The 144,179-nt window shown below is 44.8% G+C and overlaps 1 long non-coding RNA gene across 1 annotated transcript; it reads right to left on the bottom strand.

Moving 5' to 3' along the window:
- Positions 1-61,202: 61,202 nt before the first annotated feature.
- LOC144142145 (uncharacterized) lies at positions 61,203-124,359 on the bottom strand. Its single transcript, XR_013316860.1, has 5 exons — positions 124,158-124,359; positions 123,268-123,437; positions 103,080-103,175; positions 80,238-80,292; positions 61,203-61,306 (listed from the first exon to the last, which is right to left on the bottom strand). It is a non-coding gene; the product is annotated as an uncharacterized LOC144142145 (long non-coding RNA).
- Between the last annotated feature and the right edge of the window lie 19,820 nt (positions 124,360-144,179).

The raw sequence follows: 144,179 nt of genomic DNA, 5'->3' as shown, positions 1-144,179 counted from the left end.
CTCACGGCAGCGTGCAAGCACACCGGTCAAGTTGTTGTCATGCTCTTCTTTCGTTGTGCCTCAGACTAATATGTCGTCCATTACAACAGCTACTCCGGACAGGCCCTCCAAGAGGCGGTGCATGGCTGCTGGAAATATTTCTGGGGCAGAATCTATTCCAAAAGGCATGCGGAGAAACCGATAGCGCCCGTAAGGCGTGCTCATTGTGCACAATTTAGAGCTGCTGTCAGAAAGTTTTATTTGCCAGAACCCGGCGCGTCCAAGGTAAAAAAATATCTGGCTCCAGATAGTCGTTGCGCGACCTCTTCTAGAACAGGCATAGGGTAGTGTTCACGCAGCATAACCTTGTCAAGCTCTGTTGGGTCGAGACAAATTCGTACTTTATCACCTTTAACTGCGGCGACCATATGGCTGGACCATTCAGTTGGTTCGGTTACTTTGGTTATGGCGTTTTGCTCCTTCATGCGTTGAAGTTTGGCCTTTACGTTTTCTTCAATGGCGACCGGAACCCTTCTGGCTGGCACAACGACGCCAGCGGCGCCCGGCTTGAGCTTCATTTCGTACTCAAAATTGTTTAGCTGTCCCAATCCTGTGAAAACATCGGCGAAGGGCTGCGCCGCTGGGCACAGTCGTGTCTCGACGCTGTCGATGCGATAAATAAGGCCAAGGCTTTCTGCTGCTGCTCCGCTGAGTGTCACCGACACGTTTTGCTCAATGACGAAGAAGGTTTTATCATGCTGTTTATCGTTCACGGATAGACACAACTTCACTTTAAACGGCACAGTCGTTTTGCGGCCGAAAAAACTCGTTAACATAGCTCAGCAGGCTTGATGCGTCTTTCTCAGAAGCGACAAAACATCTTGCTTTGAAATCACAGAACAGTTCTTCCGTGTATCAGGGTTAGAGACCATCGGACGGCCTTTAACGCAAACTGTCGCGGTCCACTGGTCGCTAGCGAGTGCGCTCACGGTTAAAGCGTCCAGAAAAAATCTGACCTTTCGTCAACATGTAGCTCTCTTATTTCCTTGCGCCTTGAATCTTCGCTGCGCAAGAAGGATGACTGCGCTCACGCTCGGGCGAAATGATTCAATCCTCCGCATTTCTTGCATGCTTTTCCTATCGCTGGGCAGCGGCCGCTACGCCGAATTTTGTAGCCGCATTTGCTACATGGTTTTGAAACTCTTTCCAACGCATTTACGGCTGCAGTTTCATCGCCTTCAATGGTGCCACGTATCTGCCGAAACTGCTCCGCGCCTTGCTCTTGGATGAGACACATTTCGACTACTCTTTGGTAAGATGGGTTTTCCGAAATTAACTTCTTTTGCAGGCCCTTGTCGCTAATGCCCAGTATGATGCGGCTACGAAGAATGCGCTCTTCGAAATCTCCAAAGTCGCAGTGTTTGGCTAGCGTTCGCAATTCGACAAGCCAGTCATTGAAACTTTCGTCCTCTTTTTGGTCTCGGGAACTGAAGCAAAACTCATGGTAAGTGAGGTTCTTTGCGGGCTTGTAGAAGTCTTCAAATTTTTATATATGAGGTTTACACCGCTTGTGTCCTCTCCTGGCTCAAACTTGAACGAAGAGTACGCTTTTCTAGCCTCTTCTCCAATGGTCACTAAAAGCGTCACCGCCTGCACTTCTTTCGGTTGCTTGTTCAGCTGAGTAGCCGTGGAAAACAGTTGAAACTCACTTTTCTAGGTCTTCCACCCAAGCCAAGCGTCTCGCGATGTGTCGAGGGGCTTCGGAGGTGGCAGGAGCGTTTTCGGCAATACAGGCGGTGTCACCAACGAAGCGGTGTCGTAATGCTGGCGGTTTTCCGCTGCCACCATGTGAACAAGCTGACGGCATGGGTCGAACAACGTTTTATTGCCAATAACGAATGGTTTATGTAGGCTGGGCGAGTGACGTCACGCTCACGCAGGAGCGACAACTTGCGCTCGTTATCGCGGCAGTGTCAACTCGGTTACACGCAGAACCCCGCTCGTTTGACTGTTTCTGCTGATCAGCCGCGCCTTTAGCCGGAGGTCGGCATGGCTGGCCGAGACCGTCCAGTGACGACGACAGTAAGTGTCGAACGGGTAAGCTGCGCTGGCAGCAACGCGTATTTAGCGTAGCTACTGCAAGACTGCCCGAGGCAGAGAATGAGCTTCTGGGAGCCCCGTCTCCATCTCCACACGACTTGCAAGCGACCATTGATCTGCTTGAGAGCAAAGATACCACAATATATGGGATAGAGCAGAAACTTATCGATATTCTTGACCATGAGAAAGTCGAGCGCGAATACGTCGAGGCCTTGGCGTACCGAGGAGGTATATGCCGCGCCCTCAATCGGCTCCGCAATGCCTTGAAGGTCTCAAAGGCATCTGCCGTGAGAGGCACTACCAACGCCACTCCTAGCAGGCCAAATGTCCCTCGACAACTGACCACTATATCCAACGGCGTTCGCACGGCAACCCGCAGACGCGACCCCTGTCACGTCCACTTACACCAACCTTGCAAGTTGTCCCACTAAAGCTGCAGGTTAGCACCGCTAACGCTGCGCTGGCTGAACTGCAGAGGCTTGGGAAGCATTTCCAGGTGACGTCCCATGGCCACACGGTCTTGTCCGACATGCAGCGGCCAGACGATTCGACGTTTACGTCCACCACACGAGGAAAACCTAGCGAGAACCAATTCTGCCGTTTCCTGGACATCGCGACGTCGGAAATATCTATTTTTAACAACAGTGGGCGAAGAGCTTGTCCGCAGAACTGCTCCAGGACAGCAGCGCAAACACCGGTTCAGTCCAACGCGACGTGCGACGAGCGGAAGCTATTTTTGCCCCTGCTAGTTCAGGAAAATACGATACAGACCGATACCGTGAGCATTTCGTCTACTAGTGCCCCTGAAGTGTCCGTCAAGGAAGAAGCCATTGTAGCAGCCGAAGATTCACTTTTCCGAAATGACGCACATTCGAGTGTACGAAGAAACTGTAAGCGTGGTGAAGATAATAACGCCCCTGCCGCCGTCAAAGAAGGTTCCACGACAGTAACCCGAGCAGACGACTAAAACGCGAAGTCGAAGATGGGAAAGAAAAGGTTGAAAGTCATCCGTATGTGCTCGAATACATGTTTGTTCCCGACTTCATGAAGGGTGTATCCTCACCGGATCTTCTTGGAAGCCAGCTAGCTGAGTTTGTAGTAGTCAAAGAGGGCGCAGCTAAGCGCCAATATGAGTTCTTCTGTGTTGCTGAGGTTGGAACCTCTGAATCACACTTCATGACCCTTTCTTGTCACAGCGAGCAGCCACTGAGGCCTGGTCCGAAAGCAGCCGAGCCATATGCTGACTTGATTCCCATCGAGAAAATGTGCTCGCCAGAATCGAAACCTGCTAAAACGCAAGCACGAGACAGGCACAAGGCCGAACACAATCCACCCACCTACTCAATGCATGACAGCTGCAGGTACAATGAATGGTTGAGACTTTCACGGCAACAGCTTCAGCAAAATACCTACTTGACTGAAAGACTGGAGACGTCGCAGCGGGTTTGGAGCCCACTTTGGATGTCGGCTGCTGCACCTTGGCGGCGTTTGGCTGTAGTGAAAGCTGCGAGACCGTGGATGCACCGGTGGAGACAAAGAAGGACATTGTTCGCTGGGAGCTTCACAAGGATTGATATTATGGACCCGAAAACAAATTGTTAGGATGGTAGATTGATTGATTGGCGTCCGTACAGCGTTTCTATTTGTGGTTAAATACGAACGTTCCGGGCGCGGGAGTGTGTTGAATCTCGGGTATGAACCGGACATTACTATTGCCATCATCATCGTGTAGACGGTGCGAGTAAAGTTGTTATCCCCGCTAAGGGCAGTCATGGCCCAGGTCTCGATTGCGTCGTTCTTTCGTTAACATACACTCTTTGGCAACACCAGCGCATGATCAAATGTGCATGTATCAGGTGATGCACAAAAACACAAGAAAAAACACAAGGAAAAAACAGTTTACACTTTGCACTATCTCATGACGTTTGACAACTTAATTTCGATATCAGTCAGGGCTACGATGGTTTACGTATGCATGCTCCCTTTAATTTCGACATCTGGAAGGCTTCCACTATCTCTCTTGTCCTGTCGTGGTGGTGGAACTCCGTAGTCATTAGGTCAAACAACGGCTCGCAGCAATTACATTGTCACCAACTGGCCCACGTTTCCGTGTTATTACTGTTAAGTGTTTGGCACGCAGGGTTGGCGTGATGGCTAGCACTATTGCTGTTTCCTGTGCTTCTAGAGGGTGCGCGGTGTATTCACTGTTGCAGTCGTTCGTTTTCGCATGTCCTCAAGAAAATTGAGGATCGTTGATTGCTGAGGACGAGCGTTGACCCATGTGGTTACCCCAAGGTAAAGCAGATGGGGCGTTCAAATGGACTAAATTGCGTTCAACGCAAGAGAGAGCGCCACGACCTAAGCAACCGCGTGATTCTGCCTCTCACCGGCGATTCTGTGGCGCCCAATCCGCACGCACCGTGTGGCAAAACAGCGAGTTACAATCTTTGATATCACTGACGCACTGCATGCGTCACCCCTGCCCATGTTTTATGTTAGTGTAGATGGCCGGAGAATTTTATTTTGGGGTTGTTTTCTTTGATATTTCTCACTTTGCGAATGCGTAGTGCTTCTAGTTCTGCTGCTCGACTCGTGTGTAGCCAGATTCGTTTTAATGCTGAGAAGCAGCACTGCAATGCTTAGCTGATTTTTGTTGCCGTGTTGCTGTATTCGTCGTCTGCCTTGCAGTATTGTGCGAATAAACAGTGTAACATTGTATTTCTAGTTGCTCTTGGAAAAATATATTCTCAGTGGCACTAGATTTTTATGACAGGTATTACAACATATAGAAACTCAGCAAGCCGAGACATGATAACACACAACAGGATAACACAAAAACAGTTTTTGAAGTTCGATTTACCATTTTTATTTGGCGGTAGGAACCATACACGCCGGAAACAATATTTAAACTTAGATGTGTTTTTTTAAAGACTACTAGCACTCACTACTTGGAAAACGGACACGGCTGAAAATTATCGCAAAAACTTTGGAAATTGTTCGTAACGGCATTTCAAAAACTGTATTATTTGACAACAGTTTTACGTGTTAGTCTTGTTTATTTGTGTTGAGAAGGTTGCAGAATAGCTTTGTATTGTTATATTGAACTTGAAATATTGGAGCTGAATAGAAAGTCATAAAATACCCGATTGGGCCGCGCGTTGTCTATGATATTCCCAAATACGTTTCTACATTTGTTGCTACGTAGGTTGCTAGAATTGGTTGGCAAAACCCTTTTAGATATTCAAACATTTCTTTTGACTTCTGTTTCAACTGCGTGGGAGGAAGGGGAAGCTAAAGCGGTCACCCCAGGCTAGGAATCCTCATTTCAGGACCCAAAGAAGCTGTCTAAGCTGTTAGTAACATCGTGGAACATTAGCAGAAACCTATCATCAACGCGAATTGGAGTGAGGGAAAATTTTATGCAAAGATGATTGAGGGAACGTGGCGCAGGAAGCAAGGAGCCCACGAGCCACTGCTGGGAGTGCGCGCCTAAAATAAAATATGGTTAAGAATGTCCTGAAAATCGAACGCAGACTTTTTACAATGTGAAATCGGCAACCTACCCACCGGGCACACCCAAAGACTCGAAATGTATGGGTTTAGCAGTGGCGGTGAACAATAGCGTGTTCAGCTTATTGGAAAGAAAAAAAAACGTTGTGCTGGCACGAGTTCGACATACCTTCAAGAAAAATAGGCGAGATAGGACATTTTCAGTAGTATTAGAGCCAAAGTGTTTAATTTTGAATCGGACAAAATAAATAAACCCAACAAAGAATTAGGGTATCATAGCTTGCAAACACCAATTCGGTCTCGCCTTTCCATGAAGCCTAATTACGAGACAGAAACACGAATGCACACGTGGGTTCGATAGTTTTGAAATACATAAAAAAGTACCTTCAATACTCAATTAAGAAAAGCAGCAAACAATTGAAAGACCGCCGAAGCATAAGCCAAAATGGGACCATTAGGGTCGAATACGCTTCCGGCGATCGTAATTTAACATGGGTCTCTCGCTTTTAAAAACGGCTTTCATGCGAATTCATTGGTCCGGTGATCTACAAGGTGCTCTTCTCCTCGCCAGTTCACGTGGTTTCAGGACTGAAGTCGGGACGAGGATGCCAAGTTCCCCTTAAAGACGCCGTCGTCGAGAAACTCGTTGCCGTATGATCTAGCGAGTTTTAACGCTGTTCCATTTGGGATAACTGTGAAAGCTTTCGGACAAAGCATTTAGGGCTTTTGAGCCGTGAAGAACTTTCAGCGGAAAGTTGGGTAATCCATGTGGGGCGCCACAGCCGGGTCTCGAGCAAAGGGAAAGGGCCTCCGGCCCTGCTGTTTTTGCAGCCTTACACTTCTAGGCCAAACTGCGGAAATGTTTTTATTGTTTACCTGGCAGCCTTTTTTTTTCATCTGTTGGCGAGAGACGTTTCCTTGCACAGGTTTGACGGTTTTGGGGTAGCTAAAAACTACTGTTGCTATGACATTCCGTTTGCGTTATTCTCGTATCTCGTGGAAAAACGTACATCCACCAGACTTCAAGATGTTTCAAAGTCCGCCTATGTGTACACCTTCGTAATATAGAGTGGCCCCATCGAATGGTTGAGCTACCTTTGTAAAGGTTAGAGTCTTCACAATGATTGTGCCCCAGTTTACGTGTGCTTTCTGAATTTCTGAAGAGCAACAATCAGCTGACGAGATAAATTGTAAAAGCGGCTGAACTAGCACGTTTTCGTGACGCATGCAAGCCGTGCCTATTTCTATCAGGAAAAAAAAACAGGCAATAAGTCCCACGTGTAGGTATTCCCGGATCACTGAATGGCGCACTCACTCACTTTCGTTTCTTTCTCTATTTTAACACGAAAATGTTTTATGCCACGCTCCACCGAAATCTGACTGACGTCATATCAGCAAGACATGTAGACGGGCTAGTTGGTGTAACACTTGAAAAGCCTTGAGGATTGCGCGGATTGCGTCTCCTCTTTGTGTCCTCCTTCGGCGCACTCCTCATGGCTTTTCAAGTAACCAGATTCAGTTCGCTGATATTTTAAGCATACACCAATCTTGGTGTCCACATCTATTTGTTGTACTAACCACAACAATATCATCAGCAGAGATTTCTTTCGTAAGTTCTCACCAAATACAAACATAAGCTTTTTGACCGAATAACGGTCATGCCCTAATTAGCACATTATTTTAGGTCAATGAAGCTGTACCCTACTTGAATCGCCTTTCAATATTTAACCTGCCAGCGGGAAACTTACTCGAATAGGTTACACTGCAGAATGTCAGTTATACCGAAATGTCTTGTTGTAGTGACTAAAGGCAAGAAAAGAAGTAGTATTAGGTGGCATTTTCTCCAATAAAACAATAAGATGTTTTAGGGGAATTACTCGCTATAAATCGGGCTTTTGAGTGGTATGTTTTACTTTAACCTTGATTTTTTTATAGGTAATTAGAGTTTATTATTTATCACAGCTTCGGCTCAAATTTGTTTGTTAATGTTGCCGTTATATTTCGGCGTAACACACATGCATATACATACCTGCTACCTTATGAGAAGTGGTTCTTCTTATGCTAAGTGCTTGACAAATTCTTTGTCATATATTACCTACCACGCTTCCGGGATCAGTGGCATCTCATTTTACTGGAGATACATTCCGGCAGCCGAAACGTCAAAAATATATCTGAAACGTTTATTACTCCTGGTAAGAAAATAGAATATTTGGCTTTGCAAGTTTTGTTTGTTAATCTCAGAGAAAATAGTTTCTTCGATATCTATTTTCACCACTAAATAGTGGTCAAACGTCGTTTAAAGCATGTGTATTAAAACAAGAGCGCGTCACAACCAATGGATACAAAACTGGGAAGTACAACAAAAACAACAGGTCACAGTATCGCTCACAATACAGCGTATTTCCCGAAGAAAAACGAAGCGTCTAATTGCACTGTGGAATTAATAACAAAGAGTGATGCGATTGCAACAAAAGGACGGCCGACTAAAGCCCGCTACTTGAGAGTAAGTCCAACCAATTTCTGAAGAGAGCTGTCGGACTGCAACATATTGGTTATTTCGGTGCTTCCTTAGGGAGGAAAAGACAGTAGAGCCTGAGGTTCCTTGTACTCCCTTCGAATATCGCGACCTAATACGTTTACGCCTCGTTAATTAGGTTGGTTGTGCGGATGTTTTTACCTGGTTAAAATACCTGCCCGCAAAAGGCCGCCGTATAGCAGCCTGTTTATTTCCGCTGAGCCATAGTAGTCTCAGCTGTCGTTGTATTGGTTCTAAGCATAGAGAGCAAAAAAAACGCACTCGCCTGAAGAGTTTGTTACCTATTTTTTTCCAAATTTAGCCGTAAATAATTACTGGAACAAGTGAAAAACGCAAGAAAAATATCGACGGATTTCGGGTTTTTAAAATTCTAACAAACGTACCTGTTTATGTTGAAAATGTCATAGCACAGTATATAGAAGTATGATCGCAATTGACGCACGGACACTCAGCTTGAATCAACCATGCTAAAAAGCCCGAGCCAGACATGAAACAGGCGAACCCAAATACGGTCCTCATTCCCAAGTCTCTAATCTGAAATGAGAGAAATACTTGAGGTGACAACGCTTGAGTACTTTAATGGTTTATGCGCATATATCGCATGAAGAAATCAATGTTATTTTAAGTAGCGAATACATATTTTTTGAGAATTTATTTCACGCTTTAAAAACATCACAGTGTTTTTGCTGAGCAGCTTGACGTCAGTATTTGTTTCGCGTTTACTGCGACAACCTTGTTAACATTCAAAAGCTGCTAATACAGCAACGCAGGGGTTTGATGAGTTGAAAGGAAAAACTTGTCGACATTGATATTGTTACGTAGCGGCAGAGAAAATGACTCAAACCATGGTTGAAGATGAAGCGATGTATAAAAGGTAGAACGATTTATGTACAGTAAATACATGGGAGCTATTAGAGAGCCCGCGCCAGCCACTCCGTTTTTTGTGTCATAGTCGTCGTCTTAATTGAGTCATGATCCTGTGGTGCACTGTCCGCCTTTATATGAGTCCCGTGAGAATATTGTAGCGTACTGAGAAATATTTTTACCCCAGATTTACAGCTTCTAAACGATACACTGCGAGAATGTTTCAAAGGTAGCAGTGATGTGTCTAGAGTCAGAAATACACGGTTAATTGTCCTTCTTTTTTGACATTTCAGGACATAATACATTCGGAAAACTTTGAGGAGAACACAGGGGTTACTACATTATAAAATCATTAACAAATGAAATACGAACATAAAATCATCAAACATGGCAGCAAAGTTGAAAAGTACGGCTCGTTGAGATCCAATAATGGCATGCTGTGGGTATATTTCGACCGCCACATTTTCAACTCTGTTTTTGTAATTGAGCCACAAGTCATTCCGACTTGCATATATAGAAATAGCGCCATTTTTGTGTTATTGTTCATATTTATTATGTTCGGGTTTTATTTGTACACGACAGCACCTAAAGTTTAACTTGCAAGTTAATGGAAAAGAAATGTCATAACCAAAAAACTACAACTTTACAGTGTATTTGCTAAATCTAGCGATACACGCAATAGTGTTTATTTTGTAGCCCCACGAAAGGCTATAAAGACTCTACGAGAAAGCAGCATGCCAGAAGGTCATCACACGCATGACGCCTAAAGGTCGTCTTACGGGCTTCCACAAAGCCAGTGCGTGGCCGCAAACAGCCTTACCGACGTCAGCCATATCAAAAGAATATAATATACAACCTTGAGTCAGCAACGCATTAAGGGAAATGACAAAAATACTTTTCCTCCATTTTCTACGTCAGAAAAAAAACATGTAGTCGTGTCGTCGAACGCCAGAAACTGAGCCATGATATGCGACATTGTAATATGACAAAACGTCTTCTAAAGCAAATAACCCAGACCTCTTCTCATTCTGAATTGCATTACATGATTGTGCACATTATGTGTTGCGCTTCCTCGATGCTTCCAACTGTTGCACAGAGTGAACCTCCGGGAAATAATACCGCAGGTTTAAATAAAGCAAAACACTAATGTTTACTAATGCTCACGTTAGATAAACGTGCACTTTAATAATCGGCTGCTCCAAATAAATCTGCATTGCTGCCTTCACATAACACTAACTCGCATTTAAAGAAAATATAGTTTTCAAGGTAGAAAACAGTATTGTCGTTACAAAATGTTCTGTAGTTCTGGGAGCAAAAGTAAAATTGCATGCAAGCAGTGACCGAAAAAATTTAGAGCGCCACCCCAGGAAAGTGCGCCGGTAGCCAAGAAAGTTGCCGTGTTAATTTTTTCAACTGCTACAGTGTTGGTAAACAGAGACCGAACGTTCCAGTTTCGGCTGCAAATATTGGGCGTCCTTGCTATAGTGCTCCAGTTTAAATACTATATTTGCTTTGGCTATCTGTGTGTTTGTTAAAAGAGCCATAAAGAAAAAACACAAGTTTGGTTCATTCAAAAAACGGCCTTGTTAGAATCATACTGACACCAGTTTTAATGTAAACTTCGGTCAAATAAGCCATATAATTAGGAAAAAAGGGAATGGCCATGCGACCCACTCGCTCCTTTCCCGCAACTGAACCTATGATGTCATTCGAGCCTGCTCTGCGATTGGCGGAGGCTGGCAAAAGCAAACGCAAATTAGGCTGAGCTTTTAAGCTTGCAGAACGAGCTATTTCTGCTTAAATGTAGGGCACATTCTTTTCAAAGCAATAGGAATGGTAGGACAAACAATAGAAGTTACGAAAGCACATGTAAACATATGATACGTACTGCTGTTGGTACTGCGCGCCCTATGCTTGTTTTAGCTGCACAGCACTGCGGGTCTTTGGGGTTGTATGAGACGACACTGGCGGATTGGCGCAAGCAACGCTGTCTTACGTGAACGTATTTGCCGAGCGAGCACTGTTTCACGAAACGATTTTTTTCTCCCAGAACAAAAACAAGCTAGGTTAAAGTACGGTCAAAAATAAACCAAAGCCGGAAAACGGCTTGCCACGGTATGGTGGCGCCATCTAGTTTGTAGTAGAATACCCTGACACAGTAGTGCCGTACAGGGTAGAGACACCATTTGAACGGTCCCGTGTCCCGGCAATTGGTTCAACGTGCTCAACGTGTTGTTATTTTCGTTTCGCACGAGAACCAGCAAAGCGAAACAAATGAGATGATTGAAACGTCGCCAGTAAACCGCGTTGCAGAGATAATGTTAGCGCGGTTTTAATGCAATGGCTTGCTTCCGCAGCGTGCGAGCGACACAAAATGGCGGCGCCAGCGCATATGTGTCTCCACCCTGTACGAAGGACGCGTGAATCAAGATACCCTAGGCTGCAGAGCGATCATTACCTGTGATGTCATTGCAAACCAGAAAAACCCACCATCTAGCGGGAAAATAAAAATTTTAACCTAAATTGAATAATTTCGCAGTGAATAATGCGTAGTTTGCATCCTGACAAGCGCTGGGGGCACTATAAAACACGAAATCTTTCGAATAAAACAGACTTGCATTTTGCCTTCATGGCTCCTTTCACGCTAGGTTCTTGTTTTTGTTCATTTTTACGCAAAAACATTTGGACTGAGAGTGAAGAAAGCACAGAAAAGCGCTGTCAAATTACTGAGCGTACTTTATTTCGGCTTGCAAATAAATACAATTGTACGTCTCACCCAAAGCCGTACAGAAAACAAAGGAATTACACAAATACACGATTTGCACAATCGCATTTTATCATTTATACCTTTACACGTTCACCCATTCAATTATTTTATCTTCTTCAGTGTTAATACCACCGACGGCTTACCGATGCACATGTCAGTCTCTATAGCAATCTCAAACACTTCGTATATCTCCCGCGTGCCGGTATCTCTGTAATTCTTCTGTGGCTGATGGGAGAGTACTGGTTGGGCGCCGGTAGAAATAACCCCGGGTTGCGGCATGAGTCACCATGCTACCTTCCACCAGCTCGTGGCCAAATGCACACACGATATTTATATCAGTCACACCTTTTCATATTTTCTCTTCAGGAGTATGTTAAGCGCCAATGTAGAGACACTACCCTTCTGGAAATTTATACAGGCCATTGAAGAGGCCGTGATTTATTCACTGTAGTCGCGTGAACAACCGTTGCCTCTTCTGTGGAGTCAATGTTTTTATTCTTGATAGCTTCCAACTGGCCTCTTTTTTTAGGTGGTTGGTAACGGGTGGTGCGTGTGCGGCAAGGTTTGTGCTTAAATATATTGGGGCGTTAACATACGTCGTGCCGCTATAATTACCACAGCCTTTTCTTTAACGTCTTTACCCTGGCCTATTTCCTTCCCTTGTGATAAAGAGAGCGCATGCCGCGAGATATATTGGGAACAGCGGCGTACTCCACCAGGTAAAGTTGGATGTGCCTCTTTTGGGTTTGGAGATCAGGTTTTGCCTTCTATTCAAGACAGCGTACATAAACAAGACCTGTTTCCGTGAGTTTCGGGCGTACAATTCTGCTAACGTTAGGTGCCTCCTAAAGTTCCTCGAAAGTGTTCCGGACCCAAGCTGCAGTAGTTCCTCCATCAAAATTTTCACCCGTAGATCTAGTGCCACTTTGTATGTTTGCCTAATGAAGATACTCAGTGTCTTTTCTTTGCCATATTTTACCCCTATATACGGGGTACCATGAGAAAACATGTTGATAATTGACGCATGAAATATTAACATGCTGTTTTTTTCGTTGAGTCTGCGCTGCTAGCTCGCAACGCCGCTGATCAGGTGGGTAATTGGGCGACGGTGCTCTGCAGTTCGGTAGTCTAGCACAACCTCCTCAGTGCATTTGGAGAACAAGGCCTAATACTCGAAGTGTGTCGAGCATTATAATAGCGATGCAGGTGCGATGCAATGCAGGTGCACATCGTGGTCCGGTGTGACCGCTGCGGGTCATTGGAAAGGTCTACATCCCTTCCTGTTTCTGACTGCCAAAAGTTCGAACTTTTCTGAGGCTATCGGTATTTTTTTGCACAGGTCACTGCGGGAGGGTCTGTCAGGGGAATTGCACCAGCAGAGATTTTTTTTTGTATTTTTTGGTGCGCCAACGAACAGAGCTTAGCTTAAACAGTCATTCTGTTAAAAATATTTGAAGTTGGGGAATAGGGTGTAAACACATGGTATAGAGGTAAAGGGCAAAACATGAAGTCTAGGGCCCTATTCCAGGTGCGGCTAGTCCAATTCTTGCATTTTAATCAGCTCGATCTCATCCTAATGTATAGACGTTGTCGAAGCCACCTTCCGTGTTTCGGTAGAAGTGAAGTATGTAATGTTTGATACGTTCTCTCTTGAGCATACCATTGATGAAGCCAGGTCAGGTACAAGAAGGTGTACGTTTCCTTGCTTCTAGCAGAGCTGTATGTGTGACGTTTCTCACCGAACGCGTTCACCCAGCTACGTTTGCTTATATATCGGTTGCTTTATCTAGCGCAACAATTTTCCTTCATCGCCGTTGAAACTTACTTGGCACGTACGAATATTATGTTTTAGACGCACGAACAGGAGACCTTCTTTACGTGTTTCAGGTACGCGAGTGTACCAGTCGTTGTTTCAAAGGGCGTGAGTTGTCAGTTTGCGTGATTCTTGGCCGATTGTTTCTTTCCCTTCATACCGCCGCGTATCGATATGTATGCTATGTTTTGAATTTCACATTTTTAGGACAGAATTTGTTCATATTTTTTAGGTCTTCCGGCTGCGGTCAACGCCCTAAAGGGGCCATGCAGACAAAACACAAGTTTGGTTTATTCTATAGACTGCCTCGTTAGGTCATACTGATACCACTTTTAACGCACCCTTCAGTCAAATATTTACATCATTATGAAAAAAGGGAATGGCCATGCGACCCACAAACTCATTTCGTGCAAAAGAACTTACGATGTCGTATGCCCAGCAGTGCGATTAGCTGATGCCGCAAAAACATTTTGCAAATGAGGCAGCGGTTATAAGTTTGCCGAACGAGCTATTTCCACTTGAATGCAGCGCATATTCCTTTTACAGCGCTAAGAATGTCTGGTAAACAATGAACGTTACGAAAATACACGTAAGTACAGAAGTAGCGATGCGCACTGCTGTTGGTACTACGCGCACTATGCTTGTGTAAGCTGCACAGCAGTTCGCTGCTTTCGAGTTGTCTCACACGAAACTGGCCGATTGGCGTAAGCGAGGATGTGTTACGTGACCCTGTTTGTTGAGCATGACCCACATTTCAGGAAACGATCATTTTCTGTCTTAACAAAAACAAGCCCGGTGCAAATACTATTAAGAACAAGGCAACGGTGCCCAAAGGAATGCAACTGACTATGGCAGCGCCATCCGCGAGGACTGACGGTAAGCAAGTATGCAGAGCCTAATGACGCCCTTAAAGTTCGTTTAAAAACCCGCCCTCATGCCTTCTTTCGAGATGTAACAAAAACACACTACTTGGCGGGAGAATAAAATTTTACCCTAAATTCAATAATTTCCCAGTGAATACGGCATCGTTTGCTGCCGTACACCCTCTGGATGAACTACAAAACCAGAAATATTTTGAATCAAACAAACTCGTATTTTGTCTGCATGCCCCCTGTAAGGACATTTTTGGAGTGCGCACTGACATCTATTCTTTAATTCCACATACAGTTGCGCTGGTTTGATTTCTATGCGCAGGGTTCACACTTGTATGTCTACAGTTCCTGCGCGTGGGACGATCACAATTGGCGTAGTAAAGGTCCGTCACTTTACTACGGCAATCATCACCTTCGTATTTTTAGTCTGGTGGGCATTGGTGTGTCGTCTGGATTTGTGGCTTAGGAGCTTCACTAGTAGAATTTTGGTGCTGGTTTTTTGCATACACATGTGTGTTAGCATCAACGTCTTTCGGAGGGCGAAGTTTTTTATGTGCTGTCGCTGGGTCAGTGACATATACAGCTAGACTTCCAATGACTTTTTCTCTTGGGGTGGCTGTTTATCTTCTATACTATTATCATTCCGACTTTGCTTTATCCAGCCGATTTCTTTGTGCTAAGAGAGTTATTAGACCACTTTCTCGAAAGGTGTGGAGACGACTACATGTCAGGACCTGCTTGATCCCAATGAAAATCCGGAGTTTCCAGGCTGTTTTATATGCTGCCAAAAATGGTGTTTATTTGTTTTTTGTGTTTGTTTGGTTATGTTTGTGGTACGGCAGTCTGCACGTTATCAGGCTCATAAGCCGTGGCTGACTACGTCTTATCGTTTGTTCTTTTCGCCTTCCCATTCTTCCCCTGCTTCGTTGCTGCTTCACAATGATGGCCAATTGTTTGCAAATTTTCTGTATTCAAGCGCTTGTGAGGCGGGCTACGCAGCTTCTCAGTACTGTCATGCCGACGATTTTACTCTGGGATGACATCCTTATCTTTTCTAACTAGACCGCATGGCGCCTGCCCTTTTAGAAAAACGTGGCTATCGGCAATGACAGAGTCGCGGTTAATTAGTGGAGGATTTTAAATTTTGTGTAATTAGGCTCTACATACTTGCTTTCAAGTCTTTTTCAACCCATTTTAGTTCGTTGGTTTTCTTTGGCTAGGTTTATTTTTCAGTGTCTGGCGTAATACTTCTCAGCTTATTTACAGGACAGTGTGTTCATTCCTGCATGAGTCTCTGTGGCCGAACTATTTTGGTGCGATGGTGTCGGTAGACAGCACAACTCGCGTCCGTATATGGAGAGCGCGTCACCAACGCCAGGGTGTAGAAGGAACTTCACTGCGCAGGCGCTATGACCGCTGAAACCAAATATACTTCCGTCTAGGCCGTTTTCTCAATTCGTCAATCGAGTTGCCGTTGCGCCGTAGTACATATGTTGCCGGGCCCTCTTATCTGGCCGCCTCAGTTTTAGCTTCGAGTTGGCAGTGATGGGGTGTTTCTGTGGACATTTAGCGAGCAAAGCTTATAGGGGAAGGTTCACGTTCATTGAAAAATAAAAAAAAATGAATATAGAAACGCCATCTCCTCGGAATCAAACGTCCCTTTACTAAACAAAATAGTAAAAACGCAAGACCTGATTGTACAAACGCAATCCACAATGACAACTGATGCTAATCTTCATCCAGAGCTCCTATAATATGTACAAGTATAATGTTGCTTGTGGTAAGGTAATCTAAGCTTCTCGTTATTTTAATCCAAAATGTATTTCTATATTCAATTCAAATAATTTGAAAAAATAATATAAATACTTAGACGTGCTTTTATTTATATAGCCGTTGTTTCATTTTTTCTGTTTTCACAGTTGCATATATATTTTTATTGTATTTGTAAAAAAAACTTAGGCTACCGAGCGCGGGATACAATAACCACAAACGTTTCACTATACCAAATCACCGTGGCCTGCACACTTACTTGCGAAAATGAGTTCAGGTCATCATCATCATAATAGCTTCATAAGGTGACATCGTAGTATGGCGTTTCACATAAAAGCGTATCACGAAAAGTACCCTATGTAAATATTTGCTTGAAAAAAGGTACACTCGCTCAATGCATTACTTAGAATCGTTTCATACGGAGCCTGGCTCGGCGACAACACATTAAAAAGGCACAACACATGTGCAGATGAAGCGACCTCATGATGCGCTTCCCTGCCAACACCCTATCGACTACAGAGATCTGACGACGATGCTTGCGGTTAAAGTAGATCGAGAACCGTGCACCAATGTATTTTGGCCTCAGTTTCCGTAGAATCCAGACTTTTGTTCCCGAAGGTACCTGTTGGCTCGTTCCACTGCTAGAGAATAAAAGCTCAATTACAAGCCGGGAGTATGCGGCTTGCCAAAACACAAAGTTACTTTGATGATGCACAACTAGTCTATCATCTAGAGACCAGCAAGGAATAATAGTGAAGATGCCACTAATTGCTATTGATTGCCGTAGATTCGCGGAAAAAAAGACCGTCCAGATCTTCTCCGTGGTGTGTCTTTACAACCGAATCCAGCAAGGATATCTAAGCGGCTGTTTTGTATCAATAACGAGTAATAAAGGTTGGTTAATTTTAGAGGTCGTGAAATGTTGAATTTATTATATTAGTAGTTAGGCCACAATATTGCTTCCCTTAGACTACACACAGTCACCTTCTTTTGCCGACGCCACATTATACTCTGCGCGAACCAAGGCTGCTAATTACCTTCCAACCTGTAAATAAAATAAACATTCCAGCCTAATAAACGAGCAATGGCCTCTCTACAAAGCAATACAAGCTTTTCGTTGGAAATACAAATCAAACTGCTTGTATATTGCCCACGAGGTGAACCAAAATAGCAAAAACGATCGCAGAAACCATTTCATGCATACTTTGGGGAGCATAAAGCCGTATCTACAATCTGTTTTAAACATGGAAATAATCTATTAACAGTTACAAAGCCTGACTAATGTACAGGCAAATGAACAACCGCTACAAGCAAAAATTTAAGGTGATAAAATTCACACTGATGCCTGTACACTATTGGAGGATCCATAAAGCAACACGCGAAGCAACCTGCAAAAAGAAAGACTCCCAAGTATGAAGGCAAAAGAGAGAATAGAAAACATGGTGAAGCTTGCACAAGTGGCACAAGGCTCAGCAAACAGGAGAGCTATTTGCTTTTTGTTCGTTTGTCGGCCCGGACAACTGGCCCAATTCCAGCACTGCTACGGTGTGTCACTGGCGCCTATTGCTCGCTGACGTGGTACTGTGACCGAATCAGTGGGGAGTCGGCCTGATGTGACCAAGCGTACTGTGATCACGCATATAGTGAAAATACACGGCACAGGAGCTCCGCCGATGCAAAGCACTTGAGAACAGTTCATCATTCCGAGGCTTTTCCAGGGAACTAGGCCTTGGCTAACCACTTCTCGTTCAAAGTAAAATTACGCGTACTGTGTGGTGTAAAAGACTGGTCGCCCTTGTCGGCAGCCGACATGAAAGAAGCGATTAATATGCATTCCAAAGAAATCTGGAATACGCAACCCAAGGTTTGACGGAAGGAAGCGTATTGCTCCGCGGCAGCGAGACGAGTGATAAAATAACGAAGTATTAATGAAAACAATTAGGCAGTTGCAACGCCTATGCTCGTCGAAACTAAAACTTCATTTCTTTTAACAAAAACCTAGGAATGAGCAAACCACAAATTTCTGGGGAATACCCCAAAACCTAAGACATAGTTCAAACACATTTCTTTTTTTTTGGGTGAAGGGTTTCAAGAATATTGCAGAATAATAGGTTTTGTAGGCCAGCTTGATCAAAAGCAACCTATAATGTAGTGCCCATATATATAATCCAACCTGTTTATGACCCTTTTATGGACTTAAAACACAAGCAGTAGTTTGGCAAAACCACCAATTCTTCAATCTGGCGCCCAAACTTTTCTGCTTTTTTCTGCTGCAGTGTTATTGGTGAAGGAGTGATGAGCCAGCCTTCTTTTACACTGGGCCTTTAAACTTTACTCACTACTGAAAGCGTTCGCACGTTTTTGTACTATTGGTGCAGCGGCAGTGTGGACCACATTCTTCGTCCCCGGGTCCTTCACACTGGAAAAAAAACAGTGTCTTCGTCAATGAACTAAACCTATTTACATGCTAAAACACCAAAGAAATCGTTCACAACAAACATATACTTTAGGCGTCAGTACCTAAGTGGCGGTGTGCTTTTGAATTTTCTGACCACCTGTCCGAGACGATATTGTACAGAAAAAAGTGCGACGAAACCCAAAATGGAGAAGGAACTGGGTCTGAACAACCATACAGCATTTTTCCTCCCCGTTCATTACGGCCATAGATTCCACGTATATGTCATAGTAAAGATGGTTAATGACCTGGATGTTAGGAAGAAAAATGTGTTTACACGAAGCATAGTGAAATATTGAAATTTTGAATAAATGGGTAACCGTTTGTAAGGTCCCCAGAAAAAAAGGGGCACAATGAGGACAGATCAAAAAAGGCATTCTTTTAAACCAAGATAGATTATCTTTTCCTATTTCACTCAATTTAGACCTCGGCGGTATAATAAAAACTACGTTTCTGAGGCTGAAATCAAACATTGCTCTGCCTCAGTAAACTCAGACGTTCCTGTAAATATCAAGCTCGGAGATAAGGTCACCAGCATTCCGTAATTTATGAAGCAGACTTTGTAATAGCGGTGCCTAGCTGAGCAGAACAAGTCTGAGGTATTCGTATAGTAAGCCACTTTTTATGACATATTGTTTCTGACGATTGCCTTAACTACGCAAGGAGAGTCACCGAGCAATGGAATGCAAGTAATTCGACAAATATTTCTTACTCCACAGAAGACTGCTCGCTACCGAAACGCATGGCAACTATCGAATTGGAAAGTCTCTGACGACTGCTTTCCCGTCTAGTACCAGCAAACACGGAAGCTCCAGGAAGCTCCAATATGCTCCAGGAACAAGTTGTTTTTTGTCCCTCACAAGTTGGCCAACTTGTGTGCCAAGATTTTAAAATAAAAACAACACACCAGTTGGCCTGAAAAGCCATACAACGCTGCAAGTGAAGTGCTGAACGTGTACATGACCCCGCGCACATGACGGAATGTTTACATCGGTAACACAGCCTGCTGTTTAAGTGACACCGTAAAGAATGCCAGAAACAAAACGATGAACAACCTCCCGCACCACTGCGTAATGTGTGAAGGGAAGCCGATCTAGCCCTTTCGGAACCAGGTTATGGTACTCACCAAAAGCGGTGGACAGCTGGCAAGGTAAGTAACTGAGGGGTCCGAACACACCCGAAACTGTTGTTAACCATGTAATAATTATTCACCCATATCTTTATATCATAAGTACGAATTTTTAGACGTTTAGACTATGTGACACAGTTCGGGACATTATGCGCTTGCGCGAGGGTGGATGTATTCTCATGTTCAATTTTTCAATGAACGCCTTGTCATTCTCGGCGCTTCCGCACTGTTTCTCCCTGTCCCTCCGCGAGCACAGGTGTACTTCTAAGTAGGGAGGGCAAACTAGCCCAACAACATGCGTTACATGTTTCACCCTATATGGTCATGTTCAAACTTCTCAGCCGGTGGTGTGCAGAGACTCGCAAGTGTCACCACTCCGATGCCGGTGGTAGACCGTGTCGAGCGTATTCGAAATAACCTCGAATCAATAAAAATATTTACTATATTTCTTATTAACAATGGTCTTCATAAAAAAATTCTGGGTAAATGAATACCCTTCAAAGTACCCCGCGACAAACGGCCACTTTTCCACTTTCATGTCCATGCACCAATCATAATGCAGTTCTAAGATCTTTGCCGTACACTGCCGGCCTCACGGAGACAAGAAAGAGTACGTTGTGTTGAAGTAACCGTGGAAGACAGCTGCTTTGATGGGGACAGCGAAAAATTTTTAACTGCTTTGTGAAGCATTTCCTAATTTTTTTCCCTTCCCTTGAAAAATTTTGCACTTCCTCTCTGTAATAAAATGACAAGTTTCTTCATGGTGTTTACCTTTTTCTCATTATTTTCCGTTGCGTGTACTACTCGCAACATATGCAATACAAAAAGTGTGATATTACACAAGCAACAGCCAGTAATGTTTTATTTTCACCAATGGAGAAAGAGGGAGAAATACTTCACCAATTAATAATTTTTCTTACCGATTTATAGTCCGTACTGCTTCCAGTTGCTTGGGCGAATGCAAACCCAATAACTGCGGAAGCCAATACATACTCCATATTAGCTCTCCTCTTGATGGCAGGCGCTTCCAATTTGTGTAGAAGCAAAGTACAGCTGCAGGGGTGTATATATACCCTTGGAGACCACAAAAGCATTAAATCAGCAGTGTTGCCACTCTGTAAACATATGTCAACGAGGTTTAAAAAAGGTCACTATAGATTTTAAGAAACTTTTGTCTAAATTCTTTGATTTTGCTAAGAACTCGTATACGTTTTACCTTGCGAGTTATGCTCTTGGTCAATTCCGGGAACATCTGACAGTCAAAATATTATAGCTATCCTCAAATAAATGTGCGTGATGGCTGGGCGTTTTCTTATATTCTAGCCACAGCAATAGCTCGGGGTCAAAAAATATTTGTTTGTGTCTGTTGTTTGTAATCATGTGTATATAACTTAGAATTGCACCTTGTGCATGAACAAAAATTTTTTCGCATTTCCGCAGCAGAAGTCTGGGCTTCTAAAAGTGGAAAAAGGGGTAATTATACCGATGTGACAATTTTTCGCCGGTGCTTGTTCCCATCAGCTACACAGCTCGCGTAATAAATTTTTTTCTGGAAGCCAAAAACAACAATATACAGGTGTTTGGCAGTAGGGGCGTCTTTATGGAAACTCAATACCAATTTCACTTTAAAAATACACTTCTGGACGTCTAAGTACCCCGCATAATAAAGTAAATTCTACATCATTAGCAATATTTGCTCGAAATGATATGCTGTCGTGTTGTCACCGCCATGTCATACAGCTGAACTTCATGCAGAGGGCTCATGGTCCGTTGCTGTTTACAACACATATTTGAAATATATAAAAGTTTGTCGAGGAAGGCAGCGCGATAATCCAGTGCATGGTAAGTCGTTGTGCGAAGGTAGCCTGGTGCCATTTTACACCCGCTAATACGTTGCCACGTTGTCCTGCCTAATCATCCACATATATTCGGGAACTCGAGCTGCTTATTTCTTCTGAAGCACGCCCACAAATTGAGAAAGCTCTGTTACACACAAGAGGGTTGGAAAAAATTCAATACAAAGAATTTAAAAATATATATATTTTACTTTTCTTTCAAAAATCAGACGACTCGGAATAAAACAAAATAAGGCGTAAAAGTGCATATCATACACGGAAAGGCGATGTTGATACAAAAGTACACTAGAGGAACCAACGCTGGCTTGGAGATAAATAATGTAAAGTAATATGGCTATTAAAAGCTTTGGCAAAGCTCTCACTAGATAGCTTTAGAGCTGTTTTATTAGGCACGTCGCCTGCAGCTTCTATGTAAATAAAAAGATTGAAGATTTGTCGCATTTCGTAGGCGAAACCCATCTAAATGGCTTAAGAGGTTATTGGTATGACGTAAAATGGGTGTTAGTAGTTGGAAGTACAAAACAGCAATGCTAAATGCGCTGAGCCGAACAGTGAAAAAACAGTGCAGCAAAATGATTCCAAGTGCCGCTTTTGAGTATCAAATAATACAATTATATGTGAAAGTTTCTCTACCGCTGATAGGTAAGAATATAGTAGCAAAAAACGGAGTTTTGTACTTTGATTAAAATCTGCCAAAATTACAAATGAGAAATGTGTTTGAGCTGATTTTGCTCTATTCGACCTGCTTTTAGCAAATGCTTTGTATGCTAGTCAAATTACTATGTATTTTATCTGTTTAATACATGTTTTTGATGATGATATCCGGATGAATTTTGTAGTAAAGACAATTGCGACAACTACCCGTCACCTACGTAATGCACGTACATTCCAATCATCAATATCATAATGGTGGAAGCAAACCTGCACGTTATCAGTCACCACTGCAACAGATTTTATTATTGCAATGTGTACAGGCAATTTTACCATCATGGACACGACATGTCTTACGTAGTTTCCTTGTGAGCAAACTGCGTTATACGGTACGAATGTCCTTGATGTGGTTGCAATCAACGTTGCAGATGTCCAGGATATTCAACGCAGAAATTTCGCCTAGTTGGTGATACGACTTCGAAATGGTAAAAAGCGCACAAGACGGGGACACAAAAAAAAGACAGTGACACGGGACGAGCGCTATACATCATCTGAGGCTTTATTGACAAGAAAGGCTATATACACACACACAAATGCGCAGAAACACTAAAAAGATACGTAAGGTGCAGCTTTCACAGAACATCTGATTGGCGCTGTAGATATGCTTTTTTTTGTGTGCAAAGCCAGCGACGGTGTGCTCACGCATTCGTTTTCCTTGATAATGCAGAACGCCTCGAAGATTTGTGGTTGTAGTTGCGTAATAAAGCTGCGCAGGACGCCTGTTTCCTGAAAGTCAGGCGCGCAAGTGCACCGCCGGCTGTGATCTTCCAATGACCCCCCCCCCGTCAATGAGTTTACGGCTGCGCGGTGCTCTCTCAGTCTTTCATTATTGCAGCGTCCGCTCCGTCTGACGTAGCATTTTCCACGATCTAGATGAATCCTGTACACCACACCTACATTACATTCAACGAAGCATGTGGTGTGTTTAGTTGTGCAGCCAGCCTTCCTAGCTTCGTTGTTCACAGCTTTGCACATACGTGCAAGCTTGCCTGGCGCTCAAAATACAACCTGGGTGCCGCACCTTCCCGGAACTTTTTGAGCCCGTGGGACAGGTTGTGCACGTACGGCACAACTACAGGTCGCACCTTCTGGCGTTCAGGCTGATTCACTCTAGCCTGGTTTCCTGAAGTTGCTTCTTTGATCAAGCTTGCAGCTACGGAAGCCAGCATTTCTGCAGGAAAACCAGCATTGCGCAGGCGTCGAGCTTTGTGCTGAAGGCTGTGTGCCACTTGGTGGCAACAGGACTTTTTGAGAGCAGCGCGCATGCAGTTTTTGGCGATACCCCTTTTTACAATCTTAGAATGGGCCGAATCGTAATAAAGGACTGGTTTTTAAGTGCGAATGCACTTTATAAGCGACCCCAAACCTTCCACCGCCGGCGGCGGCGGCGTCCGCAGTCCTCCTCTCCCTAGCAACGGCGTTGAGCGGAGAGGAGCGTCTGTAGCAACGGCGCGGTGACGTCACTTCACCACGTGACCGCGCTCGCTTCGCCTCCTCGCCGTGTCTGCGCGGGTGCGCGCCGCTCCCCGCACCGCTCCTCGCGCCGTGACGTCATGGTATGACGTCACAGCGCGCCTCCTCTCCCCAGCAGCTGCCGCGCGCCTCTCTCTCCACCGTGACGTCACACTCTCTTCTCTCCCCCTCGCTCGGCTGCAGCTGCCGTGCGCCGCTGTCCCTGTCCCCTTGCGCTCGCCTCCTCTCTCAGCCACCTGGCTTGGCGCGCTCGGCGCGGCGTACCCCCCTATATATGCAGCGATAAACTGCCAGACCTCCGTGGGTCGGCTCGCGCGCGCTCACGGGCGAATCCCAACGGATTTTAACTTTACTCCCCCTCATAGCATCACCCCGTGCATTCGCACTTAACCATGTTCACCCTCGGGGAAATGCTTGGGAGTTTTTTTGGACCGCGGATGGTATCTCCAGCACACCTGACCGTCATGGAAATGGGTGCTTAAATCGAGGAACTGAAAGCATCCCTCTTCAGGTAACTCAAAAGTGAATTTGAGCCCTTTGCCAGATGAAATAAAAACGCCTAAAACTTTGTTCACGAGTTCATCCGGATCCTCAGCACGCACACCCTTCAAAAGAACCAGGTGGTCATCTACATACCGAAAGACGTTTAGAACCTTAGAACCTATAAACTTGTCAATATTAAAACCAATAGAATTCTGAAAAGCGACAGGGCCAAAGTCATCGATGCTTTCCTGAACGGCACAAAAAAGTTCACTTTGTGGGATTGAGTAGAAGAAGTCTACAACGTGTATTGAAAAGGCATGCAGCGCGTGCTGAGGATATTCGTAGTCTGTAATAAAGGTCAAAACACTTTCTGAGTTAGGCACAAGGTAAGGGTATTTCACCTTGGGCAACTTGAGATGCCTTCGCAAAAATCTAGAGAGGGTTCCTTGCCATGAATCATTCTCCGTCACAATCGCCCGCAATGGAATTCCCTCTATGTGCGTTTTTGCTGAAAAAACATACCTAAGAAGTAATTTTGTTTGATGACATTAACTTCGGAAAGCCCGAACAAAAACATCGCTGGTGCTAAAAAAGACATCTTAGATGCGAAAGACTGCTTAGTTGCGAAAAAAGACTTCTCCGGGAATTATGCTCCCGGGGAACAACCTTTTGTTTACTAGGCTTAACACGCGTTTCACAATTTCAAAATAGACTCTGGTTGTTTCAGACTTATGTCAGCAAAATGCTGCAAATAGCACTCTTGCTTTGCTCCCATAAGGTGAGAATTGAGTGGGTTTCTTGTTTTCTTGAGTTAATCATATACCGCCCGCATTCTTGTGACAACAATGCAATGCTGCAGGTCATTTTTCTTCTTTATCATAGCGAGATGTGTTTTGGTCCCCCACGGTTTTTCATGTTCTTGGTAGATTTCAGCGACTTACCCGCCGCGGTGGCCGCTTTTCTGATGGAGGCGAAAAGCAAAAACGCCCGTGTGTACGAGATTTCGGCGCACGTTAGAGATCCCCAGGTGGTCAAAATCAATCCGGAGCCCTCCACTACGGCGCGCCTCATCGCCTGCGTTGCGGCGGTGCGTTAAACCCTAAAATCAATCAATCAGATTTCAGCGACCTGAAAGGAACGTTGGAAGTGTATATTTGAACAAAAGATTGAACGAAAGCTCGGCACGCAAAGTTACCATTACTTTCGTGTAAAATGCTACACCAGTCAAGAAGGTTTATATCTTATTTCAGAAGTTCTAAGCCCTCATTGCTCAAAAATTGGACATGGACAACTTTATAACTACGTGATGTATGTCTGTTCTCGTAGCAATATAGCGTTAAAACCGGACAGTGATCACTGATGTCAGATCCAGTTGTTCTAGTCTGAAAAACAGCTGTGCCAGGATTAGTGAGAGTGAAGTCAAGAATGGACAAGGATAGAGCTGTCACACGAGCTTGCATTGTGATTGTGTTCACAAAACGATTTTGGTGCAACGGCGGTGATTACTGCACATTCAAGCGCTAAACGTTTTGACTACGGAATATTGAAGTCACCCGCGCTGATACGTCGTCGGATATTTGCGTTCGGATAGTCCAGAAAAGTTTCAGGCAACGCAAAACAAACTGTAAATCATAACCACGGGGGGGGGGAGGGTTATGACCGCACAATGTCTCGGTATAGATTAACATGACAGCACAATGTCGCGGTATAGATTAATAGTTAAGGTTGTAAACACAATTGATATTTCAAAAAATTCCGAAACTAGCTCGAACCTAACAGTTGTATCAACAGTTGTATCAACATAAGTATCAACTTAGCAACTCCGTTGATTGTTACGATAAAGCACAAATGTTTTATACCCGTAAAGCTGAATCATGTGATCATCATCCCGGTACAATGTTTCTGTTAGGAGTACGATTTTGAGGTAAACTGAAATTGACTAAAGAAATGCGTTATTCTGTCGCCTTTATTCAAAGCAGAGCGGGCGTTTTTATGCAACACCGAGATGAGTGATTGTTGTGGTGGTGTCAGAGAATTAGGATATATGAAATCGTAATAATTTGTTTGGGCAACGAATGGGATGAGTTTAGTGAAAGGAATGTTTAGATTATCTCTTCCGGATCGTTTTCACAAAGAATCAGAACGAAGTGCTATCTTTTGTTTCTTTTGCCACAATTTTCTCATTCACAGACCACACAAACTTCCAGTGTTGGTCCGGATTCGCCTGAGCTGCCATCACTAGAAGTTTTTTTAGTGCTGTGAAAAGATGTTCGGTGACGTATGTCCGTTATTGCGATAATGTGCTTCTTAGGCGCTTTGAGAACAACGTCATATTGGGTGCGCGATTTAAACTGCACGACTATGCTTGATTTGTAAGGCTCGTGCTCACATGCCAGGTCTCGACCTCCCTGCTTGAAATAGGTTATTGATCAATGGTTCTAGGCGCCAGCTCAACGCTTTTTGTCAATTCAGTTTACTAGTTCTACCGTTTTGCGGCTGCCCTTTATCTCCTGTTTGAAGTTTCTCTTTGATTTTCGCGATTTTCTTCCTACGTCTTTCTGTTTTGCTGCCCCTTTTTATGTTTCCTACGACAGGCATGGACAACCGACAAAATACACTGAAGCATGGCAGTGGCGACATCCAAATAAAGAACCAAGGCACCAGCAGGTTACAACTAACCTGTGCAAAGAGGAAAAACTTCATACTTAGTCGAGGGTCATTTCAGCTGCCGCCACACCCAAGTGAAACTCCGGTGCAGTGAACATCCACATTTGTAGCTATCTTATTTCCGGATTTGATGCTGCGGATGACGTAGTTCGAACATTGCGATTACAGCGACGCCGGCATGTGTTCGTTGCTCGAGATTCGCCTTCTTGACCAAAACACAATTCCACAAGTAAATTGAAGAAATGGCCATGCAGTTATACACTATAATTCACGAAGAATTTCAGAAGAATTTGATGATTAGAGACAACAGGTTAGATTGCAGTTTTTGCACACGTTAGCACCATAGGCGTCTTTGCTCCGACATGTACGTGTTCTCGAACGCAAACATAACTCTCTACCACAGTCCTAATAATGTGGAAACCCCCGCACTCGGCACCTTGAGCATACATGGTGACGGTACTGGCGTTACCGCGGACCCCGAGCCCCCATACTCTCGCTATTATCTACCATGGCTAAGAGTTTTAAGGTGAATGGCAGAAACCACAAACGGTGGCCGTCGGAGCCCAGGTCAAGCTCCGGCGGATGGGCTCCCTGTTTGTTTACCACGCAGGGAGCTCTGGGACCTCTCTCGGTATCAGGGTAACTAGAGCGAAGGAAGTACCCCCGTCCCCTGCTTCTATGCTATGCTAAATGTTATTCTCTAAACCCCAACCCAAACGTGATCGTACCTCCGAAAAGGGGCCGCACCGAAGTTTTATTCCCACCTCTTGCAACGACTCTCTTTTTAACAAATGTGAATGACTACTGTCGTTTTCTTGTGATCAATTTAGCTGACTCAGCAAAGCCTGTAACTTCCCTGTCTGTATTCCTGGTTTCAAAATTCCTGCAGAACACAGTAGGTGGAAAGTATCAAGCTAAAAAGCTCAGGACTGAAGAAATCATAGTAAAACTCAATGCCGAAAACCACACATGTGCAAACTGCAGGGGCCCACATGCGGCCAACCCCAGGAAATGCGAAAAATTCCAAATAGAGAGGAAAACAATCAATCTAAAAGTGACAGAAAACTTCAAATTCCCAGAGGCGCGAAAGAGGATTGCCTCTTTTCCCTGGTGAGGTACGCCGACGCGGCTAGCCGGGGCGCCGAGCGGCGTCTGGTGTCCACAGGGACCCAGTTCAGCGAGTCTGACCTGGTCCCGCCCCTGCCGCCCGCTGAGTTGCCTCACGCAGCCCAACCCGGCACCACGCCACTTGCTGAGTTAGCAGCGGTTGTTGTGCAGACCACTTGTCGCGGGACAGGTGCCGTTCCCGCTCTGCCTCCCCGTCCTCCATTGCGTTGGAGGGTGCAGATAGGATGGACACTGTGGGCCCCGGACCGGCTCCCACCGCTACCGCACCACCCGTGCCACCTCTAGTGCCCCGGACACCCTCGGTGGTGGCGGCTCATACGAAGGGCTCCCGAAAGGGGGCCAAGTCCGGGGGGCCCAGTCCGTCAGGCACCCCTCGGACACCTGATGACGACATGGATGTCTGGTCGTTCCTGTATGCAACGCACCGCAAGGAGCGGCCACCGACTTCCAAGCCTAAACAAAGGCCTAAAAAGCCTAATCCCAGAGTAACAGCCCCGAAATACGACACATGAACACACACTCAAACACACTCCAGTTATTCTTAAATTCACATATTGGGAACAGAAAACGTCATCCAATGGAACTGCAGAAGCCTCCTTAAAAATCTTGACGATGTGTATCAGATGCTGTATGCCAGTCAGCCAAGTATCATGTGTCTCCACGAAACCCACCTCAATTCTAAACAAACAGACTTCTTGAATAGGTACATGTTATTCAGAGAGGACAGGGTTGGCTGCACTCACTCTTCAGGAGGTGTGGCCATTGTCGTCCGGAAATCAATAGCACGCCACCCTCTCTCTTTAAACATTGTCCTTGAGGCTGTAGCGATCCGTACTATTATATTTATAAAGTTGATAACGGTATGCTATATTTACATCTATCCTCTTTTTGCACTTCTGAGCTCTGATTTCGAGGCACTGGTTGACCAGCTGCTAGAACCATACATCCTAACAGGCGACCTTAATGCCCACAACTCATTTTGGGGCTCCTCCAGAACGGAGGCCCGAGGTCGCCTGATAGAGAAGTTTCTTACATCCTCTGGAGCATGCCTTTTCAACAAAAAACAGCCTACAAACCATACCTTAGTACACAATACATACTCAAATCTTGACTTGGCTATTTGTTCTGCAGTTCTCTTTCCATGTCTTGAGTGGGGTGTGGGCACGGACCTATATGGCAGTGACCATTTCCCCACTCCATTAACGTATATAGGTACAGGCTCGAGCAGGCCACCTTCCCATAAAAGGTTTAATGAATCAAAGCAAACTGGAGCACATTCACTCAAACATCTCAACTACACCAAACACCCATAAAACACCTGCACGTGGAGGAAGCAGCCCAACTCATCACGGCTCACATCCTCGACGCTTGCCAAATGTCCATTCCTCAGGCCTCCAGTGCGCCCTGCAACCCAAGTAGGCCTTGGTGGAGCGAGGACTGTAGGTAGGCGCGAGAAGCCCAGAACAAGGTGTGGGGTGTCCTTCGCCGGTACCCCACGTCGGATAACCTGATCTCGTTTAAACGAGCCTTTAGAAAGCGTTTGCGTCGTGAGGCGAAAAGGGATAGTTGGCGCGCTTTTCTTACATCCATTAACTCATACACAGACACTCACAAGGTATGGACAAGAATACGTAAACATAATGAACAACATACACATAGCCTGCCCCTGCTCAGTACAACAGGGGACACACTCGAAGACCACGCTAACACACTTGCACAACACTTCCAACACGTTTCCAGCTATGCACACTACACAAACACTTTCCTGAGACATAAAACCGCTTATGAAAGGAAGTTCTTACATGATAGTAGCAGGACAAAATCCGGTTACAAATCTGAATTTACCCTCTATTAGCTGAGGGCTGCCCTGAGCACACGTAAACCTTCAGCTCCAGGTGCAGATCAGACTACATACACTATGATACAACACCTACAACCAGATACTCTTGAAACACTTCTACACCTATACAACAACATATGGCTTTCGGGGCACATTCCAAAATCTTGGAGGGAGGTTATTGTAGTGGCGTTTCTAAACAAGGGTAAGGACCCTTCCTTTCCCGCCAGTTATGGTCCCATCGCCCTCACAAGCTGCCTGTGCAAGCTTCTCGAGAAGATTGACAGGACACTCGTGTACTTCTTAGAGTACAACGGTCTTGTCGAGAGCGGCCGCGCCGGCGTCAGGGTGGGGCGATCCACAACCGACCAACTCGTCGCCCTTGAGTCGTATATAAAGGATGACTTTGTCCACAAACAGTTTTGTGCTACGGTCTTTTTTTTATCTTTAGAAAGCCTACGTCACCGCTTGGCGCATACGGGATACTTAGCCACCTGAAATCATTCGGTGTTTCGGGCAATATGTTTAACACTCTTTATAGCTACCTGGCAGAACGAACCTTTCGTGTAAGTGTTGGTACTGCCCTTTCAAATGTTTTTGTGCAGGAAATTGGTCTGCCTCAGGGTGGCGTTTTGAGCTGCACGTTGTTCACAGTCAAGATGAACTCACTTCGAAAGGCGTTGCCACGAACCATTTCCTGTACAATGTATGTAAATAATGTCCAAATATCTTTTAAGTCGTGTAATATGTCAATTTGCGAACGCCAAGTCCAGCTTGGTGCTAAAAAGCTAGCTGGCTGGGCTGATGAACGGTTTTAAGCTAAACCCAGTTAAGAGCACTTGCGTTGTGTTCTAAAAAAGGCGGGGGATCAGGCCAGGTCCAGTCATCAATCTGCGTGGTGTCTCGATTCAAGTAAAAAAGGAACACAAGTTTCTAGGAGTAGTCCTTGATGGAAAACTTTTCTTTATCCTTCATATCAAACAACTCAAACAAAATTGTCTTAAAACAGTGAATATTCTCAAGGTCTTGTCGCATCACTCGTACGGTGCTGACAAACAACTTCTGCTGCAATTGTGTATAGCAGCCTGGTAGACTCGCGGTTAGACTATGGAAGTGTTGTGTATGGTTCAGGAAAGGAAACTCCTTTGAAAATGCTTGACCCAGTGCAGCACTTGGGCCTTCGACTTGCGTCTGGTGCGTTCCGGACTAGCCCTGTGCAAAGTTTGTATGTCGAGTGTGGCAAATGGTGCCTAGGGTACCAGCGCGAGTATGTCGATTTACTATATGCTTTTAAAGTTTCATCAATGTCTCACAATGCCATTAACTCTATAATAAACAATACACCTACATCCCAACTGTTTTTAAATCGTCCATCTATTTCTGCGCCTTTCTCACTCAGGGTGGGGAAGGAGGCTTCTCCACTTTCTGTCTCGTTTTTAGACACTTTCCATACATCTCTCATTGATTCTATAGCCCCGTGGCATCTTCGTCTTGTATTGTGTGATTTGTCATTTAAGCAATTTAAGAAAAACACTGTGCCCACAACTGCCAATTCTTAGCATTTCATGTATCTCCAGGACAAATATGGGGCGGCAGATGTTCATAGTTATGCATCCAAAACATCCACCCCGGTGTCTCGTGCTACACACGGACCCAACTTCAATGCTTGCAAAACAATAAATGTGAATTCCAGCATCTTTACTGAGGAAGCATATGGTATATTTCTTATTTTAATTCACTTTATCGAACATAACATGGCTAAAGCCATCATTTTCACAGATTCACTTAGCGTCGTGCACACAATATCATCACAAAGCTCTAGCAAAAATTGCGTTGCCAATCTCGTTTTTAAATCTTTGATGTCAGCGTATGCGTCAGGTCTGAGTGTGACCATCTGATGGGTTCCAGGCCATGCTGGGATCGCTGGCAATGAATTGGCTGATGAAATTGCCGCTGGTGCTGCACTCAGAAACACTCTAGACATAGCAACATTACCCTACACTGACCTCAAGCCACTGATCAGACAATATCTACGTAAAGCATTGCAAACACACTGGAGTATGTATTGGTTTATACTTTAATAATACGCAGAAATGTATTACCAAGACATTGCAATTTATCTTGGATCCGAGAGCATACAGTTGTCGCCAGGAGTTAAAACTTGGGGGGGGGGTAATTTTTTATAAGCATTTAAATTGGGATGACCATAGTGAGAGCACCGCAAGATTTCTGGCCAGGACGTGTGGTGTATGGGCAAATTACGACAGGTGTTACCGTCCAAGATTAAGCTTTTAATTTATAATGCATAATTTTTCTCTCACTTAAGTTATTGTTCTCTTGTATGAGGAACAACATCACGAACCAACATACACAAGCTAGGTGTACTGCAGAAAAGAGCAATCCGAAATATAGCTAACGCACCATATGATGTGCATACCTACGAAATTTTTTGCTGCCCTAATGTAGAAGCGATTCAGCATTTATATAAAATTAAACTCATGCTCAAGCGCAAACAATTTTTACAATATAACAACAAAGCCTTTATAGACCAGTGTAACCTAAATATGCCAACTCTAGTACCGTATAGCTTTAGGGAGAGAAACGTGTGGTCACAACCTTTCTCGCGTACGAACTACGAATTTTCAAGATTGGAGTATCGTGTACCGTGTTTATTAAACAAATTACACAGAATTGGCCTAGATTTAAGTAGTATTTCCAAGAAACGATTGAAATCGCTTCTGATTAAAAATGGAGGCCGCCTTGCCTAAAACTAGCAAAAAGTTATCTTTTGTGTGTTTGTCATTGCCTTGTATTTCGGCGTTTCTCGTGCAGCGGCCTATGTAACTTTATATAATTTCAAACACCAAATTTTCTCTGGTTGATATTTCGTGAAACATTGCTGTGCATTATATATAATGTATGTGCTTTTCAATTCTGCCCTTAGTGTGCAAAGCCTAGCATCAATGACGTATCTCTATCTGTAGTATCTGGCACACGTTTGTTGTAGTTTTACAGTATTTTTGTATCTAAAAAAGAGACTCCATACGCTGTACCTGTACACGTTCGTTGTTGTTTTACTGTATTTTTTTGTATCTATGATGATTCCGTACGCTATACCCGTGGCCAAGACAACGGGGCAAGGACATCGTCAAGCTGCTGTACTGCGGCTTTTTGTTCTTGTCCCAGCACTCTTTTATGAAAAGATGGCTAAATAAAAAAAGGTTGATTGAGTGAACAGACAGACAACAAACTACATGTAATAAAGCCACACTTGGGACGATACACAACTGACTCACACAACAGACACACCGAAGTGACCTTAGCAAGAGAACAGATAGGCCACACACATGCAACACACTCGCACCTGCTCACTGGATCTCCAAGACCCATGTGCTGCGGGTGTGGAGAGGGTCTATCCGTACTCCACGTACTCATCCAATGCGAGTCACATGACCCAACGCGACGCAAACACTTCCCACAACTATACAGACAACACGTCTCGTTTCAGCCATCGTACTTTTTAGGAGACGAACCCATGTTTTCCACCAAGCATGTTTTTAAGTTCCTCACCAATGTCAATTTTTTACATCTCATCTCTTATCACGCATTATGTCAACCTGGCCCTTTACACCAGTCATCTTCATTAGCTTGTATTTTACGTTGTTTATTTTTAGTGAAATTCTCTACTTTTACTTTCACGTTGCTGTCATGAAATACCTTTTGTTTGGCGCTCTTTCCCCTTTGCTGGCCTTTCGACATTAAAATCCAAATATCATCAATAACGTGAAAACAAATGTAAGCAGTTTTTAGCATTGTTCATTTCTTTTACAAAACGATAGTTTTTCTTGTGCAAATTAAAATTCGAAGTTTTGGCTTTTGTATATGTCTTGCTGGCCGTTTCTCTGTCCCTCAATTGAGCCTCCCAGAAACAAGCTAGATATTTCCTGCACGAGATGTTTATGTAGGCCAAATATTTCCAAACTATGAAATCTGGTGGCAAGGATCGTACTGGTCGACATTGTTCAGCGAAAATATATTATTAGTTGATTTAGGCAAGACACTATTACATATGTAAATTAGCATTGTTGTTTTGTTAAAATGCATGGCTGCTTAAACCATTTTGGGCGCACAAAATCGCAACAACCCCCTAGAAGCGGAGAAGCAGGAAGTCTTCAAGTAGCAGGTGGAAGTTCCAGAAGCTGGCGCGTGAGCAATATTAAGAAATAAAATTGGATTGACACGTCAAAATCTCCCCGTATTTACCGTAGCAGATGCAATACTACAGGAGAAGAGCGTGACAGATGAGAAGAGAAGAGACAGATGAAAAGAGAACCGAGGCATTTATATTAGCGGAGAAGAGAAGCCAGCAGAGACGCGGCCCTATTTTCTTTATTTTGGTTTTGCGCATGTACAAGAGTCTCTTCGCATATCCATTTCTTCTTTCGGTCGTCAGACCAATTGGCTGTGTTAGATTGCTTTTTACACAAGCAATGACACCAGATTTTTCTCTGGCTTTTAAGGGGAACAATGCGCTAAGAGTCGTCACATTCTTTGGTTTCAGGGACTCTGAGTTCCGCAGTACGTTGGTTTTTTTTGCCAAATTGTTTTTACACTGATGGATGTACCATTGTATACTACGTTTAGCTTTATGGTTTGCCATTCAAGGTATTAAAGTCCTTTCCAAGTATTTCAATAATTTTTCATGTGGGGCGCGTGCACTTTCTGAATTTTCTATTTTTATTTTTTGCTTGTTAAAAGGCTTAGGCAGTGAGTGTCACTTCACAGAAAAAACTGAATGCTGTTCTCAAGATCAGTGACCACAACATCGTCTTCTTAGTGCTAACCTGTTTAACGAATTTAGTGAATTGCTGTTTAGTTGTGGTTTTACAAACGTTACTTACCCTTTGACCTACATTTTGGTGAAGGTATTCTGCGGTGCCCATATCAGATATTTAGAGTGGAACTTTCGGTGGAAAAGAGGCGTTGCTGATCTCCTCTGCAGCACTTACGAAATCTTGCTCTCTAGGCTAACACTATAGGCAATCCTAAGCACATCAATGGACAGCCCTTCAGACACCAGCCCTTTTCTTCCTGTGGCCCCGACTGGCTTTATCCTTGATAGTTGGCCTAAATGCATGTAATTTACTTAAATGTCTTTTAAGATGTGTGTGCGTGTGTAATCTGGAAGGAACCAGGCTGCGACGTTTCGCATAACCCTACCCATCTGAGTACGGCAATCGAGATGCAAACAACCGCTGTGGCGATCCACTTCTTGCATCTGTGGCCGTTACCCCCAGAAAGCAATAGACCTTACCCTTGCAATGGCAAACAGAAAATATGTGGGGGTAGAACTGCATTAGACATCTCTCTTGAGTAGTAACAATATTAAAACGCAGCCTGCAATCAACGCTCAATCTCTTAAGCTGTCTCGAAATCACAGACTACATAAAATAAAGTTCAATACAGTCACTAAAAAAGTTAGCAGAAGGCATGAAAAAGTCCAATACAATCATGGAAAATTAGCAAAAGGCCTCAAAACTACCGTCGGGACAAGCAAAACCGCGCAAGCGTATATTGCACTTATTTTTTTGCTATGGTTTCGAGTAAGAAATTTATTTTCCAACAAACCTTTTCTTACCCAACTGGACGGTTCCATTCATCATAACTATCAAATACAGCTTAACCAATGATGTGTCTAGGTATAATTATTGCAATATTCATCACCAGCTAATCGGGCTTAATGTAACTTGAAATGCTAACAATGATATAATTTCGCTTGAGAGGTTTTTAATAAGCAAACATCAGTTTACCCCACTTCTTGGCAATGATGTCTGCTCTGGCCATACGCTAGTGACTGATGTAGCCTCTGCGTATAGTAATTCATTTTCATTACGAACAACCGTCAAGACCTCTCTAACCCATTAGAAATATGCAATACAAAAATTTCGGCCTCCCAGATACGGAATACCTTATTACCGTGTATGCCAAGAAACTACTTGTAATAAAATCCCGCACATCATCCTTCATAACAATTTAAAAAAAAAAGATCCCAGTCGAGCTTCTAAGAAACTGATTAGGAAATTCTGGCGGTGGCCCTATGATACGGGAACAATGCCGCATGCTGGGGCACAAACAATAGTAAAAAATAGGTTGTTTTCAACAGAGAGACTAACCTGCTTATATCACCATGATCATTATCATCATTGTGAGGTCCACTCATGAGGTCAGCTGCCAAGCACCCCCGCCTCCCGTTTGAAACGAAAGGTTCCCGGCGCACGGGCTAGCGGAACAGCAATGCGGACTCTACGCTGTGGCCGTCACCAATTCACTGCGGCGCGTTCAGGAGACGGCTTGTCTTGATGAAGAATTGCCACGGGAACTATCCCCTTGAAGAATACAGACGGCCCCACAAAGTTCCGATGATTGTCGGCGTAGAAGGCGAAGAGGGGGTAATTATCGACGTGTGACCGTACGGCGGCGGCGGCTTCTGCAGCCAGACACCACTGTCACGCGCGACCGCAAGAACGGCTGCTTTCCTAAAGCCGCCACCATAAAACAAGTCCCCTCGGAGGCACGTGTGCTTGCCGCCACGTGCTTGTGCAGGTCCTTGACACCAAGGTAGCAGCGCCTTAGTGAATATTTGGCAAATGTCTGGGTGAAAGCATTCTGCGTGAATTTGGGCCCTCCATTACGCGTACACGAAATATACAAGGGTGATCCCGAGGGAGAGTAACACCTAGGTGTTATAAGGACCAACTGGGCCGTTAGAAAGAGTTCTGGTTGAGCTCTCCGCTGAGCAGTTTCTGGTGAGACGAGTCTCGAGCTTTGAAGCTACGTTGGGATTTGTGAGCCCCCTAAGCGAGACGGAGACTGGAGGATCGCGTCATCAGTTTAGGGTACAAAAGTTGTGTACCGGGAAGTAGACATGTCCTGTGGCAAGAACAGAGTCCCGGTCGCCGTTTTTCGAGCGGTTTCTGTACGCTCCGAGCTTAACAGAGTAAGGCGATGTTTAAGAAGGTCGAGTTACGTGTACGCACTTATACCTAGCGTGTAACTGAAGTTTGAATTATTTCCCTTTCGTTACTGATGTATCGAGTAAGTCTAATTTAAACAGTTGTATATAAACTTTTCATTTCCCTTTATAAAACAAACACCTCGCGTTTTTTTATTCAGCCAGCATCTTCGAGAACTTACACACCATCACTCTGCAAGCCTCCTGCCATATTTACCGCTGCCTGGGAGATTGCGTTTCTGATCGGCAGCGGACTTAGGCGTAACGAACATCATCAATCGTTACTGGCGTAGCCGAAAGGATTTAACAGAAGAAATCACCATTCCCAGCCAAGGTGCAACAAGTGGTGCCAAGCCAGCGCACGGGAAGTGGCGGCACGGAGTCGACGACGCAGCATTCGACCACCGAAGGTGCACATGAGTGGGATTTCTTGCACGTAGTTGTGGCAGTGTAGGCTGAGCCGTATTGCTCATGGTAGTCACGAGAAGCATGCTGATGCACCTGGCGGATGAAGAAGGAAATAGGCACGTGAGGTGCCACCTCAAGAAGGAACTCTTGGCAGAAGGGGCTCTCCAAGCAGAGTATGAGGCCGGGATTTTTTTTATGAATAGAGTTAGAGTTTCAAAAATCTGAAACTCTAATTAGAGGAGCGGAACAGACAAGCGAAAAAAAGAAGCGCTTGAATTGAAGAAGGGAGAGAGAAGAGACGCGCGCGAATCAAAGGAGCATGTACAAAAACTCTTGCTCGTACCTGAAGAGCGATTGCGAAGGTATTATTTCGAGCTAGAGCGGCGAAAGCAAAGGACTTCATAGACAGATAGCGGCAATCAGAAACAATGGGGCATAGACCAAGCCAGTTTTATAGTGACAGCCAAGTTAAACGGCGGCGGCCAGTGTATTAAAACGGAACTTCAGGATGACAAAGGAGGCAGCCGTGAATCCCTACAGCAGCCTACTATTTCCGCCGGGGTCGAACGCGTGGAGACAGAAGTTAGGACGAGGATTGCCGAGGTAAGCCCGTCCAGTGATACCGTAGACCTGTGTAATGAAGCGAAGCCTAAATATGACGAGCAGCATACGAAGCAATATTTACGCATGGAAATGGAGCACAACAGGAAGAACCTCTTGTTCAGGCCCAGTTATATACTGACCACAAAGTCTAACGGCGATACCCGGTTTTTATATATGAAGGCTCACGAAAGCGAGGTAACCGGCCGTGACTGCCCACAGGAAGCGAGCGGTTCGACCAAGAACACCTGCATGACAACGGACGCCAGCTTGAGCAGCGTTAAAGCCAGCACGTCCGGTGAACTAGGACAGTTGAAATGTACTCCTGTTGCTCCAATGGAAGTGGCGCAAATAGCCGTAGCACCAGTGTTCAAACTAGAACAGGCCGACCCGGCTCGCTTGACCAGAACCCAAATGCCACCTAAATCTCTTTCACACTCGCCTGCGAGAGTAAGCTGTGAGTTAACTATTCAGGCCCCCGTTCTAGAGGCTGAGGTTGGCTGGGTTACAGTGAAGCAGGAGAGACGGAGGAGAGAGAAAGATCCGAGAAAACCTGGGATGGAATGAGGCGTAATTGAGATCGATTCTAAAATAATACTAAAGGGAAGAAGCTCAGAGCATTTGAAGAGGGTACGAAATATACAGAGATAGTATGCGGGTTAGGTAGCCTCGCAGGTGAGGGCATACCCGAGAGGGCTGATGGAAAAAAAACAACGCATGCGTGGACACTTCGAAAGAAAGAATGAGAGCCGCCGAGCAGGTTGTTTATAAGAGAAAAAAAAACGATTTTTGAGACAGAGGTTCGTAGCTTTAGTGCTTGCTGCGTTCGTTACCGAGAGTTTGTCAGAAACCGCTCAGGAAGCGTTGGCGCATTAACTGCTGCGACAAATCAAGGTGTCACAGATCTGCGACCTGAGACAAGCCAGGCTGAGTGCGTGTCGGGGCAGCTAAAAACGTCTTTTTGTTCAGCCACTGCACGGAATACTCATAGCGGAATTGGCTGGTTACAGACGGTTGTGAGTTTTCAGAGGTAGGTTACCCGGTACATAAAAGAAAGAATAATCCCGAGAAGATCATCACGTGCGCAGGCCGCCATTCCGCTCTGGAAATATCCCTTCGCAAACGCGGCCGGCACGACGCGTTGCGCTATGTTGGGGCATAGGGGAGGCATGATCACTTGGCTTGTGGGTCAGAAATCGGAGTCGCATTTTGTGATATCACTCGGTATTCTCTGAAGTCGTGTTCGGCTCATGATGCAAAATTCTTGAGACGCATTGACATTGCAACGGTAGACTGTTTGGACCATCTGTAGAGGGGGCTGTAAATGCGGAAATGCTGTCTTCCGATTTAAGAATATCGCTTGGGGAGGCTAGCATAGAGTCGCCTGCCTGCCTTAAGACCGCCACAACAGACGTGAACGTTCCCGTTCACCCGTCCTTTCACTGCGATGGTGTGTATATGGTGTTTCTTCGCGACGCGATGCCTTGGTTGCTAGATACGCCCACCGAACTTAACTTTCTGTACACACCAAGTGAGCTAAAACACTGCTGAATATTCTCGAAGGAACGTTATTGTGCTACGCCGTACAGAAGAACGTTTGCGCGCGTGTACATAGTGAGAAAGAATAGTTTCTTTGGGACTTTTTTGTGGTTTGAAGTTGGTCATGTTCTTTTCCAGCATGTTTTTCTTGTTTGTCCTTATTGAGGGCCAGAATGATTATGTCTGTGTTAGCAACTCCAGTGAACGTCAGTGTTATAACTTGTGTTTTCTCTTTGTTTGTTGCGTACAAGTGTCACAGAGACACGTGCGCAACTAGATTCTTACTCGTGCTTAGTGTTTTAGCATTGTTGTATGTTTGGTTTGCAGAAGTACTCTGTCCCTTTTGAACGGCTACTGAATAGGTTCAGTTTGTTGTTTGATTAGAAAGAGTTCGGATTTACTGCACCTCCGAAATGGTAGGGTGCTCATTTGTGGTTATACCTAGCCCTTTCCTGGTGTTGTTTCTTGCAAATATTGCTGAAGGGTAGATGAACCCAGTAGCCCTTTTAATTTGTTTTCGGATTGACTGAACTAAGACGTCCAGTAATTCCCTTAAGAGGGGGGTTTATCAGCTCCACTCATGAGGTCAATGGCCAGGCGCCGTTGGCCTCGCGTGTGAAAGGACACATCCCCTCCCCTCGGTCTAGCGAAACAGGACTGCCCACGCTGCGCTGTTGGCGTTACGAATTCGCTGCCGCAAGTTCGGGAGGCGCCTTGTCTGTGTGGAGGAGTACCGTGGGAATAATCCCCTTTAGGAATGCAGATGGCCCCACCAAGGACCGAGGATTGTTCACGTAGCGGAGAATCAGGGGTAATTATCGTCGTCTGACCATATGGGGGCGGCGGCTTTTGCCGCAACTCCCAGTTTGTACGCGCGGTGCGTCGGGACGGCTGCTTTTCGGTAGCCTCGTTCCGTCACCCTCTCTCCTAAGATGCACAGGTACTCGCCGCCGCGTGCTTACTCACCCGCGTGCAGGCCCTCGATCCGATTGAGGCGGCACCTTAGAGAATATTCGGAAAATGGCTGAGTGGTAGCTGTCTGCATGAATTTGGGCCCTTTCTTACGCGTGTACGAAAGCTAGAGGGGAGTTCCCGAGAGAGAGTAATACCGAGAACGAATAATAATAAGGCCGAACTTTGCCGTTAGAAAGCGTTCTTGTCTGAGCTCTCCTCTAGGCAGTTCCAGGCAACAAAACGAGTTTCGACCGCTAAATCTAGGTAGAGATTTGGGAGCCCCCTAAGTGAGACGGAGACTGGAGGATCGCGCCATCAGTTTAGTGTACAGCGGTATACGGGGAAACTCCACTGGTCCTGCGGCGGGAACAGTGTCCCGGCCATCGTTTCTCGATCGGTTTGTGTACGCTCTGGGCATAGCAGCGTTTGACGAAGTTTAAGAAGTTCGAGTGACTTGTACACACTTAGAGCTAACGTTTCATTGAAGTTTAAAGCTTTTCCTTTTTGTTTTTGATGTATCCAGTTACTGTAATATAAATAGTTGTATATAAAAACTTCCTGTGCGTGTGGACGTGTGCCGAAGTTGCTGGAGTGAATGAGAGGGTGCACGGGTGCCCGAGTACGTTTTGAACAAGACTTTTACTGCATGAACAAGATGGAGAGTTTACATGGGGACATACAACGCTTGACGAGGAAACAAAACACAAAACCTTTACGTGGACATCGGTACTGCGCGCGCAGGCGCTCAGCGGGGGCGCTAAGGCATTACTACAGGCGCGAAGCGGGCACTGCAATGTGCGCACGTGCGCGCTGGGCCGCTAACGCAGGGCGTTACTAGACAAGCGACAACCAAAAAAACCAATACACAAAGGGGGGAATACACAGACACCCTCTCGGGAAAGCTTACCGCTTAACCTAAGCCAACAACAACAAAAAAACAGCACGTACGAAGGCTGTAAGCAACACGAGAAAAACTAGGAGCACCCATACGTCGTAACCCTTGGCGTGGGTATTGGTAGCCGCGAGCTCAATGACAGAAAGTCATGGCGAAGTCAAGTCGGCTTCGCCAAACAGTAGCTTACGTTTTTCGGGGATCCGCGGTGAGGAGTATGGCCGGCCTTGAGACCAGCGACGACGGGGCAAACTCGATCCCGTAGATGAGGCGCTGGTCGTTTCGCCGCGGGCCTACCGACGAATTTCGCTAAAGCCACGTCCCCCACGGACCTTTCCCTGCTTCTTGCACGATGAAAAATCTCCAGTCAACCACCCCAAGGTACCGTTAGCAACTCCTTAAATAAACTTCGCCCGATCTCCTGACTGTCCCGCAGCTTTGTTATCTCTCTCCCTGAGCCCCACCAACCCCGCCGCATGCCTTCTTCGGAGCAGCGACAACGAAAGGCAGGAGAAAGAAAAAACAAACAAACGCGGGAAAAGCGGACAGGGTGAGTGAGGTACCGAAGCGCGACAAAAAAATGGCCATCCCCCGCATAGGAAGCCATCCTGTCGGACACCCGAACAAAACAATTGTGGGCCTGGGGGGCCGTTGGTGACAGAAAGCTGCGACAAGAATAATAAAAACTTTTAAAAGCCACTCAGGACATCTCAAGCCAGACGATATATCTAATATTTCCACAGCCATTGGAGTAGGACCAATGGAAGAATACCCTTATTGTGCCTACATTCCAAGCGGGTAACGGCTCACTTCTAACCAACTCCCAATTTGTCTGAAGAATATTTCTTGCAAACTACTTTAGCACATCACAACTTTTAATTTAATCATTCACCTCGAATCTAGTAATTAGTTTTACCCGCACCAGCACGCCTTTCTCCAACAATGCATGTTTCACACCATGCATGCAGTATTCACCGAGAACATAGAACCGCAAATGAACAATAACCGATTTAAAAAATTTGATCGTGACAGCCGTAACACTTGACTCCAAAAATATCTTCCATAAAGATTTTTGGTTGTTTGCAAAGATTCATTACTTGATAATGGTACGTGCACAATTTACATCTTATAATCACCATAGGTGCTGTATAACCAATGTAACATCTGGTGGGCAAATAATGGGCAAGTCTATTGACACTGGATTCCGCAGTTGCTACAAGTACTTGCCCAATAACAATCGATCAAAACCAGTGTTCTACACGTTTCTATAAAACAGCAATGAAAGCTTGTTCCCCGTGCCTTCCTAATTTTGAAACGAGGTAGCGTAACAGGTTATTTTACTGCGAAAGGAACGCGTTCCCGTCCCACTTTGAGCATTGGAACGTGTCGTTACAATAACGTAGGTTACATTTCACTTTTAAATTAAAATATAGTGTCGCGTAATCTTGAGGCGAAATAAAGTGAGACATTTAAATCTCACACCGAACAACGTATATTATACGAATAGGAACACCGTTGGCAGCACATTTTGTGGAGATAAAAAGAATCCAAAGAAATGCCCCCAGACGAATTTTTTCAGAGAGCACCGGACACACTCCAGACATGTCTAACTGCAATTTTGGTGCTTTTCGCTTACGGGTGGCACACATATGGCACTTTCCACTTCGGTCTTACAAATACACAGTAATGTTACGTGTTTCACGTCGGCAAATAGAGTGTTACTCACATGCAGAAACACAATTATATTTCTTTCTTAAGAAACCGTGTCGAAAGAGGCAATACGTCGGCTTTATTGAAAGGTTATGCAATATTGCAATTTATTTAAAATACCTTACAGGTCTTTTGCAGGCAATTAATTGAGGAGGTTACAGAAATGGAGCTTCGCGGATCTTACAGCATGAAATTGTGAGTAACAATACACAGCAAAACAAGTAAGGGCCACTAGGTTCGCAATACAAGTTTAATTCGGAAGACGATAACAACAACAAAAAAATTCAACATCGTAGACAGACATGAAATCTACACTCAAGAATTAAAAGGTGTACCAAACAAAATCACGACAGGAGATAAAGGAAACAAGCAAAGATGGCCATTTATGCGGACACGATGCACAAATCACTTGCTATGGTTAGAAATACGCATAAGGGTAAAGCACGTGAAATAACACGGAGCCTAATCACGTGCGCAAAAAACATTTACATTTTAAAAAATCAAAACAAATGTTGAAACCGACCAACTAAAGTAACTCGAAACGCTGGCCGTCGGCGTTCGGGCGGCCTCTCTCAGGTATTGTTCATAAGCACGCGATGAAAATATGCCAAGCACTTACGAAATTCATGTCCTTTGTCAAAACGTAGCATGCAACACAAAAGGACCTGTCAGTCCAGTCAAACCATTCCTGTCAGGTCGGCGACGGTCCGCCCAACACTAACTGCGTGCGTACACGAAAACTTCGATCACTACAGCCTCCCGAGACACTGCGGCGCGTCTAGCCCTATAAATTGCCAGTGACCCTTCGAATGACTTCAAAGCGGGTGCAACTTCCCCCTACAGCAACGCACCGTTGCTTCACACGGAAATAATCGGGCAGTTCCTGCTGACAATGTACAGACACAGCGAAAAAATATGTGAGGGTACACTCGGCCAAATCACGCTGAATGTGGTCACGTGAATGCCAACTTTTTAAACTCCCGCCATATGGCGCGAGCTGCAAAAAAGACTATTTAAAATTGGGTCAACACACAATATTATACATTTAGAGTTTTGTGGTTATTAGACTACAGACTTTTATTTATGTAACAAGTTGAATTGTTGTGAATGTGCGTTATTGTGGTTTCTTTATGCCCGATAAAAAGGCAAGCAAGGAAGGTAGGAAGGAAGGAGGAATTTGTTGGGTACCTGCAACAGACACAGTGTGTACATTGCGCCCGGACGTAGCCACTCCTCGATCCCGACGTCACCGCTACTCGGACCACTCCTTCACTACTCCCTACGGGAGTGGACGCCGCTGCCCCATAAGGCAGGGCGTCTCCCCGCAGCTTTCGCTCCGATGCTGCTTGCCTGGCCAAGCCACAAGCGCAAGCCGCCATTTGGCTCTTACGGCAGCGTTTACACTTGCGTTTCTGCAGCCCCATGCTAACTTCTATCGTGGAGAAAGAAACGCCTGGCACTTTTTTGAGACATCGGTTGTGCATCATTAACAAACGGTGATACTATTTTAAGGTGCTGCTGTGGCGTATCATATTTACGTTTCAGTTTACTTCAAATGTGCGAGCACTGCCTAGCATCAGTGAAATCAGGCATAGCTAGTTCTCTGTCTTTAAAATATGAGCTTAGAAAACGCCCCGAAAACGAGTATGAGGCAAGTTTTTTATCCAGCATTATGATATTTTGGGCAGATTGCGGCGTTTTTTTAAGGGTTGAGGGATGTCAGCGGTACGTGCCCGTCGTCGCACGTAGCGTTCACGTGCCGCAAACCAGGGCGGGGATTTGCGGAAGTGGCCGGCCGGCCGCGGTTTATAGGCGAAGCAGGCGTTGGTGCGCTGTGGCTGCACTGAAATTACGTTCCCCGCAGGCTGTGTTGTATTATACTAGCTAGACATTGCTAGCTTGGTCAACAATTACTGCTAGTATTTATTATGGCGGTGATGCACTGCCAAGCCGTGCGCGATAAAGCAGATGTATCTACAATATTTGGCTTATCTGTGCATAAATAGCATTCGTAGACTCATAGAAAAGCTTTAGACGTCTCTGCTTACAAAGCTGCCTGCTTACCAAGCGAGCCCACTCGCCGACGCCAAAGACATGCGCGCGTCGCTTCACTTTGGCGCGTCAAAAGAGGTGAAAATGCGTTTATAGTCGGTAAATACCAGCTTGCTTCGCTCGAAGCGGGTTCGGTGAATTGAAATCTTCAAGTTTGGGTTTAGTTATACATTGCATTTCAAGTCCGGTATCGCAGGCATTGCATAAAACTGTTCCACACTTGCAGTTTTTTTAAGCGTATGCTATTTTTCCGCTAGTCGTATTTTGGATAATTTCATAAAACACGTATTGCACATATTGCACCTATTCATTCTGAGCTGTGTGTGTTCTTCTTACGTTTTTCAATTCATAACCTCGGCGAGTCATCTGTACGGCTATCACTGCTGCTTACCAGGGTGCCCACACAGCTGCCAATAATCCTTCGCGACGTGCCCGCTCTCGGGACGAGTTTCTTTCGCGGGCACGTGGAGCAATAGGTGTGTTTCGGCTTCGTATTACGTTATTTTCAATCCCGCTGATCATCCTGATTTTACAAAATAATACAAGGAAATCGAAGGCAATGTGAGCAACATTCGCAGGTCGTGTGTCATTGCAAAGTTTTCGTACTGTTTCCCCTATTACCTGCACAGGTGTACAGCAGAAATATAGGCCATTCCTGCCATCAAGACGAAGTTAACCAGCCATCTTCATTCGTCATACCAGCATGCTGTAAGCACTGCATGGCACAGGACTTCATAGATCCTGCCTTCACACGACTAAAAAAATGGCTGAGCCAACTGTTTCCCAGAGTTATTTATTCGTAATATTGACTCCCAGCAGTGCATATGGCTGCCTGATTGATGCTTCTGGTTGGTATGGCAAATACATTCCCTCTTTTGAACCATGCCATTGCATCCGGTAATCGAACGCAAGTCCTGGCAATCAAGAAGCCATGCCAACTGAAAAGCATAACGTTGACACAAGGAATAGACTGTTTTTTTATCTCTGACGTGCCTCATCTCGTCAAAACCACTCTCAACAGCGTCCAGTCTCTAAACTCCACTCCAAATTATGGTTGCTGTTAGCACTGATATTGTGAAACCGTACATCCACGAATACCCCTTGACAATGCGAAGACTGCCACGATAAGAGGTCGTGCAAAATGTTATTGTTTGTTATCATTCGTGCAGCGTGCTGTTGGTGTGGTCTAGATGGAAGGAAAGCGTGTTGGGACCTACGTTGAAAAATTCTCTCATAACATCCCCAGCAAGGAGGGCTCTTTTGCTGCACTTTAAAGTTCGTCGCTACTTAGTGTAACCCGTCAACAGCAAAAACTTTTGTCGGGTGTTTTTTTCCGGAAAATTGTGTGCTCGCAATATTTTAAATATATGCACCTGTTGTAAGTGCAGTGTATGCTGACTCTGTAGTGTGGTGGTCCTTTTGCGGACTGTTTGCTTCAGAGGAAGCACAGCTTGCAAATATACGCAGTGCTCCCTTGATGTGCCTCGTAAATCAAATTGCACTGTATTTCTTCTGGTTGTAATCGGGCAGATAAAATGTATAAGGCCATGTTGAATGCACATATTCCGTGTAATCCGCAAGGATATATGCGGCGAAGGCATTTTTACCTTTTTTCATATCACATTGTTGATCGCGAAACATGCCTGGTGTAAAGTGTACTCTAGTAGCATTTCTCACTGCCTGGTGCCTGGTTGTGAGATGAAAAGCATAGTAATGTCAAGCCCAGTTGCACGGTTGTGCGCGTCAATGTTGAAATTGTGTTCGAATGCGTGTTCGAAATGACAAAAATGTGGCACGTGGTCCCACAAATGTTGTCGCGTTACCTTATAGGGCTGTTATGTGTCGTCTCATACACAAGAAGCAGAAACTGCTTTCATGCTTCTTATGTTAGACTGTTTATCGGCAGTGGAAGACGTGAATTTCTGTCCCCTGATCAAGCCTGGAACCTGTCGTTTAAGTACGTACGCTGACCTAAATATCCCCGCCTTACTCTTCACCTTTTCTCTGAAGGTAAGGTAAGCTAACCTGTTTTTTTGGAAAATTTCACACTTACAAGGAATCAATAGGAAGTTGATATTTTTCCTCTTAGAATTTTTGCGTGTGCATGTGCACACAAATGTGATTTCTGTTGCATTACTGCTCTTGATTTGCAGTTGCCCAGAAGCAATAGACCTCATTGGAGTTCGAATAAGCAAGGCCATCAAATGCCGCAAGGCACAAGTGCTTCCGTTCTTCGACATCGTAACAGGAGAAAGTGCAACACTAAAAATATCACCTGCAGAGATTGCGGTCGTAAACGCTTAAAAATGTCCCAGTGTCTAGATTTTGTTCTGGTTGATAGTTGTGTACGAGTGCACCAGCGCACACAGTCTGAGGTGTCGTAGGAAAAGTGAAACTGTGGATCGCTGATTCTTCAGGGTTCTCAGCGTTTTAAATTACCATGAGGATAAAACCGTTGTGGTTGTGTTACCTTTACATGTGATTGGTTTTTCATTTATGAAAACGTTTTTTCTTCTCACTACTGTGTATATTGTCTCTGCTGTACTGTAATAACCACTATTTATTATTATATGTGTACGCAAATAATGATGACAATTTGTTCTTGTGTTTCTGTTTAGTACCGTGCAATAAAAAGTGTTCATTTAGGGCGTGTCTCTTCTATGTTGCTTGAGAAGATGTGAACACGAGACAGAATTCCTAACCCTCTGTAAACAGTATTGTAAATTGCAAGTTAAAATTTCAAAAAAATTCTTTTTTTCTTTTATAAGCATGCGGGCACCAACGCTGACAATGATATATTCAAATAAACGCCAACTAATGCATGAAAGCGTCTGAATACCGTACCGATCCCCGTCGCTGTGTGCAGCGCATTCCAGCCGCTCAAGCTATCCGCTAATATTGTTATCCGCGAAACAGAAGCCGAAAGTGAAAAGTTAGTTGTTTGTCCACCCGCTTGGTGCCCTAGTAAATTCGGCCGCTGGGCTCTATAGAAGTATCTTCTCTTACTAGTACTTTGTGATACAGATACATTGGCTTCACAAGAGACCAGAAGCGCCACTCGGACTCGGACAACCTTTCCTCGGCAGGGAACAATTATATCAGCCAGATGCGCATCCTGGCCACGCCAGACAAACGATGAAAGTTGAAAAGCAACATCGTGGCAGTGCAATTCACACGTCCAACGACGCGTAAGCTCAACCAGCATAAAAGCAAGCACAAGCTACCGCCCGCTTTGGAGTTATTGTTCTGCCTTTGACTTTCGATGAAGTACGTTCCACTGAAAGGCGTGCGCAAATTGGCCAGCTTGCAGGAATAAAAACACAGTAGCGCCTCGTGGATTTTTTACGCGAGCCTTGACATCAACAACGGCCAAATCCGAGCAATGTCAAGTTTGCAGAAAGAACGCCGTTCCGGCTGTTCCTTCAAAAACCACTAAAGAGTTACCTTTACAGTTCCAACTACCCTTAATGGAACGATGGCGTTCCTTCGTTCCCCCGATAAGGAATTAGTTTTAGGAACGCCGTTCCTTGGAACGCCCTTCCATACAACACTGATCAAGACAATGTCTTTCGGGTAATTGATGTTGGTACAAACTGTTTACCCTGAAGGCCATAATAATATGAAAACCATATTAGACAACACATCATTGCTGTGTAACAAATCGCCTTGCCGGTGAACCTTACAAAGTGTCAATCAAAGTGCCAAACCAGCAGCATTTCAATGGGCTGGCATGCTAAAAGAATCGGATAATAATCGGACTTATTTACGCGGACATCAAAGGGAGTTGGAAACAAGATTATTGCAATTTAAACAAAGCTTGCTTTGGTTACGCAAGCACAAGCCTAACAGAACAGTGTGACGCTAACGCAAGCGCAGGCGGTGATGGTACTCCATGTGGTAGCCACACCGAACGGACTTCAGGAATGAATGCAAAAGTTTTGGAGCCTCGAATCCAACGGAATTGAAAGCAAGACCAACGACTCAAGGAACAATGACCGCATAATTGAAGATTTTGAGAATAGAAGAGTCAAGGTTGCAGACCGATATTGAGTAAGTTTACAGTGGAAAGAAAACATCAAATTGGATACTAATTACAACACCACGTGAAGGAGGCTGATGCTGCTAACAAGAAGATCAAGCAAAAATGGAGAAACGCTCATTCGCGACGACAACGCAATAACGGAATATTATTCATCGAATGTAGCAGAAAGGGTCCAAGGCGAAAAAGAAAGGCTCGCAACGCTTTGCTACGATATGCCACACCAAGCCGTCATTCGAGAATACAAACAACCACAATCCGAGTCGTGTTCGACACGTCACCTTGCTCAACAAAAGGAAAGTCTGTGAATGGCTACTAGAAAAAAGGGCCGAATTAGAACGAGAACGTACCATCACTGCTGATAAACTTCAGAAACTAAAAAGTGGCGATCATGTCACACTTTGAGAAGCCTTCCTGCATATTTTATTTCATGAGGCAGACAGAGACGCCTTAGATTCTTGTGATGGAAGCTCGACGACGAAGGCAATATTAGAGACGATACGGAGACATGACACATGACCAGAGTAACCTTCGAAACAACACGGAGCACGTACCCACTAGCAGCCACAATCACCCACTGACTGAAGACAATAAAAACCGAATTTACTGACCCGGTGAACAAGCGGCTGAAGGCTATTTACGTTGACGACCTGCTTTTGTGTGCATCAACGATAGATGAAGCCAAAAAATTGTACAAGGGGGCAAAAACATTGTTTAGGAGCGCATCAATGAACCTCAAAATATGGACATAAAACTACAATAAAATGAACAAAATATTCAATCAGCACGAAAGGTATGCAATATACGGGATGGTCCGATCAAAAGGAATAAGGATATTGCCCTGGATGGTGTGGCAGCACTCAGAAGACATGCTATCTTTCCAGTAGAGCAATGGGCGTCACCAATAGACAAAACTTTTTTTCACAAAAAAAGCCGTGCTGCTGTAGACATTATAGTCAAAGTCAGGAAAAATAAATGCAGTAGTGCTGGCCTTGTAGTCAGACGGTTAAAAAGCGGGGAACAATTTGGGTAACCGAGTGGATAACAAGAGATGAGTCAAGAAGGGGAAAGCCAATACCACGGTGACTGATGAAACTCGGAAATTTGGGAACCAAGACTGGACTGCAGCAGCGCCGCACCAGAGGCGTTGGAAAAGAGACACCTTTGCCCTGCAGTGGACAGAACTATTTTGTTGTTGTTGTTGATGAAGGTCAGACTAGATATCTTTTCTAAATATTGCCTGAAAATTCTGTCAATTATTTTCGCTTACTATTTACAACATTAGCGCCTTTTTCTCCGCATGTAATAAATAACACTAATGTGCATGCCACATATAGATTTATTGGCGAGTGTACCGAAAAGTTGCCAACGCTTTATCACTTCTTCTTGCGAGGGTCCACACAGTTTCACCGTAATTTACTTGCAAAGCAAATAGGTTATGAAAAATCCGCTGCTTAGCTTTAGTCGGAAAGGTAAGGTGACATTTGGCAAGCACCCGGGAAGAGGATTATAGAGATTTAGAAACTGTACATGGCATGTTTTACCATAACTTTTTAAAAACACCACCGAAAAACTTGTCTCAAGTGTATATACACAAATACCCATTCATTTATACTTAGCGATTTGTTTGCGGCATCAAGGAATATAGGCTATTGTTTTATGCGTCTTTATTTTTAGGTCGTTTAATTCGACGAGGTCGTTTATTTCGACGAATTGAAATATTTCGGAAAGCAATTTTCGCTCGGGTTGTAATTTCGTATGAATCCTCCACAGAAATAATGAGGCTGACCTCTGCATCAGGCATAAAGTTTGCATTTTCTTCAAGCCTAGAGGTATTGTTTGTAGTAACATTAAAATAAATAGTCCTAAAACGCTTCTGTTCGGTCCAAGAAAAAAAAATTTATTCATCGAGAAAGGAAAATATATTGTAGCGTATTGCTGAGGTTCGCTACGAGAAAGCAAATAATTTATTGCCCGAATTAGACTTAAATCACAGCACTAATGGTGATGCCGGTACCGAGACACACACAAACGAGTTTGCTCTTCTTTCACTTCTATGCGCCAGAACAAGCGCACCCAGTTTCGTGCTGTGGTGGGATTCCCGGCATTGATAGTCGTCACTGATTGATCGTAGGGTTTAACGCGCCGCCGCAACGTAGGCGATGATGCGCGCCGTCGTGGAGGGCTCCGGAATAATTTTGACCACCTGGGGTTCTTTAACGTGCACCGAAATCTGGTACACACGGGCGTGTTCGCTTTCCCCTTTATCAGAAAAGTGGCCGCCGCGGCCAGGAATCGAACTCGCGACGTAGTGCTCAGCAGGATAGTCATCACTATAGAGCTCCTTTCTAGGCTGTCACTCAAACGATCGGCCGTGGGAATATAATGCCAACGTATTGCGTTAACTGCAAAGCTGGGAGTGCAACAGAGCAAAAGCACTTCCCTCAAAGCCGTACATATTTATGTTTCGTACCACCATAGGCCCGGATGGAAGAACTCGGCGATGGAGGAACATGTCTGTTAATCTTGATAGAAAAGAACCAGCTAAAGAGAGACGAGGACGAGAAAAGCTACAGACACAGCGCGATACCGCGCTGTGTCTCTTGCCTTCTTCGTCCACGTCTGTCTTGCGCTGGTTGTTTTCTATCATCATGAGGCAGTACGAACTCGCCCAGCTTGCCATCTTGGAGCAATAGATATTATGTCAGTTGGCGAGTTGAGCTACTTCGACCCCTGTAGCATTTATATGGACTTCATGAAAAGAATCGAGGTGATCGGAGCAGAGGGGCTGCCCAAAAAGGATATATTCTGTTCCTCACGTGCCATCTGATTTAGCCCGAAGATAGAATCCCCCAACCCCATGCCTGCGGGAGAACTAGCTCTTCTGAACGGCTGTCTAATTCAACCACGCATACATGCATGGTTGGAGTCGAAAACCATTTTACTCTACAGTACTCAGCCTCTTCCTCTTCATCTATAGGGATATATTTTATGCTTTATGCAGACAAAAGTTTTATGGTGGCGCATAAATTTACCAAGCCCACATATGTTGCTTTGAATGTTTACCTAAAAATGTAAGTGTCCCACTATTCAAGAAAGCACCATACCCCGCACGGGGCACCTTGAGCAATCTTGGTGACGGTACTGGCGATACCGCGGACCCCGAGCCCCCAAACATAAGCTGTATCCAACCGTGGCGATGTGTTTATAGGTGGAGGGTTAGAAACCACGAACGGTGGCCGTCGGAGCCCAGGTCAAGCTCCGGCGGATGGGCTCCCTGTCTGTTCCCCAGGCAGGAGGCTCCGGGACCTCTTTGGCTACCAGGGTAAGGTCAAAGAAGAAAGTACCCCCGTCTCCCTGCTTTTTCCTATGCCATATGGATAAATCAACCCCCCCCCCCCCCCCAGACGTGATCGGCCCCCGAAAAGGGGCCGCACCGAAGTTTTCTTTCCATCCCTTCCAACAATCCACAGTCCGAAACCTGACAACTATCCTCGATTCTTGGTTATCGAGGCAGTTGACAAAACAAACCCTGTTTCTTCAATGTCCGTATTCCTGATCACTAAGTTCCTGGAAGGCATCCTCGGAAAATCGTTCGATGCTAAGAAACTCCGTACCGGTGAAGTCCTAGTCAATGTCAAGACGCAGCAACAAGCCACTAACCTCCTGTCGCAAACCTGCATGGCAGATCTGGCCATCAGAGTCACTCCCCATCGTAGCCTCAACAGCTCTCAGGGTGTGATCTCGGAGACCGATTTGTTGAATGAGACCGAAGCTGATCTGTTGGAAGGCCTGAAAGATCAGGGTGTAACTGCAGTGAGGCGTATCACCATCAGACTAGACAATAAGGAAATCCCCACAAAGCATATAATCCTGACATTCAACAAATCAAAACTTCCTGAGCACATCAATGCTGGCTTCATTAGGTGTGGTGTACGTCCGTACATACCTAACCCGCGCCGCTGCTACAAGTGCCAGCGATTCGGGCACGCTACAACTTCTTGTCGCGGCAAAACGACCTGCGCGAAATGCGCCGCACATTACCACCCTACTGAAAACTGTGACTCTACTACCTTCACCTGTGCAAACTGTCAGGGGCCGCACGCAGCATGGTCCCGCAGATGTGAAAAGTTTCAATTAGAAAAGAAAATCATTAACATCAAGGTCACTGAAAACATCACCTTCCCAGCGGCGCGGAAGAGGTTCGCCTCTTTCCCTCTGGGGAGGTACGCCGACGCAGCTCGCCGGGGGGCGGAGCGGCGTCTGGTTTCTGCGGGGACCCAGTACCGCGAGTCAGACTTGGTCCCGCCGCCGCCCCACCCCCCCTGGGTTGCCTCAGGCAGCCCAACCCGCCTCCGCACCGCTCGCTGAGCCAGCAGCGGCTGTGGTGGCATCCACGTCCGGTGGGGATGCTGCTGCACCCATCGTTTCCCCCTCTCCACCGGCCCGAAGCACACGCGAGGGCCCGAACGAGATGGGGGCGGAGACAGTCGCAGCGACCCCCTCCCACGCCTCACTGCCTGTGCCATCTGGGGTGCTGCCCACGCCGTCGGCACTGGCAGCGCAGGCAAAGAACACCCGAAAGGGTACCATGTCAAGGGGGCCCAGTCCGCTAGGCACCCCCTTGCCTTCAGATGACGACATGGACGTCGAGCCCTTCCGGCTTTCATCGCAGCGGAAGGAACGGGCTGTGACGTCCAGGTCAGTAGAGAAGGTCAGAAAACCCCTTCCAAGAGTGCAAGCCCCGAAAGACCCTACATAAATAGTCACACTCCTGTAGCTCTGAACACATAATAATGGGAAGAGAAAATATTGTTCAATGGAACTGCAGAGGCCTTCTGAAGAATCTTGACGACGTTTATGAGATTCTGCATGCCAATCAGCCAAGTATAATGTGTGTTCAGGAAACACATCTGAATTCCAAACACACAAATTTCTTGAATAGTTACATGGTATACAGGAAAGACAGGGATGGCTGCACACACTCTTCTGGCGGTGTTGCCATAATCACCCGCAAATCCTTAGCATGCCACCCTGTCACCTTGAACACCGTCCTTAAGGCTGTAGCCGTCCGCATAATAATATTTAATAGATTGATAACGGTATGCTCCATATACATTCCTTCTGAAGTTGCACTTACGAGCTCCGACTTCGAGGCGCTGGTTGACCAGCTGCCCGAACCATACATCCTTACAGGCGACCTTAATGCTCACAACTCTCTTTGGGGCTCTTCCAGAACGGATGCCCGAGGTCGCCTGATAGAAAAATTCCTCACATCTTCTGGAGTATGCCTTTTCAACAATAAACAGCCTACATACCATAACATAGGTCACAACACATACTCATGTCTTGACTTGGCTATTGGCTCCGCAGTTCTCTTTCCTCTTGTCGAGGGGGGAGTGGGAACTGACCCATATGGCAGTGACCACTTCCCCACCTCACTCACATACATAGGTAAAGGCCCAAGCAGTCCATCTTCCCATAATAGGTTCAATGAAGCACGAGCTAACCGGAATACATTTACAGAGACATCCAAACTACACCACACATCCATAGGACACCTACCCGTTGAAGAAGCTACCTAACTACTCACGGCGCACATCATCTACGCCGCCGAAAGGTCCATTCCCCACGCCTCTGGAGCCCCGCGCAACCAGCGGAGGCCGTGGTGGAATGAGGAGTGTACGCGGGCGCGAGAGGCCCAGAACAAGGCGTGGGGTATCCTTCGTCGGTACCCCACGTCGGGTAACCTTTTATTGTTCAAAAGGGCTAAGGCGATGGGAAAACGTGTGCGCCGTGAGGCAAAACGAGAGAGTTGGCGCTCATTCGTAACATCCATAAACTCTTACACTGACTCCCGCAACGTCTGGACACGAATACGCAAACTAAAAGGACAACAGACACACAGCCTGCCCCTGGTTAGTACAACAGGGGACAAACTGGAAGACCAGGCTAACACACTCGCACAACACTTCCAACACGTGTCCAGTTCAGCACACTACACTGACACTTTCATTAAACAGAAACAGTTGGCCGAAAAGAAGTCTTTACTTGATAATGATAAGGCGACCTCCTCTTAAAACTCGGAGTTTTCACTTCATGAGCTGAGGACCGCTTTGAGCACTTGTAAACCCTCAGCTCCAGGCCCAGACAACATCACATATACAATGATACAGTACCTACACGCAGACACTCTTCTAACACTCCTCCACCTATATAACAAGATTTGGCTTTCGGGGCACATTCCTCGCTCTTGGAGGGAGGCCATAGTAGTGGCTTTCCTAAAAGAAGGGAAGGACTCTTCCTCTCCTTCTAGTTACTGGCCCATTGCTTTGACAAGCTGCCTGTGCAAGCTCCTCGAGAAGATGATAAACCGTAGGCTCGTGTACTTCCTTGAGTACAACGGTCTTCTCGAGAGCTGCCAGGCAGGCTTCCGGGCAGGGCGATCCACAAATGATCAATTAGTTGCACTGGAATCTTACATTAAGGATGCCTTTATACACAGACAGTACTGCATGACCGTATTTTTTGATATCGAGAAAGCTTATGATACGGCATGGCGTTATGGCATTCTTGCAGACCTAAAATCCTATGGTGTGACAGGTAACATGCTTAATACTCTTTCAAGTTACCTGTCCGAACGAACATTTCGTGTCAGGGTCGGTTCGGCACTTTCAAATGTTCACGTGCAGGAGAATGGCGTGCCTCAAGGTGGCGTATTGAGCTGCACCTTGTTTATAGTTAAGATGAACTCTCTCCGAAAGGCACTGCCGCCAACCATATCCTGCTTGATGTATGTAGATGACGTTCAAATATCTTTCAAATCATGTAACATATCCATTTTTGAACGTCAGGTCCAGCTTGGGGTAAATAAACTTTCTCGCTGGGCAGATGAAAATGGATTTAAACTTAATCCTTCTAAGAGTACCTGTGTTGTATTCTCAAAAAGGCGGGGCATACTGCCCGATCCCGACGTAAAACTCTTTGGGGACTCGATTCCAGTAAAAAGAGAGCACAAGTTTTTGGGTGTCGTGTTTGACGAGAAACTCTCATTCATACCCCACATAAAACGACTTAAACAAAAATGCATAAAAACAATGAATATTCTAAAAGTCCTGTCTCACCAATCGTACGGTGCAGACAAACAACTCCTGTTTCGACTTTATGCCGCGTTGGTAGGGTCACGGTTGGACTACGGAAGCGTTGTGTATGGGTCAGCCACAAAAACAGCACTTAAAATGCTCGACCCAGTGCTTCACTTAGGGCTTCGCCTGTCTTGTAGGGCATTCCATACCAGTCCTGTCCACAGTCTTTATGCAGAGTGCGACAAATGGTGCTTAGCGTACCAGCGAACCTATGTTGACCTCCTATATGCCTCCAAAATCTCATCAATGAATAACCATCCCTTTAAACCGGTTTTTAATGATACGTCCACAACTAAACTCTTTTTAAACCACCCATTCATTGCTGTTCCTTTCTCGCAGAGAGTGAGGAATGAGGTGACTATTCATGACGTCTCCCTCTTAGAAACATTCAAATCATCTCACACTGATCTTGTAGCACCATGGCATCTTCGTCCTGTGGCATGTGACTTGTCTTTCGTACACTACAATAAGAACAGGACACCAAGAAGTGGGATTTTGCAGCATTTTATGCATCTGCAGAATAAATACAGGGCTGCAGAGTTTTTCAGCGATGCATCTAAAACGTCCACTGCGGTGTCTTGTGCTGCGCATGGGCCCAATTTTGAAGCATGTAGAACAATGAATGTTAATACAAGTATTTTTACGGCAGAGGCATATGGCATATTTCTAGTTGTAAGTCACATAGTTGAACATCATATTCCTACATCCGTCATTTATACAGACTCGTTGAGCGTCGTCCGTGCATTATCATCCGGAAAGTCATCAAAAAACCATGTCATTAATCTTGTCTTCAGAACGATTATGGTAGCTTATTCTTCAAACCTTGGGGTGACTGTGGGTTGGGTGCCAGGCCACTCTGGCATTGGCGGTAATGAAGTGGCGGATGAAATGGCCGCCAATGCTGCACCCCGAAACACAGTCCACATGTCACCACTACGGTGACCTGTTGCTGCAGCGCACTGCCCGATCTCGCGCAGTGTAGGTTCAGGGCAGTGGTGATGGGAGATGGGACTCACTACGCTCTTCTCGGAGTTGGACTTGCTTCACAATTGCAACATGTGCACTCTCCCAAGGATTCGCTACTTGCAAGCTACTCTGCTAAACATCCACATTTTGCCTTTGTTTTGGCACCCCTACACTTGGCACGTGTGCTTTCTACGCCTGCGCTGCGAGAGCGTACGTACGTCTCTACGAGGCGTTACTCCTACCTGAAAGACCCAACTTCGCACGCCTGTTGCTCTTGGTCCGAACTCTTCATCACCTTGTTTTTATCGCTTGCGGACCTGTTCCTGCAAGGCATCTTATAGGCACAGACAGGTGATTCAATTAGGCAGGGGTCATCTTTGCTGTAAACACACCGATGACTCCTAAGCACATTAAATGTGCCGTGATTTCGGGAACATTGTAGTTGCACTGGCAATCGCTGAGTGTGAAATACATTTTGCGGGGTGCTCAGCGCTTTGCAGAACACAGCATCCAGTACATTTCTAAGTGGCTGAGAGCAGGCCTAGGCAGTCCGGATGGCCCTGTATGTTTTAAAGGGACTCTGAAACACTTGAAATATAAGATATTTTACTCTATCCTCCGCATCTGGAAGAACTCCGAAAGCTATAGTTCCCGCCAGCGCGCACTGCCACTGCGTGGTTTCCTCGTCTTTAACGATACGCCTTGCGTTTCTGCTTTGCTTTTGTGGCTTTCTTTTTCAAGTGGTTATCGAATGCGCTCATTGCTGCAACTTAGAGAAATCAGTTCAATAGCCGAGTTCAATATAAACGAGTTCAATAGAACTCGTTTATATAGGTTGTATGTTTCAATCTTACACAAAACAATAAAGAACACAGGGTGTTCTGAGTGCTATTCGTATTCCTGTTTCATCCATGCACTGAAAATAAGAAGATGTAGTTGATATATTCACTAATACTGTCACGTTTAGCCTGATTCTACAATTTATTTCGGCATGTTGCTCTCTCTCCAGACAATTTCTTTTTTTCTTCGCAGGAACAAATAATAACTTTTATTATCTAGGCATAGTTCATGAACAGACGTGATGGGCACACAGTGCAATATAAAATGGTTGTTACGGGACTGTGATACATAATATTGTGCCTGCGTGTGCGCGTGTGCGGGTGCGGGTGCGGGTGCGTTTGCGTGAGCGTGAGCGTGTGCGTGTGTGCGTGTGTGTGTGTGTGCCCCTGTTTGCACATGTGCGTGTATGCGTGCGTGCGTGCATGCGTGAGTGCGTACGTGTGTGTGTTTGTGTTTGTGTGAGTGTGTGTGTGTGTGTGTGTGTTTCGTGCCTATATTTATATCTAACAACATCTATTCACGAGTAGCACAGGCTCACAACGCACAAAACTGAATATCATTTGAGATGTTTTGAGATCCGCCCGCTATAATGTCTGTAAACAATCTAGATTGAAACACTTTCATTCAAAGCACTTTTATAAAATACCAAAAACCAAGCGCCTAGAAACACACTCAACAATCATTATTCTCGTTAGGCACAAGGCAGCTTCAAATCTGTGCTCGGAGGATGGGAAAAAATGTAGCCCACTTTTAGCTAAAACTTGTGTTATGCGGAGAGTTTTGTTGAATTAGGAGGTTAAGTTTGCCAGGCGGATAGGAAGCAATCCAGGTTGGCGAACCGACGAAACACACAGTATATTAACAAAACAATTACACAGGTAAACTGCACGAATAAAAATCGAACTAATCTAATAGGAACCGTCCCACAAAACATGTCCCACTCGAACTTATTCGCACTCACGTGCGAGTTCAATATCCTGGATGGAGCCGTAGGCTGGTGCGTGGTACTGGTCCGTAGCACTGCTTCCGGGCGACAAGATACGCTCGTTCTTTGAGAAACGCCAGCGTTTCGCCGAAGCTGCTAGTCGGAGTGGCTCGAGGAGGATTGAACTGACACGAAGTCTCTCGGCGCGATGGTCCCTTTAGCGTTCACGCCCAGCCAAGAGATTCTAGAACACACTCCCGGTGTGCTTCTAGCATTCGCCCCGTCTGATCTACCTAACTTCTTTTTCGCTCCTCTTCGCCAAGCGATTTCCAGTGACCACTGCACGCGCAGTTCTTCTTTGCTTCTTTGCGATGACTTATCTGTCCAGACACGCGGCTCCTCACACCTCGGATACTTCCATACAGAGTGCTGACCAACACGCTACTAGTGCATCGCAGATATCATTTTGTGGATGCCTATGGCGACCACAGTTTAGCAAGCTCCTTGTTATGTGACTGTTTCTTCCAAGCAACGTTGGCTTGCTGAGAATTATGCCTCGATCGCATGCTTGCGTCATATTGCACGAAGCATTCTTTTGTTCTAGGGAATGGCATGAATGTTAGTGTGTGCGTGTTGAGGACGTATTTAAGGGGAGAACGAGCGAAGAGCGGCGCTGGCTCTTCAAGAGTTCGGTTGCCCCAATTACAGTTCGAAACAAAGCACTTGTTTTCAGTTGACGAACGCATTCCGTGCCACTGCTCAGGTTAGCACATCATCCCGCTGACAGCGGCAAGACAATGACAGCGCTGCACCGCCTCAACCGCTACGCGAAGCCTCGCTTGTCACTTGGTTGGGTCCCCATGCCCCCACGGCCTCTACAATTCCGCGATCGGTGCCCCATTAGCCTGGAACACACTGTGGTCGTGCTGGCTGCAGACGGGGTGGCGGAGGTTCATCCTATATAGTATTTCTTACACCGCGTTTGAAACGCATGCAGCTCGACTACGCATTATTTTAACAAAACAGTGTTTCTACGACGTTTTTTTGCCACAGATCCGTTTCACGCCCAAGGACATCTGCGCAAGTAAAAAATTCTCGCTACTCCTTAAGATAACACTTTGTAAGAAAGCATAAAAGTATAGGCCAGAAACAAAGCAAGGGTAAATCCCGCCGCATTCTCTTAGTTTGTTTTCACGAAATCGATTATGGTCAGAAAATTTGTCGGAACAATTGCATTTCATGCAGAACAAACACTAACAATGCCGTGGTAAGAATATTCCTCATTTCATGTATACGGTTGAAATTGCTCTGGTAGTCTGGTAGTTTTCAGAAATAAGGGAGGTGCGGTAGACAGGTGCACGTAACCGTAATTAGACGTGGGCGACTGGGCAGTCTGCCGACCGCGTGCAGAAACCGATACGAAGCGACGTTTCTGCGACGCCGCCAGTTGGGAGACAATCGGCGTTCAACTAGTGTCTGCGGACCAAGGCTGCTGAGTGTCGTTGATATAAATACGCCTTTTGAAAATCGCAGGCACTGCTGAGGCGAACCAGGTGAGGTCCATGTTCCATGTGGGAATGCCTCGCATTGGAGCACCATAATTATTGCTGAAGGTGTATGTCCACCGTTTTGAGCCAGAATGGTCCTATGGCAATATGTGGTTGAAGTTCTAAATACCATCTGTTGTGCTTACAGGCGAGCTGGCCTATGTCTACAACCGAAAACATAGCACACGCACGCAGTATTGATGCCAGATGTATCGCTAATGCAAAACAAATGATGTACAAACACAACGAAGTGTTTCCGGGAAACCACAACGTAAATTCTGAGTAAAACTCTGTAATAGAAAAAACTGAGAGATTGTGACACCCATGCGGGGTATATTACACGTAAAGTTATTATATCAACGATGTACCATGGACACAACTACTGTTCAAAAGATTTTTGCGCAGCCTATGTGGCCGCTGTAGTACACTTTTTGTTTCTTTTGCGGGGCTTGGAGACCTGAAAAAACCAATACTAAGTGTGGTTTGGAGCTGGTACAATTATTATAAGCAAAAAAGGATATTCCAAAAATTTACTCAAACTTTTGTTTGACGCCCACCTTTCTGGTTACCATTTCTGCAGGAAACGCGCTGCTGAAAAAGCTGTAATTCAGCCTTTTAACAAATGCGTTGCGAAAATATTTTATTACCGGTCACGTACGCAAGTATTTGTACGATTGTCGCAGTGACAGTGTTGACCGCAGTTGCCTCCAGGAGTCTCGTTGTCACACTGAAAAAAAAATTGTCAACCTTGTTGAACCACAATTCTTTGCCACGTTAAAAGAACCAAAAATTCACATTTAATAAACTACTTGAGGCATCGGAAATTTATGAGCAGTATGCTTGAGGTACGTTGATCCCAACTCCATTACAGACAACATACAACAGAAGTGTCCGAATCAACGACAGTCTAAAAACTGCTAGTTCATCAACAAACTTTATGTAAAGTTTATCCCCACAACTTATATTTCCGCTGTTGGCTTATATGTCAAAAACGCATAGCACTGATAGTAACGAGAGATTTCTCAAATAAATCAGCGAGTGTGAGTTTCTAGTTTAATAATGTTTCTGCACTTTTACAAACATAACTCAGTAGAAAATAAAATAAAAAAAGCTGAGTTGTAACCGAAATTTTGCAAATAACTGGAGTACAGGGGGAAATAATTTATGACGTTTATGACGAAACAGTGTGCTTATCTGAATGTGATAGCCCGTGCGGCATGAAAGTAAAGAATGAAAGACGCGCTTCGTTTGGAACGCAGATAACACAGCCGGGCGTGGCCAGGCAGAAAAAAACAAACAATAAAAAAACCCCTACATGGTTCGCGGGATTACCCCCCCCTCTAAGAGTGCATCGGCCCGATGCTAAAATAAAAGACAGTCCAAACAAACAACAAAAAATTCCCCCGCATTTCCCCGAGGGGGAGAATGTGAAAGTGCGAATGCACGGTTGTCGGCCCGCTTGCGGCGCTTGCGCTCGGCCCCCGCAGCCCACCGCCTCGCCGCCTTCTCTTCCATCTCTTCCATCGGGTTTGTAGTATCACGTGTACACCACGCAGTTATCAAGCCGCTATAACGCCGCTGAGTCGCCAACGCACGCCGCTGACGACGTAGTTTGAATGCGTTAAAGATATAAGGCGCGTCAACACTGATATCACCGTCGCGTCCGTGGCTTGATCGGTAGAGCGTCGCGCTGCGGCCGCAAAGTCCGCGGATCGAAACCTGGCGCCGGATGCTGTTTCTTTATAGAGGAGCACTGCGGACGCCGCCGCCGGCGGTGGATGGTTTGGGGTCGCTTATAAAGTGTATTCACACTTAAAAAATTACGCCCGCCTCCCCTCGCGGGAACCCTGGCGTGATGCGACGCTGAGGTGGTTCAAGCGCACGCGGAGAGCAACCGTCGACCGAAAGGCCACCGGAGTGCGGCACGCCGGTTATATTCTAGGCAGTATATATGCGCAGCGCGCCCGAAGGAGAGGAAACCGCGGAGAGAGAGAGTAGTGCACATGCGCAGCACCGCGCGCAGCGCCGCCCACCGGCGGAGTGAGAGCTCGCTTGGCCTTACACGCTCTCACCTGGGCACGCGCCGGCGCCAATGCGTCTGCCGCGGCTATGACGCAACACAATCCAACACAATCCACTTTAATGAAATCCAATCCAAACCAAGCCAAGCCAATCCAATCCAATGCCACTCACGAGAGAGTGTTCTCTATCGGAGAGGAGAGCGGGAGAGTGGCTGCGGACAACGGACGCACGCGGACAACAACGGACGCACGCAGTAAGGACAGGGCCACCGACAAAAGATGCTCTGAGCGTCGCATCTAAAAGTCCGTCACCTTGCATAGTAAGGTTTCAAGCGAACCACGTGGACGACTTCAGGCCGTGTGCATCGTCTTGATGTTCCGGAATCACCATCGGGCATCACCTCGTAGGTAAGTTGGTCGACACGTCGTATAATCTGGTAGGGTTTGAAATACCGTCGCAGAAGCATCTCCCTTAGTCCGCATCGACGGATGGGGGTCCAAACCCACACACGATCCCCAGGGTGGTACTCAGCGTCTCGGCGTCGGAGGCTGTAGCGCCCGGCATTCACCAGCTGCTGGTCCATTAACGAACTCGTGCCAGCTGGCGGGCCTCCTCCGCACGCTTAAAGTATCCTTGGACGTCGGCGTTGAGTTCGTCGTCTTCTACGTGCGGAAGCATGGCGTCGAGCATCGTAGTCAGCTGTCTTCAGTAGACAAGCTCACACGCCGTCATCGGCGTAGTTTTCTGGATAGCCGTGATGTACGGAAAGGTGACCTGCGGGAGCACTTCGTCCCAAGTCTTATGTTCAACGTCGACGTACATTGACCGCATATCCGCGATTGTCTTGTTCAGGCGTTCCGTTAGTCCATTTGTTTTGGGGTGGCACGCCGTCGTTCTTCGGTGATCCGTGTTGCTGTAGGGTAATATCCCTTGCATCAGCTACGCAGTAAAGGCCGTTCCGCGGTCCGTGATTGGGACTTCCGGGGCTCCATTTCGCAGCACAACTTGTCTTATGAAACACTTTGCGACTTCTTGTGCAGTCCCCCTCGGAAGAGCGGTGGTCTCTGCGTAGCGCGTCATGTACTCTGTTGCTACGACAACCCACTTGTTCTCGGATCGGGATGTAGGGAACGGGCCCAGAAGGTCCATTCCAATCTGTTGGAAGGGCTTGGATGGGACGCCGATCGGCTGCAGAAGTCCGGCGGGTCTCGTCGGTGGCGTTTTTCGTCGCTGGCAGTCACGGCAGGTTCGGACGTAGTGGGTGACGTCGGATGCAAGGCGGGGCCAGGTGTACTTCATCTTAATTTTTCCAATTGTGCGAGCTGTTCCGAGATGTCCGGAAGACGGGTCGTCATGGCTCGCTTCCAAAATTTCCTCATGCAGATCTGCCGGGATGACCAGAAGATATTTCGCTATCGTTCCGGTGCTGAAATTCTTCTTCACAAGGATGGAGTTTTTCAGGCTGAATGCAGGTAAGTTGGGTTTGAAGGCCCTGGGCACGGCGACGTTGCATCATTGGAGGTAGTCGATCATGACGCGTAGATCGGGGTCGGCACGCTGCTGGGCGGCCAGGTCGCTCTCATTCACGACTCCGAAGAACGAGCTGTCTTCATCGGCGTCTTGTTGTGGTGGGTCGACGGGGCACGGGACAGGCAGTCGGCGTCGGAGTGTTTCCTCCCGGATTTATAGACTACTGTAACATCGAATTCTTGGAGGCGCAAGCTCCACCTACCAAGACGGTCAGAGGGGTCCTTCAAATTGGCGAGCCAACACAGCGCATGGTGGTCGTTCACAACCTTGAATGGTCTTCCATATACCTTTGTGCGAAATTTTGAAACGGCCCATACAATCGCGAGGCACTCTTTCTCAGAGGCTGAGTAGTTTCCTTCTTCCTTGGACAGACCACGGATGGCATAGGCGAGTACTTTCTCGCACCCGCTTTGCTTTTGTACGAGGACAGCACCCAAGCCTATATCACTGGCGTCCATGTGCATTTACGTTTCGGCGTTTTTGTCGAAATGCGCGAGCACAGGCGGGCTTTACAGGCATTGTTGCAGCTCGAAGAAAGCTGTTTCTTGTGTGTTTTCCCTGCTGAAAGGGGTGCTATCTTTCGTCAAGCGGGTGAGTGGTTCTGCAATGCGGGCGAAGTTTGCGATGAAGCGGCAGTAGTATCCGCATTGTCGGAGAAATCTCCGCACGACCTTCTCATCTTTCGGTCCAACAAGGTCGAGAACTGGGCCAGTTGGTATACATTCATTCTGAGGGAGCAGCGCAAACTAGACAGGACAAAGGGTAGGACACAACACGAGCGCTTACTAACAACTGAAGTTTTTATTAGAAAATGGAAGAACATATGAAGAAGCCTGCGTACTAACACCCCGTGACATAGGCCATGCGCACAACACTCTTGCACACACTGAAAGTTGTAGCTCATGCGCGGTCAAGGTAATCAACTTCACAATCCAGCAAGCACTCCGAGGGGGAACTAATGCAGTCATCACCATTCTTTTTGATAAAGAAGGCTTCGGATATCTCCCTTGTGCGCGCGTCTTTGTGTGAAAACAAAATACTTGTCCCGTTAAGTTTCGGATAACATCCATGCTTAGAACAATGTGACGAGAGATGGGACGAAGGCTGGCCCTTTACATCGGAAGGCTTGCCCTTTACATGAGCTACAACTTTCAGTGTGTGGAAGAGTGTTGTGCGCATGACCTATGTCACGGGGTGTTAGTACGCAGGCTTCTTTATATGTTCTTCCATTTTCTAATAAAAACTTCAGTTGTAAGTAAGCGCTCGTGTTGTGTCCTACCCTTTGTCCTGTCTAGTTTGCGCTGCTCCCTCAGAATGAATCATCTTTCGGTCTTGGGAAATTCGCTACGGCGGACGTTTTCGCCCGATCAGGCAGGACGCCCGCACCGTTGACGACATGGCCCAAAAACTTCAGTTCGTCGTACGCGAAGCGGCACTTTTCAGGCTTCAGCCTTAACCCTGACGTACGGATGGCCTCGAGTACAGACTGCAACCTTGCAAGGTGTTCGTGGAGAGTCCGGGAGAATACCACAACATCGTCGAGGTATACGAGGCAGGTGTGCCACTTCAGGCCAGCAAGCACAGTGTCCATGACTCTTTGAAACATTGCTGGCGCCGTGCACAACCCGAACGGCATCACTTTGAATTCGTATAGGCCGTCTGGGGTTATAAATGCCGTCTTCTCTCGGTCTCTCTCGTCCACTTCAATTTGCCAGTAGCCGGTCTCCACATCCATCGATGAGAAGTACTTCGCGTGGCAGAGTTGGTCGAGCGCGTCGTCGATTCGGGCGAGGGGGTACGCGTCCTTGTTGGTGATTTTGTTCAGTTGCCGGTAGTGAATGCAAAACCTTAATGTGCCGTCTTTTTTTTCACGAGTACGACCGGCGCAGCCCAAGCGCTTTTCGATGTCTGTATAATGTCGTTGCTGAGAATGTCGTCGACCTGGGTCCGGATGCCTTCCCACTCTTGTGAACAGACGCGGTACGGTGACAGTCGGGTAGGATTGGGCTCCATCTTTGGTTATTATTCGGTGCTTCGATAGAGGTATCTGACGTAGTTTTGAGTTTGACGAAAAACACTCTCTTTAGCAATGCAGCAAATGGAATAATTTCTTCCGTTCTTCTTGCGGTAACGCCGGATTCACGTAGAAGGTATTCGAAAGCTTGAAGGTATCTTCGGGTGCGCGTTCAAATTCGGCAACCGCGATCACGTCACTTGCTTCTTGCGTTTCTTCGAGGAACGCAATAGCAGCGCCCCTGTTTAATAGCTGGTATTCCTCGCTGAAATTAGTGGCCAAAACTTGGAATTGGCGTTGCGTAAAGCGCGCAATGCCTCTTGCAACGGAGACACCGCGGTCGAGGAGCAACCTTTGGTCACTCTCTACGATAGCGTCGACGTCAGGAACAGCATCTTCACAGTAGACGGTGATCATCAAGCTTGCGAGCGGGTGCAGTTTGACATGATCATTGGCGATCCTTAAAGCAGCACGGTGTTCGGGGTTCGGTTCCGGCGTCATGGAGTGATCGGAGGAAAAAGTTACGGACTTGGTCTGTAGATCAATTGTTGTTCGTCAAAAAGTCCCTTCCAAAAATTATGTCGCGAGAGCAGTTAGGCAAAATGACGAATTCCGCAGGGTGCGTTGCGCCGTTTATGGCGACGCGCGATGTGCACGTTCCACTTGGCGTCCTGAGGTGGCCCCCTGCGGTTCGAATGTGCGGACCATCCCATCTGGTCATAACTTTCTTCAGCTTAGACGCAAAACTTCCGCTCATGACTGAGTAGTCCGCTCCGGTGTCTATGAGGGCGACTACTTCAAAGCCGTCGATGGACCGCTGAACATCGAACGCTGCCTTCTTTGAGTTCCGGGTGCGTCGTGGCGTCGTATCTCGGCTTCTGCGTGTTGACGGTCGGCCACTGTGCGCCGTGGTCTTCGCTGTATTCTCATCGGCAGGTTTGGTCATGTAAGGTACGCGTCGCGCTGTTTTGCTGTCGTCGTGGTCGGGTGTCACGTCAGTGTTTGATTGGGTCGTCGGGGTAGGGGCATGTCGTGAATCAGGGTCTTCAGCGAGTCGCTGCGTAGTTGGATGGTTTTCAGTTTTCCGTCGTTGTGCAACTTTACCTCCCGAACGTGCTTCTTTTAGTTTCCCCCGTGTGGGCTGGAGGACCTCCCACGTGCGAAATCAGCATTGCTACGGCGGTTGGGCGACTGGTATGTGTAGGGCGAAGGCGATCGGTTGAAGCGGGCTGGTCCTCGGTTGGTGTTGGACAGGTACTCGTCGATCTCAGTAGGGCGCTGGCCGGGTCGGGGGCGTGGGGCGTCGACGGAGAAACCACGCCGTCCGAGTCTCCTGTACGGGCAGCGACGATAGATGTGATCGGTCTATCCGCAGTGGTAGCACAGCGGAGGATTACCGGCGATTCGCCATACGTCCGTCTTCCTCGGTGCCTGGTTTTGGACTGCAGGGGATCGGCCGCGCGACAGTGAACGGCGGTACGGCGGGACTTCTCGATGACGGGTTGGAGCAGGGCGGGGACGTCGAACAGCCGCGGAGTAGGTCTTAGCTTGAGGCTCACAAGGTACTTCGGAAGGCGTAGAAGTCTCCAAAGCGAGTTGAATTTATTCCCGGATTACGTCGCTCATAGAGGTGACCTGGGGTTGCGACGTTGTAGGGAAGAGTTTCCGCAGTTCTTACGTGACCACAGCGCGGATTGTCTCACGTAGTGTGTCAGAGCTAAGAGCCCCGGCATCGATTGTGTCCGCAACTACCGCGTTGATGCGACGGTCGTACTGCCTCGTGCTAATTTCCAACGTCTTCTCCATGGCGGCCGCCTAGGACGCAAATTCGGCCACCGATTTGGGGGCGTTGCGGACAAGGCAAGCAAAACGTTGTTGCTTTACTCCTCGCATCAGAAACCTGAGTTTCTTTTCTTCCGTCATATCCGGGTCGTCGCGATGAAATATTCGCTTCATTTCCTCAACGAAGATTACGACTCCTTCATTAGGGTGTTGCGTTCGAGTTTCCAGTAAAAGCGCAGCTCGCTCTTTTCTCACCACGGTCGTGAAGGTCTTAAGAAACTCGATTTTGAATTGCGTCCAGTCGGTCAAGGCTCTCTCGTGGTTCTCGAACCAAGTTCGAGCTGCATCCTCCAAGTAAAAGAAAACATGCCGGAAGGTTTCTTCATCGTCCCACCTGTTGAAGATTCGCACTCGCTCCAGCTTCTCCAACCATTCCTCCGGGTCTTCAGCGGGGGCTCCTCGGAAAGTTGGCGCTTCCCGGGTCTGCTGCAGCAGCATTGGCGACGTTGGTGCTTGCACCATGGTGGTGGTTGCAGCAGTCGTTGTCTTGGGTCTTTCTGGCAGGAGGCCGAACTTCGGCGGCAATCCTTGCAGTCGGAGGCTGGCTCTAGTTGGACCGGGCTGGCGACTTGTAGAGGTCGTCATAAAGGGTGCGTACCCCGCACCTTACCAGATGTCGCGAAGCCAAAGACGACGCAGTGATCTTCGAGGAAAACACGTTTATTGAGCGAACTTGCGCTCCCCTACCGACTCAAAGAATACAGAGGCGACGAAGCAGCATTCTGCAAATTGACGTACTCAAGCGAGCGTCGAGATCGAATGCCATGGCGTCTGCTCTGCAGGCTTTTATCTTTCGGCGCAAGTGTTTCTGGAACCATCGATTCACATCCAGAACATTGCAGATCACAGAAGAATATTCTGGGCTAACGACGTTAGGACGAAACAGTGTGCTCATCTGAATGTGATAGCCCGTCCGGTATGAAAGTAAAGAATAAAAGACGCGCTTTGTTTGGAACGCAGATAACACAGCCGGACGTGGCCAGGCAGTAAAAACAAACAATAAACAAAACCATACAAACCGTTCGTGGCAATATGTGCAAAAATGTAAGGTCAGAAGAGAAGGTGAGGCTTGTAGTTTATTACCTAATAAATGACCATGCTACGTTTGTGTCGATTTCTCCTGCGATCCCATACAACAATAAAGAAACCATGGGGTATATTTGCAGGCACGTGGCCGACATTGTTATGCAGAAAAACTACATAATATGATCGGGGATCTGGCTATAGTACTTTCACAATACACAAACTAGCTGTTTTGTTGTTGTTTTCTATGAGACCACCAATCGGATGAAGTAAAAATACAATAACCCCTTGTGATAGCAAATGTTCATTTTGAAATCTCCGGCTCAGAAAGCGAAATAAAAAAATTCACACATCTTCATGCCCTTAACGATGCCGAGGGTGCGAGGTGCCGGGACGCAAGGTGTGTATTGCCAGTGTGATGATGCACTTCCCTATTCACATAACCATACTGCACCCACATAATTGCCGTAAAAGAGACCTCTCTGCGCAGTACTAATGATTTGATGACTGCAGTCTGATTTCCTTCAAGAATAAGGCTGTACGGGCTCGGCCGCCGCTTAAACCGACATCTACGCTGCAGCAATATATATAGTACAAGAAAGCTTTCACGGTATATGTGCGTACGTTTTCCCTTCAATGCGTGAAGGATTAGCATTGTTGTTTACACAAAACAGTGTAAGTATTTCTAAACTGCCATTCCAGAAACTGTAGCCACGTAATAAAAAGGTCGAACGATACCAACCAGTTACAAATTATAAGCCCTTATGACTGCTTGCTTACTGTGAACGCGAAAGCTTAGCGGTTGGAAATGACTCTCATACTGTAAAGTCGGCTTCCGACCTTTTCTTTGCCTCCTGTCGTCTTCGAAGCAGATAAATTTTAAACGCCTAAATTCGCTTACCATTACCAAGAGGTCGTCTAAATTTTCACCATTTTTATTCTTACGTTGAAGGACTATTTTATTAGACAATGTTTTTATTCGTACTGGTGTCTCTCAAAGAGATAAAATTTTTGTTCGGTGTTTTTGGGCCACTTTTTGTTTATATTAGCTGTCAGCGCGAAATATTGATAAACGTTATTAAAACCATCAGGGCTTTCTCGGCCCTTGTTTTTTTAAGTGAGCGAAAAATAGGATTTTTTTTCTCACTTCTGACCGAACCCATGCTCCATTAGAGTGTTTATTTTTTACCTCTAAAAAGCCTAATCTACTTTTTAAATGCCATATAGGCTTTACACTTCGTGTTTTTGGAAACGCGAAAACAGTAAAATGGGCCTTGCATCTGTAGCGGCTTCACCAAGGACAGCTTACGAAGCCGAGATTGATCAGTTCAACCCGGACTGAGGCCTTTATATTTATATGCTGCGTGTTTGCACACGGAACTTGACATAATCGGCTGACACATATATGGGACCGAAATCCGGCCTTTAACGCAGCGCTCCGCTTTCTTCTCGAGTAGGAAGCTGAACTCTGGCAATGCTTTTTGTTGTTCTTTGTTCTTAGTGTTCAGCCCTGAATAAATATGCACATTCTTAGGGTTTCGCCCCGTATACGTGTATATATGTGTCCTCTCCCACTTTTTTTTTTTGTCTTTTTGCCTGCCTGCTTTCTCCACCCAATCCATCCCCGCACAAGCAGGCATTCCGGTATGCACCCTTTGGCTGAGAGAAACTGCGCCAGCTGGTGGTCTTTTTGCAATTCAATATTGTAGAAGCATTCCGCCGGAGGTCTGGCAAAGCGTTGTTTGGCCCACGGGGCACCTTCCCTGTTGTTTGCACGAAACATGTCCGATAACGGTACCAATGCAACCATCAACACCATTTAGCGAGAAAAGGAGGTGCAAAGCATTTTCTCCTCCATTTGCATGTACACGAGCGCGTTAAGACACTCACCCGTTTCAGAAATATGAGGCCCAAGTTACGACTGTGACACCCCATACACAATTACTTTGACACCCTATAGGCAAATACAAAAATACGCGGTCCACGTGCTGACTCCCCTGTGGTATGAGGCAGATTTGTATCCTAAGAGCATGCACGTACCACGACGTACCTTTTACACTGTTTCGGGCACCCGCACAACGAGTTTAATCGAGGCCCATCTACAAATATTGCTCAACATTTTGTGGCAACCCTGCATAAGGGGGATAACTGCCAAGCTCTTTCGTTCACGGGCAACCTAATTGGCTTCATCACCTTGTCCAAAGACCGGATTTGTTCAATTTATTTTGATAACGTAGCCCTCTTTTCGCAGCTGCAGTAGAGATCCAGCGAAAGGTGGCGGGTTACATAATAAGCATTAGGTTTATATTACGAACTTTTAAAGTTTGTCGGGCGTATCCGCATGGATCACGTATTTACCAAACCAATAAAATTTTTATTGCTACGTGTTTGACGCTGAATACATACACCGACCCTAGGAAATCTAAACGATTCGTGTTATCTAAATATTAAAAATTTCCTACGGAAAAAGGTCTCGCCTTGCGAGAGTGCCCTTTTGTCTAAAGTCCATGTTAGCCGCAACGAACTACGCGAAACACCAGGCTGTGCTTCTGGTGCTTCAGTACGTGATATCATTGAACAGTATCTTCGAAAGTGAAATTTCCTATAACGTTTACACAGCTAGACAGCGCACTTTATCTGATTATAAATATTACGTTTTACGGGCAACTTTCCAGGTTCGGTGTATATATGATAGGATGTTTGCATCCACTAAGCAAAGGTTGCCGGTCTTGTTATGATCGTGATTACCTCGGGGTGCCTCAATCCCATTCACTGAGATTTTCTCGGGGGACTTTTAGGTGCGAAGCACCTTGCGGCCTTGCAATGTCCGTAATCCGTAAGTTGTCCGGCGTGCGCGTGGTGACTACAGCGAGCTTCACGAAAGGGCGCTAGGTGCAAACACGAGACGGCGCTCCGCTTCAACGCGTATTTAAGCGCCTTTCACCATCACGGATCCTCTTTCCGTCATGGATGGCAACGAACGCAAACAGCATCATGCTGCTTCTCAACGTCTACCAAGACAAGCGTCCCCGGAGACGAAAGCGTGGGAAGCAGCGGCCAAACGGCTAAAGCATGAAGCGGACCGGATGATGAAAGCGCGAGACGCAGCGGCAAAATGGCAAAAATGTCAAGCGGTCCTCGAGATGATAGCGCGGAAAGCGGTGGCGCTTGTCATTAGAGTGCTATACTGCACCTCAAATGATTAAAAACTAAGGGTGCATCATCACGCACGGAACCTGACGTTCATCATTCAGGCAATACACAACTTGCGTCCCAGTGCTTCGCACCCTCGGGATCGTTTACGGCGTGGAGATGTGTGATTTTTTTATTTTGCTTCCTGAGCCGGATATTTAGGAATGGCCTTTTGTTGTCATAAGGGATATTGTAATTATACTTCACGCGATTGGTGGTCTCGTAGACAACAACAAGAAAACCGACCCACATCTTCCAACGGGGGGAACTCGAGTAAATGCGTCGCAGAGTGTTGGGGGTACCGCGTGAAAGTTGCGTAATTGGGTATGGTTTGGGAATGCTTAATTGTTATTTTGCCTTTATTATTCTTATTTATTGAATGAAGGAGAATCGAAGGCAAGGAGTGGGAAGATAAAGTCTGTCTTTATTGCTTGGTGCCGTCAAGCAAAGCGTCAAGTCAAGCGAAAGCCAAACAAAGACGCCCTTGACTGAATTCCGAACGCGCGCTCCGCCGCTTATATACACACCGCCCGCGTTCGAGGGAGAGGAGCACCGGGGAGAGACGCGCATGCGCACACTTCCGTACACAAGCGCGTGAACTTTCCACGCACCCACCACGCCGTTATCACGTGTACACGCCCTGCCGCCGTTACTGTTGAGCGCGATGCAGCGCACGGGTAGCTACGACGCATGCGCGCACAGACGCGCTCCCCCCGCACCGTTGCAGCTGTTGTTGAGAGTGACGGAGCGCACGGGGTACACGCGCTCCTCCCGCAATGCCGCACCTGTTGTTGAGAGCGAGGAGGGTACGGGGGAGAGACGCGCATCTGCGCCTCGACGCGACGCGCATGCGCAATGAGCGTGTGGACGGCGCCGACAACATCGACGAGTGACATCGCGGGCATAACAAATGCTCCGCATTTAAAACAGCTGTGTTTATGTATCGCTGGTTCGTGGGGCGTTAGAAACATTCTAAACTAGAAACGCACATTTGCTGACCTGTACTTGTGAATAGGGGAGGCAGTGCTATATTTTTTTTTATTACGCCATTCCCTCACTGTTTCTACAAAAAAGAGTTGTCACTACGTGGCTGAGCTGCGTAAATATCGGTCACTCTGGCCATGCAGCCGGGGAGCTGTATCCCAGCCACTAGAATAACGCTTAGCCTCCTACACACATGATAAACACTTAATAAGAAAGTACCGCGTAGTTAAGAAATTTTTTGAGCACTGTATTATTTACGGTGTAGTATTAGTTCGACAAAACTTTTCTTCGCTGTCATCTGCTGAAGGGAAACGGAACACTTGGAATATCGTGTTATTTTTTCTATCATAAAGCGGTGGGCCGACTCTATTACCTCCGGCGGCGTATAAACCAGTCGGCAAACCTTCAAATGCGTACATGCTGCTAAGAACGTAATAGTGCGGTATCGAAATGCTATGTGGTTTTGTTTTCTGAAACACGGAATATTTCATTTTCATTTAGCCCTTGACGAATTATGGTTATTTATGCCAAAACTTTATTACCCTGATAACCTACGTTCGCGCTCATGACGATTACAACGAAAAGCATGTGGGCGCGTTTCAGTCTTGATGCCCATTACGGCGAGTTACCTAAAGCTGTTGTGCTATACTTTTGACCTTTTAAGAAAACGCGTTGAGCAATAATGTAAGTGTCGTTATTTTGAAGAAGGGGAAACACGTCAATCGTTGTGATCACTTGCCAATCATGCATCAGCTGTGAGAAGACACGGCTGTCTTATAAGTGGCGGTTTTTTATTCCATGGACAAGAAAGTTAAAAATAAAACTTCGCCATAACGTTTATGAACAAACGGTTAAAATCCTAATTTGCTTTGTTTACGGATCCCTACCTCTACCTTCGCCAGGACGAGCGGAGTATGAAGGCCTCGAGAATAATGTACTTCATATGGCTGTGTTTAGACGCGCATAAATCTCTGGAAACAGGAATTTTTGCTTTCCGTCTCTACCGATAAGCTGCCATCATGGCAAAGGCTAAACTCGCATGATTGGGTAAATATTTTGGTGGGTTGCTTGGTTGTTTATTGGTTTTCGGGTGCTCCAAAGTTTGCGTAAATAGTTTAGCTGAAGCATTTGTATATCTCATCTGTTTGGTTTGCCAACACCGAACTCAGTTTGTTTGATGTTTAGGAACGCGGTGCACCACAACGTAAGAGTATGCTTACATATGAAAGGAAGCTTTTTGGCATGTGGCAGCCTTTACTTTGGGTGCTGAGTCAATTGGTCACTGGCAGGTCAAGGAACAACCACAATGAAGCCGCAAACGCACATACGCAAACCAACAAAAACTGAAGTTCTCAGAATTAAAAAATCTAATAGAATAGGACTCTGCAAAAATTATTTTTTATGCAGATTCTCCCTATCAAACAAAAACGTAGGTTATTCTTAAGAGAACGGGAATACAAGAAGTGAGAGGGTAAGTCAGCCGTAATCTCAAAAAACTTTTGCCTCCATCTCCAAGGCGATAGAAGAAAAACTTGTGAATCTTGAGTCTAGGATTTGAAAAAAATTGCATTTTTTAACGTTAAAATAATTAATCCTGAAAACACCTTTCTAATCCAGTGCAGTGACCCCAGGACCTAGAAGGCAGTCAGGCAGCAGTGTATTGCCCCAAAGCGCTAATCACCCCTCCAGCATGTTATCTGGCGGCGGAAGAACATATGATACCAACGTGAAAGACGCAACCTACACATTTACATTTACGTTAGGAAAAAACACAACTACCCACGTCTTTGCAAAACAAGAATGAGGAGTCACTGCAATGCTTTAGGAATATGCCACATACCTCTGACCGGAAATAACCGGCAAACCACCGATAGCAACGATAAGTAGAGGACATATCCTAGTTATCCAAAATAGCACCGATATTGAAACAGCGTATGTCATCCTTCTAGAAATGATCAGACACAAGCACAAGGGTATCAAATACAGCATGTTTAGAGTAAAGCTATACAGCAACAAAATACACAAGCAGAAATGCCCCTGACTTTTTTAAGCAGCGCACAACATCTCAACTCCCCCCCTCTTAATTGCTTGCCAATTCAATGACCTAACGCTCCTCGGCGTTATGCTAAAAATTGTGGAGAAAAAATATTTGGGAAGATACACATCCGACGGACCTCGCACACCTCCCCGATATTACCTATCCTAACCGAAATGGAAATAGCCAATCTAAAGACACTACACAAGAAATATCCCTAACCAAAAACGTTAGGAACAAGAATGCCGAGCCATGGATCACTAAAAATTCCAAACCATAGTCGCAACCATTGCAGAAGTGTTCCACAGAAACGAGGAAAACTTTTCGAACTTCACTGCGAGCGTGAGGTAGGGCAATTTTTTTGGTCGTACGTTAAAAATATTTCGCTGATTGATACAAGATCTACAAGTCTTCCGTGTACATGACTAATTTATTGGTATTTTCTATTCCTGCATGAAGCATAAACTCAGTCATTTTTATTCGATCGGTGAAAACGCTGCCGACGACTAGCTGATGAGATAACTACTTCCAAGAAGACATTATGGATTCACGGTTCCTCTTCGAGGTTAGCGCAAGTGCTTTGGGGGAGGAAAAACGTTATGCAGCTCGCCTTGTTTGCCAAAGGCATGGAAATTATCGACCCTCTTATTGTGTTCAATGCAGTCTTTTGCTTCTTTATTTTTATTTTATTTATTTATTTATTGTTTTATTTGTTTATTTATGTATTTATTTCTTTGTTTATTAATTTTTATTTATTTATTTATTTATTTATTTATTTATTGTAAGCGCTCACCAACAGCGCTTATTCTTCCCGTGAGGTGCTCTGCGTACTTACATGAGAAATGTATGGCATATGAACAGACAACATACAAGAAATGGTAGTTAGCAAGAAACTGTGTCTTCTAAATGAGCAAGTATGTGGAAAAACGGAATGTGAACCAAGAAGATAACAACCAGTTTTCTGATCAAGGGCACAAAAGTCCTGAGTGGAGTATACATTGGTTAACATGACAAGCATTAGCAAGGTGATTGTGTTGGTGTAAGACACACAAGAACAGAGCGATAGTCCACACGGGACCAGTCCACGATGTACGAAGTCAAACAAATTCATTTTTAAAAGAGCACCAGCATAAAACGCCGTCATAAAAGAAAATTCGGTAGAATTTAAATACACGCAAGTTGCCGTCGGCTACCAGGCGCGAAGCTCACTGTTTTCTCTCCATTAAAGCAGCCATACGGGCGCAGTGGTCTAAATACATCTAGAAGATGAATTCAGCTCACAAGGCAAACGCAGTAAAGTTTTGAGTGAATACAGTCGAAAAGAAAAATCAGATAGCGCCTAAAGCGCCTGGTCGGGAGCTAATCCAGATTAAGATAATTGAGAGTCTCGGCGTGCGCGTAATGTGTCCGTGGTGATTAGCGGCAAAACATGATTCTTGCGAATAGCTTTTGAATCCTTTCCAGTGCAAGGGAAGACGATGGTTCAAAACAATCATAACTTTCACTGGCAATGCCTAGCTTCGGAAGAATGTAAGTTCCCTAGAATGATACCAAGCACGCCCGCTCAGTCTATTTACTGGTCGCCGGGAAAATCACACCAAGGTATTGAGTCAAGAGTTGGGCACGTAGTGTTCATGGGACTTGAAATACAGTTTTTCATTCAACATTACACCGAATGCCGCGCTACATCAGTGTGTTTCATCTGCTGATCAGAGAGTAATTAAAAACAAGCAGGAGTTCTTGCGAGTATAAGATATCACGATAGTTTGGGAGCAAAAAAAAATTTAAATGGGTGGTGTCGGACTGCGCGGAAATTACATTGATGTTGTTTTGCAGCAGGAAGTGATCATTCTGCGAAAAATTCACTCTTTGGAGTTTTATGCCATCGGCGTAGCGAGAAAGCGAAGAGTGCGTAATTACTAGGTGTATGTCGTTAACAAAAATGCTCAAACAACACGGCTGAGTGTCGAGCTTTCGGGTAGCACTGAAGTCAACGCGAAAGGCAAGAACTTAGTGCCTTCATAACAAAAGCAGATAGACTGCTTTTGAGTAACTGCGAAACCACTGGCAAAACTCGCGAGACAGACCAGACGCTGACAATTTGCGAAGCAGTAAATCATGATTAACAGCACCAAGTACCTTGCTACAGTCAAAATATACTTTGTAAACCTGTTTGCGGGATAGCACAGATGGGCTAATGCCGCTCAAAAAATAACAAATGTTTGATTCCCCTGACTTTACGGGCATAAAACGGTGTTCTAAGAGTCACTTATTGAAAAGAAAGCTGCGATCAGATATAAATGCGGGACTTTTTCCAATAAGGTTGAGACTGAAGACAAAACAGAGGTTGGCCTATAGTTTCGGGATACAGTTGCCCGTTCATACTTGTGCAGCTAAAAAATAGCGCCTAAATTCAGTATTACGTCGCAGAGCATCAGTGAGAAAACATTAAAACAGCCGTTCACGATAAAGTCAGGTATGTTGTTGCCACCCGCGCACCTTTTAAAGGGGAGTTCGCAAACATGTTACACAACGTCACCTTTGTTAATGTGTGTTCGGAATACTGGCCCGTGAAACTGTAAATCACACTTCCGGCTGCTCTCACAAGATGTAAAGTAAGTCGAAGGAAAATGCCATGCGAGTAAGCCACATACGGTACCTTGGTTATAAATATACATGTCAAAGCCCGGAAAAAGTATGCTTCGGCGTTCATGACGCCTCCGGAACTGAAAATAACACCAGAATTCGCGAGGGGAGCGGGTAAGAGATTATTCTCTGCAGTTGCTAAGAGCCTCTTTGCGTCGAGCAAGATGCATTTTCGCTAAGGACCGAGATTCTTTTAAGCTTCTAAGAAAGGACAGGTCATTTCGACCCTTCAACAAGTGGTAAAGGAGGCATTTTCTCAAGAGCGTGGAACAAAGTTCGGGACGAAATCAGAATTAAAATTTAGTTGAGCGACAACGCCTTTTAGAGATGGGCTGGTACATAGCCTCTTCAACAATTTTTGTTATCTCCTGAATGACCGCGTCCACATTGGTTGCGTTGATTTTCCAGTTAGCATTTAGTATAGGCAGCATTGTGGGAAGGTTGGTAAAGATGTTTTTAATGACTGCTAGAAAAACCGTATTTGGGAGCGGCTAAATCGTGGTTGCACGCCATGAGCATATGAGCAGCAACAGCGAAAGGTGGGTGGCACGAATCGAGGGCCACAATTGGTTCTGGAGTTTGAACAACAACGAAGGAGCTTAACGTAGTAAATGTAGTGCCCAGGACGTTTTCGACAAGGTTTTGGTGTTTTACGACAGGCTGGATTGCTCCTGAAAAGAATAAAATTAAACATATCCGCTGCTTTAGATTTACCGCTGATATTTTCTTCTTGGTCCCACCTAGAGCCTGCAACGTTAAAGTTGCCGAGCAGAAATATATTTATCTGGGTTTAGCCTCTCGGAAATACTTAGTAAGGGTCATTCCAACGTGGAACTTTGAAGAGCCCGATGTAGATGGTACACGCCAATGTGGACATTTTGGCCACATTTTTATTCTGCCCAAACCCATAGGCAATATTATAAATTTCAAGATGTGGATAGCACCACGGAAATGTCTCCCTGGGCGAGGTTGATGGGGGACATACTCAAGCGCCATTCTATAGCAAGGCGTGACTGCCCATTTGGTAGAAAATAAGTCTTCATGTGCGTCTAATCTATACTTTACCTGTAATCTTCATGCGGGCCTTGCAGGTGGCTGCTGGCCCACCCGAAACCAGCACAAACATGTGCGTCTTCACAATGGCTAGAAGCCTCCGAAGGACAACGTATCTGCCTAGCCGCCTCCATCAGTTCTGTAACGAACCTGCCGTGGTGGTTGAGTGGCTAACGTTGCGGGTTCGATTACCTGCTGCGGCGGTCGCTTTTCTGATAGAGGCGAAAAGGAAAAACGCTTGTGTCCGATATTTCGGTGCACGGTAAAGTTCCCGAGGGGATAAAAATAATCTGAAGCCCTCCACTACGGTGCGCTTCATACCCTGCTTTGATTGGGCCCCTTAAACCTTACAATGAATCGATCAGTTCTGTAACGACACTTATTAGGTCATGTCCGTTACTTACTTGCAAAGTTGTTCCCCGAAAAGCGATGAACTATGGTGTTAGCATTCGTCTTCACCCGTAAAATGTGCGCACCTTCTTATTTTTACCTACAAGGTATTTTGTTGCCTGACGACCAGTTGTGCAGGGTGTGCGGCAGTTTCATACTGGGACACGAGGGTTGTGGCATAAAAAAAGGGCAACTCAAATTTTGTGTACTGTAATCTTTCATGAGATGATTGTTATCCTGAATATGAAAGTCAAATGAAATCAGTTGTGATTCTGCTCTAATACCTCTTTAACTTTACCTGTTACCGTGTGTAAGCGGTGCACCACAGATTATTTTATTTCTTCTGCAGCTACAGAGTGCAATCCCGCATAACCGTATTCTACTACACGCTCCCGGCATTATCATGCAAAACAGGAAATCACCTTCACTGGGTAAACCGGCAATTATAAGCATACCTTCTTGTAAAAACGGGAGTAAGGCCGTCCGTTTAAATATTAACAAAAACATTGAAAGCTTGGCTTGCAAGAATACCCGAGCAACCAGAACAACACGCGCACATGATCTTTCCTCGAGGGCATAAGTTACACCACTTTAGCAATATAACTTATTTTGTCTTTTCGCCCTACAAGCGTTTCCAGATATATACACAAAAGAGACGGAAAGATCATTTTATGTAGTGGAGTCCGTTCAGCGCCCTCTGTGGGCAGTGCTTTTACATCTGAATCGGATGACTGGTGGTGTGCCGCTAATAGAAGATACAATGCAGACACAATTCAGAGTAGCAGCAGAAACAAAACATCAAAAATTGGTAGAAGAAATTGTTACAAACTTAGCAGAATAAATTAAACACGTTAACAGAAGCAAGACCCTAAATTCAATACTGGCTTTGTTCTAAAAACAAGAAAAAGGTATGCAGAAAATATGCACCTCGGCTCTTGAACAGCCCACTCCTGCTGGTGGTGTAGGATGCGAAGTGCTCACTCTGAAAAAAAATTTCCATATTGTACACTCTTCAATCTCGAGTTAGCTCCTTTTCTTAATTTCCATGTTCTGATTCAGAAAGATGGGCTTGTTTGCTTCGGAATAAATCTCTTCAATATGCGAGTATTGGGTTCGAGTGTGTTTGTGTTGACCTCATAAAGCAGCGCACAATAAAACTTCTACATATAAATAGCGCACTGAAAAAAAAACGTGTAAAACGCTCTGGCACATTTCTGCACAGTTCAATCTCAGACTGGGAGTAAAAGATGAAGGCGTTTGGATGATTTAAATAAAACTCAGGCACCACACATATTGCTTCAGTGGGTTCAGTTAACTTGAAACCTATAAAAATTGATCACCCACAGTTAAGGCTCTCTAATTCGAACCAGAAGAAAACCAAAAATTTGTTCAAATTAAGCGGAGTTCGGATTAGCGGATGGACGATGGATTTAAAGCGGGTCACACTCCGCGGGAAGAAAACAAAGAAGCCACCTCTGGACTCGGTAGCGCGAATTATGCGCGACTGCACGTTTGTGGGGACCAGACCACCGACCCCGGCACAAACAAAACCTGCAAAGGCGTGTGCCGGAGCACTGGCGCTGATGGCGAGGCACCCGCCGTGGAAGTGAAATATGCCGTAACAGCAGCCTAGAGTACGCTACGCGGTTTTAAGTGCAGAGCACATTAAGGGGCCCGCGTTGTTGTCATGGCTCGCTGTAACGCGTTATGCATAACGCTCGACTGGAGGAATCAGGAGGCGCAGCGATGTAACAGACACACAGAGCACGACCCAACCTCGTACCTTTGTCCTACACAGGCTTCGAAAATCAAGTGATTTGTGTCTTAACCGTTCGAAACTCGTAAATCGCAGGCGCTTGTTATATATCAGCCAGTTGTTTAGTGCAAAAAACAAAAAAAAAAACTGCCGGAAAATTTGACGCAATATAAACGTAAATAAACGCATCAACTGCGTTCGTTTAGTTAGGAACGCTCGTTGGTTTGATTTTTAAGCGAAAAAGTGGCAGTGCAAGAAAATGGCGCATTCTAAGGGGTTCAGTAAGGTACTGTATTTAAAGCAAGCTATAAACAAACACAAGTCTCGCTGCCTTATTTTCAGGCAGGGGACCCTGCGCGGCGAAAGCGGGATATTTTAATTGCATTGGAGAAACCTCCGTTTCATTTATTGAGAGACCAGTGAGAAAGGAGAGTGAAAAGCGTGATGTGAGAGGGTAAAGGCGCTACAGCCCATTACGGCGAATCACTGCTCTGCAATTCTGACAGTTTCACGTTCAGTGGAACGGTTTTAATTTTTCTGTTTCGTTGGTTTGCATCGCTAGAAAATTTGTTTGGTTGGGTTTCACAACACATCGGAATCAGTCTAGGCCGACTTCTTTGGTGAGTGAACAGTTTGAACTAACCGCTCTTAATACCGACGCGTTCAAATTACCGGGAGTTTCCACTTTTGAAATACACAGGCCTGTGCAGGCACCAGGAAGACCATTCCAATGAACTGAAAGTTTGAATTGAGCACGCTCTAATTAACGAGATTTTTCTTTATTCAAAACAGTTTGCTGCCAGAGAAAGTTGAAAAGAGCCATAGCTCATTTATATTAGTTTATAAATTACGACGCTTTCCGTAAATCGCAATTTTCAACCGAATCTAGGTTTGCTCAGTATATGACACAATTAATATTTATACCGTATACGAGCAATACTTATTGAGGCAACCTGTCAGTTTTACGTCTATCAATCTGTTTCCCCATTTTCTTGTTTTAGAGAAGCCTTTTCAATAAACTAAACATGTGCGCAGAAATCCTTTTCTTAAATTGCATTTGCTCGCTTTCTGGCCACATAATATTTATTAACGCACTAACCGCAATGAGATGGCTCAAATGATTTGATATACAGTTTATTTGTGCCTAGGTGTAGTCACGTGAGCGTCCTTTACCTGATCTAAACTGTTATCAGTGCCTTAGTTTTATCTCATCACTGCTACCCTGCGTGCCAAACTCTCTACGTTTGTCAAATTCAGGGTCATGAGTTTTAAGTATGTTTCAGTTTGTCAAAAAACTGCGCAAAAATGGGAATACCAAGTCAAGCACCTTTGAAAAAACCAAAATATTTATATTCGCTTTAGAAAAAAAGTTTTAAGAATGTTCTTTAGGAGGGTCTGTTACTGGCCGTCCTATACATTGTTTTAAATAGATATGTTAAAAAAGTTCGCGTGCCATATACAGGCAACCTTTTGTTATCACTTCTTTGATGGAGAATAAACACAGGTTTTCTGGAGTTTTACTGCATGAGTAATATTTGCGAATTTTTTGCACATGACGACAATTTGATGAGAAAGTCTCAGTATTTCCGAAAGTACTTCATACTCTAGGAAAAATGAAACATATATGTACCCTAAAAGTATTTTCAAAGCGGGTATAGATATATAAATTTTAAGCAATTTTTATTTTTTCTATCCTGTCAATTGTAGGATCACATTAACACATCATGACGATAATTTATCAATGTTGAATATTATTTGAGAAATGTAAAAGTTTCATTGTGAAGTTTTGAAATACGCACGTTACCCTTGATTCGTCAGTACCAGTACCATAGTGATCAAGAGTACAAAACGCATCCTCTTAGTTTGAAAGGTTGCCGAGCATTAAAAATTACACCAGGGTCCAGTGATTCTGCACAGCAATGCAAAGCGCAGAGTGCGCTCGTGTCCAATATATATAAGTTCAGCAGTGGCTTTAAAAAAACAAAAATACTGCATTTTTGAGTTCATTGTAAGCACTTGTGTACGTGGATTCAATGCAGCAGGGGGATTAAAAACTAGGGAGCGTGGGCGGCACAAAAGGTTTGGGTCTTTTTATGTTGGACTGATCATACAATGATTAACATTGCTGTTCAGGATTCAAATTCTCCGTAGTTCCTCTTGGTCTTGGGTAAAAAATTTGGTTCAATGTACAAAACAACTACATCTTATGCCTTTGATTTTACTTGGCTGATGCCAGCGGTGAAGTATTCAGTGCTTCTTCAGTCCGTTGTTTAGCTTTACCTCAATTCACTTTATTGTTTCTAAATCATACCGCCAGCAATGAAAGGTTTCCCAATGATGGCGTCGAGCATATTTCTTCGCTAAAAAGTTTGAACTCGGCTCTGGGTTAACGCTACAAAAAAGGACATTCTGCATTGCACTTTAAATAACCGCGGTGGCCATTTTCAATCAAATTATAACGCCAATTGCAGTCACTAGCACACTTTTCTTGGTTAGCAGTCTGAATTTGCCCACTGAGTTTAGTGTTTTGAGTGATTGATTATGTGGTTTAATGCACCGACGCTACACAGGTGATGAGGCGCGTTGTAGCGGAGTGCTCCGTTGAAATTTTGACCACCTGGAGATTAATAACGCCACCAAATCTGGGTATAGTGTGATTAGGCGCATGCGAGGAGTTCGTAGTTTTGTAAATCTCAAAAGAATAAGGAAAATGTAGCAAGAAGCTACTAGCCTTCGATTTGCACTTATCTTAACATAATGAATTCGATCGGTGCTTTTCAAATTCCCAAACCAAAAGTGTTCAGTTTCGTACAAAGACTTTTGTACTTCATTTCACGCCAAGACAACACATAACAGCACGTGAAATGTTCTGCATGCAATAGCAAAGAATTATTGAATAGGAAATGTCCATGTAACGAATATTTTTTTGCGTCCGAGGCCATGTAGGACGCTCGCATTACGTTGTTTTGAGATACAAACCCCAAGCTAAAATTTAGGGGATGATTTATAGTTGAATATTCGTCTACACAACACGCTAAACAATGTAAGAGATATTTTATGGTCGAAGCCCGTCGTGGGTTCGGGCTGTCGTCATTTCATGTCGTCGTCGTCTCATGCCATTCTAGTATTTTTTAGCCACTCTACTGAAACACAGCCAAACTCGTTTTTCAGCGTCTCACTCTAGAACATAGCGCGTACCAAAAAGCATACCCCGGGTCACTTGTTTTCGAACGCCTCGCGCTAGAACATTTCATCTGCATGAGCAAAAACCCGTGCTAAAACTACTCACCGGGCCCTCGTTTTCCGACACCTCGCTCTAGAACGCTTCTTACTTAACATACTTTCAGCAGACGTGTGTTCCTCTACCCTCCAACAGTTTCATCTGCGTGGGCAAAAACGAGAAGGCGCCAAGAATACACCTATACAATGCATGCTTCGCTCCTCCCCGGGTTTGGGTTAGTAGAGATAATGCCGGATTTCTTTTTGTCTTGCTCGGTACAATTTAACCTTAATGGAATAATGAGTGTTATTTGGGCTCGAGGCAGGTTGGAGCTTCTTGCATCGTGGATAACAGCGCGAAAAGACAGAGAACAGGACAAGCGCTAAGTAGCAAGACATTTCAAACAGCGGACGCCGTTTAAAATAAAGCCGTTGTCTGTAGTAGGAGCTTTTGCTGTAGCTGAACAGGTGTTCGCGTTGGGGGCTGGTGGTACGGCTGGGGCGTAGTGGTGGGGTGTGTGTGTTTTGTCTCTGGTGCGTGTTCCTCTCCGTAAGGTGGAGTTAATGTCGACAGATTTTCCAACTGCACGGTGCGCTCACTGATTTGCTCCTCTGGGAGCACGGGAAGTGTCATTGCTGATTAGACTAAGCCGTTGCGTGCTGATCAATCTCGTTTAAATGTTGAACCAGGTATTAGCGTAGCTTTTGCTTGCCCTTTTTGTGAGCCAGCCGTCTCTGTAAACCTGCTTGTGCTTCCATAATTATTGCAACCGGGAGTCTACGACGCCGGAGTTGGCTTCCTCAGGGATCTTCCTGGTGACATTGAACCCGTCTTCACGGAGAGATTGAGTCTCTAAGCCAATGTCGTGAATTTCTTCTGCGTCCAGATGTGCATCACCATGGGATTGGCGGAAAGCGCCCCATTTGGATATCTTGAGCTCTCATGGGCTATTGAGGATATCATATAATGTACGCTTACGAATTGAGGTTGCCACTTCCGTCAAAACAACGTAGTGGTGACCTCCCAGATTCCCTCCAGTGTTACCCCAGGCGGCTGCGTGCCTGAGGTTGTCTGCAAATATTAAATATGGAATCATTTCGTTAGCGTTGACCGCCGCTGTCTGATGGGGTGAATCGTGTGTGTGAGCAGTGTTAAACACCTTTGCTGAGCCTCCAGCCACAAGTGCGTTGCTTTGGCTGCGAAGGATAATAAGCTCATGCAATATCAGTGGCGCTGATGTCACTGACCACTGGCAAGACCATCGCTAGAAAACTTGCAGGTGGTCCATTCGAACCCGCAGAACCTGCAGGAATCTAAGTCATTCTAAGCCCAGCTCTAAAATATTCCAACAAAAAGGTTGCCTGAAAACATTTATGCTTTTTCACAGGATGAATGACGTCATTATGGCAAAATAATGCTTATCAAATATAAAGTAAGTGAGAATATATCGCGCATTCCAATGCTACGCAAGTTCGCTTCTCATTCCCACCTCTTGCAAGATTTTCATCCCGGGATGAACCTCTGTAAATAGGTTGCATGCAACTGACCCAAATATTTTGTGAAATAGGCAACAGCGTCTTTTAGGACATAGAGCTGCTCTATGCTGGGCGGCTGGAGGATGAATGCCCAGCTGCAAGATTTTTTTTTTCAAAACCTATAAATTGGATTGAAGCAACGGCTCTTTGGGCCGTTACATATGCGCACTTATGCATTAATCTTTCGTGCATTTTCATATTTTGAGTTGTTTTTATCTCCTAAGGCCCTGCTTTCTATGACATAGTTCATTTTCTTGTTTCGCACCTCTCCGGAAGCCCGGGACAAGAAGCGCTGTCGCCTTTTACTATCACCCCGCAACCGTGGAGCCGTCACCTATCTGTTTACCTACGTGCCCCCACATAGAAATGACTGCACAGTAAAGTAGCAACACGAAAGCACGGGCTCTCTTGAGTACCGCGATTACGCTGGTTTTCCATTGTTTTCAATTCATAAACACGCACTTCATAAACTTGTTGTCGTACTACTTTGGCCCGAAACCAATACAGACATTAACACAAAACGGGCTGATATCAAAACGAGATAGTGAAAAAATATCAAATGTTCTGTGGACATCACATAACAGAGACAGTGGAACCTCATTAAAACGTTAACTGATATTGGAAATTATTTGTTCAAGCAACTAAACCCGAACCTCGGTTGGTCGCGCTTTATCTCAATGACACTCATTCAGTTTAAAACAAACTCAAGGCACCAATAACCGCGAGCAATAGGGGGTGTAAAGATAGACCTACACAAGTGCAGAAGTATTCTTTGTTTATCGTAAAAAAAAAATTTGGCGCCACTTTTCTCCGCGAAAGGAGCCACTTCAAAATCTATTGATAAATGGGGAACCTGTGTTAGGCAAGCTGACCATCGCGGAGTCATTTAACAACTTTTTTTGCTCTGTTTTCACAAACGACAACGGCAAAAGACCAAACTTTGATGCTTTCGATAGTCTCCCTCCGATCAACTCAATTTCAATAACAGAAGAGGGTGTGCTCTCACTTCTCTTAAATATCGACCCAAAAAAAATCTGGAATAGATGGGATACCAAACGCATTTCTTAAAAGGTATGCCGAGTGGTCTTCGAAGTACCTCACCGTTATATACAAAAAATCCCTTTTGGAATCACAGGTCCCAAAAGATTGGAAAAGCGGAAAGATCACCCCACTTCCAAAAACTGACAAGAAATTATTGCTTTCGTCGTATCGGCCAATTTCAATATTGTGCTCTTCAGCGAAAATGCTTGAACACATAATTTGTACACATTTAACCCTTTTTCTTTAAGAGCACAACCTTATAGATTCACGGCAACATGGTTTTCGACGGGGACTTTCCACGACTACGCAACTCCTGGAAACTATTCACGACTTTACGGCAGTTCTAGATCAACAGGGTCAAATCGATGTTGTTTTTTTAGATTTTGAAAAGGCGTTTGATCGCGTTTCCCACCCTAAATTATTGCTAAAATAGCGGCCTATTCTAAAAAACGATTCATTACTTCGATGGCTACATTCCTATCTGTCTTCTCGATGCCAAAGTGTGAAAATTGACGATGTTTGCTCAAGTTCACGATCCGTACTAACAGGCATCCCTCAAGGATCTGTGCTAGGACCACTGCTTTTTCTCGTTTTTATAAATGATATCGCGCAGCAAATACCGGTAAAAATGAAGCAATTTGCAGATGACTGCATTCTGTACCACGAAATTCATAGCCCCAATGATCAAGCGGTCCTCAATTCTTCCCTTGGTATAATCCAAACATGGTGCGAGACGTGGCAAATGCGTATCAACCTCAAGAAGACAGTGGCAATGACAATAACTCGAAAACGGCAACCCTTAAATTTTTCATACTCTATTACTGGTCATTCCTTATCATCTGTGCAGAGCTACAAGTACTTGGGTGTTCACCTGACTTCGGATCTTAAATGGAACGAGCACGTATCTTTCCTTCAGCAGAGGGCAACTCAGAAAAGCTTATGTATCTTAAAAGGTCGTTGTCTAAAGCGACCCCGGAAATTATACTAATAGCTTACAAAACCTTCATCCTTCCGATACTCGAATATGCGTCAGTTGTTTGGGACCCTTATACGCAAATTAACATTACCAACTAGAGAGCGTGCAGCGTAAGGTCATTAGATTTGTCTACAACTCGTATAGTTGGCATACATCACCCAGTGCTCTTTTGAGAAGTGCCCAATTAGAAAGCTTGCAGTTGAGACGGTACTGGGACAGGCTCAAGTTTATGTACTTACTTTACCACGATAAATTAGGACTTAACAAGATTAAATACATACAACCAGTAACATTACGTCCGACACGGTCAAATCACACTAAGAAACTGAGCAACTTTTCGTGCAGAACAGATGCGTTTAAAAACTCATTTTTCCCGCGAACTGTTCCCGAATGGAACGCGCTTTGCCCTCATGTTTTGGAATGTTTGACCGTAGATGCATTTATGTCATCTCTGAAAAAGGAAGCGCCGCCCTGAAGGTGTTCACAACTGCTATGCCTTTGTTCTTTATACATTCTTACATTGTAGGGCATAGTTTATCTTTGCTGGTTGAGACTTTGTCTTTCTTTGTTACTTTTCCCTGGGCTTCTTTTCTGATATATTCATAACAAGACTGTTCACCGCCTGTGTCGTCATTATCAGGACGAGGCCCCGCCTCTTGTGCAGACTATGTGTATGCGCAGAAGACTGCGCACCTATTTCTTTGTACCTGTCCACTCCGTCATATCGTTCTTTTCTTGCGTGTATGATACTGCGCGCGTGAGAAACAAACATGCTGTTATGCTTCTTCATTAGTTTTGAATTTCTGCACTGTTTTTGCTTGCAATCGCCTGGTCATTCTGCAGCTTGTGCCTAACTTGGATTACTTACTTTGCTTTGTCTGTATAGATTTTTTTTCTTTTTGTACGTGTTAAAATGTACACCCACTCCTGCCGAGGGCCTTTTGTAAGGCTGGCAGTATTCCTGAAATAAATAAATAAATAAATAATAAGTCGAAAACGCGGCTTTGTGCGTGGACACTGATAAAAACGTAATCATACTGAGTGCTGCAAAAAGAAACTAGTAAAGATTACATCCCTTTTTAAATCAATAAGAGCGCAGGCCTCATTAATCAAACTAACTTTGATACATTGTAATTTCAGGTTTTCAGGTTTCTGTACATTATTTGAAATGCTACAGGGAGACAGGCAGAGATAACCTGGTGTATTCTCGGTTTAAAGGCAAGAATTACGCGGTCGTGTATCTAGAATGTTTTCGTAAGCCAGATTGCCGATTTATTAACGTCGAATTCTTTGTTTATCGTAAAAGCAATATCGGTTACAACGAATATATTGCCCGATACTGCTTTCTTGTAACAAGGTTCGACGATAGGAGAGATGTGTCACGCACAGTAGCCAGTGTAATCTATCCCATTGTTTGCATAAAAACTATATCTCATATATACGATTACATTACTAAGTAAAAGACTCCAACAGTGCTAATTATTTGAGCCTACACGTTGCACAGCTCAACATGCCTAAAACCCTCCACTATACGCACCTTCCAAATCTGGCCCATACTTCTTTTGATCTGCGTAGCGGCTCCTGGACCAAGGTCACGCCGAGTGAAATCTCTTCTGTATATCAAAAGTGATGGCTTAAAACGCGAAGTTTTCTTGAATGAGAACACCAAATGGCAAAGTGCCAAATTTCAAGCCGCTGAAATCAAGGTTCAAGCGTGAAATGTCGAAGTGAAATCGCTTTAGCACAAAAGTTCAAGTATCAAACGCTAAAGGGCAAACCACCAGCGAAAGAGTTAAAACTGAGACTACATACAACAATTCACTCCGGAGATATTCCACGGCCCTCATTTATCGTCGACCGCGTCTGTATTGCGCAACAGAATAGATGTCCGTTTCGTATGGCGAAATACCGCTGCTGTATTACGATCACGGCAATAGTTTACTAAACAAAGTTTTAGTTTATTAAACAATTGTTTACAATAATTAAACAATGGTTAAACAATAGTTTACTAAACAAAGCAAAGTTTTACTAAACAAGCTGACCTAAGGTTCTCTGTCACCAGCAATTTGACCTTCATTTGACTGCAGCTGCACCTTAGCGCTGGCAAAGCAATGGCTTACCCGCAACGCTTAGTTCCGCAGCCACCACTTGCATTAGTTACTGGCGCCGGCTTGGCGTATAGCCACGGCCGCTCGATGGAAACCTAGTTTCCATCGAGGGGCCGTGGTATAGCAGACGTTGTTCCCACCCGGGTCACCTCTTTACCACGTCTCTCACATTGCGCTTAGCTAAGATGAGTACCGCGCTCGCGCAATCAATTCTTGCTCGGGCATGGATGAAAGCGAGTCGGCGTCATCTTCTTTCGGTGTTGCAGAGGAGTGGGAGCCTTAGAGCCATTGTCGGTAGGTGTCTTCACCCCATCCCGCGGATATTGCCCGGCGACCTGATTCACTAATAAGGTTCCGGAGTGCCTAGCGTGCTGAGGTAGTATCCGAGATTGAAGAATCAGAGCGTTTCGTTTTTTTATATAAAGGGTTAGTTAAAAAACGCAGCAGCCATATTTTTCTTGTGTCATCACAAACCTAGAGTGATGAACATGTTGTTTTAATTTGGCTTTGCCGCTGCCTGCTTCTGGTACGGTACTACCATCAGGAGACAAGGAAATCTTCGCTTTATACCTTCTGCAATGCTGAGCCTGGTTCTTCGCCTGCGGCAATGAAACTAGGTCCACGGTCGGCCAAAGGTTAAGTGTATCATGCATACAACGAGAGTAGAATCATTCACGAACTGAAAACAAGTCACCTATGGTTCACACTTACCCAGAAAACCATGACCAATTTCTGAGAGACATTCGGTGCTACCTGTGTAGCCAGCGTGGCACTCTAAATTGTGTTCTTTTTACTAAGATAGTGTTACTAGGCTCACTTTTTTAAATTTTAGTCGGGTACTAGGCGTCTGCAATCAGTGGTACCCATGAATTATCCACAGCAATACGTTGTAGCATGCCAACCGAAAGAAATAAAAGACAATTGATAATTATTATTCATTCCATCTTATGTGTAATTCCCGCCAACAGCACTACGTCTTCCTGAGTTGCGCACTGGAAGTCCATGGCAACACACAGAAGAAACAATCTGTGAAGCAAAAATACTGCTTGTAAAGTGCAGTGAATCATAAAGCAGAGTGTATCACGACACAAACGCACACGCACACGCGCGCACGCACACACACACACACGCACGCACACACACACACACACACATGTACACGCAATCGCACACACACACACACACACACACACACACACACACACACACACACACACACACACACGGGTACCCCGGTAGGTGCTGTCCAACAATTAAGCCATGCGAAAGAAGTGTGCAATAGACGTGAAGTTGCCCCCACACAGGAAGCAAAAAAGACCTACGATAAAGCAGGCGACAAAGCCGACTGAAAGTTTCTGCCGACGCGACCAGCGAGGTGAGCAGAGCCTGCGCGCGGGTAACGCTGGCTCAATGAAATCCGCAGCGCCATCTACACTGTGCTACATGTGTGAAACTCCCCCACTTTACGTCCTCCCCTCCGGTGTCCTCTTCGACGCGTTGGGAGTTTCTTTTCCCTCACGCCACGAAAGAATTGTTGTCTGGTAGATGTAGAAAGATTTGCTTTAAAAATAAACGCCATCGTCATGACAGCGGGTAACATTTTCCTCCGATCCGTATTCGCAGGCAGTGAAACGGTCCGCTGTTTGGGTCTTTACAGAAACCACAAAGCGAGCCAATGGGAAAAGACACATCGGTATAGGCGATTGTGTGGAAGAGAGCCACCCCTCATTACAACGAACATCTTGAAGCCATGGTGGACACGTGAACGATCTAGTGGCTTCCTATCAATATGCTCTCCAACCAAAAAACGCCGATCCAAATTTTGTTCCCGAAGGCAAAGTACGTCTGATGGTCTTCCAAAGGAAGTCTGAAAGTTTATTGGTCTGCTTACCTAAACATCTGCGTATTGACCAAACGGATACAAGGGCTGTCAACTAGCCAGGATCAAATTCTGTTGAGGAGTCTTTCATACGCGTAAGAACTCATCATCATTATCACCAGCCTATCTACGCCAACTGCAGGGCAAAGGACTCTCCCATTATTCTCCAATTACCTCGGTCCTGTGCCAACTGTGACCAATTTATCCCCGCAAACTTCTTGATCTCATCTGCCCATCTAACTTTCTGCCGCCCCCTGCAACGCTTGCCTTCTCTAGGGATCCACTCTGTTACCCTTAATGACCAGCGGTTATCTTGCCTTCGCATTACATGCCCTGCCCACGTCCATTTCTTCTTCTTAATTTCTAGTAATATGTCTTTAACACCAGTTTGCTCCCTGACCCACTCCGCTCTCTTCTTGTCCCTTAATGTTACACCTATCATTTTCCGCTCCATTGCCCGCTGAGTCGTTCTCAATTTAAGTTGAACCCTCTTAGTGAGCCTCCAAGTTTCTGCCCCGTAGGTGAGTACCGGTAAGACGCAGCTGTCATACACTTTCTTCTTTAGCGACAATGGTAGGCTGCTATTCATTATCTGAGAATGTCTGCCATATGCACCCCACCCCATTCTGATCCTTCTAATTACATCTGCCTCATGGTTGGGATCTGGGATCACAACTTGGCCTAATAGATATATTCGCTTACCACTTCAACTGCCTCGCCGCCTATCTGAAACTGCTGTTCTGTCCCGAGGTTATTGATCACAACTTTAGTTTTCTGCATATTATTTTCAGGCCCACGATTCTACTCTGTTCGCCCAGTGCGGAAAGCATGCTTTGCAATTCGTCCCCCGAGTTACTTAGCAAGGCAACGTCATCAGCATATCTGAGGTTACTGAGGTATTCTCCATTAACCCTTACTCCCACCTGTTCCAATCCAACGTTCTGAATACTTCTTGTAAACATGCTGTGAATAACATTGGAGAGATTGTGTCTCCTTCTCTGACACCCTTTCTTATAGGTATTTTACGGGTATCCTTATGGAGGATGATGGTAGCTGTGGACCCATTGTAGATATCCTCTAGTATTCTTACATATTGCTCATCTACCGCTTGGTTCCGTAATGCCTGAATGACTGCTAGGCTTTCGACCGAGTCAAATGCTTTCTCATAATCTATGAAGGCTATATATGGGGGTTCAGAATACTCAGCGCACTTCTCTATCACCTGATTGATCGTGTGAATATGGTCTATTGTAAATAACCTTTACGGAACCCTGCTTGTTCTTTAGGTTGACTGAAATCTAAGGTTGCAGATATTCGGTTGGCGATTACCTTGGTAAATACCTTGTAGATGACTGACAGTAAGCTGATCGGCCTGTAATTTTTCAAGTCCTTCATGTCGCCTTTCTTATGGATTGGGATGATGTTCGCCTTCTTCCAAGAATCCGGTACCGTTGCGGTCATTAGGCATTGCGTATAGAGGTTTGCCAGGAATTCAGGTACAATTTCTCCTCCATCCTTCAAGAGGTCTGCTGTTATCTGATCCTCACCAGGTGCTTTGCCCCCTTTCATTTCTTTCAAAGCCTTCCTCACTTCTTCGGTCGTTACTGGTGGGATGTCTGTCTCCTCTAAACTACTCTCTCGTTCGGCATTATCCTGTATGTCCCGGCTACTGTACAAATCCCTATAGAACTCGTCGGCCACTGTGACTATTTTATCCCTATTTGTGATGTCATTGCCTTGCTGATCCTTAAGTGGATACATCTGATTTTTCCCAACGCCAAGACGTCTCTTCACTGCTTTAAGGCTACCTCGGTTCTTTACAGCGTATTGGATCCTCTCCGTATTATACTTCCGTATGTCAGCTGTCTTACGCTTATTGATTAACTTCGAGAGCTCGGCTAGTTCTATTCTGTCAGCTGCGGTAGAGATTCTCATGGTTCGCCGTTTCCTGATTAGATCTTTCGTCTCCTGTGAAAGTTTACCACTATCCTGTCTAGCCATAGTGTCCCCGACTTCTACTGCACACTCCGTGATAATGCGTGTAAGGTTGTCGCTGGCTTCCTGTGCCGTAAGCTCGGCTTCTTCGTGAAGGGCGGAATATCGGTTCTGCAGCGCGATCCTGAATTCTTCTAATTTACGTCTTACCGTTAGCTCATTTATCCGCTTCTTTCGTACTAGCTTGTTGCGGTCCCGCCTCAAATCTAGCCTAATTTGAGATCTTACCATACGATGGTCACTACACCTTACCCTTGCGAGCACTTCCACATCCTGCACGACGCCAGGGTTATCGCAAATTATGAGGTCTATTTCATTTTTGGGCTCCCCATTCGGGCTCCTCCAGGTCCACTTCCGACTCTCCCGTTTACAGAAGAAGGTATTCATTATGCGTAGGTTATTCCGTTCTCCAAACTCAACTAGTAGGTCCCCCCTGTATTTCTACAGCCCAGACCATAGATCCAAACTGCCTTGTCTCCAGCCTGATTCTTGCCTACTTTAGCATTGAAGTCCCCCATAACTACGGTATACTGTGTTTTTACTTTAGCCATTGCCGATTCCACATCTTCATAGAAGCGTTCCACTACTTGGTCGTCGTGGCTACATGTGGGCGCGTAGCCCTGCACCACCTTGAGCTTGTACCTCTTATTGAGCCTAATTACAAGACCTGCTGTCCTTTCGTTATTGGTATAGTATTCGTCTATGTTGCCAGCTATGCTTTTATTGACTAGAAATCCCACTCCCAGTTCTCTTCTGTCCTCTAGACCACGGTAACATAGGAAGTGTCCATTTTTCAGCACCGTAAATGCTTCGCCTGCCCTCCTAACCTCGCTAAGCCCTATTACATCCCATTTGATGCCCACTAATTCCTCGAACAACACCTCGAGACTTGCGTCGCTGGATAAGGTTCGCGCGTTAAACGTTGACAGGTTCAGATTTCATTGGCGGCCTGTCCGGATCCAGATATTCTTAGCACCCTCTGCTGCTTCACAGGTCTGACCGCCACCGTGGTCAGTTGCTTCGCAGCCGCTGGGGACTGAGGGCCGAGGGTTAATTGGCGTATTCATGGGAGGTTGTGGCCGTTACTACACCAGGGTGACCAATCCTGCTCTGGTGAGGGAGTGCATTGCCGGCAATGGTCGCCGGGGTCAGGCCGCACCCCAAGCCCCTTTGTGCAATTCCATCAACGCGGATTTTTTTTTTAATTCGGTGGGAATTGTCCGGCACCAAGATTCGAACCACGCTCCTTCTGCACGTGAGGCGGGTGTTCTAGCTCTACGCCATCGCTGCGTAAGAACTCACTATACCCTAGTGGTAGGAAGGAAATATAGTAACGTAAAAATGCCCTTGTTGTCTTGGCTTGTCGTCTACCATAGACATTTATGTAGGGAGCATGCTTTGCTACACAAAAATGGCTGAATGAGAAATTTGAGCAATTTTGTTGATAATATGAATATCTGAACAATCTCCTATAACGAATAAACTTGATTACAGACTCGCAAATACAAATTAGTTTTTGGTTGAAGCATATTACGTAAACACAAGGAAAGATTCAGCCTGAGCCAATAAAAACCGATTACATCATCGCATGAACATCTAAGTACCAGGTTCTTGAAGGAGAGTCAACCAAAAAGCACGCGAACTCACACGCCGAGCTGCTGCCACCATAACAACGAATTTACCTTCGATCAGAAACAGAAAAGCCTCTCCTCTTTGTATGCCTAGGAACGCGTTTATGGCCATGAAATTGCTGAACAAACTCATATTGTGTGCAGTATATACCATTTTATATATTATAGGCCGGACAGCCGCCAATGGAATCTGAACATGGCAACGTTTAACGCGCGAACCTTATCTAGTGAAGCGAGTCTCTAGGTGTTGTTCGAGGAATTCAATAAATGAGATGTAATAGGGCTCACCGAGGTTAGGAGAGCAGGCGAAGCCTTTACGGTGCTTAAAAATGAACATGTCCTATTTTACCGGGACCTAGAGACAGAAGAGAACTGGGAGCGGGATTTATAGTCAATAAAAGCATACCTGGGAACATAGAAGAATACTATAGCATTAACAAAAGGGCAGCAGGTGTTGTAATTAGGCTCAATAAGAGGTACAAGCTCAAGGTGGTGCAGGGCTACGCGCCCACATCCAGCCACGACGACCAAGTAGTCGAACGCTTGTATGAAGACGTGGAATCGGCAATGGCTAAAGTAAAAACACAGTATCCCGTAGTTATGGGGGAGTTCAACGCTAAAGAAGGCACAAATCAGGCTGGAGACAAGGCAGTTGGGAACTATAGTCTGGGCTGTAGAAATAGCAGGGGGGACCTACTAGTTGAGCTTGCAGAACGGAATAACATACGCATAATGAATAACTTCTTCTGTAAACAGGAGAGTGGGAAGTGGACATGGAGGAGTCCGAATGGGGAGTATAAAAATGAAATAGCATTATGCGATAACCCTGGCGTCGTGCAGGATGTGGAAGTACTCGGTTGGGTAAGGTGCAGTGACTACCGTATGGTAAGATCTCGAATTAGGCTGGATTTGAGGAAGGACCGGAACAAGCTAGTACGAAAGACACCGATAAATAAGATAACAGTAAGACGTAAAGTAGAATTCAGGATAGTGCTGCAGAACCGATATTCAGCTCTTAACGAGGAAGCCGAGCTTACGACACAGGAAGCCAGCGACAACCTCACACGTATTATCACGTAGTGTGTAGTAGAAGTCGGGGGCACTACAGCTAGGCAGGATACTGGCAAATTCTCAGATGAGACGAAAGATCTATGTAGGAAACGGCTAATCATGGCAATCTCTACCGCGCCTGACAGAATAGAAATAGCGGAGCTTTCGAATTTATTCAATAAGCGTAAGACAGCTGAAATACGGAAGTGTAATATGGAGAGGATCGAATACGCTGTAACAAATGGAGGTAGCCTGAAAGCTGTGAAGAGGCGTCTTGGCGTGGGGATAAATCACATGTATGCACTAATAGATAAGCAAAGCAATGTCATCACAAATAGGGATAAAATACTCACAGTGGTCGAGAAGTTCTACAGGGATCTGTACAGTAGCCGGGACATCCAGGGTAATGCCGAACGAGACCGTAGCTAAGAGGAGATAGACATCCCACCAGTAACGACCGAAGAAACAAGGAAGGCTTTCAAAGAAATGAAAGGGGGCAAAGCACCTGGTGAGGATCAGATAACAGCAGACCTCTTGATGGACGGCGGAAAAATTGTACTTGAAAAACTGGCAAACCTGTATACGCAATGCCTAATGACCGCAATGGTACCAGAATCTTGGAAGAAGGCGAACATCATCATAATCCATAAGAAAGGCGACATGAAGCACTTTAAAAATTACAGGCCGATCAGCTTACTCTCAGTCGTCTACAAGGTACCTACCAAGGTAATCACTAACAGAATTTCTGCAACCTTAGATTTCAGTCAACCTAAAGAACAAGCAGGGTTCCGTAAAGGTTATTCAACAATGGAACATATTCACACGATCAATCAGGTGAAAAAGAAGTGCGCTGAGTATACTGAACCCCTATATACAGCCTTCATAGTATATGAGAAAGCATTTTACTCGGTTGAAAGCCCAGCAGTCATTCAGGCATTACGGAACCAAGCGGTAGATGAGCAATATGTAAGAATACGAGAGGATATCTACAATGGGTCCACAGCTACCATCATCCTCCATAAGGATAGCCGTAAAATACCTATAAGGAAGGGTGTCAGACAAGGAGACACAATCTCTCCAATGTTATTCACAGCATGTTTACAAGAAGTATTCAAAACGTTGGATTGGGAACAGGTGGGAGTAAGGGTAATGGATAATACCTCAGTAACCTCAGATTTGCTCATGACATTGCCTTGCTAAGTAACTCGGGGGACGAACTGCAAAGCATGCTTTCCGCTCTGGACGAACAGAGTAGAACCGTGGGCCTGAAAATAATATGCAGAAAACTAAAGTAATGATCAATAACCTCGGGACAGCACAGCGGTTTGAGATAGGTGTCGAGGCAGTGGAAGTGGTAAGCTCATGTATCTACTTAGGCCAAGTTTTTACCCCAGATACCAACCATGAGGCAGAAATAATTAGAAGGATCAGAATGGGGTGGGGTGCATATGGCAGGCATTCTCAAATAATGAATAGCAGCCTACCATTGTCGCTGAAGAAGAAAGTGTATGACAGCTGCATCTTACCAGTGCTCACCTACGGGGCAGAAGCTTTGAGGCTCACTCATTGGGTTCAACTTAAATTGAGAACGACTCAGCGGGCAATGGAGCGCAAAATGATAGGTGCACCATTAAGGGACAAGAAGTGAGCGCAGTGGGCCTGGGAACAAACACGTGTTAAGGACATATTAGTAGAGATTAAGAAGAAGAAATGGACGTGGGCATGGTGTAATGCGAAGGCAAGATAATCGCTGGTCATTAAGGGTAACAAAGTGGATCCCTAGAGAAGGAAAGCTTTGCAGGGGGCGGCAGAAAGTTAGATGGGCAGATGAGATCAAGAAGTTTGCGGGGATAAATTGGTCACAGTTGGCACAGGACCGAGGTAATTGGAGAATAATGGGAGAGGCCTTTGCGTTGCAGTGGGCGTAGATAGGCTGATGATGATGATGATGATAATATAAAACGTAGTTGAGAGGGGGTATTTTCGGCAAACCCAAAACATTACTTGAAAAACCTAAATTTCAGAAAACACACATGCCTGAAATAAAACCTTGCCATGTTCATCCGTATGCCCAAGTTAGCACAACTGCAACATGATATACCTAATTGTTTAGTTACATTAAGTTTTAGGAAGCCGGTTTAGGAAACTCGTCACCCCAAAACAAGCATAACTAATTTGGGTGACAAGAGAAACACATCTGCGGCCCTGGTCCTCGGTTTTTATTTTTGATTTCCCTACGATCTGTTAAACCATCTCTCAAAACTGTCCTTCCTTCCTAAACAAAACCATTCTGTCTTTACCTGTCTGTGTATCTAAAAAACAACTGAAATTTTCAGTGAGCCCGTGACAATGCTTGATGTACGCTTCGAAGCACTGACACTACTGACTTCTTGCTCACAGTGATCATCCCATCGCAGTCGCAAACTTTTAAGGTCCCATTATGAGCTACGCAGTTTTGGATGTCCTTTGTTTTTCCCTTGTGGCGACCAATAAAATTGTTGCATCAGATTTTGCTCTGTTTGCGGACGTCCATTTCTTGGAGAGAATATACGGCAAATAAAGCAAGTATGTTCCAAACCACTGCATTGGCGTTGAAGAAGCAATCACGGGACATAAAAACGCTGCCGAAGGGGAGGCGCAGGGGGGAGCTCAGCAAATGTTTTCGCATGCCCTCCTCTGTAATCCCCAGTAATAAAGAGTTATTTGCGGTCATCAAGCGAGCAAACGAGCACGTCAACCACTGAGAAGATACTACCTTGCTTTCAGAAGAGGCATACTCACACCGCACAAAGTTTGTCAAAACATCCGTTACATATATGGCGGTAATGTACAGATTACTACCCCCCAATACTACCTCTACGTGTGTATTGAAAACGATGTAGAAAACACATAAACAGTTCACTTTTTGGGAAACACACCATACAATAATTAACTTACAGTGTTTATCTAGAAATCTTTCACACCCGAATCCCCGCTTCTGTGTAAAAATGTTTTTCCAAGCCCTCTATTTAATATTTCTGACATCGAGCGGCTTCATACATTTTTCGAAAAACACTCAGAACATTGCTCCGCCTGTAAAGAATGCACTACTGCCTACATGGTATTACGCAGCGACATCACTTTTCGGCCCGCTGGAGTGCGAGCACAAGGGGCATTGGCGTGTGCGCACCTTTTACGATACCATTTCAAATGTGAGAGTTCTCTTTGTATTAAAAACAACAAAAAATTGCGCAGTTTGCACTTTTGGTGCAAAGGTTGAGAAACAGCGGAGTAGGGGTCAACCTATCTTCTTCCTTCGTTGGATCCGCTGCCAGTGTCGCGTGCTGAATAAAACAGCAACCTAAAGTGTGGCTAATCTGCCTTATCTCTCAACTCTTAACCCACTCAAGCAAGACCTACGCAAAAAACAGGCCTACTTGGCAAAGTCCTTTAAAAACCAACAAAACTGAACAAAAACGGAAAGAGATTGGTCGATGGCCAGGTCTGCTGTATGTACTGACTTGTACTGGTAGTGCAAGCTGCGCCAATGTTTTATTTCTTAATTTATGTCAATGACATAATAACATCAATGACTCTCAGATCTATTTATGCAGTAAAATTAGCTTCGCTTTTATATCCTGAAGATACCAAAAATTCTTCCGTTTTGCAAACAATGCTATCAGCATACCTTGTATTCAAGTACAATAGTCATTTACAAAAAGCTTACTAAGAAAGGCAGTGCTTTTCCTACCTTAAGAATCTAGAACAAGCAATAAAAACAGGTAATGCAGCAGACCGAGGCACCAAACCTGGAGCGGCCGTTAATCGAAACGACTCCGGCGTGTACCATTTTTTACGTGTACCATTTTCCCCCTAACTAGAAATGCACACAATGACATTTTTTTAGGAAACCCCGAAAAACCTTCGCATTGTAATATTTCGGTGGTGTTTCCATTCGATAAAAAGTGTGTTCTGTTAGCATTAGTTTTTCTCCATCACATCCACCACTGCCAATATTTTGGACACATACGACCACTTCTCGTAAAACCTGTCTTCGTCTGCTTGTAAGAAAGCCTTGAAAACCACGTGTAACTCTATTTTCATGCTCATAGACAACTGATATTTGGAACCCGCCTTTATGGTCCTTTTTGAGCGCCGAATGAGCAAGTATGGGAAGTAGATTTATTGAACAATGAAAAAAGGGCATCAGAATGTATGATTTCTAACGACGCCATTCAGAAACATTCTTTGCGTCGCACTCACACAAGAATACAGAAAATAATATTTCTGCCCCAGGTTGTCTCGTATTTTAAAAATATCTAGATCCTCTGCGTCCACGTATTCGCAAATTGCTATTTACCTTCGCGTGTTTGCGTTTTCCCCAGCTGGGTACTTTACGAGAATCTTGCTTACTTGTGATAATATAGTTATCTTCAACATATTTTATTAGTCATATTGGAGCGTCAGAACAAGCCCATGTGTTTGCTAACTTTGATTTAGCTAAGCGTAACTCTGGCATGTGTATTATTTACTCATTTGGTTTTATACACACTAGAACAATGGCCGTTGACAATCCGCTTCAGTGTGCTTTTTTTCAACCCATTTGTTTTCCTCAATGTGATGAGATGTATAAGCGAGGCTTTGTTTCACGCTATCTCCAGAAATGTGATTCCTCAGCCCTCTCTCGGTGTACAGCAACCCTCGAGCTTTACGGTGCTAGGAAAGTCTCAGAAGAAAATTTACTGCTGTTGGGTACTCGCATAAATTGTACTCTGCGGCCTAAGTGTTTGTAGTAATTTGTATCTTAACTTCTGACCGCGAATGTGTATTTCCTAAGTCACAGATGGGCAATGCACAAAATACACCCTCCGACAAGTGTACCAATTATGCTATATTCAATATGAGTGCTCCAGCACAACTGCGGTGTATAAGCGGTGTTTTCTAGGCTAGTTCAGATACCATAGAGCAGTTCTTTACGTATCGCGCCCATGGACCTCCGATTATAGCTTGTGTGTCGCTTTCCACGGGGTGTAAATACACGACACAAAAAAATCCCCAGACAATGCAATCCCTTTTGGAAGAAATGAACAATACCTATGTGTCCCAATACTACGCAGGTGTTTATGTTGCTAGGCCGCGAAGTGCACATGGTAGAGTCAGGGTGCGCACAATGAAACTGCTTTTGAAAAAGTCTTTCCAAAAGTTATTATTAAACATCGCGAAGCTCTTTAAAAAATCTTCGTGCAGGGTATGTAGGGTTATTGCTTCAACAATAGACAAAGGTGCCATAAAATTCCCAATTTACCGCACACAAACCGTGAATGTCGCGTTAACGCACCGTACCCTTGGGGGTGGAAAAGTTAGTGCGTCGTCACCCATGAGGAAAGCTTCACTCAAAGTTCTCCCTAATTTGGCTTCCTAAATTATGCCTTGGTAAACCATAATTTTTGTAGGATGTCATGCGTGGCCTTTACATCTTCTCTGTCCACAACTCAGCATAGGCATGCTTAGGGGATACCGCTTAATGGATAGCGGGAAAAAGAGGTATTTCTTGTGTGGCTTGCCCCCTTCCCCTCCCCCCACCACCTCGTTTGGCCAGATCTGAATACACCAATTTCGCTTTTTCAGATTCGCTTTGACATGCCGGTAAAACTTAAAGACCATTAGTTTCAAGATCCTAGAAGGACATGGAATAATTAAAAGCCTTGGGTGTATGCGATCAATTTGTGCGAAAGGAAATTTTTAGGGCTGTTTTACTTTTGTTTGTTTTGATACACGTGGTATTTTCACAATAAATTGTAGCGATTTTGTGATGCCGCTGTCTAATATTTATCTAAATAATGTGCTTGCCAAGGTGCGCTGTTGCATTTACAAGCGTAAACGAATGATTACAAAAAGTACTCAGTAACTGACCGGCGAATAGTGATAAAGCGAGCAATTTCTGAATTACTTTTTCATTAGTAAATAAAGGTAAACATCGCGCAAAGCGTTCTTTTAAATTGTTTTATCAAGCACCTTTGTTGCGAATGCAGAATGACCTGCGTCAATAATTCTCTACCATGTCATAAACAGTGCAATGAGAACAATGAAAAACAACCCTAAAGTAGTTTCTTCTTTAACACCACCCAAACGTTTTTGCTGGTTACGCGCAAAAATCAGTAAGATAACGAAGACCAGACAACTTGCTACAACGGCGCAATTAACAAAAAGTTGCAATGTTCACCATTGGTTCCAAATAAAGACTGCAGTATCTTTTTCAGGAAGGCAAAAATAACAATGTCACTCGGTTACACCGTTCGGGCGGAGATAAAAATACCTTGGTGACCATTTAAATACTTCACAGCCCTGCGAAAGGCTGGTCTTAAAATTCAAACAGGGTTTTGCGTTGGGAGAACACCAATTTGATTTGGCCAATACAATGAAAATTACTTGATCTTGTTGCACTATACTTCACAAACCAAAAAGAGGTACCGGGTACAATCTTCGTCTATGAAAATTTTTATTACTTTATTTACAGCCCCAACACTTCCTTAGAAAGCGACCTTTGGCTGCTAGTCACAATCGTACTGAAAGCGACAGTAGAAATAATAGACACTTACTAGCATATGGAACTGGAGCGCCTTCCCGTGGTTTGATGAATGATGGGCAGCTCAAGCCATTCGAGTACGAACTTTCTCTTGTGAAAGGAATCCTACCTAAAGAGACCAAGTAAGTAATTTCTGTAACCATGAGCAGAAACACACCAATATGTTCATCGAAGCTGCATGGGCTGTGCCACATTGGGGGTGAGGGCATGAACATTTGTATTTTGTCCGTATGTCCGCCCCTAGATTTAGAGTATGGTCTGAGCAGAGGAAGTGTGAAGGAGATACGCTTAAAGTTACCCAAGTCCGCCTCTCTATATAGCCAGGCACCAGGGTGGGTATTGACGTATTCCAGTTCGGCGGAAAGTGTTATAAGTGGGTTTAGGGTGCCCATTCAAGATTTTTTAACATGAAGGTGCTTTAGACACTTTACCATAGACATTTACCTCCAAGCTGAAGGCTAAATTTGCAAGATTTATTGCCCCGCCCAAGTGTGCACGAATAATAAACCTGAGATTTTCTGCTGCGAATTTCTCTGATTTTTGGTGCAGTAATAATTTAGGCACATAACCTAAAGCGCAAGTTGCCCGTGCCCAAATAAACTAGCCGCAAAAGGGGTACATGTGTAAAAAGTGTATTAAAAAATTTAAGCAGAAGAAACGTATTGCCTTGGTTTCCTAAGCTACAGTTCAGTTCGGCACATTTGGAAGACGGGTGTTTCGCCGGGTGAAGTGCCGCGTACGTCAACCGTACGCCGTGCTTTATCGTGGCCGGTTTAAAGCGAAGCTGCGTGAGCGCGCGCCTCCGTTCTGAAAAAGCGTGGCGTACGTTTGACTGGTGACGTCAACACGTGCGCATGGCTTTGCGGCATTTTGCAGCCGCCGATCTCCGGAAGCGCGAGTTCGGAGTACTGAAGTACTCAGCCCTTAATTGAACAGGAAATTAGAGTTTTGCAAACCTAGCCTTCAAGTCAGCCTGATTCACAGCACTCTCCAATTTTCACTTTGCAATCCCATCCTATCTTCATTAATAAAGTGTTAATTAAAATGTGCGAATAGGCGTTCACGTAAATAGGAATTGAAACTAGCTTTGTTACGTCGGCCAGGGCGCCATCAATTCACGCCAAAAAAATATTTCATCTCCAAAATCCTATTTTATAAAAATTACTTAGCCTTCACTATATACCCTGTATTGGAAGACGATGAGGATGATGATGGTTTGATGTTTATGGCGCAAGGCCAACTGGGGCAAAGAGCGCCAAAACAATAGTCATATATGAGGGGTGCAACCTTAAACACTACAAAAAGTCAGCAAAAACAAAAGTAAAATCACAAAACGACAATGAACATGGCTGGTGTATAGGGGCAGGTAGTGATCACGCGTGGTATGAAATGAGGTCTAAAAATTGAACTTCTTCTAAATATATAAAAACGCACTTGATAGAAAACATGTGATCGTCAGAGAGGAAAAACGCTGGGCGTAGTGGGACGTGTAGTCTGTATAGCTGTGGGAAGTGTTTGCGTCGTGATGTGTGAAGTGCGTTGCATTGAATGAGCATGTGAACTACAGATAGGGCCTCTCCACACCTGCCACACTTGGGTCTTGAAGACCCCGTGAGGAGGTACGAGTGTGTGACATGTGTGTGCCCTATCCGTAGCCTAGCAAGGCAACTTCTGTGTATCTGTTGCGAGTGTCAGTGGTGTATGGTCCGAAGCGTGGTTTTTTAACGTGTAACTTGTTATCTGTTTGTTCACTCCAGAGTGTTTGCCATCTGTTGCGAAGTTGGTGTGTGATGTGTGGCTTCATGTCTGTGTATGGTACTGTTGCTATGTCTATTGTATTTAACAGTGTAGCTGCAGTGACCATTCGATCTGCGGTTTCATTCCCGGCAATTCCAGAGCGCCCTGAAACCCAACAGAAAGTTATTGGAAGGTTTGATGCATATGCAGATATGATATCCTTAAAAACATGATTGATAACAACGTTTTTAGAATGCTTTCCTGATGCAAGTGCTTGTACAACGCTAAGAGAGTCCGTGTACACGATGGATTTTAGGATTTGATGCTGGACTATGTGATTTATTACCATTAAAATACCGTATGCTTCCGCTGTGAATATACTGTTACAAAGGTTCATTGTTTTACTGACGTTAAAGTTTGGCCCATGTGCAGCACAAGCCACAGCAGTTGGAGTCTTGGACGCATCACTGTAAAACTCTTCACAGTGGTACTTATGCTGCACAAACAAGGAATGCTGCAGAAGCGCAATCCTTGGTGACCTGTTCTTGCTAAACTGCATAAAAGACAGGTCGCATGACACAGGGCGGAGATGCCATTGTGGAATTGAATCAATGATGGGCGTCTTGTGAATGCTTGAAACGAAGACTTCTAGCTCAGAGGCTTCTTCTCGCACTCTTAGATGAAACGGCATGGAGATTGATGGACGATTTAAAAAGAGTTGCTGTGAGGATGCGTCAATAATGGTAGGAGTAAAAGGATGATTTGTCATAGACATGATTTTTGAGGCATACAAAACGTCCATGTACACCCTCTGATGATCTAGGGACCATTTATTGCATTCTACATTGAGACTTTGGACAGTGCTAGTGCGAAAAGCACCGCATGCGAGGCGTAGCCCTAAATTCAGCACCGGGTCCAGCATTTTTAGTGCCGTTTTTGTTGCGCACCCATATACAACCCTGCCGTAGTCGAAGCGGGATCCCATTAGGGCGCTATAAACCCGCAGAAGGAGTTGCCTGTCTGCACCATACGACTGGTGAGAGAGAACTTTGAGAATATTTATAGTTTTTAGGCATTTTTGCTTAAGATGTTTCAAGTGTGGGACAAATGTTAGCTTGTTATCGAATATTATGCCTAAAAACTTGTGCATCTTTTTAACAGGAATTGAAACGCCATTCAGAGTAATATGTGGGTCCGGATGAATCCCGCGCTTTTTAGAGAACACCACACAAGAACATTTTCCTGGATTGAGTTTAAAACCATTTTTGTCTGCCCAGCTGGCAAGTTTTTTAACACCAAGCTGGACCTGACGTTCACAGATTGACATATTACAAGATTTAAAAGATATCTGTACGTCGTCTACATACATAGCATAAGAAATGGTAGGTGGCAATGCCTTCCCAAGAGAGTTCATTTTAATTAAAAAATAGTACAGCTTAGAACTCCACCTTGAGGCACGCCGTTTTCTTGCACATGAATCCTTGACAGTGCGTTACCAACTCTAACGCGAAACGTTCTTTGGGACAGATAACTAGCCAGAGTGTTGAGCATATGGCCCGAAACACCGAAAGACTTCAGGTCACTGAGGATCCCGTAGCGCCAAGCGGTGTCGTAGGCCTTCTCGAGGTCGAAAAACACAGTTACGCAATACGGTACAAATCAAGACAAATCAAGAGCTACCAATTGATCATTCGTGGATCGCCCTGCCCTGAAGCTTGCGTGGCAGCTCTCGAGAAGACCGTTGTACTCAAGGAAGTACACGAGCCTGCGATTTATCATCTTCTCGAAGAGCTTGCACAGGCAGCTCGTCAGGGCAATAGGACGGTAACGTGAGGGGGACGACGGGTCCTTTCCCTCCTTCAGGAAAGCTACAACTATAGCCTCCTTCCAAGAGTTTGGAATGTGCCCCGAAAGCCAAATCTTGTTATATTAGGTGTAAGAGTGTTATAATAGTGTCTGAGTGCAGGTGTTGTATCATTGTGTATGTGATGTTGTCTGGGCCTGGAGCTGAGGGTTTACACGTGCTCAAAGCAGCCCTCAGCTCATGCAGTGAAAACTCTGAGTGATAAGAAGATGTTGACCTATTGTTATCTAGTATAGGCTTCTTTTCGGCCATTTGTTTGTGTTTCATGAAAGTGTTTGTGTAGTGTGCTGAACTAGAAACGTGCTGGAACTGTTGTGCGAGTGTGTCAGCCTGGTCTTCGACTGTGTCCCCTATAGTGCTGACCAGAGGCAGGCTGTGTGTTTGTTGTCCCTTGAGTTTGCGTATTCGTGTCCATACTTTTCGTGTGTCTGTGTAGTTGTTTATTGATGTTATGAATCTACGCCAACTCTCTCGTTTGGTCTCACGGCTTACACGTTTTCCTAACGCCTTGGCCCGTTTCAACAAAAGGGGGTTTCCCGACGTGGGGTACCGACGAAGGATACCGCACGCCTTGTTCTGGGCCTCTCGCGCCCGCCTACAGTCCTCACTCCACCACGGCCACCGCTGGTTGCGCTGGGCACCAGAGGCGTGGGAAATGGACCTTTCGGTGGCGTCGAGGATGTGCGCCGTGAGCAGTTGAGTAGCTTCTTCAGCCTGCAGATCTCCTATGGATGTATGATGTATTTTGGATGTCTCTGTAAATGTATTCCAGTTAGCTCTTGCTTCATTGAACCTGTTTTGGAAGATGGACTGCATGGGCCTTTACCTATATACGTTAGTGAGGTGGGGAAGTGGTCACAACCGTATGGGTCAGTGCCCACACCCCACTTGAGAAGAGGAAAGAGAACTGCGGAGCCAATCTCCAAGTCAAGATATGAGTATGTGTTGTGTCCTATGGTATGGTATGTAGGCTGTTTATTGTTGAAAAGTCATGCTCCAGAAGATGTAAAGAATTTCTCTATCAGGCGACCTCGGGCATCTGTGCGAGAAGAGCCCCAAAGAGAGTTGTGAGCATTAAGGTCGCCTGTAAGGATGTACGGTTCGGGCAGCTGGTCAACCAGTGCCTCGAAGTCAGAGCTCGAAAGTGAAACATCAGGAGGAATGTGTATGGAGCATACCGTTATCAACCTATTAAATATTATTGTTGGAATTGCTACCGCCACAAGGACAGTGTTCAGAGTGACAGGGTGGCAGGCTAAGGATTTCCGGGAAATTATGGCCACACCACCAGAAGAGTGCGTGCAGCCATCCCTGTCCTTTCGATATATCAAGTAACTGTTCAAGAAATTTCTGTGTTTAGAATTCAAATGTGTTTCCTGAACACACATTACACTTGGCTGATAAGCATGCAGTATTTCATATACATCGTCAAGATTATTCAGAAGGCCTCTGCAGTTCCATCGTATTATGTTTTCTCTTCCCATTATGATGTGTTTGTAGCTACTGGAGTGTGACTATTTATGTAGGGTCTTTCGGGGCTTGGACTCTTGGAAGGGGTTTTCTGGCCTTCTCTACTGACCTGGACGTCGCAACCCGTTCCTTCCGCTGCGATGAAAGCCGGAAGGGCTCGACGTTCATGTCGTCATCTGAAGGCAAAGGGGTGCCCAGCGGACTGAGCCCCCGTGACGTGGTACCCGTTAGGGTGTTCTCCGCCTCCGCTACCAGTGCCGAAGGCGTGGGGGGCAGCACAGATGGCGCAGGCAGTGAGGCGGGGAAGGGGGTCGCTGCGACTGCCTCCGTCTCCATCTCCGTGCCCTTGCGTGTGCTTTGGGCCGGTGGAAAGGAAGCAGTGGATGCAGCGGCATCACCAACAGACGTTGCTACCACAGCCGCTGCTGGGTGAGCGAGCGCTGCGGAGCCAGATTGGGCTGCCATAGGCAACCCAGGGTAGGGGGGGGGGGGCATTGGCGGGACCAAGTCCGACTCGCGGTACTGGGTCCCCGCCGAAACCAGACGCTGCTCCGCCCCCCGGCGAGCTGCGCCGGCGTACCTGCCCAGAGGGAAGGAGGCGAACCTCTTCCGTTTCTCTGGCAAGGTGATGTTTTCGTTGACTTTCAAGGCAATGATCTGTTTTTCTTGTTTGAACTTTTCACAGCTCCTAGAACAGGCAGCGTGTGGTCCCTGGCAGTTGGCACAGGTGAAGTTCTCGGATGCACAATTGTCAGTTTGATGATCATGTGCTGCACATTTTGCGCACGTCAATTTACCACGACAAGACGTTGTGCCGTGCCCAAACCGCTGACACTTGAAACAGCGGCGTGGGTTCGGCACGTAGGGTCGGATTGGACATCTCAAGAAACCTGCGTTGACCGACTGAGGAAGGTTAGAGCGGTGAAGTGTCAAGATTATGTGCTTGGTTGGAATTATTTCATCATTTCGGCGTATGGTGATTCGCCTCACTGCTGCCACGCCCTGATCTCGGAGGCCCTTGAGCAGATCTGCTTCAGTCTCATTCATTAGATCTCGATCAGAGTTCACGCCCTGGTAGCTATTGAGGCTGCGATGGGGCGTGATTTTGATGTCAACATCTACCATGCGCGTTTGCTTGAGGAGGTTAGAGGATTGTTGTTTGTTTTCTACTTCTATCAAAACTTCTCCCGTTGTGAGTTTCTTAGCCTTGTACGACTTTCCGATAAGGCTTTCAAGAAACTTGGAGATTAGAAACACAGACTGGGAAGTGATGGGCTTTGTCTTGTCAAGAGATTCCATGAACAAAAACCGCGAGAAATTATCAGGCTTTGGGGGACAGATCGATTGCAAAGGAGGAAAAGAAACTTCGGTGCGGCCCCTTTTCAGGGTCCGATCACGTCTGAGGAGGGGGGGGGGTTGGAAAATGCCATATGATACATTGGAAAGCAGGGAGACGGGGGTACGTTCTTCTTTGACCTTACCCTGGTAGTCAAATAGGTCCCGGAGCTCCCTGCCTGGTAGACAGGCAGGGAGCCCATCGGCCGGAGCTTGACCAATGCTCCGAAGTCCACCGTGCGTGGTTTCTAACCCTCCACCTATAAACACATCGCCACGGTTGGATCCAGCTTATGTTTGGGGGCTCGGGGTCCGCGGTATCGCCAGTACCGTCACCAAGATTGCTCAAGGTGCCCCGTGCGGGGTGTATTGGAAGACGAACATATAAGAACATAGCAAATAAACCCATTAAAAATAGACAATTATTTTGAATTCACAGCAGGAAACTTCACTGATATAGGAATCACTAGAAAAGAGTGGCAAAAAACAAGGATGCAGAATTATTAATAACCAAATCCGCATCATTGATGGTGTAGCCAGGAAATGTCTACCAGAGATGCGGCCAAGAGCAACGATAGATAGAAACCTACAATAATCAAACATGTAATAAAAGCCACTTATATGAAAGTTCTGATGTCTACCTAGGCAAAATGAGTAATCTTTGAAGCTAGAGGGTATAATTTGAGGAATAAATTGTTATTGGTAAACGCTGTTTTATTAGATCAATAACGAAATAACTGCAATGGTAAAATGTTTCGCTCAAAGAGAAACATTTGAATTGCCAAAAGATAAAGATGTGACACCTACGACAAAATAGGTACAAACCAAAACTGAAACCGCGACGCTGACGAATGGAAAATAAATAAGGCGGTTAAAAGCATCCGGTAATTGAACAAAATAAAGTACAGAAACAAACGGAATAGCTTCTTGTTGAAGCAACCGGAAGAAGTGAAAATGGTGCATGCAAAATTTGACAGAGACCCGAATAATAAATTGCAGAAAACAGAAGGACAAAAGTAATCAAAGAGGTTTAGTGGAATATATATGCAGTTAGCTTGAAGCAGTTTACGTCGAATATATACTTTAAATATGAACGGAAACAGGAAAACGAGGCTTCATGGGTACATTTTCTTTAGGTAAGTAAGAAAGAGTAAAACGAATAAATAGTAAACAAAAATATTCCTGCTAAATACCACGGTAAAACCGAACGCCGAGGAATTTTGATAAACTGTCATGTGCTTTGTAGTGGACGAACTTTTGTTTTGGTTCTATGTCGTGGCCGGAATAATGAAGAAGAGCGCTACCCCCGGAACAAACAGGAGTCACAACATCGTTTGCTAGTGGTTGGAACTCGGTGTTTGAGCGCATTTCGCGTTCGCGGTCTTGGCCTACCATCATGGTTTTTCAGACCCATGATAAAGACAAGGGTCAGCGTAACTCATTCCTGATGTAGGCTACAGTATTTATAAAATGGGTATTCCAAAGGAGCACCGTAAGAAGCACTTCCCCAAGAGCAATTTGTCTGGATAGTCTGGTGAGGCGGCTTGAGGAAATGGAAAGCACTAATATGTATTGGTTCTTTTAAAGCAATAAAAATTAGTAAAATGGCGGAGCATATTTTACAGGGGGGGGGCGGATTTATTATATCATTAAAAATAAAAACTGCATTTTTTCTCACAGGCGGTTGAGAGTAACATCAGTGGAGTATAGATATGTAGTTTAGAAAACTATAGGATAATTTCAAACATGGATGGAAGAAAATGAATTCATTGGGGCACTCCACAAAGAATTTTGGAAAGAGCGGCTTTAGGTGTTAGGTTATGGTAAACTAGTGGCTTTGGAATTTGAAAGCTGATTACACGGCATGATGGTCGTATTTTTCGTAAGGAAAATGTGGCTAAGAATATGAAAAATGGAGTAGGTATAGTATTTGCTGGAAGTCCTCGGTGAAGAGGTCATGGTATCACTTTTTCTTAGGGGCCGCTATCGAAAAAAAAAAAACACAGTGTGCCAACACACATTCCGCAAGTGGTTTTGAAGTTGACGAGCATTGCCCTATGCTTTGCACATCTTCCGACCCGTTTTTTGCAATTTTATAGATACTGGTAGCTGAGTAAGCCGAGAGTACCACAGAAGGTTTTTCATAAAACAAGCGCGATTTCACTCACTTTAAAGGGCAAGCATCCTCGCCGTTATGTCCCCTCTGGTGATCCTTCAGTTTTTACACCGCTTTGAGTCTTGCAAAGACTGTCTTCCCATATTCTACCAGACCCAACAAAAGTCACTGGTGTGGCCGCATGAAGAGGGTTTTGGTGCATAAAAAATAGGAAACAGTTTTATGGTGGCTAGTTAATTAAATATATCATTTGGATTGACTTCCGATTGCCTAACACATTGCTACTCTTCCCTTTCATGAATCATTTAGTGTCTGCTGCGCACATTCGCTTAAGCTTGGAGACGAATACTGGTGTGCGTGAGCGTGAGTGAGTGCGAGTGGTGACAGCCAGGGTTGAGCGTGGGTGATGTCTAGGGGTGAGAAAGAGTGCTGTGCGTGAGAGTGAAACAGTGCGAGCGGTGATGGCGAGTGGTGAGCGTGAGCACGAGTGAGTGCGAGCGGTGACGGCTAGCGGAGAGCGTGTGCGCAAGTGAGGGCGAGTGGTAACGGTGACGGGTGGGCGTGAGCCCGTGAGAGTGGTGAGGACGAGTAGTCAGCAGGTGTTTGATTGAGTGCGTGAGCAAAGTTATAGATTTCTGCGTGATTGTGAGTGAGCGGTATCTAGTTTTGCCGTGGTGTGTCCAAAAGCTTATATAATTTTTCTCTCTATTCAGATACGGTACGTGAGTTGTTCGTCACTGCCTTTATTGTATATTTCACTGCTAAGAGACATCGTCTGCGTTCTTTTCACTTCGGTGTAATGTACCAAGAAGCCCATCCAGGAACTCTTACGCAATGACAGTCGTTTTGGCACGAAATATATTATCGTGAACTATGCTATATGTAGTCCGAATTCCAGTTTTTAGTACTTTTTATTAGAGTGGAAAGAGCGTTTCAATTTTTAGGAATATTACCTACCTTAGCCATAACCTTTCTGTACGTTATATATTACCGGTGTATATTACTTTCAAATATATAGGTCAAATACATCGAATGTATACAAAGGCAATAGATTGCATCACGCATAAATCTGGAGTACATTTGACGTAAAACAGCAGGGTGCTGTTAGATACCAAAACAAAGACCAGAGGGTACGGAAAAGTATGAACAATGCAAAAAACACAGGTATGAGAAAAAAATTAGTATCTTCAACGCCTTAACTATACAATGTTATGTCCGCGTGGGTGTCTGGCAAGTGTAGAGTACTGAAATATTCGCAGAAGTAATGGTCTTTCACTGAACATTTATGCACACTACATAACCGGTGCAAGTGATATGGAAACCTGCTTCCCTCGCACAGATATCGTTCGCAACTAGTTTTCAAGTCTACTGATGGAGTCGACTTCTATGTTGAGGTTCCAAAGCTGGGCAAATATTGAAAGCTCAAATTCCACCACCTAGAGTGGAGCGTTGCTGGCAATTATTGGGAATTTTCTATGCGTCAAGGTCTGATGCATTGGTACGATGATCAGGATAACCTACGTATTGTTAACTCTATTGCGCGCTGTTGATAATACCTTATGCTTTGAAGCTAATGTGACTGGCGAACGGTCATGCATTGATACAAAATTTTTGTAGCCCGCAAAAAAATCTCAATAACTCGGTAACGCTGTCCTTGTCATCGAGGTCAGAGAAGTTGAGTGCACTGCACCATGAAGTAAGTTTGGCCTTGCAAATTAGATGCATTTCCGAGCATGCGGGCGGATTGAAAAAAAGAAGGACACTAATGCTTGCGCAAGCCGGCATTCCAACTCCAACTTGCCGATACTGAAATTTGACTTCACCGTCGTCCACCTACACCCGAGTCACAAAGAACCGAGAATTCTTCATGAAAGAAAGTATGCCAAGCTGTTCTTATTTCAAGCAATGCTAGCCAATAGGCAATTGGAGAGCAGTTCTCGCACCGGAAAACTTCAATGAGGGGAACTGAAGTTTACCCTGCCTACCGTAACATGCAGAAGTCGTAACTTGATGTTGCGCGCTAATTCGAAGCTTGTTGTGTGGGGCTCCCTTGTGTTTAGTGCGTTGCCACGCACCATCTCGGTCAATCAACGAAGTATGAGAAATTGATTGCACCATCATGACACCCCAATCTCAACAGTGTCCTGTGTTCTCTGACAAATTGTGCATGCGAGGGAGACATCTTGATCGGGGAACATTTTATACCGTGCTTGCATACCTTCCGATGTGCAAGAATGTTTTAATAATTTTTTGCATATGCTCTGACAAACGAAGAACTGTGTGACGGAATATTAGCATAACCAAGCGCACACAAATACCTTTTATGTTTTTTAAGTGACCTTTCTTCTCCACTGATGACCTCACGTTGCAAATGTAATCGTTAAAATTTTTTTTTCTTCCAGACTTTTAGTGTCTTAACGCCTAATCACGGCGTATCGTAATTACTAACAGCTTCCTTTTGTGAAAGTAGGTCCAGTAAAATAAGTTGCTCATATTAGGTCATTTTACATTCACACATTTTGTGTAACGAGTAAAAGAAATTTGCCGAACTTCTTTAGAAATAAATATTATAGCGACAATGTATGAAACGTAACACAAGGGATGTAATAAACAGGAATGGTAATTTTTGACAAAACCATTACACTATGTTTTTGCATAAAACTTCTGCTATGATTACTGTTATGACTGACGGCATTTTGCTCCCAGACAGTCGTGTGCACTTCCTGATTACTAATAGTTCGCACACACAAGGGGCGAAGACCGAAATATTATCATGACCGCGCATCCCAACCAAAATCTCAAACTAGAGTGCACTTTCCACCTAGAGTGATGAAACGGGATTGACACGGAGTGATGAAGCTGAAGTGGTGTTTTTACGCAGCGTCAGAACGAAGCGGGAAGTGATTGACATATTCCTAATTGTGACACTGGGGCAAAGTTTTTATTTTCCATAGGAATTATTTAAAAAAAAAAAGAAATTCATTTCTTAGATAAGAATTGCGAATCTGCTCCAAGGGTGCAGTGATGCAACGGTCGTGCTCGTTCGTGTGCTGTTCCGGAATAAAAATATTTGGCATTCCCGATTTCAAACCGCCGTCTGCCAATCGCGCTTGTTTGGCACGTAGATCCTAATTGCCCTTCAAAAACGTTATAGATGCAAGTGCGCTCTCGCATTAATATTTGTTTCTGAGGCCTTGGTGTATGTGTGCTTCGAGTAGCCCTAAACCAAACAGTTTATGGCTACTCAAGCACTAAACATGCCCAGTTTTTCATTGTGATGGTGTACAGTTTCTCCAGAGAGGAGAGTGTGAAGGAGTAGTCAGTAGAAATAGCGTATCTGGGTGCAGTAACTGACAAGCAAGGGTCAGCTACAATCAAGTAAAGAAAATTTCAAAAAAAAAACACCAATACATTTTGTTGCTCGTTGTTTGATTTTTGTTGTTCAGCACAATAAGATGGAAAAGGCTATGACGGATAACCGAAGTGCCATGGATCAGTCTATATTTCTTGAATGAAAAAGCATGTCAATGACTGCGTACCTTCAATATGTCCCCCTTCTACATAACAAATACTCATAAAAATGATCTGATGCACTTGAAGAGTACTGCATTGCAGGAAATCCAAGCAATGAGTTTATAAAATCTGCGGAAAATGAATATTGCGAGGAATTTTTTGTTGTTTATTGAAAATATGTTTTGCCCAGAAATATCTTATATTAGTAATAATATGATTTTTATTTGCGTTGAGGGTAACGTGTGAAGCTGCAGGTTATGAAGTATCAGACAAGCTTTATTTTTTTGAGGGAATGTTGATTGGCATTATTATTTACGCGAACGCACGCAGATCCTAGCACATTAAAAAAAACCTGGTGAGAACAACTCATTTTTGTTGAGCATGATGCAATTTTATTTAGTGTTTTACACAGGCCCTAGCTTACCGGTTCAAGGCAGTTTTTTTGGTAAGCTTTGTGATATTGTTGTACGGAAACTGAAAACACCAGTTTCTTCGAGCATTGTCCCCGGCATGATGCATGCGTGGAATTGTTACCAACACCGCTCTAAAGCTACTGTGTTTACTAAGAAAAGGTTTCAAATATACTTTATTCTAGTTCTGACTTGCAGCACAAGTATAGCAATCCCCACGTGCTTCTTGGAAGCACGCAGATTGTGTTCTCTTTAAACTCATACCTTCAAGATTTTAAAGAGTATTTCGCCTTCTGACCCAAAAATGCAGGGTGTAGCAAACGTGGATTAGCTTTATTTCTGAGAGCTTTAAGCGAGAGCTTGTGGCTGAAAAGTGCCACTTTTACCACCCGAAAGCATGATGTATAATTTAATAAACGCAGATTCGGCACTAAGAATGTTTAAAACAGGTAATTTTCGGGCCCTAAGTCTGCTGTAACTGTGGTCCAGGTACGCGGGGAATAAGTTCAAGAAGCCTGCAATCATGTCGAAAAACACGAGGACCGTACGCACCTTAGTATTCTCTTAGCGTCAAATGTTTTGTATGTGTCGTTGTGTTGACGAAACCAGCCGGAATAATAAGTTAGTTTTTACTATTTTAAAAGACGATAGTCTTTCTTGTAGTATCTAGCGCTGAAATTTTGGTTCGTACGTATATCTGTTCGTCTGTCTGTCGGTCTGAGGCTCGAGTCAGCCAACAAGTGAAAGTTAAGCAAAGGTGCGCAATAGTCTTACATTCCCACAGCCGAATCTAAACGCCTAAGTCCGGTGTCAATGTTCATTCTTTCCAGCATTGTTGAACAAAAACACGACATTAAGCAAATAAAAGGCAAAAAATCGATACAGAAAGCTTTTCACAGTGTTTCGTTATAGAAAATTTTATAGATGTCTGATTTTTTAAAAATAAAATACTAAATTAACGGCAAGCAAGCATTCTCTCCGTCGCCGGCTTTCGCCTGCGCCACTTGAACTTCTGGTGGCATTTTAAGAAATCAAGCGGCTACACTTACAAAAGGTTTCACTGGAGAGGTTCCTCGTTCTGCTTGGAACGTACGTGGAGTACGGCAACGTGGCTCCATAAAAGTTGAAGTAGGGCGCCCTGATTGGCATGCGTCTGCGCCTTACGGCAGCCCTGGCGTCGACGTAACCGGCCTGGAGCAGCGGTACGTGGTAAATTTAAATTGTGTTGAGCAAACATCTGCGGTGGTTAGCGCGGCAGGAGTCGACGGCGCAGGAACAGCATGAGAGGTGAGCAGGAAAGGAAAGGGAGGCATTTGCTTGGCAAATATTTTCTTTTGTCGACATCGTCTTTTGTCTACATTAGCGAGGAAAGGACTAGATACGCGGCCCATTTTTAAACGAATGATTAAACCTTCACTGAAGATAGTAGCAGAGGGCCGATAACGCTGCCTGCTTCGATTGCTTGTGTGCCTCGTAACCTTGTTAGGATAAACTGCTTTTGGCATCTCCCAACATCTGCCCAATTCGCAAAAATGAATGCATAATCGTCCTTGTATGGTTCATATGACGATGTCTACTTGGCAGATATTAGCGTTGATAGTAGAAGTGCTGTACTCTGTGAGAATTGGAACGCGGATGCCAGTTTCAGTGGACTCAGTCTGTCTTGTGCGTCGCGTCATTTGTGGACATGCTTTTGAACTGGGACGGGCGGTTCGGTTAAAGAAAAGCAATCACGCCATTTTTTTCTAACAGCAATACGCTCCCAAAAAATAAACTTAGCTGCGTTTGTTGGCAAGCGGTTTCAGAAGACAAGCTCCTGCTTGGCCCCACAATGCGATGTAACCAGGGAGAGTGGAAAGCAAGAATTATTCCTCCTGTTTTCAAGGAAAGAGCGCCGTTAAAGTTATGTGTATTTTAAATCGAAAAATGTTTTACCTTTTTATTCCTTTGCCGATATTCATGGTTTTTCTCCTTTATGTAGGGTTAACACGCAAAAAAAACGTAAGTTCCGAAAACTACATCACCAAAAAGCATTTTAGGGGCTTTCTATTGTTCAAATGGAATGCTTTCTAATAAAAAAGAGGCCCTTAAAGTGAAAACAAAAGAAGGTACACAGTGCAAGTAGCTGTGCTTCTACCTTCGCAATGGCCGACTTTTTAAATCTTTGACGATCTTCAGCTCAACTGCTTTGTTATAGTCGGGATAGTGTCGTTATTTTGTACGTTTACCAATCTTTATCTTGTATTGGTGATGCATATGATATCGGTGGACGCATTAAGAAGAAATTGATGAACTTGCAATATAAAATAGTGGGCGTGCCGTTAGGTTAGTAGTATCTCAGCGCTTCTTCTAGAATTAAAGAACTCCCTTCAGCGGGTGGTCTTTTTTGTATACGCGCACAGAAAAACTATACATCCTACATGCTCAGGTCTACATAGGAGTATATTCATTTCAGATGTTTTTTGAGATACTGTGGATGAATTACATCAGCGAGTTGTCACAGTGTTATAATATTATTCCTGACATATCATTTTGTCCACTTCTTCCAGTAATGGTTTGAAGGGTTTTGCCTATCGCGCTCCTACTTTCAAATGGGATGAAACCGCTTCGTGGCAAACAGGCGTTTTTTTGTTATCTTGAAGTGTCCGTAGAATACATTTGATGGTATTAAACTAAATTCATCCACAATTAGTGAATTCAGCCTAAGGATGCGAAAAGCGGAAAATTTGCTATCTAATGATGTCTACGCTGCAGTCTCGAATTTCAAATGCTGAAACAATCGCAAATGCTGTGGGAGGCTAGGAAGTGTGTGTACATCAAGGTTCCTTGATTATCCAGGCGTTTCCAGAGAGTGACGCGAGGCGCGCACAGAAATCATTCAGATGTGTCTATTGAAATACTGAGTACTCTGAGAGTATTCTTTGGACAACGAGGTTGTCAAAACCCAACCATTCCAACATTAGTGAATAACGTTGTGTTTGAACATTGCCCAAAGCGGCTGAAAGTGTTAAAGGGTGTGGCTAAGATTTGTTAGTGCTTTGGGAACTCACGCTGGTCATCTATGCTCGAGCGTGGGCATGTGTTTCCATGTCGAGTGGTAATAGAAGCGTATCCGGCCTATGTTTCTTTTCATGGGCGCCAGGAATACAATTCGGCGAGAACCTTTGCGCCGAACATCGCGCGGTAAGCCGAACTGTTGTTTATAAAGGTCGGGGGCGTCTCCAACAAACACTACTCTTGCGGGGCGCGATAGAGTCAGCAATCCGGCTCGCTTTGGCTTTGTGCTTGGACTCCCCGGGGCATAGAAGGTACCCTGCGTACTGGTGTGCAGGCGCGCTCGCTGCACCTTCGGAACACCCGTCTTCGCGCGCTGTTCCTGACGACAGGGCCGGCGACCCAGCTAAAAGCAGCCACCGCGGGCCGTGAGCTTGGCGCCACGAATACTTCGGCCAAAAACTATAACGTCTTTCAAGTTCGTCTCTGCACCTGTTTCCAACTGCCATTACCACAATTGTTATGAGCAGCGAATACGCCGCTGTTGCGTTAAACCACTGCTTCAGCGAACGCTCCTTGCCGGGAAGTGCTTGATCGACCTCGTTCGTAGCAATCGCTCCACAGTCAAACAAAATCTAAACGTGTCAATGTTACAACACCCCAACCTAGTCTTTCCTTCTCCGTAATACTCACTAATATACGAAGCTTCCTCCTCAAACGCTAGTGAGTATCAAATCTGGTATCGACAGCGGTCAGTAACATATTAGTTCCACCAGAATCGTGGTTGGCGAATGACGTCAAAAATGATGAGCATCTAGCCGAATGTCCAGATTTTGTTGTTTTATCGAAGGATCGGAAACAAACGCGTGGCGGGAGCGTACTCATTGCTGCCCTCGAGTAGTTGTCCTGTTCAATAATAATTGTTCACTCGAGGCTCAAAATTCTGTGATTAATCTGGCGCGCTGTACCGGAACCACTTCTGCTGGGGCTTCGCTTTCGTCCACCTAAAAATAACAGGGATTTTGCACAGCAGCTAAATGATATACTCAACCAGCTAGCTATAAATGTTTTACCCCGCATTTCCTACTTTTTGAGATTTCAATTTTGCAATATCATTTGGAATGACGGCACTCATTTAATTATGAACAGGCCATTCCAGAACAACAAAATTTATTACGTTTGCCTAAATTTTAACTTTACACAGTTAGTAACACAACCTATACGCATTTCTGGTGAAGCGTCTAATATTCTGGACCTGATACTGACAACCAAACGTGTCATATATTACACACCTTCCTGAAAGTAGCGACTACAAACTTATAAAAGGCCATTCCAGAACAACAAAATTCATGAAAAGGTGCCTAAAGTTCAACTTCACAGAGTTAGTAACAGAACGTACAGGCATTTCCGGGGAAATTTCTAATATTCTAGGCGGAGTACTTACAACTAAACCTGAAGGCATATCATATATTACATACCTTCTTGACATTAGTGAGCACAAAGTTATATAGGTGGTCTTTGGATTCGCCCCTGAAGTACGCAAATCATCCGGTAAAACTATACGTCTCTACGACAAGGGGAATTACAAAGCAATCGTCAGTGAACTCGAACTATTCCAACTTCATTTTGAATTATTCCTGGGTGACCAATCGGCGAGCGATAAATGGTTCATGTTTGAGCACGAAATGAAGGATCTAAGAAACAAATTTCTTTCCCTTGCTTCTTTTTCGTACTTCCCACAGAAACCATGGTTTTCCAAATTTCTCAAAGGGCTTGAAAACAAAAAAACGACTTTTTCGTGCAGCGAAACCTGCAGCTACCGCTAACGCATGGCGTAGGTACAAAGAAGCCGAAACAATTTATTACAAAGCCATCAGAACTGCAAAAATAACCTTTTTCCCTGCGGGTCTTCCGAAAATTTTAGTAAATAGCCCTAGAAAGTTTTGGGAGGTAATTAACCCTAAAGAAATAGACCAAAATATTTTCAATATTCTCTCGGGCGAAGAACTTAGCAATTACGAATATGCTGCTTTATCCAACGCAGCCATCGCTTCCGTTTTCACAAAAGAATCTAGCAGTCCCCAACCGATTTTGCCATCTAGTATCGAAACTCTAATGACCAGTGTTGATTTCGTTACTCCCGGAGTAATACCCTTATTCTACAAACTAAAGGTATCTTCTTCAGCAGAATGAGACGATAATAACTCAAAATTTCTAAAAAATGCCTAAGAAATATCTTCCATATATTTGTCACTGTTTTGTCAGCAATTAGGAACACACAAACTACCGGTCAAGTGGAAAAAAGAAAAGTTCATTCCAGTCTTAACATCAGGTGACAAATCATATCCGATACATTTTATCGCCCCATTTCCTTAACAAGCGTGCCTTGCAAGCTCATGGAACACGTCATTTACACCGAAATCATGCCCTACTGGGACTCCAACAACTTCTTTATTCCCGCACCGCACGAATTTAGAAAAAATACTCGTGTGAAACCAAACTTGACCTTTTTATTCATGACCCGCATACTGAGCTGGAAAGTAATGTACCGACTGAAGCCATTTTTCTAGATTTTGCTGAAGCATTCGACAAAGTACCCCATAACCACCTGGTGTTATAACTTTCGAAGAACTTTCGAAGTTAATCTTACGCCCTAAAATTTTACCTTGCATCCGAGAATTTCTGACTAACATTCCCCAATTTGTTAATGTTAATGGCCATAACTCTTACCCTTTCTCAGTAACATGAGGTGTCCAGCAAGGATATGTTCTCGGCCTAATATTATTCCTAATCTATATTAACAACCTCCCTTTGCGTGTATCCAGCAATATTCATATGTTTGCGGACGACTGTGTGATATACCGTACTAGCGTACATACCGTATACCGTATTGCAATAAATACTAACACATTTGCTCAAGTCGCATTACAAGATTATATTACCATGTTCTAGACTGGTGCAATCGTTGGCTAATGACATTATACCCAAATAAATGTAAATCCCTCTCTTTACACCGTCACCACAGCCCCCTGATCTATTCTTATCAAGTCGGTAACTTGCCGATGGTAAATGTCAACAGTTACAAATGATTAGGGGTTACTTTTAGAAACGATTTAACATGGCGCGCCCCTATTCCTAACATCATATCATCAGGAAACAGATCGCTATGTTTTTTTTAAACGACACCTACGTTACGCGCCCCCGCTTTGAAAACTGCTAGCCTACAAATCTTTATTTCGTACCCCACTGGAATGCGCGTCGCCTATATGAATCCCTCATCAAGCATACGTAACCGACACTCTCGAATCCGTCCAGAATCGAGCAGCTAGATTTATGTATTTGTCATATTCATACAGCCTGAGCGTTGCATTCCTCAAAGAAGAATCTGCTATTTTAAACCTTAATACTCGTCGGCAAATTGCCAGTCTCGTTTTGTTCCAGACGTTCTATCACAGTACACTCGGCCACCCTCCCTATATGTTGCCTCCTGCCTGTAGAAATGGCCACACCGCTCATTCTTTGCAGGTTGCCCAGTCACGTGCCCATACCAAGACATTTGCCACCTCATTCTTTTTTCACGCAGCTTCAGACTGAAATGGTCTTTCCGCTGAGCTTGCTATTGTCACGTGCGAATCTACCTTTACAAAAAATGTCACGCATTTTTTTTACATTGACTACACAAGCGTCCTTTTTGAACACATGCTGCACGTGTACTATATTAGTGTTTTGAGTTGTGTTTGTATTTTCTCGATTTCCTTCTTTTTCACAGTAAGCTGTTATCCCTGTTGTATTTATACCCTTCCTGCATATGTATTTTGTTTATTGTATCTGATTCCCGCCACTTATGTAATACCCCCTGGAAGGGGTGTTTAAGGTAATAAAGTGAAGTGATGTGAAGTGCAGTTCCGGAGAATCTAGTTATCGCGTGATTGGCCCCTAAGCCTGAAACTATAAAAAATGTTTGCTTAAATGGCCCCAAACAACAGATGGTAATAACAAGTTGCATGTCCTAGGACCATTCGCAGTCTCCACATCAATTCTTCAATGCGTGTAATATACCATCTACGTCATTACTACCTATGGAGAATTTTTGGTTCCTTTCCCCGTCGTAAGATGTTTATAGTCCCTACAACCGACCCGAGTGTCGTGTACATTGCTGCGAAGCGCTAGAGCAGCACTAGTGTGAGGAATATTGTTGATGACAATTTATCACTGACACATAGCACCCTACATGTGTCAAAGAAACAGCCTAATCTCGCATTCTCGTGTTTCATTTCTTTTCGTTTTAGCCTGAATTTGAGGCTGCTTTAACAAGCCTCATGAACTGATTTCTCTACTGACCTAAACGCTCTGTGCAACTACTATGATATCAATATATGTGGTCGTTACCGGTTACCACTCCGGCAGAAACTCTTGCCCGTACAGGAACCGTCCCAAGAGCGGTGGATAAAATAATAAATTCACCACGAACCAATTTCTGGTGTCCGGATTAGCAATTTTGAAGACTGTTTTATGAATAATTATCCTTCCCGTTGGCCGCGTGTACTTCATTGGTTTTTGCAATGAACTTGGCACACATTATCCAAGTTTGAATGAGCCACTCAAAATGCATTCTGTAAATATTTTTGCCAGATCTCCAAACACGAGAAATATTTGGTGTGTTTCTGCGTGTTGTAACTCGACGGATACTCCACGTAGCAGCGTGTGAAGCGACCATCGTAATGGTGGCGTTTAAAAAAAGTATTGAACCACTCTTACTCACATGTAAATGGGATAGATTTGAGCCAATTGCTCTGTCCATATCTTTCTTCTTCTGACTTCAAACTTCTCACAATAAGAGACCTAAGAAGATGAGTTCTGAGACATATATGCGGTAGCTTTAACTATCTTCCCAGTCCGCCTGAGCAATGATGACAACAATCGCCGTGTTACCTAAAGCGGAGAAGGAAATCGAGAAGTTTGTTTGAATCGAAATGGGTTTCTTACAGGCCGAATATACTTGACTAGAAATTATATTACATTTCGCAAATATGAACAAGGTTTTTATAACCATTTTGGAAGTATTGTGCAAGGGGTTTAACAACAATTATATTTATCAAAGGAATGACCGTTATAATATTGTGGGTCTCTAGATTTTAATGTGTCCGTAGTCTGTTAGTGAAAGTGGTTGAATTTCGATTCTCCGCGAAGTAATATCAGCATAACATACCATTCTTTTACCGCAAATAATCACCAAAAAAGGTATCCTGTTAGGCCGAGGGCGTAAAGAGAGAGCTCGTTTCTCTTGGCGCACTATCCACATTGCGGTCAGAGGGGTGGTTGTGGAAGAGGGAGCACAACTTTCCCCTTCTTTGGTTCCTGCACCGTTGAAGATGAGTTGCAGAGAAAGAAAAAAAACACGCGGTAGTTTTTTTTATCCGTGAGTGTTGTCTCCTCCATATTGTTATTGTCGCAACAGGTGGGGTCACGTTCTATGTAGCCGAAAGTAGTCCTTCGGGATGCGACTGTACTGAAAAATGTGTACTTCGCACGCCTTGTCTGCAGCCAGAAAGTAATAAGAAACGCTGCGCAAAAGCAGAGATATATATTCTGGGAAACCGAGTAGGGAACTACAAACAAACAAAAAAAAACAGCTCTTCAGAATCCGCTTACCCTGCTTCTTCGAAACGGTTTGAAAAATCTTCCGAAATGGGGAAGACTGCCAGCGTAGGCAATATTCACACGTACTGATGTTGTCTAGTAACGATACAGATCACACGTTGAACCGCCGCTACAAAATACTAGTACCGCGACTCAAAAGCACTGGTGTGCACTTACGCAAAGATTCTGCGCGTCTAGGCGGCTGTTAGCTGCAATGACTGTGCTACCATCTAAGCACAGAGTAGGAAGTCAGTGCTGAAATATAAGAGGAAGCACGCTGTCTTTTTGTTGAAAAAAAGTATTATAATAGCTCGAACAGCGATTTATAAAATTGGGTGTTAGAGCGCAAGTATATTTTAACTATATTTTATACACATTGAATGCGAACATTGGCAGCAACCGATGGAACATATTACTAGTGGCAGTGGAAAAAATATGATTCATTTACCCATTGTGCTGTTACCAACGCACTCTTGTTTCCGAATAGAAGTCGCATTGCGAATACTTCATACACAAACTTGACAAACAGGACGATCCTGGCAGCACTAGATAACGCAAGTGTGTGATTTATCTTTTAGTCGAAAAATTACGCCGTATGCGCCCTTGAGAGTTATGCTACCTGGTGCAACACTTTTATTTAAATCGTCAGTGAAGGTTTCCACAGGGTGTTTATTAAGAGCACGTGAACTTTTTTTAAAATGCCCAATTGTAACAAAAACATTTCAAAAATAGGCAACAAAAAATAAGGAGCGACGTTTGTGACTGTATCTTCACTGATCTTACTTTGATCACCCATGAGGTGTTTGTGAAGAGATCAGATTAAATAAAATTTAATTTTTTTTGTCGACGTCCCGCCCTCCTTATAAAGGCGCTAGCATCGCACATTGCGAAATCATTTGAGTTCACTTTCGTTGAGAAACTCCTGTTTGGCCATTTGAATTCAGTGCTTTTGCAGTTGTTGTTGCTAATAAATGTAAGGTCTGCGGAACAAAGAATCGTCATTGCCATAGCGAGGAAATATTTTCTCAGCAAAGCTACACCAGGCGCACCGCCTCATTGCTCCCCCAGGGTGATCCCCCTCGACCTTACGTCCGCCGGCGGCTTTAATAACACTAGTTTAAGTGCATCGTCCAGGCTTATGCGCGAACACAAATCGCCGCAAGACTAGGGTGAGGCACAATTTTGAAGTTCTTAACACAGCAGTTCAGTTGTGGTTGATCCCGGTATCAGTTATCCGCGGACAATCACGGTCCCTTCCGCTCCGTAGCTGAGTACACCGCACAGGAAATGCAGTATTTGTGTCGGCTTTCTTTGTTGCTTGTGAGAAAAGAGGCTGATCATGATGGCGTCATCCCGGTAGTATCGTGCGATGTCCATATTCGCAATATTGTAGAGATGCGACGCGACAGCCAGCTGCTGTCATGGTGCCGCCCCGAAGCAACGCGGGTCGACCCCTATTCTTACCTTAGCAGATGCATTACCCACTACGCATTAGCATCTCCGCTGCACGGCAGACAAAACAAGCTGAAGGAAAATGAAGAAACAAATCTTTTCTCCGAAATTGAATTATTTTATTGTATTATGCTAGCCTAAAACAAAAAAATATGTTACATTTTTAAATCCATTACATTGATTTCTTCATTTTTTGAGGATATCATCTCTGCAATTTTTTTCCGGCTGTACCCACTCTACATCATATGCTTCCCGTCATGCATTTTCTCGTCGTAATAAGAGCTTCTAAATTTAAATGTCTCAATGGGTAACGCAAAAAACTACTTACATTGATGCCCACCTCGCTTTTATTATACATGCAAACATTTTGACGAAGTTTTCTCAAAAACATTAGAAAATCTTTTGTTTTACAGTTAGAAATGCGAAGCAGTCTTTAATTGCCAATGTCAGTTTATACGAGCAAGTGAAAAAACTGTTGTTTTTTTTTGGTGCATTGTGCTAATTGGAATTTTTAATTCTTATTGAGTACCGATCTTCCAAGCGTTTGCACGAAAAGCACCTAACCATGGCACTTGGTTTTCCGATATGCCTTTTTAATTCAAATACATTGTCCGGAACCTCTTTGTAATGTTTTTTACATCATCAATAAAAGCAACGAACACTGCTTCACAAATTCATTGCGCTTACAATGCATCAATAATTATCTCAGCAGATACCAATGAAGCGATATCAGACGCTAGGATGAATTATTTCTCATCTCCATCACCACAAAGGTGGATTTACTTTCGCTCTTACCTCGACAGATTATTTTTCGTAAATAACCTTGGTAGAGAGTCAAAGCCAGCATTTGGTGTCCAAAGATTGTTTGGCAGCAAACGCCATCTATGACAACGGAGGAGACCGTTAGGCTGACGTCTGTCAAAAAAAAATAGGAGAACTCTTATTTTACACTAAAGTTCATTTCTTGATCAATTAATTCGCAAATAGTCTCTAGTTTAGGCAAAACATATTTTCTCTCGGCATGACAACCATTTGGGTTTCTTAGATTCCGGTGAACGCTTGCTACGCCAGCGATGGATACTTTGCAGCTCATTCCACTGTATTTTTTGCACCATCTTCAACAGATACTGCTTCCGGCGTGTGAAGCTAAGTGAACAGCGATTCTATGTTTTTGTTTGTTCTGTGTGTTGCAGTTTCTGTATGGAAGCAAAAATAATAACAACAGCTTCAATGACAGTAAGTTTTCAAGCAACTGAAGTCTAGCTAACAAAAGATCCTTCTAACATCACAAGATATTTCTGCCACCAGCAATGCTCTGTCATGCTCATGCAGAAATGATTCTCGTAGAATGGTTATTCTGGTTTTTCCACGGCAAACAAAAGTGCACAAAACTACATCATGTTTGCAGACCTAAATTTGGGTATGACGGTAGAAACAATTTATTCACTAATTGGGGAAACTTCATTTCGCTTCGTAAAATTCTGAAAGAATATTTCTCTCAAAGAATGTTCCAATATTCACTATACTATAGTTACATTTTTCCCAACCGGTTTCAAAACAAAAGGCAACAAACCGCACTTAAATGTGAACTGTAGAGCTTCAATTCAAAGATATTTCTTCAATAGATAAAGAATGCAAATACGCGAAGTTCGTTTTTAAAGACTCAATAATATATTGAAAGCTGATTTGGGTTTCGATGTACGACCCCGTAATCCCACGAAGATAGTTATGTACTGAAGAAATACAGAGCAACAGATTTTCACTAAGAGTTTCTTATTAAATTCTGAAGTATACCAATGCGAAAATTCACAAACGCCCAGCATTGATTGCTCTATGAAAACGTGCCCGGCATTTTTCTTTTAGAATCAGCTTCACGGAAGAAAAAACGAACTCGTTTTAGCTGCCAAGAAAAAACACACTCTACATGGCTGCTTTAAAAAGAATATTTTTAAAGCTTCAGTTTACATGCTTTAAGGGTGGACGCCATTCCCAATAATACCCTGGAGTAACATTGTCTTTCTAGTTCCTGTATTATTCCCAATTCTATCATACTACACATGTGCAAAAGCTTGTCGGTTTCAGGTGGAGTTCCTTTTTTTTTGTAGTTTCTTCCTTGCATATTCAAATCTTGTCGCATTTATGCTGTTAGTGTGTAAAAAACCGGTAGGTGTTGGTAGGAGGGCTTTTCTTTGCAAAGAAATTTGTATCACTTACATTCCTCGCAGTAAACTGCTGTTGTGTCGTGGGATACATAAGTTTATTTTTGTGTTCACGTCTGTAACATCTCGGATTTAAACATTCCTAATTCGGATTACCTAAAGAGCAGAAAAAATGGCTGCCAAAAACCACAAAAACCGACTACGTGAGCATGCGGCGGCGTTGTAAACAAAAACCTCAGACAATTTTGCGCTTTGCTGCAAGACCTAATAAACAACAAGCGCCTGTGAACCAACGTAATATAAGACCGTGGTACTGAAATGTATGGAAAAAAAGAAGAACTGGAAACGGTAGACTTATTGGACAAAATAGGCGGAATGGCTTCATCACCAAGCTTCTTTGGTGTACCTGCTGTTCAGTGATATACTCTAGCTACTGGACTAGTGTGAAGCTCTAAGTGTCCATATTCTCTTTAAACATATATAGTAGGTTATTGCCACTTTATTGTGCGTTGGTTTAGCTGGAAACGGCACCTTTGTTTTTTTTTTACTTCGGTATTTTTTACCTCCATCTCACCATACACGGCTCTTTTACCGTTGTTGAGCACAAAGCGCATGTTTCTGTCTGTTTATTGTATTTAGGCGGCGATTGCTTTGTCCTGTTCTCCTTGCACTGTTTGTCTTACCGCCAGGGTTTTATTGTTTTTTTATGAATCTGGCAATGCTCACGCGGATGGATACAAAATGGCAGGAATAACGCTCCGCATTCCGCTTTCGGTTAGGCTTTCTGAGCATGTCACTTTTGTGATAGCTTCCTATACGCTTCTGTTTCTTTTAAGTGCGAATGCACTTCTTAGGCGACCCTGAATCACGCGTCCACCGCCGTCCGTCCATCCGCGCCAAGAAGAGCTCCTAATTTCTTTAGCACATACCCACTTAGGGCGATTGGCCAAGAAGAATTCTTTCGCATCACCCGTGCATTCCCACTTCCTCATCGACGACTGCTGCTTCGCCAGGAGCGGAAGTCGGGGCGAGTACTGCGGCGTCTACCTCGTCGGTCACGTCTACGCGAACCTCGTGTCGCACGCCGTGTCCACCTCGCCGGTCGGGGACGAGTTGCCGTATAGTGCTGTCTACACCGACGCGTACTCGGGCGACAGAATCATGGTCGTCACCCTCTACCTCGCGCCAAACATCTCGCGCGACGACGTCGTCGAATACGTGGACGCGGCGGTGGAGAGTGTGGCCAGGCGCGTAAAGCCCTCGGACCCGGTCGTGGTTGTTGGGGACTTTAACGTGGACGTGCGAAAGGGCGGCGAGTGGTTGATGGAATACATGCTCGCCAACCACTCCATGACGTGCCTACCGCTAGAGGCTCCCACCACCATTAACGGCAGTTACATCGACCTGGCCTTTGCGAGGAACTGTCTGATACGCGCGGTCTTGCAACAACTCTTGACCGTACATTTCAGTGACCACAAGGCGGTCATAATGACCGCCAACTACAACGACAACACCAACAAGTGCTGAATAAAGAATACTGTCGTTTCGCTTTACTTGCGTGTGTGTGTGATCTCCTCGAACATACACTTTAATTCACCAAGATTTCCAGAGAACGACTAACGGGGTGTGTGAATCCCCACTTGATCACGCGGGGGTGTTAAATGCAACTAACGGGCGAATGCCAACACAGTTCAACATAACTCCCCCTCATAGCATCATCCGTGCATTCGCACTTCCCCATGCTCCCCTTCAGGGAAATGCGGGTGAATTTTTTAAGTATTTGGCAATTTGGCGAGGACCTCTTCGCTTCAATAATTCTTGTCTAAGCATAGGCCGATTGTTTTCTATTGTAAGTGTACGGCACATAATTTTTCAACAATATGAACAAGATATGGTACTTACTTTAACAGATTGTGCGCTAAATTTTGATAGCTAAAGCTCCATCAAAAATCACTCATAGAGCGCTGTATACCTCACCTATTAAGAGTTACACCGACCTATAGATGGTTGCTGACAGGAATATTACAGGGCTATCATCGGGACCTTACCATCAGGGAGATAAAAAACTGGAACAGTGCTACATTGACCACATTAAAGGGCGCGCCTCTTGTCTGGTGAACGGTAAAAAGAGACTGTAGAAGCTTTTTCTGGTTAGTACTGGCATGTACACTTCATACAGTACCGTTGACGCATTTGGTTTATTTTATTGTGCCCTCGGTGTGTTATTCTCTAGTGATTAATGTTGGTTCCTTGTGCTATCGTGGACATTAGTAGTCATCAAAATAATCGTTGGCCCACAATGCAGCAGATGCTTCAGACAATTTTGGACAACTAGCATTTGTATACCGGCAGGATAGGTCCCAATAATTAGGAAATGCCAGGCCTAAGCCGTAAAAGGTAATCAATGGCGTATTTTTGTGAGACATATACAAGGTAATGAAACGAGAAATTGAAAAATTGATGTTTTCTTAAACGCGCCGGTAAACACCCGGGACACCGATTAACCCAGTTGGTAAGCGGAACCAGAAAGAACAAGCTCCTTGGTTTCGGTGTTGAGGAACTCTGATTTGAATAAAGCTGCTGTAAATGACACATTTGAAACGCCATCAGGAGTTAAAGTTCGTATACAGAACTCACCTCCTTTATCAAAAATAGCCAGGAAGCGGCCGAACTTTAACATTAAAACCTAATGAAAAAATGGAAAAGGATAGCGTCATTTATAATTACAACAGGTGAAAGGAAGTTTTGTCAGCATCTCCAATTATTACGTGAATGAACCTGCAGCAGTTCGGAAAAAATATAATAAATTGCTATTGCAAACATGACGAAAGACAATGAAAATAGCGTTCCTTGATTGCAATATTAGGTACTCTTGCGAATATACTCTTGGCGCTACACCGAAAATGAGTGCTGCTGGTATCAGAAATACCGAGATAAGGTTCACTGAAGAAAATAATTTCAGCAAATATTATTACAAAAGACAGATCAGTCGTCGATTAACGCTCGTCTATCATAGCTTTGCTTGGTTCCCTTAAAATCCCACGGCATAGTAATTGAAATACTGAATTGAAATATGCCGCCGGATTGGCCAGCCACCTAGTAAGATGTATTAACGGAAGCGTAGTGTTTTGCTATCTTTCCGAAGCTATGTGCGCTATGCATATTTCACAGTCGTGTAAGTGGCTGTATTCTTTTGCTTCGTGAAGGTTGTCCTCAACTCCGTTTTATGTAGTTTTTTCAGCCTCCAGACATATTGATGAATATCTACGGAACCAAGATGGCCCTTCTAGGTGCCACCTGATTGAAGTCTATATTCCGCCATCCCCATGATCGCAGTTTTCGCGGCCGATTGATGTCTATGCTTAGTTTTAATAGAGCATTGAAACAGCTTCGTTTTCACACTCTCCTCCCGCAGATTTTACGAAACTGTAAATGCTAACTTGGCTTTGCAGAGACTATCTTGGGAACTATTGGGATGGTATAGTAAAGATTTATTAGCCCCGTCCTACAAAAAACGTTGTTTTTTTCATGTATGGTACAGAACAGAGCCGAACATGTAAAAAGTAAACAATAGGATTTTATCGTGTGGTATATACACTCCGATCACCCGAATAATATCCAAATGCGGTGCCAGTCCCCACTGGGAGACCTTCATTATTTATGGTGATGGTACTGGCGTCACCGTATACTCCGTACCCTGGAACCCAATCTGCAACTAGCCGTGGTCATGTGTTTTAGGTGGACGGTGAAGTAGCACGAACAGTGCCAGTGGGAGCTTTGGTCAAGCTCCGGTAGATTGGCTCTCTGTATACCAAGCAGGCAGTTCCAGTCCATCTCTCGACATCAAGATAAACTCGATGAAGAAAGTATCCCCACTTCTGTGCTTCTGTTATATGCCAAGCGGTAAGTTGTGAACCGCCACAAACATGATCGGCTCCTGAAAAGATGCCCAAAGGTTGTATTGTTTTCATCTATCGCGACAAAAACTTCCGACAAAGCTGATACCTACCCTCTTGTTGATAATTAAATCCACTGACAAAGAAACGCCCATGTCTCACAGTCCGTGTTGTTTGTTGGAAAGTTCCCCAAAAGTATTATCGGTCAGTCCTACAAAAGCAACAAACAAACTCCGCAATGGCTGCCAAAGTCACCACTCAGCTGCACGCAGAAAAACTGCTGAGCCAGACCCGAATAGCTGATCTTGACTTCGGGGTCGCGCCCAATGGCAGCCTGAACAGATCCGAGTGCGTGATCTCTGTTACGATCTGCAAAAAAAAAACTGAAGCCGACCTCCTGGAAAGACCTCGGGGCCAGTGCGTAACAGGAGTTAAGCGCATAACGATACCTAGAGAAAACAAATCCTTATTAAACATCTAACCTTAAACAGTAAGCAGCCAACATTCTCCAAATTTATCAACTCAGAATTCATTCCATGCCCAGACTGGCCTTACATCCGAAACTCGCAGCGTTGCATTAAGTGCCGATGGTTCGGGCATCGAACATACACGTGCCTCGGCCGGCTTACCTATGCAAATTTCACCAAACACGACAACCCAACAGAAAACTTCGGCACCGAGAATTTCAAATGTGCAAACTCCCAGGTTTCCCGCGCGGCAAACTCAGGGACATGTGAAAAATAAAACAAAAAAAGCGAAGTATAAATGTGAACGCTATTGAGAAAGTGGTTTTTGAGAAAGGTGCGAAAGTGGTTTTCCTCTTTCCCCCTTGAGAGGTACGCCGACGGAGTATGGCGTGGGGTGGCGTGGCATCTGGTTTTGGCGGTGACTCATGCAAGCAAGTTTTACTTGGTTACGCCCCACCTCCTCAGGGTTGCCTGGGGCAGCACCACGGCAACTTCGGAAAGTGATAACAGGCCCTCAAACCGACACAATAGCTAAAAAATTGACTGCTCGTAAGCAGCTGTCCAGCAAGCAGGCTGGCTCCGCATTCAACGACTATTTTGCTGGATATTTTTTGAACCATTCACTATTTCCAAACCCGTCACTCAAAGACGCATCATGTCCACCTATGCCTGAAATTTTGATTGATCCTATTAGTAACAATAAATTAGGAGCTCTTTGAAACATTCCTCAGCCTCAGCTACTGACAATACTAATTCCAAGTTCCTAAAAATGCAAAAATACACCAATCTTTATTTTTGTCGAAAATATTCTAACAGTCTCTTAGCACCGATGAATAACCGGATGACTGAAAGTGGGGAAGAATGTGCCAATTCACAAATCTGGTGATAAACAACTCATTAGCAACTATCGCCAAATTTTTCTAACCAGCATTCCTTGCAAAATCCTCCAGCGCATCATATCATCTCAAATTGTAGCTGATCTTCATTTTAATTAATTTGTAATCCGTCTCAGAATGGTTTCTGCAAACATTATTGTTGTGAAACCCAACTGGCCTCCTTCGCACACTCTGTACATGGCATTTTGGACAGGGGTTCAACTGCTGATTGTATGTTCTTAGACTTCTCTAAGGTATTTCAGAGTGTGTCGCAAAACCTTTTGTTATTTAATATAAGTAAACTTAACCTAGATCCAAACGTCCTTACTTGGATGCGCAATTTTGTAACCAGTCGATCGCAATTTTTATATTCAAACAATCTGATTCGCAATGTCCAAAGTACTACCAGGTGTTCTGTAAGAATCTGTGATCGGCCCACTCTTATTTTTAATTTATATCAACGATCTACCCACCGAGCTAGACTCCTCAATATTTATTTACGCCAATAATTGTGTATATACCACGCAATCTCTAACACCAATGACGCTAAATTACTTCAGAATGACCTTTACACCATCACAAGATGGTGGGAAGATTGGCTTATTACACTCAACATTAATAAATGCAAATAATGCAGGTATACCAAAAAGCTCTCCCAATTTTAGTTACTCTATTCAAGATACCATATTTCAATCAGTGAATTTATGTAAATATCTTGGCGTTGATATATCAAACAAGCTATTTGGGATCAGCACACCAACTGGATAACTGCTAATGCACACCGAATACTTGGCTAACTAAGAAGAAACTTTCGCAATATACCCACATCGTTAAAACTACTCTTTTTCAAGACATTCTTTAGACCAAAATTAGAGTACGCTGGCGCTATAACAAACCCTGGTATTTATTTATTAACAACTGCAGTAAAAGCGATACAAAATCTATCGACGTGGTAAATTTGAAGCGAGTATTACCCTACTGCAAGCATTTGCCATATGAAATTTACAACACATATACCAGATCTCTCGCTTCGCCGCCAACTTCGCGGTCAACTGATGTTTGCTTCTAAAATAAACTATCATCCCACTTAACGCAATACCTTCCTGTTTAGTGCTTCCTACATTACCCGAAGCCTCGATCATCGCAACAAGATCATACCATTCGCGTGCGACACCAACACCTTTCGTAACACATTTTTCCCTCGCACGATAAGAGATTGGAACCAACTTACCGAACAGCTAGTGTCCATATCTGATAATAAATTGTTTATTCAGCCTAATCCGCCCACTTCTCCGGGTAAACAGCTTTCAACGTATTGTACACATTTGTGTACATCTTTGTTAGTGTTTTGCCATTTTAATATGTTTCGACACCTGCATACGCATTGGTTATATCACGCGTCCATGTCTTTTTGATTGTTAGAATATTGAATATCGCCTTCGAATTGTACATACCTGCGCATGTGCGTGTCTATTTTTTATGGATTTCCAATCTGTCTTGTACTTTTTCTATTTTTGTTGTTGTTTTCTTTTCTTTTGACAAAATGTTGCTCTTTATTCTTCTACGCACGTATTGCCATTTCAGTAGTGTAATTACTCATTCTGCTGTTACATTTTCATCTCCTGTACCTTATATGCAGTATCACACCCACTCCCCTCTGTAACGCCCTACCCGGGCCTTTAGGGTACAATAAATAAATAAATAAGTAAATAAATAAAAAATAAATAAATACAGTAAAGCCCGCTTATATCGAACAAGGATATATCGAATTACTGCCTATATCGAACCATTGTATAATTGTAGTAAAAATTACATGCATTTAAAACATTTTGAATCGAACGCGATTTTGCTCACAACGGATATGTTGAACTCTCCTGCGCGGGATTTTGCGCTCTCCTTAGGCATGCGGCAGGCTTTATCGCAATACATCGGCACGCTGTGGTGCCGCGGGTGTCGCTTGAGACTCCCGCCCGAGCTCGGGCGCGTCCAAACCGGCCGTGGCAGAGTAGACCAGCTCCACGCAGGCATTCCGTTGGAGCCGAAAGCGCCACATTGGGCGCTGCGGGCTGCGGTGTCACCGAACTTCAAGACCGCGCCACTCACTGCACGCACTTACTCGGTTCGCGGGGTTGCCGTTTTTCGCTTGTATCCGTGTTTGTCTACGCTCTGTCAAAGACGCTGAGTGCTCCGTACCACTTCCGAGCACGAGCGAAGCCGCTAACGTGGCCCTGCTACGGTGATACTGCCGCGCCATTGAGGGCAGCGGTCTTGAGCTCGTCGACTGTTTAGATACCGTAGAGCAAGAGTCACCGGCAACGCGTTGTGCTCCAAGAAGAAGGCTACACTCACAAAGTTCTTCCGCCCCAAATAAATTAATGTTTTCTTTCCGAGAAAGTGTCGTATCAATGTTGAACTGCAGGGTGGTAAGAGCTCAGCGTTAGCTCGTGATTCCATCGGCAAGATTGCTCTCATATAAGTTTTTTTCTTCACTTTTGATATCGGATGTTTGCTACATCGAACTATTTTAAAATCCTCGTGCTGTTTGATATAAGCGGGCTTTACTGTTATACAAAAATAAATAAATAAATATAGAAAGAAAAAAAAAAAACTCGTCACCACCCCGCCTGCCGAGTCAGGACGGGTTGTGGTGGGCACCGTCTACATCGAGAGTAAGGCTACTCCAGCCGCTTCCGCTCCACCAGTCCCCAGTACAATTGGGGCGCCAAGATAGATACGGGTGAGCCCACAGCGGCTACCCACCTCTTTTCACAGCCCGTGGCACACGCGCCACACCTAACTGCCTCGGTGGTGGCTGTTGCACCTAAGATCGTGTACAAGTGCGGGGCAGTCAGAAGAGCTTGATTTGCCAGGTAGACTGAGGATATCCGCCGGGTACATGCGCATGCAGTCACCTCCAAACTCTCAACACTGTAAGTAGTAAGGAAAGAAAGCATAATACACTATAACAGTAGGTGACTTATAAGAACCTTGATATTGCTCGGGCGGTGCTGCCAATTTTCCCCAGAAGTCTACAGGATGTTATATTCCGAACTTAAAAACTGTCCTTCATAATATTGCAGTTAGAACCGTCAAATGTAACAGGTAATTAATGGTCTGCTCTTTCTACATTCTCCCTGAATTACAGCTACCTAGTTGCTGGAATCATGCATACTTATAGGCGACGTAAATACACCTAATCCTCTTTGGAACTCTCCCGGCACAGATAGCCAACGCAGTCTCAGTGAATGTTTTAACATTCTCTGAAGCGTTTCCTTTAAAGAACACAGGCTAGATATGACAATATAAAGGCAAATACTCATTAACACGTTATTATAGCGATTTGTTCTGCAGTTAACTTCCCATCGCTGTGAGTGGGACAGTGGGACGTGGGCACCAACCCGTACAGTAGCGGCCACTTCCCTACCTCACTAACATATATAGGTAGCAGTATTTCTGCTTCCTATAATAGGTTCCATGCAGCCCGAGAAAACTGGAGCGCATTCAAAGAAACATCAAAACCTACTCAATACATCCATAACACCCCTACACCCGGAAAAAGCATCCCAGCTCATAACAGTGCACATCCTCGACGCTGGCGATAAATTCGTTCACCAGGCATTCGGTTCCCTGAAATCCAAAGAGGGTGTGGTGGAGCTATGACTGCTAGTGGGGCGAGAGCCCCAGAACAAGGCATGGGGTATTGTTAGTCGGTAGTCCATGTTCAGTTACCTCATTTCGTTTAAAGAAGCAAAGGCTCTTGGGTAGAGCGTCTCGAGTGGGGCAATGACAGAGAGGTGGCGTGCCTTCCTCGCATTCATAAACTCGTATAAAGACACCCAAAGCATGTACACGAATACGTATCCTAAAAGCCGACAGGCGCACACCCTATAATGATCAGAAAAACAGGGGTGAAGACGAGTAAAACACTTTACTGCTTGACACTTCAAAAACGCGTTCAGCTTTGCACACTACACAAGCACTAATGAAACAAAACATCCCATGAAAACAGCCCATGGTGGGAAAAGACAACGAAAAGACCTCTTACAACTTGTTTTTACTAAATAACCTGAGGGCTGCTCTGAGCACTGGTGAGCCTGTCGCTCCCGGTTCACGCAACATTACTCACACCATGACACAGCGCTGACACAAAGACTTCTCGGAACACTGCAACATCTACAACAAATTATGATTTCAGGGCACAATTCAGAGTCGTCGACGGACGTCCTCGCAGTGGCTTTTCTGAAAAAGGAGAAGGACCCGTCCTTCCCCGCAAGCTATTGACCCATCGCCCTGACAAGCTGGCTCTGCAAGCTTCTCCAGAAGATGTACAATAGAATACTTGTGTGCCTCTTGGAGTACAAAGATCTTCTCCGGAACTCAATACCAATGTCATGGCAGGTAGATATAACATCCATCAACCGGTTGCATTACAATAGTATGCCAAATAACCTTTCCTGCGCAGGTAGCACTGTATGACAGCATTCCTTGATCTTAAAAGAAGGTATGATACATGTTGGAGGTGTGTCATCCTCAGTGACCCGACTTCATTTGCCATATCGGGTAACATTATAAAAAAGCCTACCATCTACATCTCCAAAACAACGTTTGGTGTAAAATGTGGAGCTGCGCTCTCTTCAATCTATGTAGACGACGTACGACCCTCAAATCATGCAAGCTGTTTAGATGCGAGCACCAAGTCCAGCTTGGTCTTGAGAATCCAGCTGACTGCGCTGATAGCAATGGCTGCAAAGTGAATCCAGGGAAGTGCACTTGTGCTTTGTTTTCCAGAAAGCGTGACACTCGGCTGGATCCAGACACCGAACTTAATGGTGTCTGAAATCTTATAATAAACAACACAGGTTTTTACGTGTAGTCACTGAAGAAAAGCTCAAATTTATCCTAGATATCAAACAAGTGAAACATATTCATAAAAGCAATGACTATCTTGGAGGTTCTCTCACATAATTCTTATGGTGAGGACAACTTCCTGTCCGCATTTTCAATAGCATAATAGGGTCGAGATTAGATTACGGAAGTGAGCTATATTTATTTATTTTTTATTTACACGTACTCTAAGGGCCGAAGCATTATAAAGGAGAGTGGTAAGTACAAACAAGAAAAAAAAACGGTGCGCAGTGAAAAATACAATGTACATTTCAAGTATGCTCAAAAACAATAACTTTCAACGTCGAACATAATATATACACTGCTAGTTCACAAATACAACAGGGGGTAATTGGCAAAGAAACGTTATACAAGGCTAGGGGTTTCAATTTCAATTGTGATAGCAGACCTGAATTTATTAACTTATTCTATAGCAGCATTGGTGGCGGGAAGGAGGTTCCAGTCAGTTGAAGTCCGTTGAAGAAATGCAGCAGCGTAAAAATGAGTTTTACACCAGGGGACAGCAACATTGTGCGCATGGTCAAGTATTCTGAACCCCGATATATAGCCTTCATTGATTATGAGAAAGCATTTCACTCGGTCAAAACCCTAGCATTCATTCAGAAACTACAGAACCAGGGGGTAGATGAGAAATATGTAAAATTACTAGAGAATATCTGCAATGGGTTCACAGCTGCCATTATCCTTCATAGCAAGAGCAGTAAAATACCTATAAGGACGGGCGTCAGACAAGAAGACACAATCGCTCCAATGCTATTGACAACATGTTTACAAGAAGTATTCAGAACGTTGGATTGGGAACAGGCGGGAGTAAGGGTTGATGGAGAATACCTAAATAACCTCAGATTGGATAGGTGTATTGATAGTTGTAACAATAATGATAGGTGTAATGATAGGGGTAATGATAGGTGCAACAAAATGATAGGTGTAACATTAGGGACAAGAAGACAGCGGAGTGGGTCAGGGAACAAACACGTGTTAAGTACATACTGGTTGACATTAAGAAGAAGAATTGGACGTGGGCAGGCATGTAGTGCGAAGGCACGATAACCGTTGTTAATTAAGGGCAAAAGATTGAATCCCTAGAGAAGGCAAGCGTAGCAGGGGGCGGCAGAAAGTGAGATGAGCACGTGAGATCAAGACGTTTTCCGGAGTAGATTGGTCACAGTTGGCACAGGAACGGGGTAATGGGACAATATTGAGAGGGGCTTTGTGCTGCAGTGGGCGTAGATAGGCTGGTGTGATGGTGGTGATCATGATGATGATGGCCGCTCTAATGTAGTTGCAAAGAATGAAACGGGTAGAACTGTTTTGAGCCATTTTAGAACATGTCGTCCGCAACTGAAATATACTTAAAAATGGGGAACCTGGTGCTTCATCTGGCACTCCCCTGGGCCTGTTTCGCCTTCTCTATTATCCCAGTCGAAAGCTTCATGTGAAGTGCAACAAACAGAACCAACAACGTCAGCGAGCATATATGCAACTGTTTTACGCTATTAAAACATCATCAATACCTCAGGAGCATTTTAATTGGACGTTTCTTGATACATTCTTATCTTAGCTCCTACTAATTATCCATTTATCCCTGCTCTCTTCCCGGTAGACAAAGAAAAAAAGCGACGGAACTTGCTGTCTCTGTTTTAGACACCATCAAAACCTCTGTCAGCTATTTTTGAGCTCCTTGCCAGCTTCGCCCGATATGACGTTATGTTTATTTCACAAGTGCACAGGATCATTGATTTGCCATACGCGCGATCCTGCAATATTTATTTTTCCTCAACATAAATACGAAGGGGCAGAGTTTCCCCTTTTATGCCGCAGACACTGTTTATGCATGCCCTGTGCTGCGCATGCAGGAAACTCTAATGTCTGTAAACTATGAATAAAAATACTAGTACCTTCACGGCAGTGAATTCCGGCAGATAATGTGATTGAAAATATATTGTTATAATACAATTTTCTCGATTCCTAAATTTCTCAACAGGCTACACTGATTCCTGAAGTGCTTTACTGAGATTGTCTACATAAAAATCTTCTTAAAACCATGTGGTAAATCTTCAAATGAATACATGAATACCATTATGTCGTTATATGCGCCAAACCTCGGAGTGGCGATGTGCGAGTTGCCATGTTACACTGGGAACGCACCGAATGGGACCGCAGGGCAAATGGGAACTGCTACTGCACTTAAAAATACAGATACACAACAAAACTACCCTATACCAACCTCACGTTACACATCAAACAACACGATCGCAAAACATGGCAAACAGACTAGATTAAACTGATTGAAAACAAACTTCACGCAAAAATGCCATTCTTGGAACCCTACACCACCGACCCACGCCACAGACACCCTGAGGTTAGCTTGGCCAGTTTATGAATAGGCCGCACATGTAGCACACTCCTACCTGCTCACGGGATCTCCAAGACTCCTGTGTAGCAGGTGGGGAGATGTGTAACCGTAATTCACGCACTACTTAAATGTAAAGCGCTCGAGACAACACGACAGAAATAATTCGCCCAATTCTACTGAAAACACATCCCACGATACGAAGCGTTTTTTTTTCTGTCTGATGATCCCATGTTTTCTGTCAAGAGCGTTTTTACCTATATAGAAGAAATATAGTTTTTAAACCCCATTTCAAACAATGCATATTATCAACCTGGCGTTCTACCCAAGGCATGCTAATTTCCTTTTGTTTTAAACGTCCGTCTGTGTCCGAGATTTCGGCGCACGTTAAGGGTCCCCAGTTGGCCAATATTAATCTGGAGCCATCCACTACAGTGTGCCTAATCACCTACTTTGTGTTCGTGAAGAAAGAGACGAGCCGTCATGACCCGTTGTGATCAGTGCTCTAATGAAATATAGTACTGAGGATGATTTTAGGCACGAGAGAAGCAAAAGGAAGAGGGGGAAACAACTTTATTGAGCCAAACAAAATTGCAGTGACTACGTGCCGGATGTTGTAGTTCCCTCTTCACGGGACCCATATGCTTCCTCGGCTGCCTAGCCCTGGAGATAACGACGAGCTGGTCTTCCTAGGCGGGGCTGGCTAGCAAGGTCTCCCATCGCTCGTTAACGGGTATGGGAAGGGTGGTGGAGGTAGGGTAAGGGGTCGGGAGATGGTCTTTGTGAAATCGCCCTCTCCGATGACGTGCCCGAGCGTGCCCAGTTGCCCACAGAAGCTACAATCTTTATCGTATTTCTCTGGGTACACTTTGCTTTGGAGATAGGGGTGTGGGAAGTATTGTGCTTGTATTTGCATATAGAGCGTTATTGCGCTCTGCTGAGAGTTTTGTGCAGTTCAGGGTACCGCCGTCTGCCTTCCCTGTAGTGGCTCGTTATGTCCTTGTAAGTCGTTGTGGCCTGCGGCTCGTGCTCCTCTGCCCGGTGCTTACGTTTTGTGGTAAGCTGGTGGGCGAGTTCATTGCCCTACAGCCCTGAGTGAGCCGGCGTTCATATCAGTTCGACTTTCTGCCCGGGTATGCGGCGTATTCCTTCCTCTAGTATTCTGAGTGCCATCAGGAACACCTGCCTTTTTCTAAAGTTACCACGCGTGTTCTGCGAGTCCGTGATTTTTTCGCTCACATTAGAGAGCGTGCGCGCCAAGGCTATTGCCACCTCTTCCGCTTCTTCCATGAAAGCCCTTTTGGCAGAAGCGCACGTCACCACCGCGTCTTGCGCCGTGACCAATATCGCGGCTCTCGTCGAAAACTTGGGTAGAGAGGCGTCCGTGTAGAGGGTGACCCCCATGGCGTCTTGTTCTTCCACTTGTCTTAGCGTTTCTATTAGGGCCTTGACCCTGGCTGCTCTGCGCCCGTCACTCCTACCCGGCCTCATGTTTCGGGCAGGGGTTTGTTTTCAATTTTGTGCATGTCTCCTTCCCGTTTGGTCGGCCTCTTGCCAGCCCAGCTTGGCCAGTACAATTCGGCCCGCCGAGATTTGGCTGAGCCGTGCTCTCTGGGTAGACAGTTGGGCTTCTACCAGCTCTTCCACCGTATTGTGTTTGCCCATGGCCTGCACCTTCTCAGTGCAGTTGAGACGCGGGATGCCTTGAGCCACTTTTGTTGTTTTTCGTAGGATCGCGTTCACTTGATCTCTCTTTCTTGAGTAGCTGCAGGTACAGCGTCGCGTGTACGATGCGGGACGTCACAAAGGCCTGAACCACCGTGAGCGCATCGTCTTCCTTCAGTCCGCTTCGCCTCTTTGTGACCCGCGACCTCGAAAGAACGATCAACAGATAAGACGGGGACGGGAAGAAGCTCGTCAGAGAGCTCGTGCAGAAGTACTTCAAAACGGAAAAGAGCGGCCAACCGTCCTTCGAGTATGAAGGAGCGAGGAACAAAGACATGGACAAGGTTCTAAGGAACATGAGCGACAACAGGGGAACGGAGCTACTGGACCTAGCCAACGCAGCGTGGAAGAAGGGCTTGTTACCCACACAATGGAAGGAAGCGAAGGTGCGCTTCATTCCCAAGCCGGGGAAGCCACCTCACGTCGATAACCTGGACCCATATCTCTCACGTCGTGCGTGGGGAAGGTGCCCTAGACACCACCCACATGATGCCACCGACCATGTACGGTTTCCGAGAGTACCTGAGCACGCAACTCATGCTAGTGCAGATACACGAACTGGTGATAAAAAAATGCAAGAACCCGACCCCGAGGGCGATCCTGGCGCTCGACCTCAAGGGAGCTTTTGGCCAAGTAACCCACGGCAGCATACGCCATAACCTGCGAGAGACAGGGTGCGGAGAGTGAACGTACAAGTACGTCCGCGAGTTCCTCAGTTATAAAACAGCAAAGATAAAGACCTGGGACGAGACCGCGCGACCGATAGCACTGAGGGACAGGGCACCCCGCAAGGGTCGGTCCTAGTGCCCTGCGCTTCAACCTGGCGCTACTTGTGCTCCCAGCCCTACTCCAAGGCATAGAGGGCATTGACCACGCTCTCTACACGGACGACATTACCCTGTTGACATCTAGAGCGGGGTCTGAGAGTTGGATAAAAGAGACCCTCCAAGAGGCGGCCGAATTCGTACACGACTATGCAGACACATGCGGTCTCGACTTATCGGCCCAAAAAAAAGAGCTCCTGATCATAAAGCCATGAAGAAACAAAGGAGTGCAAGAGAAGGTGCGTATTACCATAAACTGGACAAACATAACGCCGACCACACAAGCCCGAATCCTGGGAGTGACTTTCCAGAACACCGGCAAGGTGGCAGCGGCGCTAAGCAAGATGACACCCCCACATAACCGTTCACGAACAATATCCGAAGGGTCCCAAAGGCGAGGGAGGCGAGCAGTCATCTTTTTTATATCTCCCCCCGCATGAAGATGGGTGCAAGTTTCACGGCATGTTAACGTCGTGAAGCAATGCTATCTTGCCGGTTTGTGCTGGACTCACTTATTTTTACTTCCAGTCACCCTTTTGCAGATATTACCGTTGCTTCAAAATAAACGCGGCAAACATTTCTAATTCATGGCCGTCAATGTAAACAGTGTTTTCAACTTCTCTCTTCATCTGGTTCAAACAATCACGTTGTTCCGTCAAAATCTATAAAACGACAGCCAACTCACCCACTGGTGGTTCCTCTGTGCGGAAAAAGACATCAAACTTGCAGACCATATCTGTAAGTCACTCTCTCACAATGCGCCGTCTTTTTATAAGGGCGTCAATGATACAGCGCAGCCTCACGGACTCCGAAATAGCTCGCAATAAGACTCACGGGAAAGAACTCGATGTCATCGTACCGGAAGTTATAGAGCCCCGAATCCACATTTGAGAAGTCAGCCAAAGTATAGCACGAATCCGTCCGGATCGTTTCATCATCTTCTTAAGTCGGGGCTCAAGCTTTTTCCAACGGGTTTATTTAAATAACGGACACGTTTTTCTTCCCCAGAGTTGAGAAGGCGGGCGAAGACTATAGGGCAAATTCGCTCGGAGTGGCTCACCTCCGGATGTCCCTTGGTCACGGGTTTCCTACGCTAAAAATGTGGAGAAAGGGACGATCTGCCATGACCCATTCTGAAGATTGCTTTATAAGAGTATGGTGCTGATGATGTTGGGCACGAGGAAGGCGAGACGTCCACTTTTTAAACAGCCTTTGTGCATTAAACCTTACAATCAATCAATCAAACCTTACAACATATCAATCAAATCGTCTTTGTTTTATAATACGTTTGTTCATGGTGACCGAATTTACTGTTTTTGTTTCCATCTCTTATATATAACCACGGTTTTGGCGCTCTTTGAGCCAGTTCGCCTAGTAC

The sequence above is a fragment of the Haemaphysalis longicornis genome, unplaced genomic scaffold (genome assembly GCF_048455015.1).
Source record: "Haemaphysalis longicornis isolate Haplotype H1 unplaced genomic scaffold, Haemaphysalis longicornis Haplotype H1 scaffold_6, whole genome shotgun sequence".
Taxonomy (NCBI): domain Eukaryota; kingdom Metazoa; phylum Arthropoda; class Arachnida; order Ixodida; family Ixodidae; genus Haemaphysalis; species Haemaphysalis longicornis.
This window is presented reverse-complemented; position numbering and strand designations above follow the sequence as displayed.